At 37.7% G+C, this 144,179-nt stretch overlaps 1 protein-coding gene across 3 annotated transcripts; it reads left to right on the top strand.

Annotated features, from left to right (window-relative positions):
• Window positions 1-23,129: 23,129 nt before the first annotated feature.
• Window positions 23,130-142,419, top strand: pik3cd (phosphatidylinositol-4,5-bisphosphate 3-kinase, catalytic subunit delta). Of its 3 annotated transcripts, none has more exons than XM_039755507.1 (23): window positions 23,130-23,211; window positions 94,502-94,697; window positions 99,351-99,579; window positions 103,681-103,913; window positions 104,569-104,748; window positions 106,001-106,156; window positions 106,754-106,837; window positions 108,383-108,604; window positions 111,698-111,794; window positions 114,462-114,592; window positions 115,379-115,429; window positions 117,928-118,095; window positions 118,815-118,936; window positions 120,021-120,164; window positions 125,637-125,736; window positions 127,782-127,960; window positions 129,351-129,457; window positions 135,652-135,730; window positions 136,320-136,487; window positions 137,562-137,685; window positions 139,552-139,697; window positions 140,986-141,118; window positions 141,596-142,419. In XM_039755507.1, exons 2-23 carry the CDS (start codon window positions 94,557-94,559, stop codon window positions 141,728-141,730), a joined length of 3,129 nt encoding a protein of 1,042 aa, XP_039611441.1. In that variant the 5' UTR covers window positions 23,130-23,211; window positions 94,502-94,556; the 3' UTR covers window positions 141,731-142,419. The 3 variants fall into 3 exon arrangements, with proteins under 3 accessions (XP_039611441.1, XP_039611442.1, XP_039611440.1); XM_039755508.1 differs by lacking the exon at window positions 23,130-23,211 and adding an exon at window positions 29,919-29,983; XM_039755506.1 differs by lacking the exon at window positions 23,130-23,211 and adding an exon at window positions 71,109-71,340.
• Window positions 142,420-144,179: the final 1,760 nt, after the last annotated feature.

The raw sequence follows: 144,179 nt of genomic DNA, 5'->3' as shown, positions 1-144,179 counted from the left end.
TGATTATTTTCTTAAATTTAAACGAAATAAAATCAACCTCATCAGAAATCGTACAGGTTCCAGTCCAACAACATGGGCTCGAATGCCGGTCGGGCACGGTGTGTGTCCGTCGTTTTCAGACTCTCTCCGTGTTCCCTCGGTCTTCTCCGGATTTCTTCCACTTTAATGGGACATCCGTGTAACGTGAAACTGGCGCCCCGCTACGCTCGAGTGTTCTGTCAGATGGACGATCGTTCGGCCTTGTGTTGGGACTTCTCACGAGTCGTTGCTGGAAAAGCGGATAAAAAAAAAAAATTGACTTTGTAATGTCTTTGTAAATTTTTAATCTGCCGCTAACCATGCCAAGTAAGTGATATAGAGCGGACACCCGTGGAGCCCGGAAGTGTGGCGCCCCGCAGTGCCCATTCGATTAACGGCAGCGGTCCCATTTGATTGGCTATTCCGTGTCAACCTCAGCTGTTACAACGTACACATCATATAGCTTTATAAACCATTACAATTAATTATGTGGAATGACTAATTATAAATTCAACAAGTACTTAATTTATTTACAAAACAAATGTATATATTCAAATTTATCTAACATGTATTATGTATTCTCTCAAGTGTTGCATTAAAATCTGGTTTCCACGTAACCGTTTGTGATGATGTGTTTTATATTTACGCTCTTAGTAATTGTAATTTAAAGAATCGTTACCCGTGCATTCCGAAGTGAACATTACAATCCCTCCATCTGCGGCTCCCGCGCACCCCTCTTCAAAATTGCGCTGACTCGGAACACACCCCGTTAGTTTTGCACCTAATGACCCAATCCGGGCAGGGTGCCATCCTCTCGCTCTTTGTACGATCTACACGTTTTGACTTGCGGGAAGATAAACGCAACAGCTGAGAAAAACAGCGCGGCAAGCGGAAATAAGGAGAGGACACGACACGGACAGCGAGCGGTAACAATCTCGCCGCCGTGCTAAATGTTTGGTATTTTTAACCTTTGTTTGAGTGAAACCTCGTCTGGAACGTGTGATTAATATTATTATCCGTTTTGCGTTGATCACAGATCACAGATTACTGTTTTTCAGTTATTTCATTCTCGTTCATTCCATCAGACGAGTCGATGCGGGGTGCGGGCTGACGTGCCAGTCGTATTTCTTCGGGGGCTGATTTTCTTGCTTTTATTCATTTCATTTAAGTTATTTGTCATTTCGCCTGTTTCCACTCATTGTATCATTTAAATCTACATGGCGAGAATTGTCTTAGTAGGAATGTGATACATAGGGCTCTACCCAGCAATCAAACTGATATTGGGCCAGTGTAGGCTAGTTTGGGCAAGCATATTGGCACTCTGTGGGCAACCAACAGGGCAACGTTGGCCCAGTGTGTGCAAACAGACAGGCCCCTAGATTTGGTGATGAACCTGAAAGACGTTCTTACCTTACTTGTCCATCCATTCGTTTTCTATACCCACTTATCCAAGGAGGGGGTAACAAGACAGTTGGAAATTACGCCAGCAAGCAACAGGTGCAGGCAGGAACAATCAACCACTGGATGGGGTGCCAGGCCACAGCAGGTTGAACACACACACACACACACACAGGCTAATTTAGTTCACCTAACCTGTATGTCATTGGACTGTGGGAGGAAACCAGTGCATCAGGTGGAAACGCACACAGACACAGAAAGAACATGCAAACTGCACCTACAGATAGGACCCAGGACTGGAACTCTGTCCCCCTTGTGGAGAGGTACTACCATCTCACTACTGTGCTGCTCCACTTACTTTCCTTGAAACTTTTTCTGGTGTTTAATTGCTGTTATTCTTCATTTATATATATATATATATATATATATATATATATATATATATATATATATATATACATACTGTAAATATATATATATATAAATTTTGGGTCAAGATATGATCATCTCAGGGAGACACTTTGAAGTCCCGCGAGACTACTTGCACGTCACACCCTACTTACAAACAATTACAATAAAAAATTACAAACAATAAAAAGATACTGTAACGTCCCAGAAGACAAGGAAGTGAGACAAAAGGACAGCTGTTGTAAAGAGTTTTAAATGATCACCTCACAGTGCAACATGAAGAACACGCAGCTCAGTAGCAGCAACTGCAAGCCAGCAGCTGATTCGTCCTTAATGTGCATTCAGCCCCCTCCTTCACAACGCGAGCAACAGAGACACGAGTGGCGAGTGTGAAGCATGCCCCCAGAGAGAGGGGTTAGGGGGTGGGCCAGCAAAGTGAGTAGGGGGCTATGCCCCCTTGTATATATATATATATATATATATATATTGTGATAGACTACATGGGACCTTGCTCCAAAGGGACGCCTGGAGAAAGGAAGGACCGGGAGAGGGGCAGTATCTTCCCTGGGACGCAAGAGGGCAGCCCCCCTGGATTACATGAGGGCCATGGAGTTTGAAAGCTCAACCTTATGGGGGGGGGGCACAGCCTCCACCAGGGGGCTCCTGAATGGTACCGGAGCCATGGACTGTAGCATTTCTGCCACACCAGGGAGTGCTGCAGGAAGGTCATCAAGGAGCACCTGGTGCATTAAAAAATGGCCGCCTCACTCCATTCGGGGAGCCGGAGTCGGGAGGCAGAGGACACAGCTTGGGAGAGAGGAGTGGAGGTGGCAATAATAAAGGAGAAGAAGAAAAGGACTGTGAGCACTGTGGGGGTTTGTGCATTTTTGTTGTGCTGTGGACTGGAAGGCAAAATAAATGTGTGTGTTTTTGGGACTTCTGAGTCAGTGTCTGTGTTAACGGGCATTCTTCACAATATATATATATATATACAGTATATAATATATACAGTATATATGGAAGTGAAGGTCTGTGATGCAGTTTCCATATTTGTAGCTAGAAATCCACAAAGGGAGAAAATGAGTCACATACTAGTTTGTAATTCCTAAACTTTCAACAACCTGCCAAGTGTCATCATCACAGGAAAATGATTAGGCATACAGGAATCAAAGGCAATGTATAGCTGGTGAAGGGGGCTTCAGAAGCTGCTTGCCATCAAGTCTTTTTATTATTTAGATTTTCTTCTTTTAAATCCTGCATATGCTGGGTTCAAGTCCAAGTGCCTGTTAATGGCATTTTCATTTGAGAGTCACAATTCACCCAGCTCTTAGCATTGTCCCTGAATTTTACTTTCACAGTGTCCCAGTTAAACGTGTGTGTCCTGTGGAACCTGTATGTGTGTAAATCAGAGACCGTGGGTCTTCCACCAGATGAACCCCCATCCCCCTACAACCCCCTCACCAACTATACATTGCCTTTGATTCCTGTATGCCTAATCATTTTCCTGTGATGATGACACCAGGCGGGTTGTTGAAAGTTTAGAAATAAAAAACTATTATGTGACTCATTTTCTCCCTCTGCGGATCTCTAGCTACAAATATATATATGTGTGTATATATATATATATATATATATATATATATATATATATATATACACATATATATATATATATATATATATGGTGGTGTGCAGTGGTAGTGCTCACAGTAAGGAGACCTGGGTTCACTTCCTGGGTCCTCCCTGCGTGGAGTTTGTATGTTCTCCCAGTGTCTGCGTGGGTTTCCTCCCACAGTCCAAAGACAGGCAGGTTAGGTGCATTGGCGATCCTAAATTGTCCCTAGTGCGTGCTTGGTGTGTGTGTGTGTGTGTGTCCTGTGGTGGGCTGGCGCCCTGCCCGGGGTTTGTTTCCTGCCTAGCGCCCTGTATTGGCTGGGATTGGCTCCAACAGACCCCCGTGACCCTGTAGTTAGGATATATATGTATATATGTTTATATATATATACTGTATATATGTATGTATGTATATATATGTATATGTATATATGTACAGTATGTATATATATATATGTGGCATTTGTAGTCTGAATCATAATCTGATTGTATGGGTGGTTACCTACCAGGTAATGCTTAGATTGTGATTCAGACTACGACTGCCATGAATGTAATTACCCCGATCTACAGACTGTCAAATAAACGAACCACACGCCGTGGCGCAACATAAGAGGCTTCGCCGCTGACGTCCGAGGTTCGATTCCCGAGAGGGGCTGCAGTGAGTGTGTATGCCTGATGAGCCCAGAATTAGGGCAAAACACGTGTCACATACTCTTTGTATTATTTAACAGTAAACTATTTCAACCATATATATATGTATATACTGTATATATGTGTATATCTATATATATGTATGTATACACACAATGTGCTAAGGGCTGTCTGTCTGTCCTACAAAAACTTACAAACCCTTGGCCCTTGAGGCTTGATTTTGATCTCAATCGACAGCTTATGCTATGATATGTGCAAGTAGACGCGCAGTCCATGATGACCCCAAAATTGGGCTTCTTCACACAGCATGCTGCAGCATGGCCTCATGCCAAGCTGTGACACAGGCACATGTAGCTGACAGGATTGGCACAGCGCACACTGACTGTGAGGCACATTGCACAGGCCAACTGAAAGTTTCACTCTGAGCACAACTTAAAAGGTCCAGTGAGCATGCTGCATGTCTGTCTACACTTCATTTCCAGTTGAAGCTCAATTCCAGGGCTGCCATAGACCGCACATCCAATTCACGGGTTGTGTTGTGCATATCATGGCATAAGCTCTTGACTGAGACCAAGATTAAGCCTCAAGCGCCAGGGGTTGGCAAGTTTTTTTTTTGTGACGGACAGACGATCCTTAGCATTTTACTACGAGGCTAAATCAAAAAGTAAAGGCAATTTGAAAATTTTCTGGTAACCACAACGGATAGAAGCTGACCCAATACAACACGTTTGCAATGGCTTATGGGTAGTTTGAACACAAACAGTGCAGCGCTGTGTCTGCCGTTAGTCCAATTGAAGCAAAGGTCAAATGAACATAATGAACATGAATGCTCTGCCATGGGATTGCACCATTGTTGAACAGTGCGCCGTCGTGAGATTTCTTTGGGCAGAATCCACTAACATTCACCCCGTGGTAAAGGGTTTACATGACCAAATAACTAATAGAAATCTCTATGCTTTAACAACAATGTCCAGGCTAAATTGCCCACCAGGGCCTAGTCATTCTGGCCCCCTCTCTCTAACTGACTCTCTCACCTCTTCACCACCTAACAGATAATGTGTGGTGAGTGTACTGGCGCAAAAATGGTTGCTATCGTATCATCCAGGTAGATGCCACACATTAGTGGTGGTTGAAATGGCACCCACTAACTGAATCGCTCTGAGTAGCGAGAAAAGCACTATGTAAATGTAAAGAATTATTATTATTATTATTATTATTATTATTATTATTATTATTATGCATCTCAGAGATCAATATCCCAGTTTTCCTAACTAGAATAAGTGTTTGCATGGTATTTTAGAAACCAGGTTTCTGTGAATAGCCACATTACTAAAGTGCACATGAACAGACGGTCTGGAAGAATATGAGCTACAACAGCAGAAGACCAAGTCAGGTCCTAGTCCTGCTATTTCAAAACAAGAATATGAGACCACTGTGGACTTGCATGTGATTACTAAAACTGGACAACTGAAGATTGGAAAAATGTCATCTGCAATGACCTGACTGACAGATGGTATGGTAAGAATTTGGTATAAACAGCAAGTACCCGTATACCCGTAATGCTGCTATACCCGTAATGCTACATCAATACAGGTGGTGGTGGGGCTGTAGTGCTGTGGGAGGTTGTTTTTCCAGCAGAAGTAGATTTCTTCATATACGGAACACATCACAAAACACATGCCACCTTTGGTTGGTTCCACAAATGTGACAGCGATTTGAATTAATTAACTACTCACAATCCCAGATCTCAGTTGAATAGAGCACCTTTGCGATGAGGTAGACCGTCATTAATGTGCGCCACACAGCATGAACCAAAACTCCTAAGGAATTTTAAGGAAAACTTTTAAGGAATTTTTAGAGTACCCAGTTGAACCCAGTCCCCTGTTCTGGTGATAAAAGGGAATCCTACCTGGTACTAGATTGGCATAACTATAACAAAGTGGCCACTTTGGTAGTAAGGCACCGTGTGTACGAGTGTCCCTCTATTAGAAGGTGTCTCACTTCTGCAAAATTCTGGGTTCAAATCACAGTCTGAGTGTGAGGTCTGCACGGTTTCTGTCTCCGTGGGTTTTCCCAGGGTTGTCCACAATCCAAAAATGTGCATGTTCATTGAGGCCCGATGCTGCTAGAATACACCCCGCTCTCCACAGCCCGGAATTTGAATAGGCGAGTTCAAACAAAAATTAATTAACTGATCTTAAAAATATTACGCTCATGCACCTTAATAAAAGGAAAGTGTCTGTCTGTGTGTTTGTCTGATTGCTATGTCTCTGTCGTTCCAACAGATGGTGCATCACAAGCATTCATAGTAATAAAATGCATTACATTTATCATTCCAACAGATGGTACATCATAAACATTAACACTGCTATTATGAATCCTATACCAAATGGCATAAAACAGAGACATATGCATTGGTTATTCCAACTGATGGCGTTTCACAAACATTTGCAATACATTTTATCCCATCCATCCATTTCCTAACCCGCTGAAACCGAACACAGGGTCACGGGGGTCTGTTGGAGCCAATCCCAGCCAACACAGGGCACAAGGCAGGAACCAATCCTGGGCAGGGTGCCAACCCACCGCAGGACACACACAAACACACACCAAGGCCAATTTAGAATCGCCAATCCACCTAACCTGCATGTCTTTGGATTGTAGGAGGAAACCGGAGCGCCCGGAGGAAACCCACGCAGACACGGGGAGAACATGCAAACTCCACGCAGGGAGAACCCGGGAAGCGAACCCGGGTCCCCTAACTCCGAGGCAGCAGCGCTACCACTGCGCCACTGTGCCGCCCTAATATATTTTATTGCTACAAATATTCAACAGAGTGTAATTGCAAGCCCAATCCCCTCTCCCCCCACCTATGAGGTCAGTCACATAACTCCGTCTACATCACATAACATCTACAGTATTACTCACGAAATGCCCATTGAATGCCTGGTTAAACTATGGTTAAGATTAGGGTTGTGAGGGGCTTGTCTGAGTCAGAGGGCATTTCATGACTGACTTTGTAGGCATTCCGTGATGTTGTGGGAGTTTCATGACCTACATCAGCGTTTCTCAACCTTTAAGTATTTGCGACCCGAGTTTTCATAGCAGTTTTAATTGTGCGCCCCCTAACATTTTTTTGAAATGTAGATGCATATTTCATTATATCTACTTAACTTTTATCGACATTTATCTAAACTCTACTGTATATTCATTGTTCTAGTATGAGAATGTAGTTTAAGTTAATTTGTTTTGGAATAAAAAATGCAATGCATTTTATTACTACATGCATTACAAAATACATTCCAAAAGATGGTGCACTGCAAATGCTAATGCTGAGGTCTACATTGATTACTGTATTTAGATTTCAACCAGAAGATAGGTAGCACAGCTAGTACTGTATAAATGATTAGAGGAACTCATATCTGGTTTGCTAAATATATTAAAATTGGGATACAGTGGCGGAGTAAATCTGGAGTGTATTTGTGCCCATTTTTTGGGACATTCTAATACAGTGGTGTGAAAAACTATTTGCCCCCTTCCTGATTTCTTATTCTTTTGCATGTTTGTCACACAAAATGTTTCTGATCATCAAATACATTTAACCATTAGTCAAATATAACACAAGTAAACACAAAATGCAGTTTTTAAATGATGGTTTTATTATTTAGGGAGAAAAAATCCAAACCTACTTGGCCCTGTGTGAAAAAGTAATTGCCCCCTTGTTAAAAAATAACCTAACTGTGGTGTATCACACCTGAGTTCAATTTCCGTAGCCACCCCCAGGCCTGATTACTGCCACACCTGTTTCAATCAAGAAATCACTTCAATAGGAGCTGCCTGACACAGAGAAGTAGACCAAAAGCACCTCAAAAGCTAGACATCATGCCAAGATCCAAAGAAATTCAGGAACAAATGAGAACAGAAGTAATTGAGATCTATCAGTCTGGTAAAGGTTATAAAGCCATTTCTAAAGCTTTGGGACTCCAGCGAACCACAGTGAGAGCCATTATCCACAAATGGCAAAAACATGGAACAGTGGTGAACCTTCCCAGGAGTGGCCGGCCGACCAAAATTACCCAGAGAGCGCAGAGACAACTCATCCGAGAGGTCACAAAAGACCCCAGGACAACGTCTAAAGAACTGCAGGCCTCACTTGCCTCAATTAAGGTCAGTGTTCACGACTCCACCATAAGAGAGAGACTGGGCAAAAACAGCCTGCATGGCAGATTTCAAGATGCAAACCACTGTTAAGCAAAAAGAACATTAGGGCTCGTCTCAATTTTGCTAAGAAACATCTCAATGATTGCCAAGACTTTTGGGAAAATACCTTGTGGACTGATGAGACAAAAGTTGAACTTTTTGGAAGGCAAATGTCCCGTTACATCTGGCGTAAAAGGAACACAGCATTTCAGAAAAAGAACATCATACCAACAGTAAAATATGGTGGTGGTAGTGTGATGGTCTGGGGTTGTTTTGCTGCTTCAGGACCTGGAAGGCTTGCTGTGATAGATGGAACCATGAATTCTACTGTCTACCAAAAATCCTGAAGGAGAATGTCCGCCATCTGTTTGTCAACTCAAGCTGAAGCGATCTTGGGTGCTGCAACAGGACAATGACCCAAAACACACCAGCAAATCCACCTCTGAATGGCTGAAGAAAAACAAAATGAAGACTTTGGAGTGGCCTAGTCAAAGTCCTGACCTGAATCCAATTGAGATGCTATGGCATGACCTTAAAAAGGCGGTTCATGCTAGAAAACCCTCAAATAAAGCTGAATTACAACAATTCTGAAAAGATGAGTGGCCCAAAATTCCTCCAGAGCGCTGTAAAAGACTCATTGCAAGTTATCGTAAACGCTTGATTGCAGTTATTGCTGCTAAGGGTGGCCCAACCAGTTATTAGGTTCAGGGGGCAATTACTTTTTCACACAGGGCCATGTAGGTTTGGATTTTTTCTCCCTAAATAATAAAAACCATCATTTAAAAACTGCATTTTGTGTTTACTTGTGTTATATTTGACTAATGGTTAAATGTGTTTGATGATCAGAAACATTTTGTGTGACAAACATGCAAAAGAAGAAGAAATCAGGAAGGGGGCAAAAAGTTTTTCACACCACTGTATATCCTGGGACCTTCAGAAGTTGGTTTCTTAAACTGGTCATTCATGGCTGTGGCGCCCTGAGTCGAACTATTGTCAGAAAATGGAGCAGAATTCAAAGGAAACACACTTTGTGCTATTTGATGGCATTTGGATGTATTAAATACAGTACGTCTTTCAAATCAGTAAATCAAATTGACCATAATGTGATTCGTATAATTACGGCTGACCGAATACCGCTAGTGCAATGAGGCTGAAGATGGTTGCTTATTCTCTGCTCCATATTTACTTCCAGACAGCTAATTCCGACACTGTGCAAACATTGTCAAGCTGGAGTTAAGCTTTTCCTGCCCCAGCGTGGGTACCTGGGCCAAAAGGACTGGTAAGGCAGGCACACATCTTCTAATGAATGGGATTTACTGTGATCTTCAGCCTTATGCTGGTGTGACTGCCCATCCGCTTTCCCATTTACATCCAGCAGCTCTATGCAGTCTATAAGCCGTTGGTGGCTGGCGCGTGTTGGGTTCAAATCACCTCACATCCCGTGTGGAGTTTCCACTTGCCTACGTGGGTGTCGTCCTGGGGCTTCGCTTTTTCTCATGAAGGACACACTTGTTAATTTATTTTGACCCGTAAGAGTGAATGTTGCGTGTGCTTGAGCGAGTCCCTCCGGTTCCGATTCCTGCTCTGGGCCGATTGCTGATAAATTCCTGTAAACACGATCCTAGCCTGGATTAAGAGTATCCTGTAAAGGACTGAGAATGGAGGACGCGTGTGCGCTTCAATGTCTCCTGCGATGGGCAGGCGAACTCTCCTGGATACACGCAACCGTTATTGAACCCGAGTATCCCAGCACCGCCCAGTTACCGGGGGTCGTACTCTGTATCCCGGTTGGGTTTACAAGCCTACAGGTCAGATCCAAGAGAGAACTTTAGTGTAAGTTGGACATGAACGGTAATTCTAACACCTGGGTATTCAGGGGGCAGATTCACAGAGGGATGTTCTTCTGGAAACCCACTTGACAGTGGCTGTGATGCTCACTCGTCCTTCATTTAAGTTTAGAAAAGTACAATTGCGCATAGTCTTCACTAGAGGGCGCCGCAGTAACGCCTAAACTCTCTCTTAGTATTTTAAATTGACGGAAACAACTTTTTGTAAATCAGAACCGACGTCGTAAGCGGAAATCGCGAGCTATTTAGCTACTTCAATTTTTCAATTTAGAAAAAAAAAAGAAACTTCCTTTATTGGTATTGTAAATTGCATTACATTGAATGAGTTCAAACAAAACATTCAGGCACACAATATGTGGATTGCACAATCCAATCACAAATGTAATCAATATAGCATTACCAAATTAAAGGCACTGAGTCATAATGAACACTTAAAACTGAACCCCTACCCAATTCAGAGAACTATGAACAAAGGGCCTGTCATAAAATAGTTCCTCATATATGTAAATTAAAACATCCATCCATCCATCCATCCCGCTGAATCTGAATACAGGGGCACGGGAGCCAAACCCAGGGTACAAGGCAGGAACCAATCCTGGGCAGGGTGCCAACCCACCGCAGGACACACACAAACACCAAGCACACACTAGGGCCAATTCAGAATCACCAATCCACCTAACCTGCATGTCTTTGGATTGTGGGAGGAAACCGGAGCTTTCGGAGGAAACCCACACAGACACGGGGAGAACATGCAAACTCCACGCAGGGAGGACCCAGGAAGTGAACCTGGGTCTCCTAACTGCGAGGCAGCAGCGCTACCACTGCGCCACCGTGCCGCCCTAAATTAAAACACCAGAAGTAAAATGATACAGAAGAAGAGGCCCAGCAAAATTATTTTAGGATAACATTGATCAGTTCTTACCAAATTATGCATGGTTACCAACAAATACAATTACAATGTATTTTACATACAGTAGCAAGGAAAATCACGTGAACCCCTTGGAATGACCCAGTCTTCTGCATTAAATGGTCATAAAATGTTGTGTGATCTTCATCAAGTACAGACTAACAGCATAGGCTTACGCTAACAGCACACAGAGAACTATAATCTGTCATGTCTTGTTTGAATAGACCCATCAAACGTTCACAGGGTGCTGTGGAGAAAGGAAGTGAACCCTTGGATTTAATGACTGCTTGAACCTTCTTCATTACAGAGGTGCTTCAGCTCTGTCATAGTATTAGGATGTCTGGTGTGAAAGACTCTCTGGAGGTCATTGGGGAGCATCTCCATGTGATTAAGGTCTGGGCTGTGATTGGGCCACTCCAAAAGATGGATTTTCTGTTTTTGAAGCCATTGTGTAATAGATTTACTTTGATGTTCAGGGTCATTGTCCTGCTGTATCACCCACCCTCTACTGAGCTCCAGATGGTGGATATTATCCTGTAGGATACTTTAATAAACATTTGCCTTTTAATGTCTGCAAGCTGCCCAGAACCCAGTTCCACAATGCTGTCCCAAATCATGATGATCCCGCTATCGTACTTCACAGTTTAGATGTTGTTTTCATGTTGGTATATGGTGTCCTTTTTATGTCATATGTACTGCTGCATTTTCTTCTTGATCATTTCAATCTTAGTTTCATCAATTAACAGAAATAATAATAATAATAATAATATATATATAGTATATATAATAATATGAATAGGACTGTGGAGTGTCAAGGTGGTCCTTGGCAAACCTCAGGCGTGCAGAGATGTTTCTTTGGAGAGCCACAACTTCCTCCTTGTTCTGTTCAATATTTTGCATAGAGTAGACTCATGAACAGATGTGTTAACCTGTTTCTGTGATTCCTTCAAGCCTTTAGTTGTTACTCTTTTTACCTCTCTGACGATTCTGTGGTGTGCCTTTGGAGTCATTTGGGCTGAGCACCCACTTTTAGGGAGAGCAATCACCATACTCGGTCATCTCAATTTATACATAGTTTGTCTAATTCTGGACTGATGAACATCTAAACTGTTTGAAATGACTTTGTAACCTTCTCCAGCCTAATGCAAATAAACAAATCTTGATCATAGATTTTTTTTTGTTTCAGCAGATGCTCCTTATGAGCGGCAAACTCTAAATGTCTGAGTCTTTTTTAATTGATCCAAGTAGCTTTAAACCACACCTCCAATCTCATTTCATTGGTTGGATTCCAAGTTCCTGACTCCAGTTAGCTTTTGTAGTAGTCATTGGCCTAGGGGTTCATAGACGTTTTTTCGAACCTACACAATTAATGTTTAAATGATGTATCTGTATTCAATATGGACAAGAACAATGCAATAATTTGTATGTTAATAATAATTTCTAAATTATTGTAACTTAGATAAAGATCAAACCACATTTTAAGACAAAATTTATATAAATATTTGTTATTAATTTACACCACTTTGCAGAGATCTGTTTTCACTTTGACATTAGATTGTATTTTTCTTTGAATCACTGTCAAAAAAGGCAAATTAAATCCCTTGTGATTCAATGTTGTATAACAAGAAAATGTGAAAACCTTCTAGACTTTTTATAGATGTGGTACGTCTGCAGAGGAGGCTGTGAATTTACTGCTCAGTCCACATCTCCGTCTTCACTTCTGGTCACAAACTCTGTGAGTACCAATTGAAAAAAATGAGGTTAGGAGTACTACTGGCTGAACTGTTTCTATCTATCTATCTATCTATCTATCTATCTATCTATCTATCTATCTATCTATCTATCTATCTATCTATCTATCTATCTATCTATCTATCTATCATATAGTGCCTTTCATATCTATCTATCTATCTATCTATCTATCTATCTATCTATCTATCTATCTATCTATCATATAGTGCCTTTCATATCTATCTATCTATCTATCTATCTATCTATCTATCTATCTATCTATCTATCATATAGTGCCTTTCATATCTATCTATCTATCTATCTATCTATCTATCTATCTATCTATCTATCTATCTATCTTCTATATATAGTGCCTTTCTATCTATCTATCTATCTATCTATCTATCTATCTATCTATCTATCTATCTATCTATCTATCTATTATATAGTGCCTTTTATCTATCTATCTATCTATCTATCTATCTATCTATCTATTATATAGTTCCTTTTATCTATCTATCTATCTATCTATCTATCTATCTATCTATCTATCTATCTATCTATCTATCTATCTATCTATTATATAGTGCCTTTCATATCTGTACGTCTATCACATGCACACAAGGATACACAATTTCAAAACTGTAACAGTCCTTCCCAAGAGATGACCTTTCCCTTTTGGATTTTTCCACCTGCACACCCCTGTCTGTGCTCCCTTCAGGATTTCCTCTTAACTGTGAATCATTTTACAACTAAACATGCTTCATTTTACATAATGCCTTCCGTCTTGAGTCCTCTACAAAACACACAAGAGGACAAGACGGTGACTTACAGCACAATTTCCATAATGTTCGTGCCAGAAGATTCTCCCCAAACATGCAAAGCATTCATTTTTGAACTTTTACAGCAGGATTGCTCCTGGCTATGTGATCAGTTTAGGCCTTCCCTTGGTTAGCTCTAAAGGATATCTCAATGGATGCAGTGTTACACTAGATGATGGCAGTTATTTTGTGTACTTTTTTGGGAGTTATTTTACAAAGGCCGCACCTTATGATTTTAGGTGGTATGGGTGGCATCACAACTGGAAACTGAGGTTTGTAAAGACAGTAGGGGTGCTTAGAGCATCTTAACAAGAAAACATTCAGATGAAGTGTTAGTGTGAGCCCCTCCCCCACCCATTGGGATCTCGATGTAAAGTATAATCAGTTCAGGTAACTATTATTCGGCAGACAGGTAAGTGTAAACCAGCAATTTGGAGAAGCGGGACAACAGACTTAATATAAACAAGCTGTAAAAGTATATGAAGGTTGGCTTGAATTTGCTCCTCCACAGAAGCCTTGATCTCGCAAAGAGCCAACTTGAAAGAAAAAGAAAAACACAGGTGTTGGCCGCTAACGCTCCCTAATTTTCTGATTATAGTTCTCGTTGAGATGATATTCTGTGTGACCGAGAAGGGATACAAGCAGTAATGACACTAGCTACAGTCGTTTGTGTCTGCCCTCATGCAGGCTGTTCATCCTGCCAGTGCAGAAGGTTTAAGCTTGAACTTCCACTTTAATAGGTTACAAGATGAAAAAGTCTGAATTAGACTAAGATGCCGTAATTTGGTGTGTTCATATGAAATGTAATGATTTAAATTGTAAGGTAGAAGTACATAATAAACAAGAATAGTTGTGTCAGATATTTGAAATATTAAAATGTGTGTTTCAGTTTAAGTCTAAATATTTTTGATTGTAACAGAACATTGTCATTTTTCACTATCGTGATTGAGGTCCACATCCTTAGTGAAGGATCAGGTTCTGCTGGAGACAATCCCAGCCAACACAGGGTGCAAGGCAGGAAACAAATCCCGGGCAGGGCACCAGCCCACCGCAGGGCACACACTATTTAGAATCGTCAATGCAATGCACCTAACCTGCATGTCTTTGGACTGTGGGAGGAAACCGGAGCACCCGGAGGAAACCCACCCAGACACGGGGAGAACATGCAAACTCCACACAGGAGGCAGCAGTGAGCCAGCAGCGCTACCCACTGCGCCACCATGCCGCCTATGCATGATCAGTAACAATGAAATAGTCTAAAATGCTTATGTTTGAAATATGTCATTTTTAACCTTCTAGGAGTGACTCTTAGAGGGGTAGGGCCACTAATAAAAAAAAAATGTATTTCAAAAATGTTATCATATTTGTGATCTGCAAACTCAAAATTGCATAAAATGGTACCTCACGTGCCTGTATTACCAATCCCCATTTTCTCAAAGCTTTATGATTGGTAGATGTGGCCTGACCAACTTTACGTCCTTCTGATCATTTTTGCTGAAGGCATCTATTGGCTTGTAATTTCCTGCACAAAATATGGTCCAAAATGTTTTAGTGGTTTAGGGGTGTTTGGGTCTAGAGGGCTTTTATTAAGAGTTTATTTATTATTAGGGGTTTACTTATTTATTTTTGGGGACATATTGTAAATCATTTATAATAATGTATTTATTTATTAGGGGTTTATTTATTATTTTATTGGGGTTTTTGGGTCCAGAGGGCCAAAAATAGAGGGAATCCCAAAAAGCCTTATGTTTTACATAACTAAACATTACGATGAGTCAAGCAGGACATCATATGTGGGGGTTTTCTTGCACCGGTGAGTTACATGGTGCCAGAAAAAAACTATTTGTTTTAAAAAATGAAGCGATTTCAAAGCATTCAGGAAGACTTCTTATGAGCATCAAAATAACAAAAGGCTGCATTCAAAGCAATTATTTCTCCTTTTAATTTCTTTCAGATATAGGACATGCATTTAAACAGAAGCACAGCTGAATATTACATAATGTTATGTTTTTCAGTTGTTTTTTAATTTCATTTACTTACAATATTTCATTCGTGTAAATGCTGGGTGTAGAAAATGGACAAATGTGTATCTCATTTGGAGTTATGGTGGTTCTGTATTCTCAAAGCACTACGCACAGGACTAAACTTCATTCCAGCCATGATGGCAGACAACATCTACAAGGTCAGGTCATATCTTATGGAGTATGGAGCACAACTCCTGGTCCAACATTTAGTCTTGTCATGTCTGGACACTGCAAATCTGTACTAGAAGGAGTACCAACATTTGAAACCAAGCCACTGCAAATGAATCAAAATTTAGCAGCACATCTGATGTTCAAGCAGCCATTTCACTCTTCTTTTCAGATCACTACATTGGCTCTCGGGTAGGGTCAAGTATTAGGTTCAGATCCTTGATGCCTGCCTATAGAGTAGTTAACAGGCCAGCACCCATATATATATATGGAGATACTTGTGAAGTCCTGTGTTCCTTCTTACCCACTCAGGTCTGGTGATGCCACCTCTGCATGGCATCACATCTCAATCCAGACTCTTTTTTTATGTATGGCTCCTAGATAGTGAAGATGATGGAGTGAGCCGCCCACCTTCATTTGAAATTCTGACTCCCTCAGTGTGCTTAAAAAGCAACTGAAGACTCGCTTGCTCTGTGAATTTCCATCGAGTCGATATTAACTGCTAGGTTTTCTAACCAAGGCAACGTAAACTATCTTGTATTTTGTTCTGAGTACTTCACTTGCGATGAGCAGTGTTGTAAGATTGTCCAGTACACTTGTTCCCAAGCAGTCCACAAACTGATGTTTATTTGATTATTTTGGTGTCTTTTGTAAGTTGCTTCGGCTAAAGGCATCTGCTAAGCAAATAAATGTTAATACCAGGACAGCCATCACTAGACATGTAGACAGACAATGATACAGCTACTTGTTCTAAGAGCAACTGGTGGCCGTTGAAGTTGGCTGGATGAAGGCCAAGCAAATGCAAGAAGAAACAGGTTATAAGCCAACATTAATTTTTTTAATAGTGTGTTCCTATACTGAACAAAATTCAATGGTATAAATATTTTTGCAACTGGTGTGCTGGAAGATTTACTCTCCTTAACGACAGGACCACACTTCGACAGAGGACCGTGACTTTATCAATTCCTAGTATTTCACAAGCCCCACTTCCTTACCATTTTGGTCTGGAGCCGGGTCTGCATTAACACTGTACACGAGACACTAAGGAAGTACCGCTAGATAAGGTAATTCAGTTACCTCACACAGCTGCTTCACAGTGTTGGAGGCATTAAGAGGGGTGAATACTTCAACTTCATATGGCATCCATTACCTATGTGACCCTGGTCAAAACTCTTGAAGGAATTTGTGATCAAAGGTGGAGAGAGTTGGTTTATAGAGTCATGTAGTTCACATTACAGTGACCTCTAGTGGAGAAAAATGACAACTTCATAGGGCCTTCTTGAGAACTTGACCGCAAGAGGCAGTTTGGAATCTAAAAGGTGACAAATACACTCAATGCAACAATATTTGGTGTCTCCAAATTTAGGATATTTTTTTCCCATTTTTAAAAAACATGTGTATAGGCAATTTATTAACTAGTTTCTGCATTTTTTTTATCTCACCACATTTATTTACGCCAAGGTGAGAATGGAGGCAGCCTTGTGTATCCAGAGTTTTGGGAGCAGATCTCACATCTGATCTTTGTCGATCTCACGCCTGAGAAGCTTGCATGCGTTCCCATGCCATTCCAAATCGTCCCTGGGATGGACTGGTGCCCCGTCTAGGGGTTTTTTTCCTGCCCTGGAAAAAATGTTGCTACAATAGACTTCAGCTAAACACCAACCGCACAACCCTGAAATTGTTTTAGTGGGTTTAAAGATGTTATTTTTTTCCTCTCAAAGTGATTAAACCATTGTACTATTAGCAAAGTTTCAAGTCTAGTACTCTAATGCAAGGGTGTTAAAGTCAGAGGCTGCCACTTTCTCCATTAGGAATCTGATTGTTATTAATGCTAATGGAGCATACTGTGTTACCTTGATTTTAATTGACTCAACTCAACAACTCAGCTGTATTATTCCATATAGGTTCATTCATTTGGTTTGTGCAGCAACAAAAAACTTGAATAGACATGAGTTTTAAATACAAGGAGATTCGGCTGCTCCTCCGAAAACCCCCTCTTAAACAGTGATACAATATTTTTACCTCCTCTTTGCTCGATCAGCTGCTGGATTTCTGCTACTGCCGTGCCGCGTGATCTGCATTTCGTGTGGCGCTTCAAACGTTTAAAAGCCTGTACAGCAGCTGTCCTTTTGTCTCACTGCCTTGTCTTTCTTCTCCCCCAGACATCCTCAAACACTATTCTTTACTCTTTTCGAGTAATATTTTCTGTTGGTTTGCACTAATGCGATCTTTACTGTCATTTGTTTGAGAATTTCGAATTTTCCTACTTCCCTTATCTCTAATCTGCTCTGCATGTGTATAACGGGACTTGCTTCCAAAGGTTGTAAGTATAACGTGAGTTAACCGTCTCGCGAGACGTGAAAGTGTCTCTCTATCTCTATTCAAAAGATCACATCTCATCGCAGGAAAAAAGTGTTGTGTCGTCCCAAGATTTATTTTTATAATAGAGAGATGTATGTATGTATGTAGCAGGACACTTAACAGGTTAAGAAAACCTGAACTTGACCTCGGTTATTGGAAATATGCAGCAAGAGTCCTTTTAAAATCAGGACCATTGGAATTTCACATATCTGTTGCCATCTATTAATATTTATTTATGGAGCCTGTTACAGAATTAAGTAAATAAAGGTTCTTCCTGGAAATTTTCATGTGGAAAATGGTCTCCCTATGGCATCGCTCTGAAGAATCATTCTGGCACCTTTATTTTTAAGAGTGTACAAACAATCTTTTATATCTGGAAATTATTATTCTGCAATGTTTGTCTTTTTAATGCAACTAAGCTACATTTTGATTTACAATATAGTGGGTGGGTGTGTGGGATTATTGAGGATTTAGTGGAGCTTTTTAAGATCCAGCTCCTCAAATAGCTGGTACCCTGATTTTTGATCCACCCCAGTGACCTGACTTGCTGCTTTAATCAAGTGCTGGAGTTTGACTTTGTCTTGGACAAGCATGTTGCGAAAGACACTGATAAAGCCAACAGAAAGAATGCTCTGAATAACAGATACTGTAGTAAAGTAAGTAAAACATCTGGAGATTTCACACTAAAGTTGCTCAGTTTACACAAGGATAACAGCCTTTTATAACATTTTAGCAGCAATCAAAGTACTTTGATTGGATCATAATTGGTAATCAATCTCCACCCTAAAATATTTGTAGGATGGATCTCATTCTACTAGTTTGTCATTTAGATAGCTAGATAGATACAAAGACTCTATATGATAGATAGACAGATAGATATGAAAGGCACTATATAATAGATAGATAGATAGATGTGAAAGGCACTATATGATAGATAGATAGATAGATAGATAGATGTGAAAGGCACTATATAATAGATAGATAGATAGATGTGAAAGGCACTATATAATAGGTAGATAGACAGATGTGAAAGGCACTATATGATAGATAGATAGATAGATAGATGTGAAAGGCACTATATAATAGATAGATAGTACTTTGATTGGATCATAATTGGTAATCAATCTCCACCCTAAAATATTTGTAGGATGGATCTCATTCTACTAGTTTGTCATTTAGATAGCTAGATAGATACAAAGACTCTTAATGATAGATAGACAGATAGATAGGTGCAAAGGCACTATATAATAGATAGATAGATAGATAGATATGAAAGGCACTATATAATAGATAGATAGATAGATAGATATGAAAGGCACTATATAATAGATAGATAGATAGATAGATATGAAAGGCATTATATAATAGAGAGATAGTACTTTGATTGGATCATAATTGGTAATCAATCTCCACCCTAAAATATTTGTAGGATGGATCTCATTCTACTAGTTTGTCATTTAGATAGCTAGATAGATACAAAGACTCTATATGATAGATAGACAGATAGATAGGTGCGAAGGCTTTATATAATAGATAGATAGATAGATAGATAGATAGATTGGACAGGTTTTAAAAAATGTTTTCTAGCAAAGTCTCATCTGTCCTTCCTATGCTTGAGGTTTACCAGTGGTTTGCACCTTGTGGTAAACCTTCTGCCTTTGGCAATGACAAGTCTACCTCACAGAGAGTGTGAGCCTGGTTTGGCTAAATGTCATGAATTGGTATTTCTTCACCAAGGACAGAATTCTGCAATCATCCAGCACATTTGTCATCCATGGTTGTCCAGATGTTCTGGTGTTGCTGAGCTCACCAGCGTGTTCCACCTTTTTAAGAACGTTCCAGATAGTTGATTTGGCTACTCCTTGTGATTTTGCTATCTCTCTGATGGGTTTGTTTTGTTTTCTCAGTCTAATGATGGCCTGTTTTTACCTGCATGGACAGCTTTTTGGACCTTATATTAAGAGCTCATAGTGATAACTTCCAAATGCAAATCCCACACTTGGAATCAATTATAGACATTTTACATGCCTAATAGTTAATAAAATAATGAGGACGATTCTCTCTCCTGGCTATGGAACAGCGTGTTAGTCAAATGTCCAAACACTTTTGAGCATTTGGCAATGTGGTCGGGGTATGTAGAAAAATGGCTGTCATTCCTAAACAGCTTATACAATATTTTTGGTTAGTCCCTTGAACTAAAGCTGAAATTAGTGTAAGATGCACCCACACTACAGTCTATACACACACCAGAATGAAATGGTGGTTTGTCAAGCAATGCTTCTTTGAGAAACCCCACAAACCAGTAAAGAAACATAAAATGCTATTAAATAACCAGTAGTTTTGAGATTGGAGGAAGATGGCTATTAAACCTTTTGTGCAAACAAGAATCTTGTGCATAGCCTGTATGGTGGATAATTTGCAATTGGGTGGTTTGATATCTAGGATTCTAATATAGCACTGGGATGCATTTGTAATGTGTCTTTATTGTTATGAGGATCATTCCACCATATATTTGTATTGTAATTGATTGGTGATTGGATTAAAAAAGCAAGAGTAAATGCAAGAGACAGGAATAAGCATGACAGTAATAAGAAAGAGACAGGAACTGAATTCATATTTTCAATTCAGTTCTTTCTTATCAAGTGCACTTTTTCTTAAAACCCCAATGTACAATAAGCTAACGACAAACTCTGTACATTCATAAAACAATGCAAAATGACATGAAAATAAAATATAAAAATGTGCAGACATCAGTTGGCTCCTATTACAATTCCTTAAAACTTTTACAAATAAATTCCTATATTACATAAGCAGAGTGGTGAAAGAGACTGACTCGGCTTCAGCTGCCACTCCCAGTCACTTCAATTCATAACAAAGTGTCGCTTGTATTATAATGCACACCTAATGTGCTGTGAAATGGTGGAGGGTGCTATATACAGAATTTGCTTTTCTTGCATGTCTAAATGAAGCTCATCTGCTTTCTTCTTATGGTTTCCTCATATCATAAAAACATCTGACAAATGAGTGGAGGCCAATCCATCAGGCTTGCTTATTTAGCTAAGTGCTCAGCTGTCCCAATATCCTGCTGATCTTGTAAGCATAAAAAAGGAAGTATTAGTTTACCTAAAAAAACAAAAGTTCACTTATTTTGTGATTAAATGTTAAAGTAAAAAACAAAATTAGATGTATTATAATTTAGTCCCTAAAAATGTGCTCCATACAGTTAAAAATACTTTGGTTTTATTTTTCAGAATGACTGACCGCAGGCTGTTTTGCATGCTGTTCCCTTTTTGCAATTTACTGGCACAAAGTTTTTTTTTAATAAAATGAGATTAGCTTTTTTCCTGAATTGAACAACTGGTTAGTTCCTGCTTTGTAGCCACAACTCTGACGAATGACTGGCTGGCAGAAAAACTGTATGTGGCACAGCGGATAGTCTTGTCGCCTCTTAACACCTGCTGGCTGATTGTGTTCCGCGATTTCCGATTGCTGAGCTCTCTGCTTGTAGCTAAAATGCAGATGACTGGAAATACTGAAATAGCACGGTGTGTATGTATGTATTATCTATATCTATCTATCTATCTATCTATCTATCTATCTATCTATCTATCTATCTATATATATATATTTGTGTGTGTATATATATATATATATATATATATATATATATATATATATATATATATATATATATATATATTTGAAAGATTGGCAAATGTATTAAAAGTCAAAAAATTAAACCTCCTTAATTCAGTGATTACCAGCAATTCCAGCTTTGAGTCTTCTTGGGTAAATCTCCATAAATTTTGCAAACCTGAATTTGGGCAGGTTATCCCATTCTTCCTGGCAGATCCTTTCATGTTCTATTAGATTGGATAGAAACAATCTGTAAGCTGCCATCTTCAAGTCTTTCCACAGATGTATGTGTTGTTTAAGTGCAGGCTTTGCCTGGACCATTCAAGGACCATTATAGACTTGTACCAAATCTGCTCTGGTGTTGTCTCGGACTTGGGTCATTGTCATGATGAAAGGTGAATTGTTGCCCCAGTTTTAGGTCTTATGCACTCTGGAGCAGGATTCCTTCAAGGACCTCTCTATGTTTGGCTATGTCCTTCATCCTTCCCTTTATTCTGACCAGTTTCCCTGTCAGTACTGTTGAGGAGCAAACCCATAGCATGATGCTGCAATCATCATGATTCAAAGAAGGAATAGTATTAAACAGGTGATGAGCAATGCCTGATTTTTGCTTGACACTGCATCATGGAGGTCTACAAAGAGTTCATTGATTTTCATGGCTTGGTTTTTGTCCTGACATGCAGTATGAACTATGGTACCTTCTGTCCAAAGGTGTGTGCCTTCCTGTCTAGACTATATCCAATCAATTAAATTTGCCACAGGTAGACTCCAAGCAAGTTGTGGACACATCTCAAGGAGGATTAAAAAAAAAACCAAAACAAAACAATGCGCCTGACCACAATGTGAAGTGGCACTTCAAAGGTTCCCAATACTTGAAGGAATGAGAAAATTCATCTTTTTATTTTTAATAAATTTGAAAACCTTTATGAAAACATGTTTTCACTTTGTCATTATGGGTTGCTGAGTGGTTGAGGGGGAAAAATGGCAAAGTTACAACACAGTTAAGTGTGCAGGAAGAGAAGGGGTGAATCCCCTTGTAATAGGAGAACTAACCTAATTATACTTTTATGCAGACTCTTAATGTAAACAAACCGTTATTGTTTAATAAATCTGTTAAATACAATATTCATTTATCAAACCATGATTTACAATATGTCTTTTATCTTTAATTAAATTATATCTGTTGTTCGAAGCGCATTATGAAGTGAGAAGCTCACCCTCGTCATCATCAGAAAGGTACTGTAATATAAGACGGGTGTGTTTAAGACACGCCCTCAAATAGTTGTTCTCGCGGTAGGTGTAGGCAGGGGGCGGGGTGGTGTAGTTATTGTGAGTGGCGGGAGATGCAAGCGATAGGACGGCGGGGCGTGAAAGTTTGTTTTGTCCGTCACTGGAGGCGGAGGATGCTCGGTGCTGCTATGTTTCAGGTTAGGTGTAATATATTTTTACGTTGTGCGCGGTTGTATAGTTTTAACTCTCTGTGTAAGCTGTTCAGGTAAAGCCCAATGACAACAGTATTTACACTCTTGCTTCGTCTGGTACCTAAATGGTGTCAAGCCTTACACTCGATATCGTGCTGGGCAATTCGTTTCACTTTACTGCCTACGCCGTTTAATTAAATCGTATTATTTGATTAATTCGATAGGCTAGGGGCTGGTGGCCGTAACAAACTTTATTTCAATTTGATTGATTCTTAAGTATATTATAATTAATATTATAAATTATGTAATAACTAGAATAAAATGGGTTTGGAATGTGGATGGATGGTACACTGATGATTTATTTTAAATCATGTAACGTTGTCCTGCTTGAAACCACGGAGCCTAACAACATAGTGAAAATGCATAATTAAAATGAAAGTTCGAGAATCCTACAGGTGAACAAGAATCGTGCGACTCGTTATAATGATTCAGTTCGAACATAAACGTCTGCCTGAGACACGAAAGACGCTGACGACATGATTGCCTGCGCTGCAGCACTCCCGTTGAGCTCCGCTGAATCGATCACTCGGTTCTTATAAGTCTGTTAAAAAGAGTCGCTCAAAAAGAATCGTTCGCGAATCCCTCATCACTATTTGCGTCTTTGAAAGCAGAAAGGGCATATTTTATACGATATAAATTGAGCTCTTAAATGAATAAACTTCTTGATGTTTGAACACTATGTACTTAAGAAGAGTATTATCCAAATGACTTGTAGCCTCTAGAAAATGAGTGATTCTCTATCCTTTATTTGTTTCTAGTTCATTTCTTCTCAAATATTTCTATCAACATGGGTATATTCCATGATGAACACAGGTAAAATTGATTAACGCAAGGGGTAAGCTGCTGGCTCCTTTATCATTAGTGTCTCATTGTGAACTTAAAGTTGTTTAAGAAAATAATAAGCAAATAAAAGAGTGCATGCAGCTGTTTAAGACTAAAAGATGCAATTAAGCACAAAATTATTTGGTGAACTAGCAGCAGTTGGGTTTTAATTAAGTTCAACCATTGGTCCAACTTAAAATACAGGCTATATAACATTTTAAAAATTTAATATGTGGGGAAAAACAAAAAACTGCACAATTTTCCAAAATTATACAGTTGCTTTTAATAAAATGTTACATGTACAATGAATTCTAACCAACTTAAAATTTAGGCTATATGGTATTTCAGAAATTTCATCAAGAAAGGTGGTTGTAAGGTAGTGGGAAAAATGCGTCACTCCAAATCGACTAAGTCAAAGAAAATTACATTTTACATGCATATTATTTTTCCAAAAGTTACGCCGAGAAATGGGTTGTAAAGGAGGGGCAGGGGTGGCAAGATCCATCCATCCATCCTCTTCTGCTTATCCGAGATCGGGTCGCAGGGGCAGCAGCTTGAGCAGAGATACTCGGACTTCCCTCTCCCTGGCCACTTCTTCTAGGTCTTCCGGGGGAATCCTGAGGCGTTCCCAGGCCAGCCGGGAGACATAGTCCCTCCAGCATGTCCTGGGTCTTCCCCGGGGCCTCCTCCCTGTTAGACGTGCCCGGAACACCTCACCAGGAAGGCGTCCAGGAGGCATCCTGATCAGATGCCCGAGCCACCTCATCTGACTCCTCTCGATGCGGAGGAGCAGCGGCTCTACTCTGAGCTCCTCCTGGATGACTGAGCTTCTCACCCTATCTTTAAGTGAAAGCCCAGACACCCTGCAGGGGAAACTCATTTCAGCCACATTTACTCGCGATCTCGTTCTTTCGGTCACTACCCATAGCTCATGACCATAGGTGAGGGTAGGAACGTAGATCGACTGGTAAACTGAGAGCTTTGCCTTACGGCTCAGCTCCTTTTTCACCACGACAGACCGATGCAGAGCCCGCATCACTGCAGACGCCACACTGATCCGCCTGTTGATGTCACGCTCCATTCTTCCCTCACTCGTGAACAAGACCCCGAGATACTTGAACTCCTCCACTTGGGACAGGATCTCGCTTCCAACCCTGAGAGAGCACTCTACCCTATTCCAGCTGAGGACCCTGGTCTCAGATTTGGAGGTGCTGATTCCTATCCCAGCCGCTTCACACTCCGCTGCGAACCAATCCAGAGAGAGCTGAAGATCACGGCCTGATGAAGCAAACAGGACAACATCATCTGCAAAAAGCAGTGACCCAATCCTGAGTCCACCAAACCAGACCCCTTCAACGCCCTGGCTGTGCCTATAAATTCTGCCCATAAAAGTTAGGAACAGAATTGGTGACAAAGGGCAGCCCTGGTGGAGTCCAACTCTCACTGGAAACGGGTTTGACTTACTGCCGGCAATGCGGACCAAGCGCTGACACCGGTTGTACAGGGACAGAACAGCTCTTATCAGGGGGTCCGGTACCCGATACTCCCGGAAGCACCCCCCACAGGATTCCCAGAGGGGACACGGTCGAACGCTGATCCTCTGCTACAGAAGCTGGCGGCAAGTTGCAAAACCAAAAGTTAATTACTCCAAAATGGTTAAGCCAATGGTAATGAACTTGACATATTGCTTAGATTACAGTGATGGCTACATACCACATCACTGATTCAATGAAAATGACGGTGTTTGTTGTGCAGCATGCTGCTGTTTAAGACTAAAAGATACAATTAGGCAAAACATGTTTCCTATGTAATATTTTCTTTAGCAGTAATACTTAAGCTCTAATTAAGTTTAGCCCTTCAGGAAAGCTCAGTGAGTGAGGGGTTAGATAAGTGGTCCTTAAGTTCAATACTTGGGGGTTAAAGTTGTCATTCCAATCAAATCCTTATATTAATCGAACCCCTGTCTTATTTAAACATGCAGATATTTGCCAGTGTACTCAATTTTATCAAAAATTTCAATTGGATTTGTTCACTCTTTATGAATATTTAATGTTTACATTTACATTTATTTGCTTTTACCCAAGCGACCTACAAAAGAGGTCACTATAATCAAGTAAATCAGTCTGGGGAAGCAATATTAGTAACAAGTGTTACAGGACAAAGGTACAAAATTGATAATCTTAAGTGACAAGCTCAAAACAAAATATAAGCTAGTTACAATTCCCAGATTTAAAAAAACCTATCAAATATTCACCAAGCAACGTTCTTCTTAAACTCATTGAGGGAGTCAGAGTTTTGAATGGAGGTTGGCAGGCACGTTTCACCAGCTAGGAGCTGCACATGGAAAGAGCCTAGTCTGAGTTTTGATACCATGCAGAGGTGGCATCACCAGACACCATTCAGCTGCAGACCTGAGTGGTGGAGAAAGCGCAAATTACCTCGCGAGTGTCTACATAGGAATAGGTGCACCCCCGCTCACTACTCTGTAGACACGCATCAAGTATTTGAACTTAATAGGTGTAGTAGCTGGAGGCCACTGTAGTAATCTGAAAGGAGGAGTGACATGTCCCCATCTCAGATGGTTGAACACCAGACGTGCTGCTGCATTTTGAATCCTTTGCAGCGGCTTGGTGACAGATGCCTGTATACCTCCCAGCAGAGAGTTGCGCTAGTCCAGTCATCACACGACCAGAGCCTGGGCCATCAGTGTTCAGCTGTGTGTTTTCTAGACACTTTTCATGGTGTATGTTAAGGCTTTGTTTAACATTTCAACTGCCTGCTAATAAGCACAGTGTCAGAAAATGTACAAAATTAATCCGTATACTGTACTTCAGTACTCACAGTTGCGTTTTTTTTTCTCCAGCTGTCTGGAGTTTTTTTTTTTTTTAGTTTTTCGGTCCACCCTGGCCATCGGACCTTACTCCTTTTCTATGTTAACTAATGTTGTCTTATTTTAATTTCTTATTTTGTCTTGTCTTTTTTTTTTTTTTCTTCAGTATGTAAAGCACTTTGAGCTACTTTTTGGATGAAAATGTGCTATATAAATAAATGTTGTTGTTGTTTGCATCTTTGTCTGCTTTTTATCATTAAGAAAGCAAACTATAGAAAATGGGAAATTAAAATGATTTCAGTATATTTCAGACTCCATAATGAGAATAGAAGAGGTTAGCTAATTACAAGCACTAATGTGTTGATGTCTTTAAAATTAGTTGGAATGAAAATCCACAGGGACATGAGTCTCCCTGAAGAGTGTTTGTTTGGCATATAGTGGTGTCAGTCTTTTGGCTTAATTGAGGATTTGCTTGAAATAAATATGCAGTAGAAAAGTGCACATTTAAAAAAAAAAATGAATACAGTGATTACTTGTTTTATATTTATAGTACTTTTCTCGGGAAACACACTGAAACAACAGTGAAAACATTGTCATATTAATAAAAGTTACATTATTACAATAACAATGTTACCACAACAAACACCTACTTATCCATTTATTTTCTGACAGTACTTTTTCTCTAACATAGGTATGTTATTATGCAGCTCATTGGGGTTAAGGCAAGAATTAAGAGTAATGAAAATAAGTATGACGCTAAGTCAATAATTATCTGCATTTGTGTGATAATTTTGTTTGGGCTCGTATTCTCACACACTTGGAAACATGATGTGTCCGTGGTCAAAGTGGTAAAGTTTTGACCATGATCTGTCAGTTTATTTTGTTGTTTTATAGGAGTAAACATGATAGTTATTCTCTTTGTGCAAAAAAAAAAAAAAAGCAGCAAGCAGTAATCTGTGTTTTATGAGCTGATGGTGCACTAAGGTCCAAAATCCTTGTTGGTTTGTCAGAATCATAATCCGGACTTGCTCAGTGTTGTTATTGATAGTGGACGTGGTTGGGTGTCCCACTCCTAGTTTGTGTTTAACAGTTGTTTGATCATTTTTAAACTTCTCAGTCCATTTGTAAACATTCCGCTGTGGTAAAACACTGTCTTCATATTGTGCAGGTAGCCTTTTATGGATTTCGTCACCTTGAGCACGTGAAAAGCATATCGCATCTTGGTGCTCTTGTTTGGTGCCAATGGAGGGTGGAGTTAACACGTTATCATAAGTAAATGCATGCCTGAGTAGGTGTGGTTTTTCTAAGAGTACTTCAGGTTTTTTACTCCTGCTAAAGATATGCCATTTATGGTGAATTGGTAATTCAGAATTGGCCTTACATGAGTGAGTGTGGATATGTTCAAGAGTGTGTCCTTTAGCATAGTGATTCGCAACCAAGGGTGCCACAACCTACTAGGTTAAGCTCAGTAAACTTACAGTGGGGCCATGAGGTGACTGAAAATAATGACAAAAGATCAACAAAACACTTAATTCACAAAAAAATCAAGCTACGTTAGCAGTGTCAAATCCACATGTTTCAAGTGGACCACTTAATCAATATCCAGGTACTGTATTGACTCAACTATACTATTGCATTGAAGAGAAGTGAGCTTTGAAGTGGAAAGGGAAAGTTTGGAGAATTTGAGAAGAAGTTGTTCTGTAACGGCCAGTTCCATAATTAGCAGAGCAGGAACTAAGATTATAATAGTGTCAGTATTACGTAATTTCACAGAAGGCAGTTTATTATTATCAGTAATGGGATACACTAGAAAATATGCTAAATATTGTACTAGTTTTTAGAAAGCCTTGAATTACTAAAATTCAATTAATAGGGCATTCTTGGAAAAGCAGGTCATTTTTGAGAATGAGTGATTTGTTTGGATTAAGAACACAATTAAAAGTTAATTAATAGGTATGTTAGGAAGGAAGAATATTTGGGCCACAAGGAATAAAAACTTCTATAGGAAGAAAATTCAAAAGATGAAGTTATGTTGATATCATTCTGTTTCAACATTCAGGATCTTATAATTTAGCCACAGTCTGATATGGTCTAGAATTACCTGGCTGAATGGGGGGTCTTAGAGAGCTGGAAGTACCCTATATGGGTCATCGGTGCTACATGAGAAATGAACCTATATATTACTATTCTTACTTTGTAAGATTTGATGTGGAAATTAAAATGGAACCCCTGTTCCACCAATCCCTTACTCATTCTGAAATGGTCTTTGACATGCAGATGGATCTCTACAAAGCACTGTCAGATTTAAGGTTATAGGCAATGATCTTAAAATATAAAAAAGAGTTCAGGAAAAAACAATTCAATGTATTTGTAGCAATGTCAGTAGTATTTCAAAAAACAAGAAAAAAGATAAAAATTATAAAACATGAATTGTATTTTACCACTCCCAGTTGACTTCTTAAATGAGGAAGAGCCATGTTCAAAATTATGCTGTATACTACAACTACTAATGTGTAAGTGACGAGGGCAAAAAAAGAAAAGGGCAAGGGGCTCTTGATAGTATAATTTAAAGGTGTACATGTAAAGCTCACATGGTATAACTTCTATTACTGTGGCCTTTTAAACATCACGAAAAGGTTAAAATGATAATGTAGATTGTAAAATTGATAATAACCATGATGATTATTTTGATATGAAAAAGTGGATAAGCAAATAAGATACAATTACAAGTAATTTAATACTGAACCGACTAAGGTTCAGCACATAGAAACTGTGACTGCATTAAATCATTGTGTTATGGGTCAGATTCAGTTGCTCATTACTCTGCATTTGAGTTGAAAATCACAGATAAGAGGATTATTTATTTGCCTCTGCAGAGCAACAGACAGTATGAATGCAAACACAGGAAGCCACGTCTTTCTTGGTTTAATACAAAAAAGCAGATTGCTTAAGTTATAAACAAACCGTAGTAAACCACATTTACTGTTTAAGACTGCACCTCTGAAACCTCTGGCAGATTGAATCTTCTGATAATGTTGATCTTTGGAGTGTAAGGAGTTAAATTTGGTAAGTACATGTAACTTGTTTGTCTTTATCTTGCAGTGTTCTAAATTGTAGCAACATTTAGGTTTTCCTACTCATAAGTTGTTCTAAATTCTAAAGATATAAATAAGCAAACATTTATCATAACCTTTATTTTGAAATTTGTTATTGCAGTTATTTCTTTATTTTGATCTAAGTTGTTAATAACCTTTTTATTTATGTTTGTAAAACTTTTTAAATTATTTGTATATTTAAGCATATTATTTTTGCTTAATGGCTGATTTGTCTCAGTAGTTTATTGCTTATGAGCTTTTCTCAGATTCAAAACGTTTCTAACACATTTCTTTCAAATTTCCAAAGTTTATTAGGTACACAAATACAAAAGAAGCACATGCAGAATTTCATCCATCAGGGTAATGTTAGTATATCTTTCTTAGCTACTCTAAATGACTTTAACTCACTAATGTAATTTAAAAATTTGCTAACACATTCCTTGTACAGCTATATTCTATTTAAGTGTATAGAATACATCTGCCAGGCTTGATGGGTTGAACTAGAAAGTGGTAGTGTAAAAATATCCCTCTTCTGGATCACTGAGTATATTTTTGAGGAAGGTATTACAACATCAAGGCGTGAGAGCCTTTAGCAGTGCTTACTACAGAACTTGAAACTGAGTCCTCATTATTTATTTACTATATGTAGTCAAATAATATGTACTGTAGCTGACATGTTGAATTTCTATTACTAGGAAAAGTAATGAAGTAGTGCTTATTGAAAGGGAAACCTGAAGTGTCATGTTATCTATGCATTGTGGGCACTCTAGCAAACATATCTTTTCCTATGGTATTTTTATTTTCATTGCAGCAAAATATTAACGAAGTGCAATGTACACACACTTAATCACTGCTGTTTGCAGTAGGAATCAATACAGTAGTTGGTGGCCTACAATGCTGTAAAGCTTGGACACTCAGGCCTTATCATCACTATTGGCCAGGAGAGTCTTAAAATGCAGCATCAGCTGTAAGCACATTTTACTTTTTTAAGATTGATTATTTAAAGGCTTGTGTAATTTTTTATGTTTGTAATTTTGTTTAGATTACACTGCTTTTGCTATAGTGAATTTAATGCTGTGATTATAAGTGGTAGTGCACTTTATAAAAATAACTTTAATAGAATGTATTTGAATTTACAGTAAGTATAAAAGTGCTTCAACTATGGTATATTTAGTGGCTGCCTTGGACAAACTGTGACTTCAAGTCTTGTAATGACCTTTGTGTTTGATTAAGGTCAAGCCTGACATTCCAAACCGCAAAGTTTCTTCCTCTTCATCCTACTTTGGCAGCTTTTCCTGGGAATGTTTTAGGAGTATCAATTTTTAAATGAGCTTCAAATCGTGACATTTTCCACTGAGTTGTGGTTTGAATCTGATTTCTTACTTTGCCCTTAGAGAGGAAACTGTCTTGGTCTATGGACAGAAGAACATGCACTTATCATGATACTCCAGTCACCATTCTTGATATTAGTGGGGCGATTGTTTTATCATTTGTTTGTTCTACAGTAGAATGATTAATTTCAAAACATTTTAGTATGCTATATGGCTTGTATATGTTAATATAAAATATTATTTTATGTATTATATATTCATATATTGCACATTTTATATTGTATTCTGGTCTGATGAACATTTACACCAATTGCTGAACATTACTGAGGTGTCCTTAAAATGTAGCCTGGTTTATTGCACAATCCCAGATTAACCAGGATTCTTACCTGTATGCTCTAGATGCCCTCACAGGATTTGTCCTGGTGAATGAATCTTTAATTTATTAACTTAGTGCCCATTTATTATGTCACCTTGTTATCCTTAATGTCATGGACTAAACTAGTGACCCATGTAGTTTACTTGTGCACAAGTGAATTATTTCTTAACAAATTCTTTTTTTATTTTATGTACAAATTTAATGCTAAACAATAACATTGTGGTTGTAAAGTTAATTTCTGTTAGACCAATAAGGACTAATTTTAAACAAAGATCTCACAATAAAAAATGAAGTATAATACAGTGGTGCATATGAGGTTGTTAATTCCTTGAATTTAAGAATGATACAGGGTTCTTTGAGATTTTATTCCATCATGCTGTACTTCCAGACAGTTTATTATTTTTGAAAGTTGTCCTAGGTTATTGGACACCAAATTGTTTTTCAAAGTTTGTCCTTATTGGCACTTTAGGTGTAGATGTTACTTACTACAGCGAGAAAGAGTACAGGATACTACCACATTGCAAACTTGAATTGAATAAAAGCATTCAGAGATGGAGTAAAGGATAGTTGGTAGAAGTTAACAATCACAACTTTGTAAATATAATGGGCTTTCCACCATTCCCTGTTCAAAGGGTTTTCAGTATAAGTTTTTGAAATAAATATTTTTTGTGACTCATTGAGGGGGTTTTGTTTGTTTATCCTGAAATAAGTCCTAAGCTCAGACAGAACTTTTCATTTTGATGTGGAAAATTTCCATTTTATACTTAAAAACTACTTAATATCATGTACAGTACATCATTGCTGTTGAGAAATGAGTGTGCCACTTCCTCCTTTGCCTGTTTTAATAGGGCCATTTATTTGTAAATTATGTTTTTTTTAATGCTAATCTACTTTCATTGTGCCTTTTTCCAAATCTTCAATTTTCTGATACACGTGTCTCCTTCATCCTTCTCATTTACTTTTTTTTCTGTAGGGATAACTTGTGTTATATGCATTTAAACTTTTTATCTCTGTACAGTTGGTGTCTTCAATTTAAAATTTGTCTGTATGGCAGAATGGAATGGTATTGTATACTTTATAATCTTTTCCATCTTGGCCTTAGATAGATAGAACTTTATTTGTCCCTGGGGGATATTTGGCTTTTTAGAGAAGCTCATTAAATAAATAAATGCATACACACACTATGGTCTGAACACACACCAAAATGACTAAAAAGAATGTTTCTTGACACACTTCTGCTGAATATTTAATTAGCTGAAAGTTCTCAGTTTTAATGTGTCACAGAGAAGATGTGCAGAATCTATACTAATAAAAGGCAAAGCCCTCACTCACTGACTCACTCACTCACTCACTCACTCACCACTAATTCTCCAACTTCCCGTGTGGGTGGAAGGCTGAAATTTGGCAGGTTGATTCCTTACAGCTTCCTTACAAAAGTTGGACAGGTTTTATATCGAAATTCTACGCGTAATGGTCATAACTGGAAGCAGTTTTTCTCCATTTACTGTAATGGAGATGAGCTTCAACGCCGTGGGGGCGGAGTTTCGTGTGAAATCATCATGCCTCCCACGTAATCACGCAGTACATAGAAAACCAGGAAGACCTCAAAAAAGCGCTCAAGAAAACATGCATTATATAATTGAGAAGGCAGCGAAACAATAAGAAGCGAGTTCTGCTACTTCGGAAACAAAGCACGATGTAAACCTACACTTTAAATTAAGTTCATAGACAGGCTGCCGCTGGCGTTTGTAATTTAGTGCCTGCCCATATAAGGCCATCCGTCAGCGGCAATCCAATAGCAAACTGCCACGGGTAAATATTCACGGGTGAAGGACTGTGCTTCTGGAGAGGAAGATGAGATGGTCAGGGTGGTGTTTGACACAAACTCAGCGAAACTGCCAGAGAAAGTTTTAAGTGCCAGGACTAAGGTAACATTAAATAAAGCTATGGACATAGCATGAGATGGCACCAGCACAGCTGGGAACCTTCGATGTAAGTACACAGAGTGGTTCACGTGAACTGACGCAGTGCACAGATAAAAAGCAACAGTTCCAAAGAGCTGAACAAAACCGAATTACACAATTGAAAAGGCAGCAAAAAATATGAAGCGTCTGATAAGCATATTCATAAATGCAAAGGAAGACAGCGTAAAAAAAAACCCGTGCATGCAGTTTGTCACATCACAGATAAAAAGGAAGACGAGCTGTTTATTGATGCAGTAAGGAACTAATCGATGAATGAAACCTCTTATCTTTACAACGATTGACAAACACGGAATGTAACTTGAACACATCGTACAAATACGAGCCTGATTGAAAGAAATAATGATAATCAAATCCTTGATGACAGCAACATTCAATAACACTCACAAAACAATTACTGTATATTGACAGTCATGTTACGTTATTTTTAAAATGTTCCCTTTTCTTTTTCATAACTTCTACTTCTCCACTACGATACACGGGTATATATATATAAATGTATATATATACCCAGATCTACAATACATACTTTAGCTTAGACAAGTGGTGGCGCAATTGTAGAGTCTTCGCCTCTAACGCCGACATTCGAGGTTCGATTCCCGAGAGGGGATGTACGTACTATGTACGCCCGCTACCCGATTCATTTTACCTTCCCATCTCCTTGGTTTGGGACGTATGAAAAAATATTAGGTTAACGCAGAATCATGTTACGTTATTTTTAAAATTTTCCCTTTCTTAGCACAAGCACAGTTGAGAAGTTTCGATGCATGTACTCCATAACGCGTTAAAAAATAACGCATTTAATCACACTTTCAATTCCAAGCAAACGGGAACTTTTGTCAATGCATGATTTCCTGGTACATCCATTACACTGATGCACACATCACAGCTGCAAAAATGTTAGTCGGAATAAAGCGCGTTCCTACGACTGATCATTTCGACTACCCGAGCGAAGCCTTGATAAAAGCATGGTTTTGTGCACACTGAAAAGCAAGCAAAATTAGATGCTTAACAGAAAGCGGACTTTGTGGCTCTTACTGGGGATCATTGGACTTCCATGACCGTTAGTAATTCTAAATACATCTAATTACAAAATGTTCAATGATCACACTGTTTTAAGCCTAATGTACAAAATAATTTTGGCTAATGTTACTCAGAGTTTAAAGAGTAAGCTGGTCAAATTACCTTTTATGTTTCTGACTTATTTTTTTAAGAAGAAAAACTGCACTTTATGGTGAAATTTTGGTTATTATTATTTAAAGACAATACTATTCTGAAAATGTACTTAAAGTACTTAAACTACCACTTTATTTTTAAGTCTGCCCAATTTTAACCAGGGATGATATTTTTGTTTCTGTTTTGAATTCAAATGCAGTTTAAAAACTTTTTTTTTCAGAAATTAAAACAGCTTCAGTTTACAATATTCATGTCCATGTCTATTATTTGATTCTGTCGCCCACTAAAACCGTTTTAAATAAAAAAAAAAAACATTTGCGATTTGGGGCAAATTTACGTGTGCGATTACATACGATTAATCAAGATTAATTCTTACACAGCCTTTAATTAATTAGATTAATTTTTTTAATCGAGTCCCACCCCTAATATATATATGTAGATATATATATGTAGATTTGTATATATATATGTGTATATACAGTATATATGTAGATATGTATATGTTGTATATACAGTATGTATATATATGTGTATAGATGTGTATATATATATATATATGCCAGCAACACTCATGACAATTACAAAACAATTACATTGTCAATCATGTTACGTTATTATTAAAATGTTTCCTTTTCTTTTTACTTCTCCGCTGCCAATCGCAGCTATTTTATATTTTATATATATATATATATATATATATATATATATATATATATATATATATATATATATATATATAAATAGATAGATATGACAACAACACTAATATCAATGACAAAACAATTACATTAACAATCATCTTACGTTATTTTTAAAATGTTTGCTTTTCTTTTTCATAACTTCTTTAACACACTACTTCTCCGCTGCGAAGCGCGGGTATTCTGCTAGTTCTTTATAATGGCACTCAGTTTTGCTTTCATTCTCTCCTCCTGTAGTACCGCCACAGGGTCCAGACTGCTTCACACAACCAAGCCTGCCTTTTTAATCAGCTTGCTGGTTCGGTTGGCTTCTCTTAAAGTGATGTTACCAACCTCGCACAGCACAGCATAGAAAATCACACTGGCTTTCACAGAGTTGTAGAATTTGTCACTATCCACATTAAAGGAACACAGATTCCTATGAAAAAAGGTTTTGTTTCATATATAAATATCATATGTTGTTGGTTTAATGTTTTCAATAGACCTTCTAGATTGTACACAGTGTAAAGTGGATTGGAGAAAATAATGGAATGTGTGTAAATACTGTATTGAGATGTCATTATAAATAAAGTTCTGTTTTTTAAAATTTGGTTTGTGAGTTATAATTACCATCTGATGTAGTACTGTATGTCTACATATGATGAAAATTAACATTCAAAAGAAAGATATTGGTATTTTAAAGCATACTAAGGAGCTTTACTGCCTCCTCGCTTCGCTCATCAACGGGCTGGTGCTACACATTAGCCACTTTGCGGTTCAGTCGCTCGCTTGTGGGGATGCGGATGAACAATTTAAACAGATTGTTATTTTCATGGGAATTGTTACATATGCATAATAGAACTATTTTACATTACAGTGAGTAATTAACCATATTAAAAATAGTAAAACGTAATAATTTGAAAGTAAATTATGTTTCATATTGCGTTAGAGTTATTTGTTGTGTTATACAATTTCGTTCTGTTTGGATTTGAAATTAACAAGCAAATACTTTGTCCGTCCATCCATCCATCCATCCTCTTCCACTTATCCGGGGTCGGGTTGCGTTATGGAGAGATATGTTTTAAAGCTAATCCATGTTTTCAGTCATTAAAGATATTTTGTAGATAATATTTAGTTGTTCTATGTAAAGAAAGTTTCTGAGTAACTGACTCAGATTCGCTCAAATCATAAATCCAGTAAAAGGCCACTCCTTGTAAGCCCTAGTGCCACTACACATGCATTTACAGTCCTAAACTGAAACTGAGGTCTGAAGCCAGGCACAAATAAGGAAATGACAGGGCAAAATAGAGTCAGAAGCAGAAATATTGCCAGATAGGTGATTTTTAACACAGATCTGGAGTTTTTGTGTTAGCCTTTTCTGTATGATAAAACTGTTTTTGAATATCTTGGCCAATTTTTCAAGGTGAAAAGTACATTCATCTGTTGCATTGTGAATGATTTATTTTTAAAAGCTTAATTTCTTTGAAAATACCTGACATGTATCATTTTCTTAAAGAATACTCACTCGTGAAATCACAGCCAACTAAATTTCTCTTGTACTTATTTTCACATTTGCAGCCCAATACAGGATACCCACTATGATCATAGTGATGGGTTCAAACTGGACTTTTGATGGATAAGGTGCTAATACCTTATTTACTTGTCAGTTTACCTGGCAATAATTCCTCCCCTGTAAAACTGCAGAGTTTGTTCAGGTCTGTCTTCTCCCAAGTATGTGTTTATCTCTTGTATGCATTACCACTCAACAAAGCAAATAACTGAATATCATAAAGTAAGATCCATACTTCTTTTCACTTCTATTTTCCAAATCTGAGAATGACATCTTTTAAGTAGGCATCCGTTTTAAACAGTGGTGGAATCATGACTGTTTGATAAGATGGCTGGGTTGATAAATTAAAGACAAGAACAACATCAATCTGTAGTGGTCTTGAAATGGACTGGCAGGTCACCTATTACATAGCTTATAATGTGCTGCTAAATTGCTTACACATTGTCTTATCTTCTTAAGTTAAAAAAAAATCCAAAACAACCCACCACCACACAGTATCAAAAGGATTTCCTATTTGATTTTTTTCTAATGATAAATACAATTTACCATTTGAGGAACTGCTTCTTTAGATTTTCACAAGAATCTATTAACATTTTCCTTAATTAAGCTTTAGCATTTTTATTTCACCATTACAAGTAAACTCAAGTTAGATTTTTTTTAATAATTACATGCTGATATTTGCTGTTCTTTTATGAAGTGACATTTTTAAACAAACTCTGTGATAGTGTAAGAGCAGAGACAATTGTATGCCTATCAAACAAAAACTATGACCTTGTGCAATTCTTAAAAGATACAGATTGGAACATCAAGTTATGTTACCCTGCAGACATGCTTCAGTTTTTGAAAAAGTTTAACCGCTCACTTCAGGAAACACAAATAATATTTGACAGATATAATAGAACAGAAGACCCAAAGAAGAAAATTTTAAATTTGGATACAAAGGATTGAAATGCAAACTTAACTGTTAATCTTAATGAACAAGTAAAGAATGATCTATGAAGGTCGTTCAAAAAGTTTCCACACTTTTTTTATTTAAAATCAGTTTATTAAGATTTTCAAAAACAAATTGCATCACTTTTCTATATAGTCACCTTTGTTTGCGATGCAATTTTCCTAGCGTTGTACCAACTTTTTAATGCCCAATTACTACTCCTCCCGCCTTCACCGTTTCCAACGAAAATATAAAAGTGCGGCAACTTTTTGAACATCCCTCACATCTGCAAATGAAGAAAATATGTTGACTGATCTTTTCTCATATGTTATATAAAAAAATTTGAAGACTAGTCTACTTGTTAATAAATTGTAGGTAAAAAATCAACGTGAATAAGCATTTTGTTTTCTACTCCGGTTTGCTTTTTACATGCTTATGTGAAAATGCATTTTCGACTGACGCTGCAATGAAACCAAATTACTAAAATAGGCTAATTTGACACCTACCATACTTTAAAGCTGCCTTTAACAAACCTTACACCAAATATTGATTGTGTCTTGTAATGGCAGAACAAACATGAAACTATTTCTGTTAAATCTTTTTGCAAGAGTGTGTGTATGTATGTATATTATTATTATTATTTAAAATATTTTTCATTAACTGAATTTTTTAAAATCTTTGTCATTTTCATAGGGGTGCCAAATATCAATTATTTTGTATAGGGCTTAGTGATTGGTTAGGGATGATGTTGAAACTGAATTTGACTGGTGTGAAATTTTGAATTACTTAATTGTATGCCGAGTTGTTTTGTACCATACTTAGTATTCTTATAAAACAAATTAAAGGGGTGGAAAAGGTAGTTTCTTTTGTGATGCAGCATTCTCCAGGACATTAAATACTTTTGCCCTTTCTATTTGCAGCGAACAATGACCAGTTACTTGCTTTCTAAATTAAGTAGAAATGTTTCTATATCATTTAATGCCTGAGAATATCTTCTCTTTGTGGAGAAAGCACAGGGGGCACTACATTGGTTTTAGCTAACACTCTCTTCTGGTTGCCTAGCTGGATCAGGATCTCATTTACATTTTCCACTGGTTGATTGATCATGTCCTGTACCTGTGATGGCTCTTTTGGATTTCACATGATCCTACAGATTCTGGTGGTGTTTGTATGTGTAATTGGGCCCTGCAACATCATGGTGTCACTTCAAGGGTTGGTTCCTACATTTAAAGCTAATGCTGCTAAGGCAGGCGGTGTAATTCATAACTCTCAATTGGAACGCTAGCATATGAAGATGTTACATCAGGTTCACAGCACAGAGTTAACAACATTACATAAAAAATAAGGCCTATAAGAAGACAGTGTTGGGATATTTATTATTTGCACATGCATACACAAACAAGGTCCATGCATGCTTTTGGGTGAAGCAGTTGGAGTGGGTGGTTTTACTGTAGTGGTGTTAGATTCAGGAGGAGGTCTTGTCAAGAGGTTGACCTGCCTGTGTCAAACACAATTTATTTGTATTTTTTTTAGTTAAAAAAATCTAATGGCAAGAATGAAGCACATCATTGACAGTACATGTTATTGTGAGACTCTGCTCTATGAACTTTTAAAATATCTACAGTGGTGTGAAAAACTATTTGCCCCCTTCCTGATTTCTTATTCTTTTGCATGTTTGTCACACAAAATGCTTCTGATCATCAAACACATTTAACCATTAGTCAAATATAACACAAGTAAACACAAAATGCAGTTTTTAAATGATAGTTTTTATTATTTAGGGAGAAAAAAATCCAAACCTACATGGCCCTGTGTGAAAAAGTAATTACCCCCTTGTTAAAAAATAACCTAACTGTGGTGTATCACACCCGAGTTCAATTTCCGTAGCCACCCCCAGGCCTGATTACTGCCACACCTGTTTCAATCAAGAAATCACTTAAATAGGAGCTGCCTGACACAGAGAAGTAGACCAAAAGCACCTCAAAAGCTAGACATCATGCCAAGATCCAAAGAAATTCAGGAACAAATGAGAACAGAAGTAATTGAGATCTATCAGTCTGGTAAAGGTTATAAAGCCATTTCTAAAGCTTTGGGACTCCAGCGAACCACAGTGAGAGCCATTATCCACAAATGGCAAAAACATTAAAAAGTGGTGAACCTTACCAGGAGTGGCCGGTCGACCAAAATTACCCCAAGAGCGCAGAGACGACTCATCCGAGAGTTCACAAAAGACCCCAGGACAACGTCTAAAGAACTGAAAAGTTGAACTTTTTGGAAGGCAAATGTCCTGTTGCATCTGGCGTAAAAGGAACACAGCATTTCAGAAAAAGAACATCATACCAACAGTAAAATATGGTGGTGGCAGTGTGATGGTCTTGGGTTGTTTTGCTGCTTCAGGGCCTGGAAGGATTGCTGTGATAGATGGAACCATGAATTCTAATGTCTACCAAAAAATCCTGAAGGAGAATGTCCGGCCATCTGTTCGTCAACTCAAGCTGAAGTGATCTTGGGTGCTGCAACAGGACAATGACCCAAAACACACCAGCAAATCCACCTCTGAATGGCTGAAGAAAACCAAAATGAAGACTTTGGAGTGGCCTAGTCAAAGTCCTGACCTGAATCCAATTGAGATGCTATGGCATGACCTTAAAAAGGCGGTTCATGCTGACAACCCTCAAATAAAGCTGAATTACAACAATTCTGCAAAGTTGAGTGGGCCAAAATTCCTCCAGAGCGCTGTAAAAGACTCATTGCAAGTTATCGCAAACGCTTGATTGCAGTTATTGCTGCTAAGGGTGGCCCAACCAGTTATTAGGTTCGGGGGCAATTACTTTTTCACACAGGGCCATGTAAGTTTGGATTTTTTTTTCTCCCTAAATAATAAAAACAATCATTTAAAAACTGCATTTTGTATTTACTTGTGTTATATTTGACTAATGGTTAAATGTGTTTGATGATCAGAAACATTTTGTGTGACAAACATGCAAAAGAATAAGAAATCAGGAAGGGGGCAAATAGTTTTTCACACCACTGTATTTTAATCTTTTAAAATATTTGTCTGAAAACTTACGGGCAGTCCAATTCTGAGGCTTTTTTCTCCTATGTCTTGTTCCTCTTTAACAAATATCATCTAGTTCCTCCACTGTCAGCATTCTTTAATGAGTTCTTCAACAACTTCTTCTAGCCAGTCTTCAATGCCCCCCTTATAGTTTAAATACAGTGAACTTCATCCTCAGTGGCTGGCATGGTAACCTTATAATAATCCTATTCTTTCTAAAGGGCTTTCACATTACATGAAAACATCTGAAATACTGAATGACATTACATAACATTGAGGAGTATATCATCTTGTAATGAATGATAAATGGAGCTAAATGTAAGCCAGAAGTGCAGTATGCAGCTTTGGAGCAGCAAATCACACCTTCATTAAATGGATAAAGGAGAAATGTTTGGTTGAGAAGCAAAAACAGAAAGTGGACAGCAATGTGAGGAAATAAGAGCTTCTGGATGCAGAGGAGTACTGTAGTATCTAAAAGTAAATCACTTTATTTTCAGAGAGATATTTCTTCACCCCAGCTATAAAAAAGTTATGGATCCACACCATTATACCATCTAATTGTACAAAACAGAGGATGAGGGGGGGAAAAAGTGCTTGTTCTTAGTTATAAATTTATTTTTAATTTCTTGTGTAAGGTTTACTGTTAACATTTAGCTTTATTGGCATTTTCTTCCCATATATAGTTTTCATTCAAGTACAAGATTTTCAAAAATGTCAGTTTTAAAATCTGGTATTTAAAGTTAGTAAAATTATTTTGCACCATTTTCACCATTAGTATTATTATTATTATTTTTTTTTTAAGTAGTATGTTTTGTGAATCCCGTTGGTAATGCGTGCTCCTGTTTGTCAGTGCCATGGCCTCATAAGTTGAGGCATCTGATTTTATTGATGCCAAGGGTTACAATCGACATTTGCCCATACAAAATTGCAGATGTGATCCGCTTTTGCTATTGAAATTCTTGTTAAAAGTCTTTGTTTAGCTCTAGAAACTTGAACCATGATTCTTGCTTCACGTTCCTTCTAAAATTGCTAGTAATTCATCTGTAGCATAGCATTGTTGCCTTTAAGTGCACATAGGTCCAAGGAGTTATCAATAAGATAGTTGTAGGCACAGGAGCACATGCACACAGTTAGGTGGTCTTTTGATGTCTCTGCCCTTGTACCTGTCTTTTCTTGTTTGAAATGTTCGTGTAGCTTGGTATCTCCTTACAAATCTCTCAAAACAAATGATAAACATGAATGATATACTGTGTTTTTTTTTTTTTCTTCTCCAAAAGTTGTATAAGTTTTTTCCTGGTAACAAACCTCCTGCTACCTTGTCTGATGATGTAAATTTACACTGAAGCATCATTTGAAGCTTTTAAGTCTGCCTTGTGTAGATTTGTAGCCCTTCTTGTTGGGATCAGTGGCTTCTGCCTTACAAAGTAAAATAACAGCAAAAGAACAGTGCTTTTTGTTTAAATAATTTGCCATTTATCGCTATACATTTTTGATTCTGGCTTTCTAACCAGGTGTTCGGGCCACTTCAATCGTCCCAAACATAGTGGAAATTACTTGAATTCAGGTTTTACAAGATCACTTACCTTACATTTATAATCCTTTATCCTCCAAATGCTGCTTCCTTTGCTTGCACACTTACACTTCAACCAACATGCAGTTTCTCAAGTTCTCCAAAATCTTCACCCAACAACTTAATGTGGAAACAGATTGTTGCAGTTTTTATTTCAGTGTCGGGAGCACTTAAGGCTGGATGTTTATGGACACTTTGAAGTAAAACTCTTAGCTTTTACAGAGAAAGCAAACGATTACACTATGTTAAGTATCACTGTTAATCAATGAGAGTAGTGTAGGCTGTCAATTTATGTGCAGAAGTTATTTTTATGCTTATTTCTTCTCACTATATTTTTCTGGGGGTTGGTAGACATAAATGAAAGATGACTGTTGGTGTTATGAAGGCTATTTTTAAATGTTTCTTATAAATAAGCTTGCATTGTGTAACATAAGACAAGACACGTTGTAAGTTTTGGGGTCTTCCGCCCCGTATACTGAAACAGAAAAAACCAGCAGTCAATCGCTTTTACAAACATCGAAAGCAAAAAGACAAAAAGGGGAGAAATGGACGGACTTTTTATGAGGGCGGACCGGAGATTGATGTGCAGGTGCTGGGTACTGGTGATGGATACTGGGACTGATGTCATCAAGGGTCATCAGAAGGATTAATTAGACCCGGAAGCGCGTGCTTCGTATAGCCGTCATGGCATTTGCTTATGTCTCTGAGACCTCGGGCTTTCTGAAGAAGGAAAGAAAGAGAGGTTAGTACTCGGTCGTAGACCCCTCGTGGCACGTTTCCCGTAACAACCCGGGTCAATCCGCTGTTCCCCAAGCACTCGTGCGTGACAGGACCCCCCCGTTAGCCCAGGCCCATCGGGGCGGGCTACCCGAACCGCGAGGTCGTGCACGCGAGAGAGAGCATCAGCGTTGGCCTGCAGGGTGCCCCGGCGATAAACGACGGTGAACTTAAAGGGCTGCAGATCCAAGAACCACCTGGTGACCCGGGGATTCGAATCCCGGTGAAGAGCCATCCACTGGAGGGCGGCATGGTCCGTCACGAGAGTGAATTCCCGACCCAGCAGGTAGTACCGCAGGTGCGTCACCGCCCATTTAATGGCCAGGGCCTCCCGCTCCACCGCCGCATACCTTGTCTCCCGGTCCAACAGTTTCCGGCTCAGGTAAATCACAGGGTGTTCGACACCATTGACGCTTTGGCTCAGCACGGCACCGAGGCCTGTGTCCGAAGCATCGGTCTGGAGAATAAAAGGAAGCGAGAAATTAGGCGTCCTTAATATAGGTGCCGAAGTAAGGGCCCGTTTCAAGTCACCGAATGCCCGCTCCGTATCCTTGGTCCACACCACATGTAAAGGGGCCCCCTTCTTTGTTAAGTTTGTCAAGGGTGCTGCTCTCTCGGAGAAGCGAGGTACAAACCGGCGGTAGTATCCCGCTAGCCCCAGGAAGGCCTGCACCTGTTTCTTGACCATCGGTCGGGGCCATTCTAAGATGTGTTTTATTTTGGTACACTGTGGTCTCACCAGCCCTCCACCCACCAGGTAGCCTAAATAACGGGCTTCGCTCATCCCAAAGTAGCATTTGTGCGGGTTGATGCGAAGCCCAGCTCTCGCTAGCGTCAGGAGTACTGTATAGACCTGCACAACATGTTCCTCCCACGTGCTGGAATAGATAACAACGTCATCCAGGTATGCAGCACAGTAGGACTGGTGGGGCCGCAGCACTTTATCCACCAGACGTTGAAAGGTCGCCGGGCCCGTGCAGCCCAAATGGGAGTACCTTGTAGTGCCAGTGACCGCTAGGGGTGCTAAAAGCAGTTTTTTCTCTGGCGGATGCCGTTAAGGGAATTTGCCAATACCCCTTCGTCATATCAAGAGTGGTCAGATAGCGGGCCGTCCCCAGCTTCTCTAAGAGTTCATCCACCCGGGGCATGGGGTACGCATCAAACTTCGAGACCTGATTGAGACGTCTGAAGTCGTTGCAGAACCGCCACAACCCGTCCGGTTTGGATACGAGGACGATAGGACTTGACCATGGGCTATGGCTTTCCTCAATGATGTCTAACTTGAGCATCTTTTGGACCTCTAGCTCCACCTCAGCGCGTTTGCCTCTGGGAGACGGTAGGGTCGCTCCCGGACAACCACCCCCGGGTCTGTGACAATGTCGTGCTCAATCAACGGGGTCCGGCCTGGTGTCTCGCTGACCACCTCCGGGACAGACAGGATGGCTCTCTCGAGCTCCTGCCGTTGGGAAGGGGACAGATTAGAACCGAAGTGCAGTGGTGTCTTTTCTGAGTAAAGGGAGAGAGCGGGCCGGGAGACGGAGCATCCTCCCTGTCTCGCCACGGCTTCAGAAGGTTGATATGATACACTCTCTCACTCGGTCGACGATTTGGCTGGCTTACCAAATAGTCCACGAGTCCTCTTCTCTCTTTCACTTCGTATGGCCCCAGCCAATGAGCCAAAAGTTTCGAGTGGGAGGTGGGCACGAGCACCATCACGCGGTCTCCAGGCTGAAACTCGCGTAAAGAGGTGTTTCGGTTGTAGTTCCGGACCTGCGCTGCTTGAGCTCTAGACATGTGATCTTTAAGCAGGGGCCGGATTTTAGTCAATCTATTGCGTAACTGCGCGATATATTCCAGGAGGTTATAGGAGGGAAGCGCCTCTCCTTCCCAACCTTCTTTAAGTACGTCCAATAGACCCCGGGGCTGTCGCCCATATAACAACTCAAGGGGGAAAACCCTGTGGAGGCTTGTGGAACCTCCCTATAGGCAAACAGCACGAGGGGTAAAAGTTGGTCCCAGTTCCTACCGTCCGCGCTGACCACCTTGCGGAGCATCTGCTTCAGTGTTTGATTGAAGCGCTCAACTAGTCCATCCATCTGGGGATGATAGACGGATGTCTTGAGATGCTTAATCTGGAGTAGTTTGGCTACCTCCCTGAACGTATCCGATGTGAAAGGCGTACCCTGGTCTGTGAGGACTTCTTTGGGTATGCCCACGCGGGAAAACAGGGCTACTAATTCCCGAGCGATGTTTTTAGTATTAGCAGAGCGCAGGGGAACTGCTTCGGGATATCGGGTTGCGTAGTCAACCATTACCAAAATATACTTGTGACCACGTACGGAAGGCACCAAGGGGCCAACTAGATCGATGCCGATCCGCTCAAAAGGGATATCTATCAGGGGGATCGGGATCAGCGGAGCACGGTCCCTGCGGGGAATCTGGCGTAACTGACAGACCGGGCAAGATTGACATAAACGGCGGACCTCCTCATTGATCCCGGGCCAATAAAACCGGAGCTTTATTCTTTCCAGCGTTTTTTCGGTTCCCAGGTGGGCACCTAGGAGATGGGCGTGAGCTAGCTCACAAACCTCCCGCCGGTAGGTTCGTGGCACTAGCAACAACTTCCGCACCTCGCCTTCGTGTTCGGCAACCCGATAAAGCAGATTATTTTCGAGTACAAAGTAGGGCCCATGTGGTGTGGATGCCATGGACGATATGTCGTCACCGGAGACGATAGCATTCCTGGCAAACCTCAAGGAATCATCATTCCATTGTTCACGTTTAAAGGAAGCTGGCGTGGACCGGTATTGGGTGTCCAAGCCGGCGAGTATGTCTGTAACTGGGGCCGCAGGAGCGTTTGCCGGCTCCGGAGCGGCTCATGGGACGCCTTCCGGTCGAGGTCCTCCCCGACCCATTTACGCCATCAATAGTTGCCAAGTGCACGGCGTGGGAACAGCAGGGAGGGGCCCCTGACCCTCCATGAGCAGACCTAGTCTCGGTGGAGGAGTGGTGACGGTCCTACCGCTTTTAATATTCGACCAGTCGCGCCCCAAGATGACCGGAAAGGGGGTTCCGCATTACAGCACCACCAGCTGTTTCAGAGCCCCTTCCCAAGTTATGAAGCATCTTGCAGACCGATAAGTTCTGGTCTTCCCATGCACACATTTTACTCCCATACGGTGCGGAGCCACTGTCGCGTAGGACATAGCGGCGAGCAACAATGGTTATGTTACTCCCGGTATCGAACATTGCCACCACCAAGTGCCCGCTTAACAACACCACTCCCGTATATGTGACCGCAAGGGGTTAGACAGTGCACAGTACCTCTTCCTTCGCCCAGCTGCAGTCCATCGGCTCCTGGTTGAGCGGGCAGGCCGGCAGCAGATGTCCCGCTCACCGCACTTGAAACAGCGCGGCAGCGCGAGCCTTCGTTCCTTCAGCTTGACCAGAGCCTCTGGGGGGCGGCGAGTGGGCTCGGGGACGCTGGCCCGTCCCTGCCGCGGCCACCGCGCTGGACTCTCAGATCTCCTGAGTTGGGACACCGCCAGCTGTCTCTCGAGAACCTCCAGAAGGCCGTTCATATCAGCGAACGGGTGCCTCCGGACCTGTTGGGCGAGATAATCCGGCATCGCGTAAATCAGACCCTCGCACGCTACTTGCTCCACTACCTGGCGAGCTTGATTTTCATTTGGCCGTAGCCACCGTCCGAGCTTCCCCCAGTACTCGAAGGCCTGGGCTCGAGCCGGTAGTGCGGGTCGGCGCCAGTGACGCCAAGCGCGTGCCTGTTGGCCAGAGGTTACCCCGTACCGCTGATAGATTTCAGCCCTCAGGAGTTCATGTTGGGCGGCTTCCTCCTCAGGGAGATCATGATATGCCCGCTGCGCAGGCCCCTTTAGGTACGGGGCCAGAATGGACGCCCACTCCGCCCGCGGCCACCGCTGTCGGGACGCCGCCCTCGAATATGGAGAGGTACGACTCTATGTCGTCCTCCCTGGAAAGAGGCTGTAAGGGAGGATGTGCCGGCCGGGGAGGCTCCGGTCTTACCGCTTCCGCAGCCGCCAGCCGCCTCTTCGTTTCCGCGAGCTCCGCCTGGGTTGCAGCCTGGTCCACCTTAACGGCCTGGAGCTCCGTGACCAAAGTGTTGAGAACCGCGTTCAGATCCTGTCCTTCTGCCATAGTTCGGACCCTCGTCATCCTGCCGACTACGCCACTGTAACATAAGACAAGACACGTTGTAAGTTTTGGGGTCTTCCGCCCCGTATACTGAAACAGAAAAAACCAGCAGTCAATCGCTTTTACAAACATCGAAAGCAAAAAGACAAAAAGGGGAGAAATGGACGGGCTTTTTATGAGGGCGGACCGGAGATTGATGTGCAGGTGCTGGGTACTGGTGATGGATACTGGGACTGATGTCATCAAGGGTCATCAGAGGGATTAATTAGACCCGGAAGCGCGTGCTTCGTATAGCCGTCATGGCATTTGCTTATGTCTCTGAGACCTCGGGCTTTCTGAAGAAGGAAAGAAAGAGAGGTTAGTACTCCGTCGAGACCCTCTGCACGCTTCCGTAACAACCCGGGTCAATCCGCTGTTCCCCAAGCACTCGTGCGTGACAATTGATTTTTTTAATAGTTTCACTGTTTTATTAATACTAGGCTAACAAGGCTAAAATTGAAGTTTTCTTTTAAATATGGCAATCAACTTTTACGCTTATGATCTGGTTGTGCTTTTACTCATTTTGCTATTCAGTGCTATATCTTCTGGCTCATCTTGTATATCATTAAACACTCTGTGTCCAATTCTCAAATTTACAATCAGAAGTAAATATTTGTCTGCAGTTTTATTTTAAGTTAACAAATCTTAAGATGCGTGAGCTTGTTGCAGACTTCCTCTGGACTTTTTTTTCAAATTTTAAAGCTGTGCTTCTTTTTTGAATTCAAACTGGGAAGTTGTCTGTTTTGTGGTTCGTATTTCAGTTCATTTTTTCTTACGAGAAAGTGTAGTTTGCTGTGTTTGGGTTTTTTGGAAAGTAAAATTTTATAATGAATGTGTGAAAAAAAGGTTATTGTCCAACAGAACTGTGCTCTAGGTTCAGTGCCTGTAAAAAGTATTCACCACTAAGGCTTTTTCATATTTACTCATTTTCTAGACTATTAATGTACAACGGGGTAAATAAGTATTGAACATGTCAATGGTTTTCGTAGTAAATATATTTCTAATCGGGCTATTGATATGAAATTTACACCAGATGTTGTTAACAACCCAAGTAATCCACACATACAAAGAAATCAAAACAAATACAGTAGTCCATAATTTAAGTTATGCGTAATAAAGTGGAATGACACAGGGAAAAATTATTGAACACATGAAAAAAGGAGGTGCAAAAAGACATGGAAAGCGAAGAAACCAGCTGAAATCTGACAGTATAACGCAATCCTGCCCCCTATCAGTGCAAATTAGTATCAGATGGTTTAGTCCTAATTGATGGTCTATAAAAAGGTTTCTCATTACCAAGGTGTCACTCAAGAAGCATCTCATGATTGAGTAAAAGCAAAGCGCTCTCTCAAGACTTTCACAACCTTATTATTGCAAAACATACTGATGGCATTGGTAACAGACGTATTTCTAAACTTTTGAATGTTCCAGTGAGCACCGTTGGGGCCATAATCCGGAAGTGGAAAGAACATCATTTCACCATAAACCGGCCACGACCAGGTGCTCCTTGCAAGATTTCTGACAGAGAAGTCAAAAGAATAATCAAGAGCCAAAGACCACCTGCCGAGAGCTTCAGAAAGACCTGCAATTAATTGTTTCAAAGAAAACAGTAAGTAATGCACTCAACCGTCATGAGCTCTATGCACGCTCACCATGCAAGACTCCACTGCTGAAGAAAAAGCATGTTGAAGCTCCATTAAAGTTTGCTGCACAGCATTTGTCAATTAAATACTTGGAGAATATAGACTGGTCAGATGAGACCAGAATTCAACTCTTTGGATGCCATTGCACATACCATGTTTGGAGGAGAAAAGGTACTGCACATCACCCCAGAAACACCATACCAACAGTGAAGTTTGGAGGTGGGAACATCATGGTGTTGGGCTGTTTTTCAGGATATGGTACTGGCTGACTTCATATAATTAAAGGAAGGATGAACGGAGATTCTTTGATAAGAATCTGTTACCATCTACCAGGTTGCTGAAGATGAAACAAGGGTGTACGTTTCAGCAAGACTGATCTCAAACGTACAGCCAAGGAAACTCTCAATTGGTTTCAGAGAAAGAAAATTAAAGCTGCTAGAATGGCCCAGTCAATCACCTGACTGGAATCCAATTGAAAGTCTATTGATAGAACTGAAGATCAGAGTTCATAGAAGAGGCCCCCGAAACCTTCAAGATTTGAAAATAGTGAAAGAATGGGCCAAAATCACACCTGAGCAATGTATGTGACTAGTTTCTCCATACAGGAGGCTTCTTGAAGCTGTTGTGTTCAATACTTTTCCCTGTGTCATTCCTCTTTATTACACATAATTTATGGACTTATACAAAGAAATCGATGCAAATATGTGGATTTCTTGAGTTGTTACTGACATCTGGTGTAAATTTCATGTCAATAACCCCTTTAGAAATATATTTACTGAGAAAAATGTTGACGTGTTCAATACTTATTTTCCACCCTGTATTTAATTTGGACTTTGTTTCTTTTACAATTGGAAAAACCATGAAAAACTGTCTGAATTATGCATGTTTCAAAAATTTCATTGCTTTTGTTTTACATTTCCTGTTAAGGATAACAATAATTCCTTATTCTCAGTAACTTCCTCTAGACTACCTTGGGGAATTCCCACATACTTCCTGGACAATTGAGAATCAATCTCTCCAGTGTGTTCTGAGGTATTCTGTTAAGGTGGAATGACTTGTACTCTCCTGAAGGAGGCGTTTATGGGACATCCTATGTATATGTTTAAACCTCCATGATTGGCTCTTCTCAATTTAGAGAAGTAAAAATTACACTTGAGTTATTTCCTTATTGCCGAACTCCTCACCTAGTCACTATGAGTGCATTCAGCAACCCTGCACAGGAACCAAAGTTTGACCAGTTCTGCTTGCTACTTCATTCTTGTAGATGCTACTTCTAGAGTTCATGACTATAGATGAGAATGGGGGGGTATAGACTGACAGTTTCTTTTGTAGACATAGCTCTCATTTCACCACCATTTTCTAGTATTTGTTAACTGCTGCTGTTGAACTGATCTCTTGGTCGATCTCACGATTATCTCTAACATCAAATGTGAATAAGACTTTGCAGTTGAATTTTTCCACTTGATGTAGCTGTTTTGTTGAAGAGGAACATAAACTTAGATTTGGAGGTAGTCATTTTTATTCTCATGCCTCACACTCAAATCATTCCAGTGCACCCCAGAGGTCATAATATGATTAGGCAAAGAGAAGAACATTTGCAAATATCAGAGATGTAACCCTTGCATTCCAATCTACATACCTTCTAAACCTTGTTTGTGCTTTAATATCCTGTCCATGAGAATACTGAACAGGAGAGGAGTCTTGACTTAATACTGAGGGTGCCAAAACAACTTTCTCCACAAATACAGGTCTCAAATAGTATGCAGCAATGGCTCCAGAACACCATACTTGTATCATGTGTTCCACACAATACTGTGGGGTAAATAGTCATTATAAGAGTTTTCCTAAATCCACAAAGTTCTCGTATTGCTATTTCCACCTCCTAATAATAACCCCAGTTTTAGTCAAAATATTCTTGTTCAATCCAGTAGTTTGCAAGAATTTCTTTAATGCCATCAGATGTTCATTCTGTATAGTTTCACCACACTCCACTCACACCTTAAGAATTTGATTAGGCCACTGCAAAACCTGCAGTCTTTTTAGTGTGCCCGAACCTCTCAGTGAATTCTTAAGATTTGAACAGATTATAAATAAAACAGAAAATAGTAATGTTGTTAGTATTCATTTATCTTGTGGTGTTTCAACTTGATTCCTCTCATATTCATTGATATATTCCTTTCACATTCTCTAAACTTGTTTCATTCTTTCTTCTTGCATGTCTGTGTCAAAACTATATTACGGTGTTTACCACAATACTGTGTTTAATGATCTTTTTCTTATATTGATTGGTTTAAATCATTGCTTTTCAACCTTTGTTAATTTTGGGCTTAATTTTGTTGAAACAAATTCCATTAGTAATAAATCTACAAACTGATTTGCTTGCACTGCCTGTAGCAGTTCTTTAAGTCATAATTTTTGTCTGCAGCACCTTGATTTGTAGTTAAGCAAAATTTATATTTTAGGTGCTCCTCATGTACACTGATGTCTTCGTCAACATCATTAGTTACTGCAGTCATAATTATTTTGATGTATATTAAAATTACTGATGGTAAAAAAGCAACTAGTCTTGCCTAACATCACATTTGATTTTCACTAGGTCCATTATTTTTATTTCTGTCCATCTCTCTAGGGCATCTTATTTAATCAGTTTTTTTTTTTGTTTTGTTTTTTTTGCAATTAACTGTATTTCAGTTGAAGAATCCAATAAGATAAGCTAAGTCAAATGAATGTTAAATAATTTTCATAACCTACTACTTCAAATAAAAGCTTTATGGTAATGTGATTTTGTTTAAAGCCTTTTTCTGTTCTGTTAAATTGGTACTGTCTTAAACAAAGTTTATGGCACATAGATGCATTTTTGTATTGGGAGATTTTTTAGTGCGTTTCCCTTTAACTCCTTTTGTCTGAACTAAAGTCTTGTGAGTATAGAAGTTTCTTTTTGAATTGTAAAATATAACCAAATGGTTTCCTTACTCCTTATGTTTACTTTGTCTACATATGCTGCTAATACCTGTAATATAGGGAATAGTAGTAGTAGTTCTGACAGATTCAGAATTGTAAGATTCAGAATTGTAACTTTCTACTGTTTTAAATGTTTGAGTCATCCATTAACATAATTCTACTACTTTCAAAGTGAAGTGTGAGTGTGTGACACACGCTGGTTTAGAAACTCTAATACCTTGTGTAAAGGAGCCTTACAACTAAATTAACATAAAGCTTAGAAGAGCAGGATCTGAAAATACCAGTTTTTGTGATCGCCTTTTTTACTGATCACCAATTGATTTTTTTTTTTTTTGTGTGTGTGTGTGAAAATCGGCCAATTTTGACCGGTGGCCCATTGATCGAATCATCCCTTATCTGTCTGTCTGTCTATCAATAATTTGACCTGGTTATTACATAGCCTGCTAAATAGATACTAGCATTGGTAAAATGCTAGAATTCTATTGATTTTGACCAAAATACACTATAGTGAAACAGAGAAATACAGATACTGTATAGTGATCTTGTTTCTTTTATTCACTTTTGTACTCTGAATGCAACACAGTTGGGGTAGGGGCACCAGCCTTTTTTCAACCATAATATGCAGAAAGAAATGGAAGATTCATATCAAGATATTTGGCCATAATGTTTACTGCCAAAATCACAGCTTTATGTAGGGAAAGCCACATCCTGGACACATGAGGTTTTTAGTAAGTTTTCTTCTTCCCCCATGAGTGGTTACTGCACAGTTTATGTTCAATTCAAGACAAGCAGTATAGTCTTACAACTTTTTGATTTTAAATGTTTTGTATAGTCATTCATCTATTTTTAAAGAACTTGTAAAAGTTGTAATATTCAGTAAGATGGTAGAAAACACTACGTAGAGAATGTTACAAATCCATCCATCCATCCATCCATTTTTTAACCCGCTGAATCCGAACACAGGGTCACGGGGGTCTGCTGGAGCCAATCCCAGCCAACACAGGGCACAAGGCAGGAACCAATCCTGGGCAGGGTGCCAACCCACCGCAGGACACACACAAACACACCCAGCACACACTAGGGCCAATTTAGAATCGCCAATCCACCCAACCTGCATGTCTTTGGATTGTGGGAGGAAACCGGAGCGCCCGGAGGAAACCCACGCAGACACGGGGAGAACATGCAAACTCCACACAGGGAGGACCCGGGAAGCGAACCTGGGTCTCCTAACTGCGAGGCAATGTTACAAATCTTGAGAGAATATCAGGTTCCAAATTATTTTATGAACTGTAATGATAATTTCAGTTAATGATGCATTTGATGGTATATTAGTCTGGGGCGCTGAAGATTAATGATAAGAAGTGCATGTACAGTAAGGCACATAAAAACTCTTGCATGTATATGAGTGTGAACTTTTCATCCTTCCAATCATCCATCCATCAATTTTCTAAACTCACTTATTTGAAGCAGTAAGCTGGAGCCTATCCCTGCAAGCAGTGGGCGCAAGGCAGGAACAATCCCTGGACAGGGCACCATCCCATCACAGAGTGAACACACACACACATATTAGGGACGATTTAGCATCACCAATCCACCTAACATTTCTTTGGACTGTAAGAGGTAACCCAAACAAACACAGAGAGAACATGCAGACTCCACACAGAGAACTTCCAAAACTTGAAGCCCACTTTCCTTACTGGGAGACACCAGTGCTACTACTGTGTGGCTCAAAACTTGATCCATTAATGTTTTATAGCCTAGTTGGTTATTTAATGGTAAACTATATATCTGCTCCCACATACAGCATTGTTTTTATTCTGCATTCTTGGATTGTATACCTCTTTTTTTCATGCAAGGTTCATTGTGTCATTCTTGTCACATGTATATATTTAATCAGTCCTGAATGTTCTGCTTGCTGCTTTTATCATGTATTGTTATGTCACTTCATCGGGAGAGTGCACCACTTACAAAACACCAATCACAGTAAATTACATGCACTCTGGAACAGAAAATTTAATATAGAAACTTGCAAATTGCAGTACTCAAAACTGAAAGACATTTGTTTATGCAACAAAAAAAAATTGTTTGTTGAAATTTCTTAATTTATTGTCTTAACCTTCGAAAATCTCAGTTAATCATTAACCTGGATTTCCTAATACCTGTAAGATTTGCTACACATACATCGAGTGACACTGTTATTCTTTTCATTATGAAGATTATGAATATTACATTTGTTTTCTATATATTTACCTTCAGAAAACTAACTGCACTATTTAGTGAAAATTTGTGCTTTATTCCTCTAAAGGTTTAGATTTTAATAAATCTACAAATTTAGAATGATTTAACATTTGCTTGTATATGTATCCTAGCAATACTGAGTATGCTTTGAGTTATGAGAATGGTACAGAAAGGTTTGCTGTTTTCTTGTAAATATCATGCGTAGTCGTTTAATCCAATTGCATATAAATTGACCTTAATTGAAGTGTTTATCCATTTATTTTGTTGCATAAAATATAAATAATGTATAGGACATGACCAAGTAAGTGGGATATTTTAAATGAAGAGATACAGAGGGAAAGGAAGTAATGAAAACAGTGAAGTAAAAGTGGTTGAAGGAGGTCATGAACATCTAATTTATATAAAAATGCTAGTAGGAATCTGTTAATTATTGCTAACAAACTATTTATGTTCAGCAGGATTTTCCTTTTTTGAGCTCAGAAATTGAGTTGGCAGAGGTTGAGGCATATTAGGAGAGGCTATGTTTTCTAAAAAGGATTAAAAATAAGGGTATAATTCTCTAGATTTTTTTTACCAAGGCCAAGACGTAGGTTTATGATATTAATCCCCCTAAAGGCAAAAATGTGGCTTTTTTAATAATAAAAAAGTTTAATGTTGAACATTTAATTTATTTTCAAAAATATTTAGAACAGTAATTGTACAACAATTGACATTTCATATTTTTCTCTAAAAATTGGAATTGAAAAACCTATACCACAGTAGATAACATCCGCTATTTTAAATATTTTTTAAACGTCACTTATTTTAATTAGCATAATATTCCCAAATCCATTTAATCAATTTCAGAGTTGTAATGAGCCTAGACCTATCCGGACAGTATTGGGCACAAGTCTAGAAACAACTCTGGGCACAAAAACAACCTTTTGCAGAGCCTTCTTCACACACACACACACACACACACACACACACTTACAAAGATGTTTTTTTAAATTGCACTGGGTGATGTGAGACTAAAGCCAAAATACTCAATCAAAAACCTGTTTAGACATGGGGAGGGCATGCAGACTACAAACAGATAATTTACTGGTTGTCTGATTTAAACCCAGAATTCTGGATCTGAAACAAAACAGCGTTAACTAAGCATTACTGTGTCTTCTCAGCTGATTTTAAATTAAAGCAACAAATCTGAAGAGGCTGCTGAGGCAAAGTATTAATCTGAAGTATTGAATGAATAATGTACAGTATATATTATGCAAAGAAAGTCACAATACTTAATTGGATAAAGCATGTTTGATAATGTTATATTCTTTAAATTAGTACTCGATTAAAAATGGTAGAGTATTAACAAAACATTCATTTTTGATAAGCAAGAGTGTTTCAGTTTCATGATCTCTAAGTTTCCTGCATTTCTTGCAGAAAGCTGTAAAACTTGCAGGATTTGCAAATTTACAGGAAGCTTTTTGATTGGTATTTGATGTCCATACAGCAGATCAGTAGAGTTTCCCACACACTGTTGAATGGATCTGCACTATTACTGCTTGCATGGCTGTTTTAAGTGATTTTTTTTTCCCAACCTCATGTGAGAGTACAATAATGAGATTTAGCAGTGATGTTTTGGTCTGTTAGAGCCAAAGCATTTTGTAAAATGCCAGTGACTTTACACAATTATACCTTGCTTTTTTCATAGGGATTAATGCATAAGCATTGTTTCATAGATTTAAACCCTAACTGACAGTTTACAGCAGCAGACATCTGTTTTAACAGCAAATTAAGTTTACCTTTATATCATTTGAATTTTGTTAGTAAACATTCATGCACATGGAAAAGTGAAAGCACACAGTTACAGAAGTGGAGTGTTATAATTTTAGTAGCTGTTTTTAATGGGTACATCTTTTATTAAGTCACACGTATTACTTTAAAAGGTGCACACACTTCCATTTTTGGTGTCAGTTTAAAACACTGTATGCCTAAGCTCTTACCATACTGACATCTTAACCATAATTGTTCAACACGTTAGCCATAGGGTTTTAAGTAAGCTCAGCCCGAGTCTGCTTGCACATTTTATAGCTGTTATGGGCTTAATTCCAATGAATAACACTGACACATTGTGCACCCTTAGTTTAGCCAACTTCCTGGGTGAGCTAATTAACACCTAAGGTCTCTGCTCAGAAAAAAAAGTTATCTTTAGGTCTGCTTGGCCTGTCCCTTCAGATATATATTGTGTACATCTGACATTTTCAAACAATATAAAAACTTAAATGTTGACATTTTAAGAGGGATGGGAATATTTCTTGTGGGTTTTGTACTTAAGTGTGTAGATAGTTTGACTAAATGTTAGATGGTATTGATTACAATTACTTTCTTTTGAATGGTTATTTGCATTGATTTTACTATTTTTTAATATATATATTCTTTGTACAAAAAATGACTTTGAAATAAATATATGTATAATATCTATTCTATTCCTTGGAAGTTTTCACATTTTATTAAATTGAATTGAATTGAAAAATGTGGATTTAATTTGGCTTTTTTGACATTTCTCATCATAATTAGATTTAATGCTGAAGTGTAGATCTCTGCAAGGTGATCTCAATTAAAAACAAATATAAAACACTAAATAATTGATTGCATAAGTATTCACCCTGATCAAGTCATTATTTAATAGATGCAACTTTGGCAGCCATGCCAACCTTGAGTCTTGGTGCACAGGTCTTTTTCCTCTCTATTAGCTTTGCACATCTTCTTTGCAAAACTGCTCAAGTTCTATCAGGTTGCATGGGGTTTATGACTGAACAGCCCTTGTCAAGTTCAGTCACAAATTTAATTGTGGCTCGGCCACGCTATGTTATGATATTTGACAGTTCTCAAACACAAACTCCCAAAAAACTCCAAAAATACCCACTAAAGGGGGATGTTGCTGTCAAACTTCAGCTGTACATAAGGGCAAACACAGGAGATTTATAAAATAAAAAGATTTATTCATAATAGAAAATGCTCTATAATAACATGAAGCTCCACGGAGCACATAAAGGCAAAAAGGAGTCGCCAGCAAAGGCAATCTAAGAAAAAGTTACAATATAGTAAGCCAATGGTGAAGTCAAAAAACGGAGCAAAAAAGGTAAAAATTCCAGAAATCACAAAAAACACAGAAATAATCTCAATGAAATGCCAACTCCCAAGTTCATTTAATAAGCCACAAGGAACTCTGGGTTACTCTTGCCTTTCTAGGACTCGGGGCAGTCCTTTATGGTGATGGGCAGGTGGACATGCCCAAACTGTAGCCAAGATGTTAGTTTTAAACAGTGGTTTGCTCTTTCCCACTCTCTGAATAAGCTGTGTCTGGTAAAACGCATAGGGAACAGTTGTTGTCTGCACAATCTCTCCAATCTTAGCCTCTGTAGCAAGTAACTTGTTCAGGGTTACCACAGATCTCTTGGTGGATTCCCTCACTATTCTTTTTGCACAATCACTAAACTATCAACATTTTTGCTATAGCGTGTTGTCATACCCAACATGTAACTCAAAATGCTTTAGAAGATGTTATAGAAACAAATTGTAAGTAAAAGGAAAAGTAATAAATTAGAATTGAGTGTATAAATGAATAAATACAAGAAATACCAAAAATAATAAATAATGATAATCCATCCATTATCCAACCTGCTATATCCTAACTACAGGGTCACAGGGGGGGTCTGCTGGAGCCAATGCCAGCCGACACAGGGCGCAAGGCAGGAAACAAACCCCGGGCAGGGCGCCAGCCCACCGCAGGGCACACACACACACCAAGCACACAACTAGGGACAATTTAGAATCGCCAGTACACCTAACCTGCATGTCTTTGGACTGTGGGAGGAAACCCACGCAGACACGGGGAGAACATGCAAACTCCACGGAAGAGAACCCGGGTCTCCTTACTGCGAGGCAGCAGCGCTGCCCACTGTGCCACCATGTCACCCGAAGAATAATAAATAAGAGTAAATTAATATGCACTTAACAGATAAAGTGGATTCCTTTAATTATGGATTAAATTACTTTATTCTTTTTATACTATCTATCTTTATTTGTTCGAGATAACTAATTTAAAAATTTCAAACAATTAATTGACATTCAAACATAAGTTTAAGCAAAACAAAATTACAAGATTTAAAGTTTGTTCAGAACAATCAGAACTACGAATGGTCCCATCTATCACTGAATCAATTAAAATGTCAAATCATAAAACACCCTTAAACCCTTGTCTCTACCCAGAACATAGAGCAAATTAGTCATAAAATGAAAAAAAAAATAAAGGAAGGCACACTGTATTATACAGCAGCTTATTAATTAAACCAATGTGCATTTAACAGAGACACAAGCAGGAGCTTAGCAAAAGTTATTTAAAAAAACATGAATACAATCTTGCCTAATTCTACACAGTTGCATGTTAAGGAACTTTACATTTTTTTCTGGTTTTAGATAATCTAAAATATTAGAGGGTGCCTTAAATTCTTCCAGTTGTGGAGAATTAGTCAATGCATTAACAATGTAGTGTAGGAAATAATGGTCTGTTTGTCACCAGGTAGTCCAAGGCTGTCTGAAACATCTCCAAAATTGATGTAACCCTACACTATCTGACCGAGTCCCCAGTGATTATAATTAAGTCTGATGCTATGGTCAGATGGCCAGGAAGGACAGAATAATGAAAACTCCGGCTAGTGAGGAGCTAGAGAAAATAAACCTGCGGGGGTTCACGATTAAAAGACTGTCCAGTCCCTGCTGTGCATCATACCAAACATAAATATGCTCAAGTTATTTCTTATTGTTTTTATGCTTTGTCCTAGAAGACTTGATGCAGTGAGTGTCATAAACAGCTAGGGTGGCCATATTCCTTTCAACATTACAGGTGGCTGCATAGTACTTTGAACAAATGGAAGGGGTGCAAACTTTCAAACAATACAACAAAAGAGAATAGTAAAGGTTAATAATGATTGAAAATGTATGAAGTATATGATATTTCAATATATGTGGTCTATAATCTATTAGAAGGGACACAAAAAGTCAGGTGTGAAAAAGCTACACTGAAAAAGTGGGTGCTAGGGGTGTTTTTAAATGTTCCACAGTATTGAATATCTGTGTTCATCGTGTGCATTATTAAAGCTTTATGTATAGTGTACATAGACCAGAGGGAAACACTTAAGTTAAAATATCTTTTAAATACACATTTAAAAATGTACATTTTAAATATTAAGTTGAAAAATGGAAACAAAAAATGACAGTATATTTGCATGTATTCTTTTCATTTTAATGTTTTTTCAAACATGCTATTTATTCATACTTTTTCATAGGGGCAAGGCCCCCAGTCAAACTTGTTACCAACTTTCTAGGTACTTTTTTTTTTCCAAGTTCATTATAGATAGCTGTAAAGAAAAGCAACAACTTTTCAATGTTTTGCTTAATGGGTAAGCAAATGTTAGCTGTCAAAAGTTTCCCAGAAGGGCCCCCAGCTTGCCTTATCTTTTTAAGCATTTTTTTTCTTCACACACCATGGGTTGTCAGTAGGCAGGTCTGTCCCCAGTCAGAGATGATCTGTGGGCTTCAGTGGTGCGTGGTAGTGGTGGTGTTGGTGGGGAGGGGGCTGTTGCCTTATTTGACTTTGCTTCTGCAAACTGACTTCCTGTTTTTCTTTTCTTAAATACTTTTGCACTGTTACTCATTTAGAGCATTAAAGCTACTGAGTCACTTGACCACAGTTTAAAAAAAAAAAAAAAGTTCAGTGTTGTTTTTGTTTGGAAGAACATGCATGATCCTCCATCTCTTTGTATTTAAGCACATCACCTATCTTGCTGTGTTTGTTTCTGCCTTTGTTTATTGATCTCTTATTTTAGGTTTGTCATTATGAACATGAACAATTTGAATCATTTTGAAATTATTACTAAACTAAAGACTGCAGACTACATAATTTTTAGAATTAATTTTACTTGAATATTTCTTGGCTTCATGTTTCGTTTCAATCAAGTAACAGATCAGTGAAAATTTGATTCCCACTAAAAGGTGTGAAGAAAGATAAGAACATGATACAATATATTTATTTTTCCACCATTTTGTGCTTTCTTTTTATAATTTTGTGAAGCATAATAACTAACTATTGCCATTTAAATCAGAATAACCAACATAAATTGAAAGCGCTGACATTTATGGTGTTTTCATTTGTGGGAAAGACATTTCAGCTAACTGAACTAGCTGTTTTTAAGTGTGTATTACTGGTTTCTATTAAATCTTTTCAGTGGAGGAAGAAAACATTTTTGAAGTATAATATTTATTCTTGAGTTCCCACTGTTCAGTGAGTGGGCTTGGAATAATGTTAAGACCATTCGTTCAACTTTGATTTGTAAGTAAAAGTGGAAGAAACACTGATTTGTACAGACACTGTACAAAACCTAGTTTTAAAAACACCATATACTATACAGTTCCGTTTTTTTAAGTTTTCACATTACTCTGATCTGTTGAGCAGTTCCACTTTACGGCCTTATATTTCATGTTTACTTTATATTAATATTATTTTGTGGGTTTCTAGATGTGACATTTGTGACACCTACACTGTGAAGCTGATTAAAGTACATGAGATAATCCCTAGCTGTTAGGAAATCCCAAGTGACCATGCAGCTATTTTAATTTCAATCCAAAATACCAAGATAAAACACAAGTTTACATAAACACTTAATTCACTTCAATTTGGTGCTCTTCATAACTTAGCACTGTCTACATTTTTTTTTGATAAGCTGTAATATATATTTTAGATTAATTTTGTTGTAGTTATCATTTGGTGATATCACAATAACACAAAAAAATCAAAGTCTTGCAAGTAAAAAACCTATTTTAATGTTTCTCCAGACCTGCTTGCTTGTTGGCTTCACCCTCCAGACCATGTATTTCAAAGAATAAAACAGCTTATTGCTGATCCCACAAATTATATTTGAGTAATGTAGGATCATTTTTATAAAATTTTAACATTGCAAATAATTTAAATGGTGTTAGGAGGGTGAGGCATTTTGTCGCATTATGATTTTACGCTCAGTATTTATGGTATTTTAAAGTACAATGCATAACAGCTTGTTAAGAGAGGAGGTGATTGTGGAAGACAAAATGTTTAGAAATTATATTAGACTATTACTGTGATTATAAGCAAACCATGCAATATTAGTAACTTGAAGCTATGTGAACCCCTTAAAATGTGATTCAGATACAGTGCATATATTTGTTTAAATAGTTGAAGCCAGCAATTCCAATTTGAAAACCATTGGATTTTGGAGTTGAACAGATGAATTTTGTTACCCCAATACTTTTCTGTATAGTTTTCATAAGCAGTAAAATGTGTAACATCATCACAGTACATTATTTATAATATTAATAGACTGTAGTATCCTATGGTTGGACTTTGTAAGGTGCAAAAGTTTTTCATAGGTAGTGAAATTTTCCATGTGGTTTTAAAATTCGATTTTTTGGAAAACCGTGAACATTCATCATACACTAAAGCACATCATGTTATACTGAACATTTTACCATGATATACCATAGAACATTTAGTAAACAATGATTTGGTACCATGAAGTGATTTATAACAGCAATATCTTTCAACTAAATTTAAAGTGAAATGAAACATGCCATAAGGGGAATGCAATATATATTGTTTTCTAGCTTGTTTTAAATCAACGGCTAATGTCGCTTGTTTATTTCTATAAGGAACATAGAGCTAAAAAAAACTTAACAGGTGCAGGCTTTGATTCTACCAAAGGAAATGTCTTTATTGAAATGTACCACCTGTTGGTAGGGACTTTTATCAGTAAGCAGGGGAGTTTGTTGACAGGGTTTTGAAGAGGATTTTTTTTTTCTTTTTGTTCTTCCTGAGTTTGTCCTTTTTGGTTTGTTCTTTTAGGACATTATATGTTTTGGTTGTAAAAAAAAACTTTCTTTAAATTGTTTATTTGGTTCCTGTCTATAGAGTGCTTTCTTTTTAAAAAAAATTTGAATACAATTAACAAAGTGTTACTGGTACTTGCATATATAGCCAATCAAGCACTGGTTATCATAGCAGTTAATGTTGGTATTTCCAGGTCCATTTCTTGGAGGATATTAAATGATCTTATTTTATTCAACATAAATTAATTTTTGCATTTACTGTATGTATATTAAAAAATGCCTTTTTAAAACTTTTTTTAGCCCTTTCTACTAATTATCTCATTATTGTTTTCATGCACTGCAATACATCCAGCAATATCCAGTGTCTTTCTTTTGTTTATTTGGATTCTACTGCATTATTTAAAGACAGTCCATATACAGTATGTTTGATAGACTTAAGCACACATAACAATGTATCCTAGTTAATTCCAAGACCCCCCTGATTCTGTGGTTTCCCTTATAAATTATCTGTCATCCAGTTAAATAAATATTGAAAATATGAGTTAATAATAATAATAATAATTCATTACATTTATATAGCGCTTTTCTCAGTACTCGATGCGTTATCCACACAGGGAGGAACCGGGAAGTGAACCGACAGTCTTCCACAGTCTCCTTACAGCACTACCACTGTGCCACCTGTGAAGAACTGTGAGTTAAGAATGCGAAAAGACCTTTTTACTTTAAGTTTCATGTTTAATCTGTTTATATTGGTGAGGGTTGCAATAGCCACATATCTAAATGGATAGACTAGGTCACTTTATCATCAGTAACTGTTTTCAACTCCTCAGGAGAACTCACAAATGCTCCCACACCAGCTGGGACATATGATATCTCTAGTGCCTCCTGGGTCTTCTCCCAGTATACTTACTTCGAGAGAAGCAGTGGTTGTAAAACATAATTTGAGGTCCTTGCATTGAGTTGAGCTCCTAAGCTTATCCTTGAGAGTGAAGCCCAGCAGTGCTACACAGGAATCTAATCTCTGCCACTTATATTATAATCTCATTTATTTAGTGGCTGTAGGCGTATATGTTAACATATTGGTAAAAGGAAAGCTTCATCATAGGATACAGCTTGACATAATTCACCACCACTCTTTTTTACAATCATTTGTTTGAAGTCAGCCAGTAATCACTAGTATGCAGTACCTGCACATCTACTTCATAGTATTTTGGGGTATGCAGCAACTATCTTCTGTGAATTGTAGTGAGGGTAATCTTCACCGCCATCCAGTCCCACACCTAAAATCTCTCTGTTTTTTATATACATTATGCGCAAGGGGTACCCCCCACAGGCTAAAGATGCCAAACACCTGGAGTACTGCCTCTTCTTTTTCTCCATTCCAAACAATATTAGCAAAACTGCCATCCTGTGTTGATTTAATAATCTAATGATCACCTCACCTGCCATTTATGAACATATCCCAAGGTACATAAACTTCTCCACTATCTGCTCACTCCTAACCTGCAGGAAACAAGACATCCTCTTCGGATCAGGATCATGACTTCAGATTTGGAGCAGTTAATCATGATCCCAGTCACATCATACTCTGTCATGAACCAGTCCTAAAGGAAAAAACCAACAAGAGAATCTATTAATTTCTACATTTCTTGCTGGATCTTGTCCATCCTGATGGCTCCTTTTAATCAACAGAGTGGCTTAAGAAAAAAACAAACCCAGCCTCAATTTTGCAAATTCCTGAATGTGCTTCTTTCACCTTGCAACAATATCCATTGTATTCATCCTTCCTGAGTTGTTGAATTGTGTGCTACAAGCCCTTCTCAATTTAAAATGTTGTTCTTTAGAAGTGTGTGTTGTCATTTTTCAGTCCACACATTATAGAAATAATAAACAGTCTGATTAAAATATAATTTCCACCAAAACCTATATACAACTATTTATAAAAAATACTGTAATGGATTTACAGTGTTATGTTCCGAGTCCAGTGAAATTCTTTCTTGCATGTGCTAATCGGCATGCAGCACGTCACCGTTCTCCAGTGCCATGGTTGGTTTAGAGCATAGACTGGTAGGTTAGTTTATTGCCTAAGGAGATAGAGTGAAGAACACAAGGTCCAAGGTTGAGTACCCACTTCTCACTTACTCTATACAGTAACACTAAGAAAATTAGTTAACTTGCTTTTAGTGCTGTTCAGTTAACTGACATAATTTTAGATGCACAATACAGGGTGGACTATTCCAAAGTAGTTCACATCTATAGATTGTGTTAATGAATGGCATTGTTTTCGCAATAAGTGTACAGCCAGAAGAAGAGAAGAGAAAAGGAAAAAGGCAATAAAAGGTGAACAAGCTGACCCAGTGATGGAATGTTGCCTAATTTCGGCCTACCTAGTAATAGAGTTTTTGCTTCCGAAGAGCTAAATTCCTTCTTTCATAAACTCACTAAGAAACTGAGCGCAAATCAGGGGAATTTATTAAGCCAAGCAATATTTTCCCAGTCTTTCATTGTCTAACATTTGGCATAGTGTAACTTTACAATTTTGTTTTTCTCTGACAGGGATAGAGCATGCTTGGATTATCATGTACCATAGCTCATCTACGACAATTTGACTATTTGTTCATTCTGATATACTTAATTCGAGTTTACATTCATTTCTCTTTTTCATCAATTGTCTGTTTCGATACTTTGAACTGCTAGTGACTGAATAATGTTTGGCTGGAGAACCATTCTTAAAATGTAGGAAGACCGCAGTTAAGACTACTGCTGCTGATATTCTCATGTTGCATTGAAAGCCATTCTGCACCTGCACTAAACACACTCGCACACACAGTATAGTACATTGGCAATAGCCAATATCTTTGTGTAGATAATTCAGTTCCTGTTTGAGCAGTTATGTGGTAATGAAAGATTTGCCAAACTATTTGGCCATGAGATTTCTAGTCCTCTGTAAGTTTGTCTATAGTTGTTCTAATTGCATTTGACTACATTAAATTTTTTCATCAATCTTCACTTGTAACATTTTGATGAGCATACCTCCCCCTTTATATATAGTCTTCTCACATTTTGCTATGTGTAAGGGATTACATGGCTGCTTAGGACAACACTAACATAGGGAATTTACTATATGTCATGGTAAACATCAAGCTCTGTATTAGTACAGTGCTTTCAAGAAAGTAAGTTGTTGGTGATACTCGTATCAAGATTAATTAGTTAGATATCTCAAGGCATTAGTTAAACAATTAATGATATATAGGCGCAGTGCCTGGAGTTTTCTGGCCATTTGTTACTGTAGAAGTATTTCCATAGATGGCCAGTGGTTACCCCAATTTGGGACACTTCTTTACCCATGCCAAATACAATCAGGAAAACTGTTGAAAACATACCTCTAAATCAGTTAAGCACGGAAGTTAGTATATCTGGTTCTAGGGATGCACATAAGTTTTAATTTGCTGATTACAATATTTTCCCTTTGGTTTTCTATACCGTTCCACAAAATATTTCACCTTAATTTGCTCACTTTGAAATTTGCTTAGTATTTTTATTTTAAGGTTGAGCAATCCTTAATAATACTGGACAGTAATGCGCCCTAAATTAGGTCTTAATGAACTTGATATAATGTTTGTTGTTTCTCCTACTTTTTTTTTTTTCTTTTTTACTGTAGGCAGCATTTCAAAGAAGAATGAGTCAACTCATAAGTGGCCACACATACGCTTTACTGTGAAAGAAATGACAACATTTCTTCTAACATGGTTTCACACGAGAAAAGTAAAAAAATGTGTAAAATAAAATTTGTAAACAGAGAAATGTTGTTGAATAGTTGCCTGAGCAGTACTTTTTTTGGTGTGGTGAGAAAGCTATTTGTATTCAAATTCATATAACCAATAATATTCACAGAGGATTTTTTGTACCTGTAAAAAACTGTTTAAAATATCAGTAACACAAAAATTTAATTACTCAGATTAAATACAGGGCATCTGAGGAACTCGGCAAAATCTACTAAAAATACAGGTGCAAAAGCAGCCTTGGTTACCTTACAAAAATAAACGTTTAGGAAAGCAACAGTGCATATAATAAAAAATGAAGTGTCGCATAACATTTAATATTGTAATAGTATGAAGACCAAGAAGAAACGGTGTGTCTCTGTATGCTGTGCCCTTTTTATTTATTACTCAAATGTAGTTTTCAGTGAGAGTTAGTAGTATGTCAATTTACAAGTGAAACAGTATAGAGATTTTGCTTTCACCTCTTGAGATGGAATTTAACTTTACCTCTGTAGGGCATAATTTTCTTACCGCTTGATAAACAGGTGTTTGTTTGTTTACATATAGCTTTCTTTTATTCTACTACTATTCATAATATTAGACTTCTACAACCTTCTTACATTTCACGTGTTGAGTTTTATGTAATTTAAATAACTTTCCTCCTCTCAAAAAAAATGTTAAAGGTGCTGTTTTTCTCTAAAATAATGAAATTGTCCAATTTAATAATGAATCCTAGTTAAAATTGTCAGTCGGTATTCTATACATTTTTCTGTTCCTATATGTACTATCATAATAATTGTTACCATGTATAAATAAATAATGTCACTGATCTGGGTAGACAAGCAAGTACTTCATTGTAATTTGACAATGCATTTTAAACCTGGCATGTATAATATGAAAAAATTATGGATATGAAATTCAGTCACAAAAAAATATGTGTATCAGGAAGCTGCACTCTGGTATGTAATCTGGACCATTGTTTTGCCTTGTTAAAATTGGAGCTGGAAGTGACTTGCAGTAAACCCACTCATAACAAAGTATCTTTAGATACTGGAGGAAGGTTTTCATAAGAACTTCTAAACAGTACTTACACACAACTAAAGCAAGTACTGTTTATATTTTATTCTGTTTCTTTGCATTAAATATTACATCATCCCATTCACATGATGCTGGGCAATGTTTAAGAGTTAATTACTAAACTCACTATGACACACAGAAAAGGAAATGTCAAATTAAGACTCTTTTTTCCAAAAGAAGATTATTATCTTTATCTCTAAATCAGCACATCAAAGTTATATATACAAAATGTCAGGCATAGTTATCGGTGAAAACAGAAAAGTGGGATAAGGAGCAAGAAAAATAAAGACCTTGAGTGGATTTCATAAAGAGTACAGTGAAAGCAGCATCAGTTAATATACAGACACCATTATCAAGAGCTTGTTAAATGTGTACAGAATGATTTGAACTAAAGTATGAGTAGGCTCAAAATGTAAATAAGCTAAGCAGATTAGAAAATACATTTTAGATAGAAAATTTTATTTCTGTGTTTATATTCAGCAGCTGTACATTATACACCTCCTTTTGAAATTCCTGGAGCAATGAAAACACAATTCACATAGGTGACCGGTCACTAAGAGGAGTATTTCTGCTCATGTGAGAATACAACATAGTTTTGACAAATTGGACAAAAAGGAAGCATAAGCTGCAAAAGGTAGTGGCTGTTTATCTCTCTCTCTCTCTCTCTCTCTCCATCCATCCATCCATCCATCCAACCAATTTCTTTACATAACATAACCATAAGTGTTTGGCAAAAAAAGTCCTCCTTATATTTAGATATAATTTGAAGGCATGTGACGTCTTTTAGTTTAAAATGTCAGGAAACATCATTAAAAATGTCAAAAATGAATAAAAACAGTACCCAGCTAATATCTCAAAAATTGTAGTTTGGTTATAGTTTAATTTGAAAGAATACACATGTGCCATTTAATACCATTTTAGACCATGAAGAAAATCTTCTAGAAACTTCATATGAACAAAAGCTTTATTTACCCACTCCTTAATCCACTTTCATGAAAGATGGTATTATGGTAGTCAGTTATTTTTTATAAGTTGAGCTTGACAAGAATTACAATTCTAGCTTGTGCTCCAAAGTCATAGCTTATGCTTTAAAAGTGTATAGCCTTGCTTGTGTTTCTGAAAAGAATATAAAAAAAAAATGTAATTTCTCATTTTATGTGGATGTTTATACATTAGGTAGCAGTATCCGAAAGATTATGGTGATCAGTATCACAGTTCAAAAAGGATTCCCCCAACTTCATTGCTGAGTTAAGAGGGAAGCCAGTTTGTGCTTCCTGAATACCTGTCTGTTCTCATGTGTATACCAAACATCTGTAGCAGCATTTACTACTTTAATAAATGTCTCTCCCTTTTCAGTGGTGTCTGTACCTTGATGTTAAATGTCTTAGGCTACTGGGTAACTTGTTCCCTTTGTATGTTATTTATTTATGAATTTTAATTGTTTTAACTTTTATGAGCTTTACTAAAATTGTTAGTTACTTCTCATTGTATCCTGTCCTGTCATTTTGTATATTTTTACATATGTATTCTAACTTAGCATAGCTTTTTAAGTTTTAGTATTTCTACACTTCTTTTAATTTTCTATTACTGTGTCCTAATTTGGTTTTCTGTCTAAAAATGCAATGAAAAGTTGTTATATAATTTATTTGATTTATACCTTATGTTATTTGAAGGGAACTTTTTCCTTATTCTGTTTATATAAGTACCTCTGTATACAAGTGTTTGAATAATATTTTCAGTCAAGGATCTACCAATCTTTAAATTTACTTTTTCCAAATGTTACTTTCCCAGGTTAGAGTCAGTCAGTTGTCATTTACCCTGTGTAGTAGCTTTCAGATTGTCCATTTTTTTATATCCGATTTTGTCGAGCCTTTTAGTGTGAACTCACTCTGAAAGTGCTTTGTAGTATAATGTTTTCAGTAGAGGGGATTGAACCAGAAACCTTTGGATGCCTATACGATTAATAATCGTAATATACTGAATCATGAAATTCTGGGCATCATTACCATACTGCATCAGCAATCATTATTTGACATTTAAAACATGGCATTAAAACATTAAGCACATGATAGGTGATGTGACTTTTTTAGAGTAATGCAGACATTTCAAATTCTGATCTTGATATTTGAATTGGGAGGTAAATTTAATTTCTCCATACAACACATATCACTAAGAAATGAGAGATGTCCTGTTTTTACACATGTATTGGAATGCTATGTTATAAATTCATATGGAAAATTCACAGTACATTTTATAATGTAGGTAACATAGTCCTCTTTAATGTAGTCTGAAGTGCTGCGCATCAGTCAAAACGTACAGCATCTATGTGATCATTTAATTATAAAATATTCCTCACTTTTTCTAGCTATTTACAGTGTCATAAATAATAAATATTTATATATCTTGACCTGCTATGGTTTTTCTTCCAGTCAGATCTAAAACTTACAAGGTGTTTTTAGAACAGACTGTTGGTGGTTTTGTGTGGTGATGGGCTTCTGTAAGATGTGACAGGAGAGGGAGGAAGTAGGAAAATATGATCCCTCCTCTCATCTTCTGAGACTGCAGCTATAGCTCTGACGTTCACCTTTTGTTTTAACTAGTCTCTGTCAGGGATCCTGTCACAGTTACAGAATCCTTGTTCAAGTTAGATGCTTCTTGCTTTCTTGAAATTCATAGAATACCTTGTTAGTATCCTTTTTTAATTTGTGTGGCTATAAACAGTTAAGTTGGGATGCTTTCTTTTAAGCAAATAGTTTCTTTTCAAGATCTAGTGTTTCACAGAATCATCTGATTGCTTTTTAATGCACACATCTGTAATTATAGGTTGCACAAGGTCATATAAGACTGCAAATACATAGTTTTTGTGTGGTCCAATGCAAATTATCAACTGAATTTTAGTGTCTTGTTTTCTGTTTGGCCAAAATAAAATTATAATACAAAGGATATTTTGATTGTGGTTTGTTGGCACAATAACTGAGAATAAAGCTGTTGGTTCTTTTCCTCTTTCCAGCCTTTTTTAAAGAAGTTACGTGGTTAAAATGTAATTTCATCCCCTTTTTATTTTGTTTGTATTCTCCAAATATTTTTGATTCTTTTAAGGCCTTGAGGCTGTTTGTATTTATTTAGCTTGTTTATAACATTCAGATATATGAACCACAACATATGACAGTAAAGCCCAATTGACGTGACTTGGAAGTGGGCCCTTTAGAAAATGCCATCTGAATGGATATATCCTTTAGATAGGTTGACGGGATTTGAAGTAGTGTTTTTTGCTATTACTTAAGTAAAAGGTTATTAGACTAAAAGTACATGACCTAGGAGTATAAAAGCTAATATAATAGTATGCCTAGTATCTGTTAGTGATCTGTGATTAATGACAGGCCAAATGCAGAGGTATTAAATATTTTTTGTGATGAAGTTATTCTTACTCTGTGCCCTCTGACAAGGTAGGGGGCATATTTAGTTTCTAAAATTCCATTAAATTTGCACTTTTAATCAATTTATTTGCTCTTTGCCTCAAGCCAAGTTTAGATATTTAGCAAAAAGTATGCTTACATTAAGGTATAAAAGGATTTGGTTACATTTATTCATCAGTGAATGTCATTCAGTAATTATTGTCTTAGGAACATAGACGAAAAGTGATTTGCTGTAAGTAAGCAGTTTTCAAACACAATATGTTATACAGATAGTAAACAATTTTTGAGAATAATGTCGGTGCTTATTGTGATTAGTGTGCATAACACTTACAAGGATGTTTTACTGAAATGTTTGCAGTATATGTACAGGGAAGTAGATGTTGCAGAGTTTAGAGACAGCCCCTAGAGTGATGAGCCTGTCATCTCTTGCTCTCTCTCTCCGTTGCTATTTCCTTCTGTGACAAGCAGATGCATTTTACCACAGTTGTTAAGCCCTGCTCTGTCTGTAGCTGTTGGACTAAAGTTTGTATTGGGCTTCATCTGCTATCAAGTTGAGAAGATTTATGTCCCAGTTAGTGAATAAAATAAAAAGGAATATCATCTATGAAGATGCTGACACATTCACAACAATGAGTTCATGGGTCCAGATATAAACACGACACCTCTGAAGCAGCTGGTGAGTCTCCGTTTCAAAAAAGGAGAGAAATATAGCCATCAGCGAAATGGATAGTTATTCAATTTGACACATGTGTAATGCTGTAGTAAACCAACACTAAAAGTGCCAAGAGTAAAAAAAACAACTTTGTATTGCATAAGAATTTGTAAGGGTGTAAAATTAATCATGCTGCTTTGAATCATTACTTTTTCGTTAATTATATAAGCTGCCTTTAAATGTAAAGTTACCATCTGTCCTGACTCAGTTAAGAAAAAAAAACTTTTTCGTCATTAATGATTAAAACAGCTATCTTTTCTTTACTGACAAATGTTAGTTTATATTTTTTAAGAAACATGCTGTGCACTATAATGTGGCTAAAATAAAAAAAAACATGCATTTCATTTAAGTGGATCAAATGTTGCATGATTAATTTGATTTAATTGTTTAATAAAGAAACAGGATGCCATTTTTATTTTAAAATGTAAAACGTATTCAACAGTACTGCAGAAAATCTTTGCCAGAAAGTAAAAACGCCTACATTAAATTTTATACATTTCTAATTGTTATAATGCAGTATTTTCTGTATTTGTTACTGCATTTTATCAATGATTTATCTAGACCTTCTGTGCTAAATCCTTCCAGTTGGGAACTTCAGAAATACTGTGTGATTTACATTGTTCCTAAATCTAGGAAAATATTTTTCTTAGTTAAAGTAATACTTTTGTAAATACTCATATACACTAGCTATTTATCAGAGACAGGACTGATTTTTTTTTTTATATATATTTAATTTTACATTTTGAGGAATATATTATGTATAATAAAATTTTACCATTAAAGAAGTTTAGATGCTATTTCATTTATATCTGAGAATATATTGGGATTTTTTCTTCTGCCTAGTGGTGTTAAATGGGTTAGTATATGTGCTTGTTATATGGGCAAGCACACCTTTAGTTGCAGATATTTGGAAGAATTTTAGAAATGTTTTGCCTGCATTAATAGATTTGTTGATCTGAATTAATCTAGTTATAGTCATTAAGGGCACCAAGCTGTATTATTGTACACTAATGCAATTAATAACTGCTGAGGATACTACAGTGAATTTGTAGTTGACAGCCATAGTAAAATATGATTCACATGCTTTCTGCAAATCTGATATTAGAGGGAATGTAATAATTTGTAGAATATAAGTGTATATTCAAATTAGAGTGCTGAAACGACCCCCGTAATAAGAGGGTGTAAAATACTAGTGTAGGCTTTATTTTACCAGTATAGTTTAAAAGACTGAACACCTCTGTGTATTCATTAATTGTGAATGTTGTTTTATGCTTCAGTAATACAATTCTGCAAAATGAGTACTGTGTGTATGTAAAATATTGTGCATATTCTGAAAATATCTTATCATTCAACCTATAATTTACTATTCTTTTTGTGGGTAATTTTACTTCTGATTATTTTTGGAAATGCTATATCTTAAACATGGCTAATCAGTCACAAATATTTATTGGCTGAGAGAACTTAATGGTATTAAGAAAAAAATATTTTAACTATAAATGTTTTCTAGATTGTTTATGCCATAGAAATATCCACAGTAGTTATGAAAATTTATGAATAACACTGCCAATAATTCTCAATATTATGATTGTATTTGTCACTCATTGGGTTTATATTCTAATAATGTATTTTAAAGATGGGATATTAAATAATTAGTTATTTGCAGAAACAAAATACAGGCCACTGTTATGTTTTGAACACTTAAAGTTTATTAGTGCACACAGCCAGGTTTTATTTGTTCAGTTCCAAAACATATTACATGATATTACAAACATTTAGTGTTGTTATCAAACACATGTTTGCGTTATGTTGATTGCTTAGTCCATGTTTCTTTTGTGCATCAATGGCTAAGGCCTTTTTAAGCGTTGCTGTATACAAGCATATATTTGAATGCTCTAACAAAACTGTTTTAGTTGGTTTTAGAAGTAAATCTATTTTGATGAATTTAGTGAGATTGCTTTCTTATTGTTTTTCTTTTAAACTGATTTCTTTGAAGTTATATAAAAGTACTTAATTTGTACTTTATGATTATAAATCTTATCTGCTGCTGTTATCCATAAATAAAAAAATACAATTTGATACATGCATTTGAAACGTATATCTAAACATCAAGAAGGCCCAGTCTTACAACATGCACATTCAGTTTCAGGATTATGAGGCAGGAATCTGTCTCATTAGCATTGGGCACAAAACATGAACCAAGTTTGAATGGGACAGCAGTCCATCATAACGCATCGTCACTCTCACTCTCACGCTCAGCAGACCGGTTTAGGGGGACTGTTCAACCCCTTGAAATGCTGTCAGAAAGCTATGCGAACTCCACAGAGACTGTTTTTTGGTCTAAGACTCAAATCCAGTAATGCAGGAGTGCTAATACTGGTGCCATACCAGTCTTAGCATTTGTTTTGGAATGCACATTCAAATGATGCCTTTGACACACTGTGTTACCCTCTCAAACTATGCCAATGCTGTACTAGTGTAAATGTGTTGCAAACTCTAGTTAGCGCTGATAAAATGCCTAATATTTTTAGACTTTTAAAGTGATGTGTACAGGACGACTTCCTTTACAAAATGTTCTGAATGTTCTTTACTACTATCTGGGTAGCTGCATTACTGTTTTGGATTTCATATTCAAAGAGATCTAGACAGTTTTAGTTGCATCAATAGACAGAATATTAACTCTTGAAGGGTATGGATGGTGTTGATACTTGATTTCTGACAACCATAACTCAAGCGTGAATTTTTTTTATTTTTTATTTGAAATGCACCTTATCTCTAGCAATGTTACATTTTACTTATGATTAAGAATCTAATGTAATGTCAAGGTCATTCATTTACCTGTTTTTAATGTCTTGCTGTCATTGCAGAATTTATTATGTACTGTGTTTATTTTTCAACCATTGTGCATACCATAATAGCATGTGTATGGCAATAGGGCATCATTGTGGGGAAGTTATAAGTGCTGCTGTCTTACAGATCCAGGAGAATGTGTTTAAAGAATGTGTTCCAGGCCTGGCCATTATCTTTGGATTTTGGAAATTTTTTGTGTGGTCCTCAGTTTTTTGTCACACATCTAAAAGAAGTGCAAGTCACGTTAATTGGCAACTTAACTGTCCAGGTGATAGGTGATAATGTATCAGTACAGGTTAGATTCTCAACTTATCGTATTCCGGTATTTTTACGTATATGGCTCTGTGTTGTCCTAATAATGGATAACTTGAGTTCACAAAATGAATGAATAACAGCACAAGATTTTTTTTATGTATATATAATTTTTGAAGGTTTTTATTGTGAAAGGTAAAAAGGTAAATTAGTGTTAACATAAAACTATAATTAAGTAATCAAAAATAATTCTAACATTGTGGTAACTTGCATAAAGATGTAGTTCTGTGTGAGAAACACTACTATAATTAATATGACACTGCTTCAAATTTGATTTAATCTGATTCATAAAAAATGTTTTTTTCTGCCTTGTTTTTCCCACATCATACAACTGTGTCCCTATTGAAATTTTGTAATCCTCTTCATTTTATTATTCTCATTTTTGTTCTGTTTCTTTCATTTAGCGATAGTTTATCATGTCAGTGCTCGTATTTTGCTTGTTTTTTTACATCCTTCCTGTCTTTATTTCAGTTTATTATATATTTTGGAGTATTGACCAATTATGCATTAAATTTTATTATTGCATCTTTGTGAATTTCTCTGTGCTGATGTTCTCAGTTAAAAGTGATATGAAAAAGATTTGATTATACTGCATCCTGCATAAACTTTGTTTATCTTACTCTTTTTTTTTTTCTTTCTTCTCAGCCAGTCAGTTGGATTTTCCCTATCTTACTTTCTTATTGCTCTGACTGTAACACGGTACAACACCCTAGTACTTCTGACTGTATTGTAATTATCAAGACTTTTGACTGATGACCTTTTTTCTACTAATTTTTCTGTCATGTTCACTACAATAACTCATTCATTCTATTATCTCTCTTAATGAGAGCTAGTTAGTAAATTGTTTCAATACCTGATCCAGCTGTGTTTTTAAAATGATAGAGTATATACTTAAACAATGCTACTTTGTAGTTTGTTCCAGATTCCTATGTCCCTTTGAGTAAAGAGGTGGTTCTATCTTGAACACACTTCCTCCTAATAACGTTTAGTATCTTTATAAGCATGGTGAATAAATTTTATTGAGCCAACCTTCCATTTATTTTCTCCCCTGGTTAACCAGTTCTGAGAAATGATTTATCTGTGCTCATCCCCGCAGCACTGGGCACAAGACACATGCACACACACACACCCTCACTCACTCTTACTGGGCTAAGACAGAGTTGCTAATGAAACTATTGTCTTTCGGTATTTTAAAGATCTAACATTAGATATCCATGTAGTGTCCTACAGTTCACAATTACTGAAGTGCATTTCCATTAGGATATCGGAGTACATCATGATCCTTAGTACTGGAGTGCACTTTTCATGCCCTTATCTGCAGAACATCTAACTCGGTTTGCGTCAGGCTAAATGTGTACAGGTCTCCAAATGGACACACCAAGGAGTTTGAGCATAATGTCTTACGATCTATATGCACTAATTTTTACAATATTATCTACAGTTTGCACTTTTATTACTGCTGCACATCTTTTGACTATTGTATTATACTTAATACTAATTTTAGCTATATTTTAACACCTACCAACAGTTAACTGTGTTTTCCAGTTCAACTTTAGTGCCATTCCATACCCATCTGTCTTTTTAAATTAGTACAGTCATGTACAATTCTATCCACGTTTAATTCTTATATTCCGGCTATTGGTAGGGTCTTCCTGCAAATGTGCTGTGTCTAAGGATCATTTGTTGATTTTTCTCTTTAGTTTACATTATTTTAAACATGTCTTGCTTTATTTTAGTTTATTAGTAGTTTTGTAAATTACTGTGTCGTGGCCTTTACTTGAAATAAAAGATTTTGTGTGATTCAGGCTATTTTTTGTGTAACTCTAAATTTAAAATATTATACAGAAATGAATAAATAATAATCCTCATAGGCATCACTGGTCAGCTTTCACAGTGATTATTCTTATTGTCAGTTTGACACAGTACAAGACTGTGGAATTAATGAAAAGAGACCAACAATCGCAGATAACCATTGACTTGAAAGGAGGATTCATATTTGCAAGACATGTTGCTGAAGAGAAAGGAAGCACATTTGAACAAAGCAAGGTTGGTGTATAACTTAGTGTACAGCAGGGATGCAGGTTTTTGTTCCAACACAGTTTTTTACTGAGAAATCAATTATTTCTAATGAATTAAATGGCTGCATTCAGTCTTTTTAATGGCTCCTTATTAGCAATAAGATGCAAATGTCAAGCAGGTTTCCATTTAACTTTTCCCATTTACACCTGTGTGGATTCATCATGCACTGAAAATGATCAGTTTTAGGCTTCAAATCATTTGGATGATTGCATTGGAAAGGAAACAAATCTACAATATAAGAACATTACATTGCAGGCTAACATGCCATAAAATTAAATAAGATCTGTTATTGGCCATCATTGGTTTCTAATTAAGCAATTGGGTTGGAACGAAAACCTGTAGCCACTGCAGTCCCCCAAGACTGTTGCCTACCTCTGGTCTACAGCAACATAAGAAAAAGTCAAAATTATAGTCAAATATGTTCAGTAAAATGCAACACATAGCACAAGACCCCCTGGAGACTAGAGAATCACAGGACACAAGGGAATATTTTTACATGAATGAGTAGTGAACTTTTGAGAAAAGCCAGCCTAAGATATAAGGCTGGATAAAAGTGAATTCAGGTGATTGCTGCTCCCTAATAACAATAAATATCTGACATAAAATGTGTGCACGTGGAAGACATCATGGTACTCCGTCATCATAACTTCAGTGGGATGCTGTAAAGCAGTAGTGTATTAAAGTCTTTATCAAAAATGTCAAATTTGCTTTGGCTACATACTGAAAATTCAAATAGTTCCTAACACATTCCATCAACCAAACTGTATTTCATTTGAAGCATAAATTTATTTACAAATTGAGGCACATAGAACTTTCTGACCAGAAGTAAACTAGGTGTATTGTCAAATTTGTTCTGCACAGGGAAATACTTTAAGTGTAAATAGTGGTGCCTAATATTTAACAATCACCAGTAAAAGATATCTTGCTGATTTAAGAACTGGCTTCCAAATGTCACAGGCAATGCCATTGAAATATGCATTTCAGTGGCATTGTGTCAAAAGTAGAACTGGAGCACTTCAGGAAAATTATGAATACATTTGAAGGTAAATTTAAGATTTAAGAAAGTGCCACAAAATGTGGTGATCTAAATGAACTCAAAGATGCACACTGTTAAACTTGTATTAATAACAAGACGGATTACTACAAAATAATATAAACATAAAATACAGTCTCTGTTCAAAGTATGTCACTACCTACTGTTTGTGATGGCATACTCTGGCTACCTTCTCTCGAATCATCTGGCTTCCTTACCTGAAAAATCTCAGAATACAGTTTACAATACGATCTAATTCCAGGTTAGTGGTGTTTGCATGTCATAATCTGGCTCATGTGGGTTTTCTTTTTTCTACAATGCACACCTGTGCTTTTTGTTTGTGATGTGGTAATTTGTCATGATGTGTTTCAGTGGTGCAGTGTCTGAATGTGCCCTGCAATTGATAGGCACACCACTACTGGAGATGGGTTGTTTGCTTTATTCTCTTTGCTGCCTGATTAAAATTTGCCTCTCAGTGACCTTAAAAATGGATGGATTGAAGATTGCAAAATGGTTACCACTGTAAATTACATAATGAAAAGTCTGGTTGTTTTCTAATATGCATTGCAGAACTTTTATTATTTTGTATTTATCTAATGCCGTTTCTTATTTGACTTATAGTAACCTTGTTTTCCTATGTTTGTTTGTGGATTTGTACTTTTTTCCTAGCCTTTTAATTTCTATGTTATTCAGTTTAATAAGTTACCACTACTTTTAACACCTTCTGGCTTCAGGTTGAATTTTCATGAAGTCCAAGGTTGATCTTTTCTGTATGCTATGCTGTTGTCTTCTCCAGTTGTCTGTTAAATACTGTAATACGTTTTTGTTTGACAGGATCTTTCCCTTATTGGAACATTTTGGCTCTAATTTTGAATATTTTTTTATACATTTTCAAATAAGGTCTTAATTTCACAAGCATCAGACAGCACTAAAGCTCACTGCTCTATAAATTCCTAGGATTTATTTTGACATCATTCTTGTGAAACATAGTCAGATTTGTTGTTCTTATAATGTTTTTTTTTTTTTTTTTTTTAATTCATTGCATTTTTGTGTTTTTGTGGTGTTTACGTAAATTGGAACAAAATAACTAATAGTGCATTGTAGAGGTTCTTAAATTGTGGTCTCCACTGTGGCTCAAGTATTTTATTGCAACTAATTTCTGATTTTAGCTAGACTTGTAAACATGTTATTACATTCCAGTTTCAGGATTTATTTTTTAAGTAATAAATTCCTAATGTGATTTGTTCACTTCATAAGGGAACTTTACAAGTGTGTTTGCATTTTGTACCCCTAGATAAATAGGAATTTTTCTTAAGATGTACTTTTCTTTGAAATATTTTGGTTATTTAAGCTGCCCGGTAGGTAATAAGAACAAATGTTAGAATACATTTTAAAATAGCTTTTTCCTTTAATAGTTATTATTTCCACTTCTCAGCTGTAATAAATTTCAATATTTTTTGTATGATTTTAATTAAAAAAGCGTATCTTATACTGAAAAAAGTACATGAAAACTGAAATGAAAATGAAATTCTTTTATATAACGTGCTAATTTTTTCCCATTCTACTTTTTATAGTTGCTTCTGGAGTAAGAATATGTATCTTCCCTTTGGTGTATCTTTTTTTGCTTGTTAGTTGGCATTTGCTTTTTTTTTGTTCTTAGCTATCTTCTGAATCATTACTTTTTTCCTTTTTGGCTGATTTGATGTTCAAATTTGATAGTGGTCTACAACTGGAAAAACAGGCATCCATATGTCTTCCTAAAATTTGTAAATCTGTATTTACAAATGATATAGGATGACAATAAAATAGGAGGAACAGTAATCATCTGTATTTTTGTAGCTGTACACTATATACATGACAATAATAAAACATTTCATGATGTTCTCAAAATATATTCTCTTCTTTATTGCTGTGCCAACTTTGTGTTTCTTATTATTACACATTTGACTGTCTCGTGAGCACTCAACTGCAATGCACAGTTTGAGGCCAACATTTTTTTTTATTTTTATTTTTATTGAGTTTACTAGCAAAATCCCTGCGCTTCGTAGCGGTGAAGTACTGCCTTAAAATTTATATAAAGAAGAAAAGTAAACCTTTTTAAACTGAGGGAAAATATACCAATAATTATTTGTTAAGGATCTCTTTGTATGCCATGTTGTCAGTTCGGCCCTCCAGTTGTAATATGACCAAGCTGTGTGCTGAGCTTACTCTTGAGCATGCAACGTACAGATGGCCATGTGAAAAGCAATCTAGCCTCAAATCTCACAGCTTGGATTGCTGCTGTCATAATCGGTTTGAGTTTCATGGTTTGTTTCAATTACGACAGTATTTGCAGGACTTGTGTTGAAGTGACATTCGGCATCTGTCAAGTAAGCATACAGCCGGTTTCATCGATAACTTCACATCCAGCTTTTGAGAGTTTAAGCATTCATAAACATCAAAGTGTCCACTACTGAAATCGTCATCTGTGAATCTAAGATGTTTAAGGGGCACTGGCGGTTGTCCATAGGTGTAAAATATTTGGCCATTTCGGTACACTTGAAAGCGACATCCGAACAATTCAGCTGCAGCCATCAACATTACATGCAGAACCATAGGTGAAGGGCTTAAGCATTTCACTCTTATAGTGCTCCTGTGTAGTACAATTATCTCCTGTACTATCATCAGTCCACGCCTTGAACCTGTCCCAGTCATTCGATACATAAGACAGAATGTTCCTCCAGATATCAAGAGTGAGCCTGATATGGCCGTGCAATATGTAACACAGAGAATGAAAAAGGCAGGTTCCATCTCCGGGCATGGAAACCACTCCGTAAGTGACAGTTCTTTGATCGATAGTGATCACCTCGATAGACATGTTAATGGAGGTACGGTTGGAATGATAAAGGAAATGGGTGCCTGAACAATGTAAAGTAAGTCTAAAATACCTATATAATAACTATAATCGCAATAAATGAACAATAAAACAGCGGTGAAGCCGTGGATTAAAATAAAAGGCTGCAGTTATCAGCAGTGAGACATGAATACCGTGGCAAAGCAAGGAAGGGAATGTAGAGACTGGAGCGACGGACGGCCTTATATAGGCAGGCAGCCAACAATGTGGGAGGCGTGGGGATGGGGGACCCAACGCCGCCTCACACGGTGACCGAGTTGCAGGCTGTGGACGTATATATGTACGTAAGTAGGATTCAGTTAGCGCTGAGAACCCGCTGCACCTAATTTCTTGAAGATGGGCCCATAGGTAACAAAGGCCGTTGGAAAGTTCAATATGGTGTCCAACAGTGGCATCATACCACCGAAATAAGTATGTACATCGGTTTTGGTTAGTGCAGGGAAGCCGCCTACCAAATTTTGTGAAGATGTGGCCATAAATAAGAAAGTTTAACATGGCCGACGTTGTCAACCGTTATGACCCTTACGCGTAGAATTTCGAAATGAAACCTGCTTAACTTTTGTAAGTAAGCTGTAAGGAATGAGCCTGCCAAATTTCAGCCTTCTACCTACACAGGAAGTTGGAAAATTAGTGATCAGTGAGTCAGTGAGAGCAACAAAGACCGTTGTAAAGTTCAATATGGCGGCCGACGGTGGCGTCATACTACCGAAATAAGTATGTACATCGGTTTCGGTTAGCGCAGGGAAGCCGCCTACCAAATTTCGTGAAGATGGGGTCATAAATAAGAAAGTTTAACATGGCAGACGTTGTTGACTGTTATGGCCGTTATGCGTAGAATTTCAAAGTGAAACCTGCTTAACTTTGTAAGTGACCTGTAAAGAATGAGCCTGCCAAATTTCAGCCTTCTACCTACACGGGAAGTTGGAGAATTAGTGATGAGTAACATTCCATACCAAACAGTCAAACTTAACAAAACTAAATTCAATTCAACTTTGACCCAAAAGAAAGAGGAACGTCAACAGCCAGAGTAAAATTTTAAGAGTAAAAAAGAGGGAAGAGAATCATTTTTCTCAATATAAAAGCCTATTCTAAAATGTTATAGATTACATCCTGCCAGGTCTTAAAAAAGTTTTGAACAGATCCTCTTAGTGAGATTTACAGTGGTGTGAAAAACTATTTGCCCCCTTCCTGATTTCTTATTCTTTTGCATGTTTGTCACACAAAATGTTTCTGATCATCAAACACATTTAACCATTAGTCAAATATAACACAAGTAAACACAAAATGCAGTTTTTAAATGATGGTTTTTATTATTTATGGAGAAAAAAAAATCCAAACGTACATGGCCCTGTGTGAAAAAGTAATTGCCCCCTTGTTAAAAAATAACCTAACTGTGGTGTATCACACCTGAGTTCAATTTCCGTAGCCACCCCCAGGCCTGATTACTGCCACACCTGTTTCAATCAAGAAATCACTTAAATAGGAGCTGCCTGACACAGAGAAGTAGACCAAAAGCACCTCAAAAGCTAGACATCATGCCAAGATCCAAAGAAATTCAGGAACAAATGAGAACAGAAGTAATTGAGATCTATCAGTCTGGTAAAGGTTATAAAGCCATTTCTAAAGCTTTGGGACTCCAGCGAACCACAGTGAGAGCCATTATCCACAAATGGCAAAAACATGGAACAGTGGTGAACCTTCCCAGGAGTGGCCGCCGACCAAAATTACCCCAAGAGCGCAGAGACGACTCATCCGAGAGGTCACAAAAGACCCCAGGACAACGTCTAAAGAACTGCAGGCCTCACTTGCCTCAATTAAGGTCAGTGTTCACGACTCTACCATAAGAAAGAGACTGGGCAAAAACGGCCTGCATGGCAGATTTCCAAGACGCAAACCACTGTTAAGCAAAAAGAACATTAGGGCTCGTCTCAATTTTGCTAAGAAACATCTCAATGATTGCCAAGACTTTTGGGAAAATACCTTGTGGACTGATGAGACAAAAGTTGAACTTTTTGGAAGGCAAATGTCCCGTTACATCTGGCGTAAAAGGAACACAGCATTTCAGAAAAAGAACAGTAAAATATGGTGGTGGTAGTGTAATGGTCTGGGGTTGTTTTGCTGCTTCAGGACCTGGAAGGCTTGCTGTGATAGATGGAACCATGAATTCTACTGTCTACCAAAAAAATCCTGAAGAAGAATGTCCGACCATCTGTTCGTCAACTCAAGCTGAAGCGATCTTGGGTGCTGCAACAGGACAATGACCCAAAACACACCAGCAAATCCACCTCTGAATGGCTGAAGAAAAACTAAATGAAGACTTTGGAGTGGCTTAGTCAAAGTCCTGACCTGAATCCAATTGAGATGCTATGGCATGACCTTAAAAAGGCGGTCCATGCTAGAAAACCCTCAAATAAAGCTGAATTACAACAATTCTGCAAAGATGAGTGGGCCAAAATTCCTCCAGAGCGCTGTAAAAGACTCATCGCAAGTTATCGCAAACGCTTGATTGCAGTTATTGCTGCTAAGGGTGGCCCAACCAGTTATTAGGTTCAGGGGGCAATTACTTTTTCACACAGGGCCATGTAGGTTTGGATTTTTTCTCCCTAAATAATAAAACCATCATTTAAAAACTGCATTTTGTGTTTACTTGTGTTATATTTGACTAATGGTTAAATGTGTTTGATGATCAGAAACATTTTGTGTGCCAAACATGCAAAAGAATAAGAAATCAGGAAGGGGGCAAATAGTTTTTCACACCACTGTAGATTTTTTTCCAATTTCAAATAGTACATAACATCAGTTACCCACTGACTTAAAAGGAGTGTGCTAGGATTCTTCCAGTTGAGCAAGATACAGTAAGTCTACGTGCTAAAAGTGAAGCAAAGGCAATTACAGTTTTTGTCCCTTTCCACTTTAAGCCCATCTTGGAGCCCACCAAACACAGCGGTTAGTGGATTAGGAATGATTATGACACCAAGGCTGTCTGATAGGCATTTAAAGGTTTTATGCCAAAATTATGTTAATTTGGTGCACGTTTAAAAGCATATGGCCCAATGAGGCTGGAGCTTGATTGCAACCTTTGTAGGTTGGATCTTCCGCTGGAAACATTTTGGATAATTCTAAACGAGATAGATGTGCTCGATAAAATATTTTAAGTTGAATAATTGTATGCTTTGCACATATGGAGCTAGAGTGAATTCTGTACATGGCTGTCTTCCACTCCTTTTCCGAAATATTAAGTAAGAGATCATTTTCCGACTGTACTCTGTTATCTTTGAAAGGAAGAGACTTTAAAATGTTTTTATATATTATAGAAATGGTGTCTGTGTCCTCAAGACTGATCAATATTTCTTTCAGAATAGTAGGTGGGAGGTGAGGAAAATTGGGCAGATTTTGTTTAGCAGTTTCTAATTTGGAAATAGTGGAAAAATTGTGTTTGTGGGGACTTAAATTTGGAGTGTAATTGTTGGTAGGATGCAAAGACATTATCTATGTACAGATCTTAAGTGATTTAATCCTGTATGATTTTTCAAAGAGCCCAAACCTTTTCAATAAGGTTTCAATGTGCAGATTTCAGATGGCCTTGTGGTCTACTGCAAGATCCCTTCTAATACTGTCTTTGAAATGCATTGTTTGCTCACCCAAAATTTGTGTCCAAGCCATCTCTTTTGTGTATGGCATTTATTAATGTTCTCGGGTGCTTTCATATCTCTTCATTGTGCACTTTGTCTATACAGTAGATTGTACCTCTTGAATCTTTCTGAGTGGGACCATTTTGAACACAAGTAGTCCACCCATTGCTTGTATAGCTGCAGCAGTTCTAATTCTGATGTATGATTCATTTCTGCCATCATTCATTTGTGTGCACCCAGGTACTTAAACCGGTCCATTTGTCTCAGTAGCTTACCTCTGAGCAGAAGTTGTTGATTGCTTGCATTTATGTTGCTGCTCTTGTGTGCTATTAACCATTCTCCAGCAGACCCCTGTGACCCTGTAGTTAGATATAGCAGGTTGGATAATGGATGGATGGTTGTCTAAGAATCGTTTATCTCAAGACCATATATAGTGTGCTTATTGTATGTGCTTGGCCAAAAGACCTATGTCATCTGTAAATTGTTGGTTTTTGATTTTTCAGTTGGCTTCGTTTATACCAGTACTGTATTGCACATCATGATTTGTTCAAGATAAATGTTGTATTAGTCTGGCAACACTATCAAAAAACGTTTTTCAAAGTTCCTTTTATTTTTTCTGTCTGGTGTTGTCATTACATATGTTTTTTTTTTTTCTTATATGCATCTGCATTTTTGACAATGTTTGCTTACAGATTCATAGAATAGTGATTCTTGTCCTCTAGCTCCATGTCATAATGAGTAAAAATCAGCAGGCCATTCTTTAGCTGAAAAGATATCTGTCTTTATTCTAATTTTTGTAATTTTACATATATGTTAGTGCGTATTTGCTCAGATCTTTAAGTGGAATCTTTTCAGGTGGAATACTAATTTCAAAGCATAGTATATAGAGAAAAATCTGAATAATAGTAATAATGATAAATGTTTTATTTATATAACACTTTCCCATTTTCAAGTCAGAAAAAAAGCACAAAGCTTAGTCCTCCTTTGATTTGTTTGATATGTGAGGCAATCAAACATGCAAACTTTAGGTGTGCAAAGGGCTTTGTGCCCTTAGTGAGCACAACACAGTTAAATGAATATTTACCATTAGTTGTTTTACTTCCTTGATAGTCGGGGTGATTTGTGTAGCCCTGACAAATATAAATCTGATAAATTTGGCCCATATAATATGTTTGAAGTTGTTAAGAGACAAGTCATAAAAAAGATAATGCCACAATCAAAAGAAAATTCTGAAAGACACCAGAAAAAAAATATTGATATCTTTCTGGCTGAGAAAAAGGACACATTTTTCATGAACTTTACAAATATCCCAACAGCGAGTTTTATGATCTGAAGGTATCTGTCATCTCTGTTATCATCAGTGTTCAGGTTTATAGCATCAGAAAACCCTGTGGACAAAAATGATATGTATGGCAGAGCCTGTGTGTGGAAACATGGCCTGTTAATAAGGTGGTCTTTCAATTTCTTCCTGGATGATACTGTAAAATTTTGTAACAATGTTTTATGAACAAATGAGACAAAACTTTTGACAAACTTGGTCCTTACTCTGTCTAGAGTACATAAGAACCTGATATCCTGGCATCATTCAATCAAATACAAATGCTGTTGTGTATTGGGTTATTCTTTAGGAGGTTGTAAGGCCATCCTAACTCTTACAAATTAAGAGTTTCAAAATACTCTCACAGTAAAAACATAGACCATAAACACATTGTTGTTGCATCAGAACCTGCCCCAAGCAGTTCATGCTGTCATATCCATAAATCCCCCACAAACCCGTGAGAGACTTGTCATTAATTACAGCAAGTGTCTTTCTGCAGTTATTGATGCTAACTAAAGGAGGCACACATGATTTTCAGTCTGTGGGTGCCATTTTCACACAGGGGTTTTGGGTATTGCTAAATTTTCCTTGTGTCATTGGTTTGACTGCAATCATTTTTAGCTAATATTACATTATTTTATGTTAATTTTATTGATTTTATTATTTATAAACTCATGGTTTACCAAAAAAAAAGGTTCTAAACAAATCAACCCCCACCCCTGAGAAAGAGAGCTAGCACAGCAGTATAAAACTTTATGCTAGAAAAGTTAAGTGAATAGGTAAATTAATAAATGAGTAAAGATAAACTGAGTAAAATAGGGGAGAGAACCTGCTTCCTTAATTTAAATGAATATTCTAAAATGTTATTGATTAGATCCTGCCAGGTTTTGAAAACATTTTGTACAGATCCTCGAAGTGCAAATTTGATTTTTTTCCAGTTTCAAATCGTATATAACATCAGTTACCCACTGACTTGGAATGGGTGAGTTAGGATTCTTCCAATTGAGCAAGGTAAATCTACATGCCAATAGTGTAGTAAAGGCCATTACAGTCTGTTTGTCCTTCTCCACTTTAAACATTTCTGGAAGTACCCCAAACACAGCTGGTAGTGGATTAGGAGAGATTGTGACGCCAAGGCTGTCTGAAAGGCAACTAAAGATTTTGGTCTAAAATGATGTTAATTTGGTACAGGCCCAAAACATGTGGCCTAGTGAGTCTGGAACTTGATTGCAGCGGTCACAGGTTGGATCTTGCCCTGGTAACATTTTGGACAATTGTAAACGAGAGAGATGTGCTCGATTATGTAATTTTAAGTTGAATAATTCTATGCTTTGCGCATATGGAGCTCGAGTGAATTCTATGCATTGCTCTTCTGAAATATTGAGTAAGAGATTTTTTTCCAACTGTTCTCTTGGATCTTTGAAAGGAAGTAACTATAAAATAGTTTTATATATTACGGAAATACTATCTGAGTCCTTGAGACTGAGCAAGATTTTTTCTGGCAAAGAGGTAGGTGGGAGGTGAGGAAAATTGGGCAGACTCTGTTTAACAAAGTTTCACATTTGAAGGTAGTGACAGAAATGTGCTGCTGGAAAGTTAAATTTGGAGTGTAATTGTTCGTAGGATGCAAAGACGTTGTCTGTGTACAGATCTCTAAGTGATTTAATCCCAAATGTTTTCCAGGCATTAAAAACTGCATATGTTTGAGAGGGTAGAAAAAAGGTAGTTTTCGTGCAGTGGTACCACATATAAAAACTTCTCTATATTAAAATTTTTCCTACATTGGTTCCATATTCTGAGTGAGTGAAGCACAATTGGGTTGCTGTATATTGGCGATAACTTGTATTTATTGGGATGCATAGCAAGGAATATAAAGAAGCACTGCAGGATTTTATTTCCATTGCGGACCAAGCCTGTGTATGTTCATCTATTTGTGTCCATGTTCATGTTTTTGTAGTTTGTATGTTTGCTGCCCAGTAATAAAATTGAAAGTTAGGTAGAGTCGTAATACCTTCCAACTTAGGTCTTTGTAGGGTTTCCCTTTGGATATGTGAATGTTTTGAATTCCTAAAAAAATGAGGTTATGGTTGAATATAATTTAAAAAAAAAGATAATATCTATTGATGTATATTGGAATGTTTTGAAATAAAACATGAACATATGTTAATTCTTTCAGCTAAAGTGAGATGAAAGGTTGAACATCTATGCAAGTCTTGCTTAATTTTTTCCATACAGACAGCAAAATTTTGTTGATAAAGAGCTTTATATTTACTTGTGATGTTTACTCCTAATTATTTAAACTGATCTGCGATGATAAAAGGGAAGGTGTCCAATCTAATATTGTATGCTTGAGAATTCACTGGGAAGAGCACAATTTTATTCAAATTGATACTGAGACCAGAAATCTTTTGAAATTCTGTTAGTGCTGTTAGGACTGCAGGCCCATTATTTTGTGGATCTGATATATACAGTACCATATCATCAGCATATATAGAAACCTTCTGTTCCAGTCCTTCTGTGATAATCCCCTTTATCTCCATAGCATTTCGACAATGAATTGCCAGTGGCTCAATGGCGATTGCAAAAAACAGTGGTGACAAGGGGCATCCTTGTCTGTTACCTCGCTCTAGTTTAAAGTAGTCTGAATTAATGTTAATGCAAACTAAAGATTCTGGATTGGTATACAGTAGTTTGATCCATGCACAAATGTTCGGGACAAACCCAAATCTCTCCAATGTAGTGAAAAAGTAGTTCCATTCAACCATGTCAAATGCTTTTTCTGCATCCAACGATAATATCTCTAGGGTGTTTGACTTTGTTGGTGAATATATTACATTAAACAGGTGTCGAACATTGGAAGCCAAGTGTCTGCCTTTAATAAATCCAGTTTGGTCTTGTGATTTTACCAAAGACAGCATTTGCACCATCCTTCTAGCTAGGAATTTGGAGGGTATCTTAACATCGTTATTCAGAAGTGAGATTGGTCTGTACGATGAACATTTTAATAAGTCCTTATTTTGTTTTGGAAAGACAGTAATTAATGCTTGGCGAAACGTTTGAGGTAGATTTTTATTTTCTCTAGCTTCTGTAAATATTGCTAATAGAAGGGGAGCTAGCTGAGTTGAGAATTTCTTAAGAAGGGTAGCCATCAGGGCATGCAGCCTTCCCACTCTGAGTTTATAGCATCTAGTAATTTTGATAGTGCCAGAGGTTTATCCATATGCTCTGCACTAAGAGTATCTATTTGTAGTATCTGTAAAGCGTCCAGAAATGTATTACATTGTGTCTTGTCGTCTTTAAACTTAGTAGAATATAAGGATTTATAATATTCTCTAAATGTGTGCATTTTATTTTTGTGGTCAATGATTCTGTCTCTGTTTGTGTTGGTGATTGCTGGGATTCCATTGTGAACTTCTTCCTTGTGGATTTGTTGAGCTAAGATCTTATTAGCTCTCCATTTTCATAATAGTGATGTTTTGATTTAAGTATAAGTTGTTCAGTTTCTTTAATTGTTAAGAGTTTGAGCTCTGAATGCAGAACCTGCCTTTTCCAATGAAGCGCCTCACTTGGACACTTGGCATGCTCTTGATCTATTCTAGCAATTTCATTGATTAGCTCTAATTCCTTCTTGGTTTCCAATTGATTTCTGTGGGAAAGATATGAGATAATCTGTCCTCTTAAGAAGGCCTTCAGGGTTTCCTAGAGCGTTCCTTCAGAAACCTCTGAGGATGTATTTGTTTCTAAAAAAAAATTGATTTGTTTGGAATATAATACTACATTTTAATTGTAGATTTGATAAAAGTATGAAAATAAGTTGTAATGCAGAAAATTAGAAAGCAGGCAAATAGATATTTATAGTAATCTTTAACAAGTCACAGCAATTAATTGAAGTACTTTGACATAAAAACAAACAATTCAGAAAACACATTTCAAAGAATAAAGCTATGAAATATTTGTTGATGTTTCTTCCCAGACCCAAAAAGCTAAATTGCACACTCCTAAATCAATGTAAATGAAATTGTAATGTGTTTGTTTGCCAATCACACAAAAAAGACAATTTTGCATATAGGTTGATATCTTAATGAAATTTTAAATCGGTTTAAAATAGAGGCTCCAAGGAGTTTTCAATATTTCATTGGGAAGAGTGGTTGTAATAGGGGGGTTGCAGAAAATGCATCACTCCAAAACAGCAGTGTCGAAGCTCATGAAATTCTGCATGCATATTACTGCTGATACAACTCAAAACTCCAACTTTAAGGCCTTTAAAAAGTTCCACTGAGAAATGCGGTTGTAATTAGGGGTGCAAAACAAAAACCATGTTATCATGCCAAAACGGTTTAGTGAATAGTAATGAATTGGGCATATTGTTTAGTTTTAGCCCTACTTACAACTATAGTAAGATGATATTCCACATCAGTGATTCAATGGAAACTATGGTGGGGGCATGTATGTAATGTAATGCAGAACCAACACAAAAATGTCTACTTTCACGAAATTCTATATTTACATTATTTTTCATGCAATTTAAAATATAGGCATCATGCAGTTTCAGGAATTTCATTGTAGAGTCAAACTGGGAAGGCCAACATGACAACAATGATGTTTTATTCCAAAATAGCTGAGTGGATGTTTGTGCAATCTTACAATCTATATTATAGTTAACCCAGCTTAAAATATAGAGTTTATGGAATTTTGCTTCATCATGATCACGTGTTCAATAGAGGAAACAAGAAAAAATGGCTGTTTTGCACAGCTTACCCAACACTTATACAACAATTTATTAATGTAAGTATCATGTAGGCATCATTCATTGTTGAATCCTCTAGCAAAGAGTTACTTCAGTTATGGAAACCAATCATATGCATAAAGAACAAATTCTCAATTAATGAGAGTAGAAAAATTGATAGAAAGATAGTGTAGATGACGGATGGGACACTTGCATTCCAGCCAGCATTGTCAAAAAGGTTAACATTTATAAAACATAAATATTTGCTGTCTTACTATAACTTATAAAAATTTACACTACCTTTCAAAAGTTTTAGAACACCTCAGTTTTTCTTCATATTTAATCAGTTGAAGTGCAATAAATGACCTGAAATGGTGAAAAGGTAAGCAGTAAACTGCCAAAGGTTTACATTTAAAGTTTAGGTTAGCAAAAACTGAAAAAAGCAAATTTCAGAATATTACAAATGGGATTTCTTCACAGCCTACAGGTGTTCTGCAGCAATTAAAGTAAATGAAGCCTTGAAAGTTTAAAACACACAATTTGCACAGGTGTCCTAACTTCAATTGATTACTTATAAACCCTTTGTCTGTCTTAAAGCAGAGTTGGAACAGACTGTGTTACTACACCCTCTTAGATACTACTTGGACAATAATTGCAAGAAAATGGCAATTAACAAATGAAATGAGACAGACCATTATTACCCTTAGAAGTGTAGGCCTTTCGTTTAGAGAAATTACAAAACAAATCAGTGTTGGTGAGTCCAGTGGTGTCCTACACAAGCCAAAGGCAACTTGAAACTGGAAGAAACTCTGATAAGAAGAGATCTGGCCGACCCAAAGTCACAAGCCAATCAGAGGATAGGTTTCTGAGGTTCACCAGCATGCACGATCACAGGCAACTCATATCACAACAGCTTCAAGCACAGCTTAACTGTGAAGAGGAGACTTTGTGCTGAAGGTTTCACAGGGTGAGTGGCAGTAAGAAACCCATTTCTTAAAGGACAAAATAGGGACTTGAAATAAATGCTGGCTGTGGACTACTACAGACTAGACAAAGTCTCCTCTTCACAGTAGAAACAGACTTGCATTTTTCACAAGAATAATTTTCCTGTGTGAAAAAGGAGGCAATTTTGTCAGTCTGTCAATACTTTCTTGTGTTTGTTAGTACTAGGGTGTTGTACCGTGTTAGCCATTATGAATGTAGTGAGAAGTCAAGCAAAATGACACCTTTTATTGGCTAATTAAAAAAGATGACAATATGCAAGCTTTCAAGACAATTCAGATCTTGCCTGAAGAAGGGGCCTGAGTTGCCTGGAAAGCTTGCATACTGTAATCTTTTGTGTTAGTTAAACATGCATTTTCACATTGAGAGTTCCCCTTTGGAAAATTTCGTATACTGTGTGATTTTAAGTCCAGATATTCAGTTAGTGTGTTAAAGGTTACACAGTTATTTTGGATATCAGTCCTGACCTTAGGGTAAAACCTTCTACAGGTCATCTAATTATTTTAAGAAAGAGCACTCTTTGTGCTTGTTTCCTGCAATCATGCGTTATGTCTATTTAATTTTGTAATATTTTGTTATTTGAGGGGATTCTAAGAAAGGAATTTGCATTTTCTAGATCTTACCTTTTCTTCCAGCTTGAACATATTACATTACACATATTACATTTGAATAGGGTGCATATGTAAAGCAATGTTTTGATGAAACAGCAAATTCATCTTTAGACACAACTGCATTCTGTCAATAAGGGAAGGCATTTTAGCAGAAGTTCAACAAACCCTGAGGGTACAGCTTTTATAAATTTCTTTATAGTAGCTAGACAACTTGTAAGCTAATGCTTTCCTTAAATGCGACCTCAATTTATGGTAGAAGGACAGAATATTAGGGATAAGAGGGTGTATATTAATGTGTGGAAACGTTGTACTTTAAAAGCTATGAGCACTTTATGTAGTTGGGTGCTAGGAATATGAAAATGATTACCCTTAGTAATATCTCCATATCCTAAATTCTGCAGGTTATTTTTGATCTTGCTATTTATTTCCTTTAAGTCTGTCATTTTAAGATAGCAACTTAATATCCCAACTGTATAGCTGCAATTCAGTAATTGTTACTGCACTCCATTCATAGTAATAAGTTGTCCTATCCCCCAAATGCAGCTTCATTTATTTATTTATTTATTATTTTTTTTAAAGCTCTTAAATGTAAATAAGTACACACTAATGTTTTTTGGGTGGTTTTAAAATTGAGAGCAAGAACAGCTGCAATCATTGCTGGACGTTCAGAACAAGGAAGCTTGCAACTGCCTTGTCACCCTGGAAGCAAACTTTTTTAATTGGGTAGAACAGGGGTTTGCAAAGTCAGTTTTGAAGGGCCGCAATGCCTGTAGAATTATGTTTCATACAGCTTGAGCAGAGAGGCCCAGACTTCCCTCTCGCCGGCCACTTCTTCTAGCTCTTCTGGGAGAATCCCAAGGCGTTCCCAGGCTAGCCAGGAGACATAATCCCTCCAGCATGTACTGGGTCTTCCCCGGGGCCTCTTGGTTGGACGTGCCTGGAACACCTCACCAGGAAGGCGTCCAGGAGGCATCCTGATCAGATGCCCGAGCCACCTCATCTGACTCCTCTCGATGTGGAGGAGCAGCGACTCTACTCTGAGCCCCTTCTGGATGACTGAGCTTCTCACCCTATCTTTAAGGGAAAGCCCTGACACCCTGCAGAGGAAACTCATTTCAGCCGCTTGTATTCGCGATCTCGTTCTTTCGGTCACTACCCACAGCTCATGACCATAGGTGAGGGTAGGAACGTAGATCGACTGGTAAATTGAGAGCTTTGCCTTACGGCTCAGCTCCTTTTTCATCAGGACAAACCGATGCAGAACCTGCATCACTGCAGATGCCGGACTGATCCGCCTGTTGATCTCATGCTCCATTCTTCCCTCGCTCGTGAACAAGACCCCGAGATACTTAAACTACTCCACTTGGTGCAGGATCTCGCTCCCAACCCTGAGAGGGCACTCCATCCTTTTCTGGCTGAGGACCATGGTCTCAGATTTGGAAGTGCTGATTCCCATCCCAGCCGCTTCACACTCAGCTGCGAACCGATTCAGAGGCAGCTGGAGATCACGGCCTGATGAAGCAAACGGGACAACATCATTTGCAAAAAGCAGTGACCCAATCCTGAGTCCACCAAACCGGACCCCATCAACCCCCTGGCTGATAATTGACACAACAGCAATAATTGACTTTTTATTAAGAATTTGGACTGGAACATAAATGTAATGCCCCAACGGCACTCTAGCATTGACTTTGCAGACCCCTTGGCTGGAAAAAAAAGATATCCAAAGGAAATAATCTTGCATGTAGCAATATAGCTCAGCTGTTATCCATGTGACCTTCAGGGTTACATGGAATGACTAGACTCCGCTTCCAACCAGGGACTAGGATTCAAGTGCTAAGAAGTTGTAGTGTCAAACAAACAAACAACCTTTATTTTTATCAGTGATTTTTTTATATTGAAACACCATCTCAAGATGTAAAGAAATTTGTGTAATTGTATATATTTTATTGTATTTTATACATTTGTTGCTTGGGCAGGTTAAGTGATTCTGTGTTCGTTTCACCAGAAAATGGAGGTGAAGAGTAAGCCATCAGCATTGGAGTTTGAAGTTCAGTCCTTTATATTGCACAACTACTTTATGCCACCCATAATAATTTTATTATGGCTACAGCCTGTATTTTGTATCTCCAAGTATATTTGATTGTAAAAGTACCTGAACATTTTTTTAAATTCCCAGTTAAAACCTCTGAGTGTTTTTTTTTTAATTTGTACTGCAGCAATTGAGCCCCTGATAGATTCCAGACAGAAGCTTACATGGTGATAAGTCAAGCTGATGCACACTATAACAAAGCAGCTTTACTGTACATCAGTTTCTTTTGAAAGGTGACACTGTGTTTAAATTTGTATTTGCTGTTAAAAAGGGTATAAATAGACATTAAATAGCATCTGTCAGTGGTATTTTTTTTAATTATTCTGACACTACTCCTTTATCACTTTTATACCTTCTGTCTTCCAGTTTGTTTTCTTAATCAGACTGGGTTTTCAACCCATACTAATAGTTAAAAGAAAAAAAAAAGCGGCGATATGAAAATGTTTTCAGACTGTCAGGACCCCTTAAAAGATGTTAGGATGTACTGTATATGAAGCATTATGTTTACCACCTGGTAATATACTAGTCTGTTTTAATTTATTAGTACCCACATTTACTGTGAATTTTGTTCTCTCTTCAGTATCGATGCATGTCCACTTCAGTCCGGTAGTGGGCAGTGAGAAGTGGGGTCCAGGATGCCTCCAGGAATGTACTTTATCCTGGAGAACTGGGAAGAAGAGGCAAGCCAAGATGTCCAAATAGATTTTCTTCTACCAACAGGAATTTATTTGAATTTATCTGTATCACGCAACAGCACTATAGAGGCCATAAAAGAGGTATTTCGATTTTATAACTGAGATTGACCAACTATAAAAAAAATATATATATATATATATATATATATTTATTTTTAGTTGATATTTCCATGTTTATATACTTTGGTACATTATTATATAAATTGTATTAAACAAAAAGGGGATGTAGGATTGTGAAAACAGATATGGATGTGTAAAATCAATATACCACACATTTTTTCAAATTAAAAAAAAAAAATCCTGTCTGCTTAAAAGACAAAATCAGTTTTGAGTTTCAGTGACTTGATGTTCCAATTTCTCTCATTTGTTGGGATGACCTATTGTATGAAGTTTTGTTAAAAAAACAAAGCATTAAAATACTGCATATACACTTAAAAACATGATAGAAATACAATTTTTTAGTGATCATGATGCATTTTTAAGGGGAGCATCTTTTCCAAAGCACTGGGAATACACACACACATATATATATATATATATATTTAACTTTGTGTATTATTTTACTTTGTGAAATGTCTCCAGGAGAAGTGAGATAATAATATGCTCAGGATATATGTTAGTGCTTGTGACTGCTCACCCATTATGTAGTTTATAGTCCCACCTCTCTACCTATTGGAATATGCATGGCTGAATCAGATGTTTTTTATATTCTGTTTTTATTTTCATTAGTCACCAACTAATTACTGCTGCCTTTTTATTTGTGCTTTGTGGCAAGGAAATGGCTTGACATATTATACAGTGAATATAGGTGTGTATTTATGTATATAGCTCTGCCCCATGTGTGTGTATTTAGGCTAGGGTTGAGGATTAAATGTTCATGATTCAATTATGGTGATTATGTCACACTGTGGAGCAAAACAAGTATCTGTGTATACTGACAGGCCAATATACTTTCTGCTTCTGTTTAATTATCCATTCATCCTGTTACATAATAAAGTTGCTTATAATTGCCTCTTTGTACAATAGTATACTATACCTGTAAATGGAATTCTTATTAAACTGAATAATGCTGTGATGTGTAACACCATGATAGAAATAAATTGTTTAATTAGTCATGACAAATTTTAAGGGGAGCATCTTTTCCAAAGCACTGCCAGTGGTCAGTTAGTATTTTGACACTTCATATTTAATAATGGTAGTGTATCAGCATACAGTGTTTATTCCATTGCAGTGTAGGTTAGAAGACAAAATTCAAGTTTCTTTTAATTATAGAACCGTCTTGAGTTTGTGTGAGTTGTTAATGTGATTATTGTCATTTATAATTAATGACTATCCAAGTATATTGAAGTCATTTTTGTATACCATGGAGTACAGGCTTAGAATGCTGAATACAAAGCATTGATGCATTTTGTCCTTATGAAATTCACCTGAACCACAGCATTCATGTTAACATAATCTCACACCAGTTATGATCCACTGCTTTCTGTCTGCTTTACAATGTAAAAGATCCTCCAAATAAGTTCTTTTTGACCTTTGTCCTGTGGAAACACTTTAGCACTGGTGACTTTATTCCAGTTGTTATTTGTTTCATTAGAAACAAGTTCTTCCCAGTGTTATAATAACCTGGGGTATTGTGATCCGATTGTGTCTATTTTTTTTTTTTTAATTTGTAAATACAGAAATAAGTAACCAAATTTGTATAATTCCTCATAGAAAATTTGGCTAAAATATTTTCAATGTCAAACAAACACTTATAGACAGTATGGTGGCACAGTGGTTAGTGCTGCCAGGTCACAGATTCAGCATCCTGGTCCAAGTGGAGTTTTTACATTCTAGTGGGTTGTTTCCTCCCACATCCCAGATTTGTGTTTTTCTCCCAATGTGAATGGTGGGTGGGTGCGTGTATGAGTGAATCCTGTGATGGACTGGCACCCTGTCTAGGGCTGTTTCCTGTTTTGTGTCCAGTGGCTCCCCTTGCCACCCTAAACTGGACTAAGTGGATTTGAGAATTGTAGATTATGGTGTTGTCATGAATTAGTCCATTTTTAACTTTGTAAGTCTGTATAGTGTAGTATTATAGTCTGAAACAGAAACACAGGTTTGTTTTTTTAAGATGCTTTTCCACATCTTTGCCTTATCTGCTTTCAGTTTTTATTTTACAGTCGTTTCTATTGTTAGTAACTTCCTAAAAAATGAAACGTACTCATTTAGTGTTATATCAGGACAGCTAGTGCAAGACTTTTCTTAAAGCTATTTTTTTGAACTCAATTTTATGTCCTTGTCTTTCCTTTTAAGTAAGTACTGGTGAATCTCTGTGGAGGTATTTTCTTATACATTGGAAGACAAGATGCATCTTTCAGCTTTTGAAGTAATTTTCTGCTAATATATATTTTGTTTTATTGTTAATAAAGATGAGTGAGACAGTTTCGGAGACGTCCATGCATCTCCAAGTCATGATGCTACTACCTTCACTATGGTTCACAGGTGAATCAGTCTAGTTAAGGTTGTAGTAAATATTTGCGTACCCCACTCTTTCATAGCATCATCACTTTGATTAAGATACACCATGCGTTTTATTTATTTATAACATTTTTATAGAATTTTGCATACTCATTTTTGTAGTTTTTTTTTTTTTCTTTCAATTATTCTAATTCTGGTGTTTTTCTGGTGCTTGTGGTGTTGACTATCTGATATTTGTATTCCTAGGCAATGGAGGTTGTTGTTGCCGATGGTTTCATCTACAGTTGTTTTATTGTCTGTCTTTACAGCTTTGATAATTTTATTTTATCATAACTAATAGTTGTTCTCCTCAGCTCTCCAAATTGTTTGCTTTTCATTTGTGGACAGTTCTGTAATCTTTTCATTTAGACTTACCAACACCAATGGGTCTGAATCCAAACACTTCACATTCACAGCTTGTGAATGAGCATGTCACAGTTTAGAACTCTGAGCACACTAGGTGCTTTTTATTAGAGAAAACTGAAAGAGGCATTACAGCAAAACCTCCGCTTGGAACTGGCTGTGCACGGTCAGTTTCCAAGACAGTGGTGTGGCAGTCCTAACAAGATCCTGTTTCCCTGGGTTAGATCCTATCAAGGGAAAGCACAGAGGAGGTGCTTTGGGACATGCAGTATAGCCACCACGCAAGTTAAGCATGCGCAGGCTTCATCGGCTTACAGGCTGAAAAATGCATTGAACTGGAGGACATACAAGGCTTGAGGATTTTTTGTGTGTGTTCTTTTTGGCAAAGTCATTTGAGATACATACAAGGTTAGGAAAAGTCAAGAAGAACCACCAACCATGTTGTGCCCCTCTATATTCCTTTTGCTTAATTTTGAAGAGAAATTAGAATGAACGTGAATAAGAAGCTAAATGGCTGAGCCTGCCAAAACCCCTTGTATTGAATGATTTGTTCTGGTGTATTTTTGAAATGCTTTAATCCTGTATTTTAATTTTTTCGATTTTTGGTTTGGTATTATTATGGTGCTGGTTTTAACTTGAAACCTTTTAATTAGTGATTTTTATGTACACATTCATTGTTATTTACTTGTTACAAAGTGCACTTTGTTTTTATTATTTTATGAAGTGACTAATTATGTCACAGTTTTTTGCACAATAAATGCCTTATTTTTGTACCAGTTGCATCTCTATGCCCACCACTCTCAGGTCTCAACTGCCCCCTTGATTCCATTTACTATATGAACCTGGTGTTTTGTTAAAATCTTTTAAAGGTTGAGGACAACAGGGCATAGCAAGGCTGTTCAATTTGAGCACAGCCAATGCAAAAGGAAGCATCTAGTTGTGATGAAACACAAACAAAATGATACTTTAAACTGGTAAATCATTTATGTTCAGAAATTTCCATGAATAGAAGAGGAAATTCTGTAGTTTTGCCTAAATGTTTTTTCATGTTTTTCCTGTGTATACAGTAAAGCAAAATGAATAGTAACTCAGATGCTTAAATACAGAGAATGTTAGTAGTGTATTTATTCTGGCATGTAAATAAAATAAGTGATTAGTGAATCAAAGTGCAAATGACAATGAAATTACAGATTTCCTGCATGATACAGTATGTTGCCACTTGTATTTGTACCTTCTTATTGATAATGAGCAATGTATAAAAAATAAGAATTTGTCATTTGATTATGCAATTAAATAAATCATACAAAACAGTCAATTAGGAGAATAAGCACTAGTGTAATAAAGGCATTAAGAGCATAACATTTATTTCCATATGTTGTACTGCATAAAGCTCTTAAAGCAACTGCATTCATCTTGTCCAATGCAGGCTTAAAATCACAGAAGCATACATATTTTGAGAAAATTCGGTGCAAGGATGAAATCATTCTTGGACTTTAATTCATTCCATCATAGGTTGCACTCCCATACACCCACAATCACACCAGCCTAATTTAAAAAAGCTTGTACATGTCTTTAAAATTGCAGAGTTTGGACCAGAATACCTGGAAACACTTGGTCAACATAGGGAGAATGTGTAAACTCAACATAGGTAAATGGCCAGGGTTGGATTTGAACCAAGGCCACTCAAGCAGTGAAGCTATAATGATAACCACTGTATGCATATTTCACCATCCTTCTGAATATGGCAAACAAAATGCAGAAATAGAATAATCGGTTAATGTATTTTTATTTAAAGCATATGAATGTCTATGTACAGTAAACCTGTCCATCAGTTCATAAGATTGACACTTTTTGCTGTTGTTGCTGTTGCAGATCGTATGGAACAAGGCTAAGACAGAACCACTCTTCTGTGCCCTTAATGACCCAGATAACTATGTGTTCATGTGTATCAACCACACAGCTGAACGAGAGGAGATCGAGGATGAGCAGAGGCGTCTTTGTGATGTCCGTCCATTCTTTTGTGTTCTGCAGCTTGTTGGGCGGGAGGGAAACCGGATTGAGAAGCAAATCAATAGCCAAATCAGTCTGCTGATTGGAAAAGGTATGTGTCTCTTCAAAGAACAATAATACTTAATGCCTATTCAGTGTAGAAGTCTTTTTCTTCCATGCAAAGATGGTAATTTTTGGACACAAATCATTACTTTGCGAGCATCCTGTATGTACAGCCACTTGGGTGAGATTTACTAGTTTTATTCCAGGTTTATTCATTCTGTTCTCTTTGACTTGTGTTTTGTGGAATGATGGGAGAAGAGTTTGAGTTTAATTGAGTTTGAGCTGTTGGTTTGACAACATGTTAACCCCAAACAGATTGATACAGTTTAATGGACAACGCTGAATTTCTTTTAAAAATGTTAGTGGAATGTTAGACCATTATATGTGTTCTTGGGGTATAATGGATTTTTACTTAGCAACAACTAAGGGATTTAAGTATAAACACAGATAAAAGTACAGTATATGCAGTATATGAAGAAACCTGAGGATGCAAAAATTTTTAAAATTAAGATACAGCATTGAAAAATTAGTTAGTGAACTTTTAAGATTTGGTGAACTCAAGAATGGCTTATTTTAAGGAATTTCTTTATAGGCATATAATAATAATACATTTTATTTATATAGCACCTTCCCCATGCTCAAGGCACTTACAGAATATAAAAAAGAACGGCAGGGTATACAGTATATAGCATTGTACTAACCAAATAAATAAATAAATAATGAAGATTAAGACAGTAAATTCAGAGAAAGGCCTAGCAGACAACATAATGATGGTCTAGCACACACATACAGGTTACATGAGCATCTTGACAGAGAGGTAAACATTAGAGAAGGGTAATAAAGTCAAGTAGAGCTAAGAGCCTTCCTGAACAGATGAGTTTTGAGTTGTTTTTTTAAAAGAAGTCATGGAGTCAGCTGACCTGATTAATTTCGGTAGGTCATTCCAGAGTCTGGGTGCTATACAGCTGAATGCCCTGCTGTCACCCATGGAGTGTAGATTAGTGTGGGGCACAACAAGATTGCCAGAATCAGAGGACCTTAGTAGGCGGGCAGGCACATAGTGATGGAGAAGGTCACTGGTGTAGTTTGGTGCAAGGTTGTTTAAGGCTTTGTAGGTGGTTAGTAGGATTTTATATTTGATTCTGTAAGAGACAGAGAGCCAGTGAAGATGGAGCAGGGTGGGTGTGATGTGCTCGTTGCTGCTGGTTCGAGTAAAGACTCTTGCAGCTGAGTTTTGAATAAGCTGGAGCTGTGATATAAAATTAGAAGGGGCACCTGCCAGCAGTGAGTTACAATAATCGATGCGGGATGTGATAAAAGCATGGACAAGTTTCTCAGCATTAGAAAAGGAGAGGAAGGAGCGAACACTGGATATGTTATGGAGATGAAAGTAAGAAAATGAATAAATACGCATTTATTATTAAACAACGGGAGGTACGACATCTGTAGACAGGTGATTTATCAAATGAGTATCATCTAAAGATGATTTGAAACAAGTGGAAACTTGGGGTTGGTGTCTGACTCTTGAGTTGAGTTCAATAAAGTCATAATATCTGGAATTATGTAATGCATGCATTTTTGGAGTGGCCCCCCATAGAAGAAGCCCCCAGATAGGTTTGAACAGACGAGCAAGTCCTGGATGTGTACAGAATGACACTTATTTAACAATTATCGAGAATACTTTGAGAAAATTGACTTGGAGCTTGAAAGATTACTGCCTACTGACTTAGTAGCCTGACTGAGAACAGGAGGAATGACAGGGATACCTGGATGGGTTTGCTTGTGAAGTGCCCCCTTTTTGACTTGTAGGGAATTTTTATTGAATTTGAAGACATGATTGCTGTTAAGTGCGCCTTGTGCCAGAGTGCGCCGGGTTCAGAAAGTATTTTGGCGTCTTTGCTTTTTGCACATTTTATGGTGCTGTTGATCTAATTTTAAGTAGATAAAATTGTAAAGCTGAAATCTCTCATTCATATGGCTCATCTTGCCAGGTTATTCAGTTTTTCTAAACAGCCAGCTCTGACGTGAATTTTGTGGTTTCAACTTTTTTCATTTCACAATTAAGGCAACTGTGCTCCTGGGAACACTCAAAGCTTTATAAATGGTTTTATCCCCTTGCCGTGATTTGTGACACAACACAATTTATTAACGGATGTCTACAGAGAGTTCCTCTGACCTCAACGTGAATTGTGGAACCTTATGTATAATAGGAGTTTGACTTTCTAAACTATGTCCAGTCAATTCAGTTTTGGTTTCAAGGACGACTAAAGCACATAGGATGCTAATGACCCCAATTTGGTTTGCCATACCAAAGTGTCTAAATACTTATATAAATGTGGATTTCAGTTGTTAATTTTCAATACATTTTCAAGCCTTTCTGAAAACGCAGGGTGGGGGTTGCTGAAAAGACCTACTGACAGAAAGTAGTTGGAGCTTGTAATGGTTGCAACTCTAGGATCTCTTGCTGGACATCAGTGGCATGGAAATCTGTGATGTTGAACAAAGATACATGTCATGCAGTTTTAGACAGTAGGTCTCCAAATTTGATTAAAAGTTACTGGCAGGCCAAGAAGGCAGAAGCTGTCCAAAGTCAAGGCCCTTGAGTTAGGTAAGCTTGCTTAGGCAATTAAAAATGACACTTGGGCAGTTTGAAAGGAGCAGATTAAGAGAATGAAATAAACTCTTGCAAACCATTCTGTGGCTCAAAAAGGGTAAGTGGGACAGTGTCTAGGATGTTCTTGACATAGGCGCTGACGTTGGGTGGGCAGTTTCTTAAAGTGGTGGAAGAAAGTCCATGAAGAACTTGGAGGTCTAGTGTATACATCCTCTTAGGTGAAGGCAGTGACAAAAATTGTGCCCATTTCTGTGACTTTGATTTATAAGCTCCGTAGTGCTGCGGCAAACCTGACTAGAAGTGGATATTTTGAGGGTGACTTGATTGAAATGTGTGTCTGTTCAGAGTTGCATTAAAGATGATCCTTGAGACAGGTGGTGCTACTCATAAGGGATAACAGGATGCTACAAATAAGTTAGTGTCTGCCTCCATGTAAGTCAATGTTCAGCTACTAGAAAGGAGAGACATTGCATCAGTTAAAACTCAGAATCAGGAGGACCATTTTGAAATGTGTTTTGGTTGTAGATTAATGAACTAACTCATTTTCTTTTCACAAATTTTAGAGTGTTCATGGGAGTTTGCCTTTCCTGGTTTACATATGCATTGTGTACCTGGAAAAGACTCATGACACTGTTAAAGTATATAAGGTTTGGGGTCTTAATGACATGCCATTTGGTCTCCAGATTTGGGGAGTGAGCATTGTGTTGGCAAATCTGTTTATTTTAGGAGCAGATGTCTTGCCTTGCCTCCTCTCCTGTTTGCAGTTTTAGTTACTAGGATTTCCAGGGGTACCTGAGGTTTGGAGAGTGTCCAGTTTGGTAACTTAGCAAGAAAATCTGCTGTATTCACATGATGATGTCCTATTGGATTTAATCTTTGATATGCACAGGATTGCTTCGCAGTTGATGGTAATTTTGATCAGAATGAGCATTACCAAATCTAATAAAAGTAGTTCAGGTATCTCAAGATCTTGTTTACAGGAAAGATCAAGCAACAGCATTTTTGGAAGTGCTGTTCCAGAGTGTAGTGATGAAGTTAGACCTACAGTAAGTCCTTTGATTTAATGATTTCTGCAAATCACATTGCTCAGCTATGGCCATAAGCTCTGAGTAGTGACAGAAAATGTGAGACTGTGAGTGCAAACGGTCAGAATGAGACTTTTGCATAGGGTATATTGGGCTCACTTAACTGTTTGGACGAAGGAGTTTAGCTATACAGGAAAGCCTTGGACTAGAACTGCTTCTTCTCCATAGAAAGAGAAGCCAGCTGAGGTGATTTGAACATGATTTTGTGATGCCCTCTTTGTACCTTCTACCAGGCAACAGGTCCATAACTGTATGAAACATATCTTTCTCTAAACTATCTTTGCAGTACCATGGGAATTCTCCCTGGAAGAGGTGGAGAATATTGCTGATAATAGGGAGGACTGGTCTACTGCCACTCTGACTTTAATCAGAAATGCATACAAGTGAGAGTGTATGTGTGTTTGTACATGTCCATATGTTAATGTATGTATATATATTTTTTTATTCTTAGGTTTACATGAGTTTCATTCCTTGAAAAATTTGGAAGTGAATGACTTCCGTACCAAAATTCGACCTTTTTGTGAGGAGAAAGCAATGGACCGACAGCGACTTACATGGTATCCATGGATGATGTGTAATTATCCCTTTGAACTGGAGCCATACCCAAAGCTTCCAGAAACTGGTGTACTGAAGTCCCGCAGCAGCAAGAAATTCATGGTCAATGTTAAGTTTGAAAACAGTGATGTAAGCTATATTGCTGCTTTTAAAGTTGAATATCAGACTGAGCGTCACTTAGGTGATATAGTAGCCATCATCAAACCTCAGATGTCCTTATCAAACAGTACTACTTTTCAGATTTTTTAACTTCCATTGTTTGCTGGAATGTTATAACAGGATTATGATTTTGTTTAGCGTGGGTACCTTTACTATCATTACTGTCTTTTACTGTATGGTAAAAGGTAATTGGAAAGCAAACTGTTAAATGAAAAACAGTCATTATTTTGTATTATTGTCATTCATATCTTTGTGCATAAGTATAAAGAAAAATACACTGCAATTTGGGTGTACTTGAAAAGTTAAATTGGTACTATTTTTCTTTTTTGGCTGAGTAGCAGATAACTTTGCCAGATGAGGCATGACCTGCAGTATGTATATATAAGTCATGCGTTTAGTACATGGTGGTGAGAAAGACGAGTAACTGTTAAAGCTACTTCATGAACATTATAATCATGGTGGGAGGAAATTGTGTTTAAAAGTTAATGATTTTCTTTTTGATACTCTGTTTTATGGCATTTCTAGCCTAATTCAGTATTAAATGATGTATTCAAAAACAGAACAATACAAATAAGAGAGCTATTAATCTCACCTCAATATAGGTATTTTTTCTCTGTGATTTCAGGAAAGTTTTACACTTCAAATATCACCTCAGGATGTTCCATTAACTTTAATGCAGTCTGCTTTGAAAAAGCGAGCAATGGTCTTCAGAGAGCCAAAGCAAGATAAAGTAACTGATTACGTCTTGAAAGTGAATGGTAGATTGGAATTTATCTACGGGGACTATCCACTTTACCAGTTCAAAGTGAGTTACATTGTCTTTAAACTTTATTCATGCTATATTTTTCTTATTGGAATAGCAGAGCATAGGTGTCCTACACAAGCATAAAGTTCTTTTTTACTGGATGAACAAGGGTGTGTTTATCTTAGAATTAGTTTTTCTATTCGAATAAGAAGTACTGTATTAATTATAAAATATTGTTTATTTTTTCAGGATGGTTAGTAGTGTTCTCTCTACAAACTTTACCAATGTTTAAAAAAAAAAAAAAAAGCAGGTCACAGATGTAAAAAAAAATGTTAAAAATAAAGTTGTTTATGTTGTTTGGGTGTCCTAGCGTGAGATCCAATTTGTGTCTTATAAGCTGTTCTGGTAGGAGGACTGGCATGGATGTGTTATCAAAACTATTGATTAACATAAGCTGTATTACTGGTCTTGGAAAAGCAGAGCTGCATGACTAATACACCTGAAAACAACTTGATGCCATGTTTTAAAATTAAAATGTTGTTTCAGGCAGCAAATCAGAGTCCCCTTGATAGTATGTCATTTTTGATGATGGTGAACATTTTTCCATCATTTAGATGGAAGAAAAAATAAATTTCTGATACATTTTATCCTTGAACATCTGACCAAACAATTTTTTTAATTTTAATTTTTGTTCTATCAGCTTTCATTTCTTTCCTGTCAGCATAAAGAGGAAGCTAAATTGGAATCTAGCTTCTTCTTAATGTTTTAATTTATTATTTAGTGTAAAAGCAGTACATTTCACAATAAAGCATCACTTTAATCAGATTATATAATGTTACAATACTATACTGCAGGCCTCAAGAATTTTAACTTAAATTTATGTGAAGGCAGGTTTTATAAATGGATACTTTCTGTCAGTCTAAATTAAAATGACATTTAATAGATTATTACCACCTTTAATCACATTTTTGCAGTTGACAGAATGAGCAAAGTTTAGTTCTAAATATTTCAGTTCTGGAGTTACATCTGTATCATAGTTTTTAACGTATACATGTAGTGAAAAGTCAAGCAAAAGGACACCTTTTATTGGCTAACTAAAAAGATTACACTATGCAATCTTTTGAGGCAACTCAGGCATTAAAAATATTGATCTTTAATTTTATTGCTGGGCAATGTATTTGCGAGGAATGTTGGTTGTGTTACATCCGTACGCATAAACTAAATAAATATAATTAAAATCACAATATACAATGCGTGATTGTCTAACATCATACAATAAGACATACTGTTTTATATTTCTTGTTCTATATAGTTCATATGTTTCTGTCTACATGCATCTACAACCCCTCATTTAACCATGATACACTGTAGCACCATAAAGTCGATGCAAGAAGAGCAAGAAGGCTTCAGTGTCCAAGTTTCCAAGATTTGCTCAGGCCCTAAACGACCCCCTTTACCCCCCAAAAAGGTGAGATTTGTCTGATTATGCACCTCTTACTTACTGGTCAATCATAAAGAAGATTTTTTTCTGTTCTTACACAAGTGATTATTTGAAATGGATTAGTAATTTACCTTCATTCAAATTATTTTACTTGTTGCAGTCCTGTTTTAGGCTGAATGCAGTGATAAAATGTTTAGGCTTTGCATTATTGTTTATTTTCAAGGAAAAAGTTGCTAATTAAAACTAAAGAGCTAATTGAAACATTTAAAATCCACATTTAACATTCTTCTTTACCAGTATAAGTAATAATCTTATAGGAAGGTAACTTAGGAGAAATGCATAATGAAACCATATAATAGTAAATTACGTAGTTTTTAGTTATAACCTGTAATGCACAGATTTTAGCAATACTAAGCAAATTTCATTAGGTAAAATTTCCAGTTTAACATTAGATTATCTTGTGTTAAAAATGTATTTAAGTGTAATAATATTATTGTTACATGTTAAAAAGAAACACACTTGACTGAAACGATCATGATTTTTTTATTACTATATAACTATAACTTTATAAATGTATTTTTCTACGTGCACTAACATGTGATTTATTTTGTTGTGTGATCTTAGCAAGATATGTCTTTTACTATAGAAGAGCCATTTCAAATCCATTTGCTGCAAGCATCCAAAGTGAACGTTGATGATGGGATGACGGTAGGTGCAGTCTTGAATAAATGAGTGTTTTCAGGTTGTTTATTGATTAACAAAAAAGCCATTTGCAAATGATATGCCATTGACAATTTAAATTAAAACAGGAAGTAAGGACTTCATTTCTTAGAAAAAATGTTGCAACTTTTTCTGTTCTTAGTATTTATTTTTTTTAGTTGTGGTTAAAGGAGGAGAGAAGAGATAAATTTGAATTTCTGTGGCAGTAAGAAAAGTCCGTTAGTTTGTTGTTTTAAATGTATGTAATTGACCAAGCTTGCAACTCATATGTTAGTGATTTTGGATGAGGTGGTAAACTGTGTTTTAGAATATAAATTTCAACAAGTAAAGCGGATGGTGGAGTGAGGGCTTGGTTTCATTTGATAATGTAACCACAGATTAAACACAGCCCATCAGGCAGGAGTCTGTAACAATGATGAGGAGCAATATCATTTTTCCATCTGTTTTCTAAACCAGCATTATGATTATAGATCTGCAGCATTGGGCTTAACCTCACACATATGAGCCCACAATTAATTTTCCAGTTAATCTGATGTATGCATACTGGGGATGGAAGGTGACACCAGAATGCCTAGGGAAAACCACACAGATCTAGATTAAATAGAAATGTGCATGAAAACAGCGACTGGGTGGGGAATTGAACTTTGGTCTCTGCTTATTTAAGGTAGGGGTTCTAGCCATTGTTACACCATACCAGCCTGGTGTTCACCATAAGGTAAACAGAGTGAATTAAACTTTCAGGGTATAACTAAAATAATTAAAAAATGCATTCATCCAGATACACACTTTTTTGTCCAGCACTACTGATATGTATATGGTAGTATACTTTTGTCTTTTTTACATTGAAAAGTTGATTCATATATTAGTGATTATGGGTGAGGTTGTACACTCGGTGTAATATGAATATTTCAACAAGAAGAGCTGAAGTATATAGTGGAGTGGGTATTTGGTTTCATTTGATAATATAACCACTGATTAATCACAATACATCAGGCTGGGGCCTGTAATAATAAAGTGAATCAAGATACTGCAGTTTATATTAAGCAAACTGCTAGTGGGTCAGTATGAGGCCATTACAGTTGTATGACTGTGCTTGAGATATATTAAGCTAAATTCTTCTCTAAAAGCACTCCTCCAGTGTCATTATTGTTCTATTTGTGTGTTAAAATCTGCATGCATACAGTGCATCTACTGGGACATTCCATAAATATCTGAATTTTAGGTATATGACATTCAAACATGTAAAACACAAGCAAAGTTAAGTAACTCTGAGAACACCATGAGAATGGCACCTGTTTTTTTTTTTTATTTTCTTTTTCAGCTTGCTCATTTTGTTTATGATACATAAGACTAAAGCTGACTCAGACTGAAATTATCTAGCTTTGCTAGATCTGACTCACTGATGTGGACTGAAAAATAGCTTTTCAAATGTAATAAGTGAACAAAAATATCAGTAGTGTTGTGAAATTGAAAAAATAAGGATGTTACTTTATTACATTATGCATAATTTTTTTTATTTCTCTTGTTTTTAAGCTAATTGTTCAGGCTGGTCTTTTTCATGGCAGTGAAATGCTGTGCAAAACAGTCACCAGTAATGATGTCCAGTTCTCTTCTGAGCCGGCGTGGGATAACAAGCTTGTCTTTGACATAAACGTGTCTGATTTGCCTCGCATGACCAGATTGTGCTTTGCTCTGTTTGGAGCAGTAGAGCGAACCAAAAAGCCACGTTCTACCAAAAAAAAGCTGAAGAAAGCTGTAAGTCTCCAAAGTTTTTTTTCAGTTATTTTATAGAACAGTTACATTAAAGTAAACCTCATTCTGTTGACTCGAGGAAATGGAGGCAAGTGCCTCTCTATTAATCATGCTCCCCATGGCTAACAGTCTGCAAATTACACTGCCCATTTTTATGATTATTACACATCTCATCATCTTCCTTCAGTCTGATTGACTTGTCAAGATTTATAATTAACAGCTGGTTTAGTTTAAGTGCAATTTTTTTACCATTTAATTGAACCCAAAAGGGGCAAATATTTGACTTCAGGCAATCCTTCAAATGTGCAGGCTGAGAATGAGTGTTAAAGTGCATTTTAAATTTAAGCTTTGGCCAAATGCATCTAGGCTATTGTGTGTTCCACAGTAATTTACATAAATTCTGAGTAGGCCTCCAGCTTTTGGTTAAGATGATAACAAACTATAGTTAGTATACCTTCATCTGTGGTTAGGTTTGCATGCAAAGAGGAAAGAGCCTTGCAGAGGTTCAACTTGTGTTCAGGTGGTGAAAAGTCAAACCTTCAGACTGTCACTTGGAAGTCTGTGGTCTAAGTATGTCAAAGAATTCTGAAAACCAAGACAGTGTCTGTAATCTGATTTTAAAAAAACATCATTCATAGGTAACATCCTCTCTGTGAATAAATTAAAGTATGTTTTTATTTGTCAGTTTTGCATTATATTTTGAAGAACTGAAAAGAAAATTGCACAGATGTCACAGTGCTCTGTTTATAACTGCCATAACAAAGTTATTTAGCAGCAGAATTATTCTCCAATTACCCCTTTCAAAATCACATTTTGTATCCTCATCCGTTTATATACTCTGCAACATGTGCTCTTTTAAAATTGCAATCAAATTCAAATGTTAAATGATTTTCCCCCAGTTTCAGTGACGACAATGGAAACATGTCATACAATCACAGCAGGAAGGTGTATGTAATTCTCTTTTAATGTTTCCTTTTTCTTCCAAATTACAAGAAGTGAAGGAAGCTTTGTAGAATTATATAGTGTTTTAGTCCCAGCTTCATCTATATTTCATTTAACCGGGTGGCAAGAAGCTAATCTAAGTGTAGCATATTATATAATGGGGGGATCCTGCTACCCAAAGAAAAAGGACCATAAAAGCCAGGACCCACTATTGACATTGTAATGGTCCATTGATGACAACATCCCCATCGACCACAAAACCTATTAACTGATCCATAATATGACTCAGAAAGAGGAAGTTGCTTTACAGTGGCGATTTTGCTTCTCCAGATAATGCCATTATTTCTGACATTCAGTGAATGTTGATTTTGCATGCTTTTGAAATTATGCTTAACACTGAAAACCTTGTTTAAATTAACAGTTCATTAACATTAGAGAGTGTGGTACGCAGTGTGTTATTATTTATCAATCTGATGTTATCAGAAGATAATGCATTTGCTTCTACTCTAGTCCTAAATGGAAAAAAATATACGTATATAAATTATGTATGCAATAGCTTGAATAGACATTCCACATTTTCAAGAAGCATCTGTCATGCAGGCAGTATGGTGCCTGCCTCGCAGTAAGGATACCAGGGTTCATCTCCTCACTGTGTGAAGTTTGTATGTTATCTCTGTGTTTGTGTGGGTTTTTTCCAGGTGTTCTGGGTTTCCTCCCATAGTCCAAAAAACATGCAGGTTGCATGGATTGGCCCTAGTGTGTTGTTGGGATGTGTGTGTGTATGTATGTGTTTTCCCTGCGATGGACTGGCACCCTGTCCAGGGTTTGTTCCTACCTTGCACCCTGTGCTAGCTGGGATAGGCTCCAGAGCCCTTCATGACTCTGTTCAGGACTAAGTGGGTTAGAAAATGACTGATTGCCTGTCTATTATGCAAGTGTACCAGAATTAATTTTGCAAGGAAGTCACCTATTCCCTAAGTCACATCACATTTAGGGATGAATGTTCACATGAGAAAAGAAACAGACAAAAGTATTTTAAGAGCTGCCTGCAGAATTCAGATAAGCATTTAGTTATTCATTTATCACTTAACACTGCTGCTGGAGCATGCCCAACTCATGGGCTGTTTTGGTACATTTTGTTTACACTGAGGCATTACAGAAATACACAAATAGCGGTTTTCATTGCTTACGTGACACAGCGTTTCACTCTGGCACAAACAAAGCATGAGCTGACTGCATTTCCCCCCCAGTCAACATGCATCATGCTGCAGGATTTTTGCAAATGGCAAGTCATCATACACTCCTGCCCGATCAACTTTGAAATTCTGAGCTACCTGTGTCTGCGTGTGCAATTGTAAATTTCAAAACAGTGCTGATTCAGCTGCCCTATAAGTAATTCTCTATCGGTAAATGTATGCATTTTCATCACATTACATTTTATGTCCACCCACACCATGCCACTGCCCTGTGAACAGTTGCTACTATGTTGTTAAGAAAGGAACGAGAGCAGCTAGCACCACTCCAAGCCCTTTTTCTAGTGTCTATGTTAGCAATATAGTTAGGTACAACTTTGTTAGATAACGAAAACATGGCAAAAAAACAACAAACACTACATCAGTACTATCTCTAACCTCTATATGCAAGTACTGTAATAGATGTACTGTAAATTGATTTAGTAACAATGTTAATGTTGACAAGATTGCATAGTTAAATGAAAAGTGACACAATAAATTAGTAAATGCTGATTAAAATACTATGTAAAAGTACACATTTCTGAATTCCTTTAAAGCACAAAGTGCATTAATCTGATTAAGCAAGAGGCTTAACTGAAGATGAGAATTGTCCTCTGATTAAGAACTTTGATATAACAAATTAGCATAGTCCTCAACTCTAAAGATTGGGAACACCTTAGTTGCAGCATGAAATAAGTAGATAAAGAGATAATTTGGACATGATCTGTTCTGCTTTTAATGTCTGATAATTTTACAATCTTTCTTTTGCTAATATATATATGTGCCAAATAAATACAAAGAATAAGCATTCAGGCAACTGACCATGGTAGATATTAGAAACTAGCAAGGCAACTTGTGACTTGATTTTTATTTTTTTTTGGTCTATCCTTTTTCTTAAACCATTCTGCTTTTGTGTCATCAGGACTGCCCCCTTTCCTGGGTGAACACCATGGTTTTTGATTATGCAGATCGTCTCAAGACTGGAGAGCTCACCTTGTATGCGTGGCCATCAACTTTAGGTACAGAATTATTCCATAGGTTACTCCTTTTAATTTAATTTGAAAGTTTGGTAACTTATACTTCCTACAATTTATCTATTAGTCGCATACTGCTTTATTCATCTCTGTATATTGTAGAACTTTAAAAACAAATGATAGGCTGGTAAATTTGGGAACTTTGGTTTTATTAAACATTACATACTGAAGTATATGATATTGAAACACAAAGCTACAGGACGATTTGTCTGCAGCTGACAGTGCATCACTCAGGAGAGTCCTTAAACAGGTCACTAACTACAAGAAACAAACATCAAACAGTTCTGCTGATCCCAGTCTAGTTAATCAATTAAATCAGTTTTATGGTCGCTTTGAAAGACAATGGGACATAATCTACTTGATGGTCTCACTGATAATCCTCTTCTTCTCAGTTTGCCCCTCTGTCATCACAGCAAAAGACATCTACAGCTTATTCAAAAAGCAAAATATTAAAAAAGCTGCAGGCCCTGGACCTTGTTTCTCCTTCCACACTCTGGCACTGTGCAGACCAGTTGTCTACAATACTTGTAGACATTTTCAACCAGTTTCTGGATTTGTGAACTGTTCCTGCCTGCTTCAATTCCTCCAGCTTCAAAGATATCAAAGGTCACATGCCTAAGTGACTACAAACCAGTAGCTTTAACGTCTGTGGTAATGAAGACCTTTGAATGACTTTTCTGAATTACCTCAAGAATGCCACAAAAGATTTCCTGGACCCATTTCATTTTGCATACAGAGCCAACCAGTCTATGGATGTTGTAGTGAATGTAGGTCTGAGTAGTGAATTTAGGTCTGAGCTTTATTTACCAACAACTTCATAAGCCAGGCACACATGTAAGGATATTGTTTGTGTACTTCAGCTCTGCTATCAATATAATCATCCCAGAGCTCCCAGATAAGAAACTCACCCAGTTCAACCTGCCATTGATTCACTGACTTACTTACAGATAGGAAACGGTTTATGTGTGGTTGGGCACACACGTCTGACCCATTAACGCTTAGTACTGGTGCAGCGCAGGGATGTGTCCTTTCCCTACTACACTTCTCGCTTTATACAAATGACTGTACCTCTGGTGATTCCTCTGTTATAATTCTTAAATTTGCAGATGACATTTCACTAATAGGCCTCTTTTCAAACAATTGAGTCCATATACAGATAAGATGTAGAAAATCTGACGTTGTGTTGCAGCCATAATAACTTGGACGTTAACATTCAAAACAAATCCAGGAGATAATCACAGATTTCAGGAAAAGGTTAACTACTCACCTATCAAATGGCTCAACCATTGGGTTGACAGAATCGTTTAACTTTATGGGCCCTGTGCTGTCACAAAAATTTACTTGGGACAATAACATCACATGTATTATTAAGAAAGCCCATCAGTTGAGCCAATTCAATCTCCCTTAAGCAATACTGGTCCAAATCTACACAGCCGTCATTGAGTCCATTTCAACCTTATCTGTAACTTCTTGGTTTAGTGCTGCCTCTGTTCAGGCTAAGGCCAATCTGCAACACATCATCGGAGCCTGTGAAATGATCATAGGCTGTAACTTAATGCACATTGAAGTCTTGTATGAGTTCAGGGTAAGGAAGAGGGCCGCAAAGATCATCTGACTCATCCAGCACATGACCTGTTCCATAGACCTCCCTCTGACATACGTCTTTATGCAATGAAAGCTAATACAACCTGTCACCTAAACAATGTTTTTACATTCAGTTATTCTTACTAGTCAGGTCTGAGCTTCTACTCAGTACCTATGTATACCTGCACACTGGCGTGCCTGGACATTTTAATTGTACTGTCTCTTTATTTTTTATATTGCCCTTGTATGCTGCATCATATTTTATCATTTTATGTTTTATCTTATATTTATCTTTTGTATTCTGTGTTGTCCTTGTATGTTGCACCAATACTAAGAGGACAAATTCCCAGTACACATTGGTGTACCTGGCCAATTAAGTGAATTCTAATACTAACACCCAAATAAAGCACCAAATTGTTATTATTTTTTTATTTATTTTTATTTTTTATTAAGTCACATTGCACAGAGATAAATATCCACTTTACTGATGTTTTAAGTAGTATTAAGCCCAAAATAAATCTTGGTTTGATGGCTTGTTACACAAAAGTATGAGACTAATGTGGTGCATTATAGATAGTACTTGGCCTAAAGTGTTACCAAGAATTTCTAGGTATAAATCATAACTTTGAATATGTAAGTCATTTCTGACATGAATTAGTATAATAACCAGCTGTGAACAATATGGCTTATATTTTATAGTCATATTGAGTTCTTAATTGGTAATTTCAGTGACCTTTGGTTTATTTCTTGTTTAATTTTCAAACAACATTTTACAAAGCTTCACAAATACCTTGTTTGACAATTGGACCTTGTGCTTTTTTGATTACTGAATGCTATAAGTAAGAGCTTTTTCTGTCACTTCCATGAATGAATTAAAAATCATTGTTTAATTACATTATGTTTGTGTCTTTGCAGCTGCTCTAGGTAAATTCTCATTCATTATTCTGAGAACAGAGGCTGACATTTTAAAGTGCACTGCTGCATACACGACAGTGTTTAAGATAGTCAGACAGTAAAAAAGAAAAACTGTGGCTGTATTCTATCTTTTGACCTCTGTTTTCTCCACAGATGACAAAGTAGATCTTCTGAATCCCATGGGAACAGTAGATAGTAATCCCAATATAGAAAGCACAGTATCACTGACTATTTTCTTTCCCAACTTCAGAACACAGCCTATTTACTATCCACCTACTGAAAAGGTACTGCAAATAGATTTCTGATTTTGTTTATTCTATTAAGCATATTTTCATCTTAATTTCATATACAGTAATGTTCGTTTAGTCTTTTGTCTACTTTAAAATAGTAAACATAAAACCCAGAAAGAACCATAAATCATTGCAATTTAAAGAACTTCTTAAGTGTTAAAATGTACTCAAACCTAATTACTTTGACCTTTTCAAACCTGGCTAACACATGATTATTCCACATCCAAAATAACAAATTATTGTAAATATAAAAGATCATTCATAAAAAATATACTAAATACAAAACCTCTTTGGGAGGCATCTGACATATTTTGTCTACACAGTTGATTAACAATATTGTTGAAAAACAAAAATATAAAATTAAATGGTTCATGCTTGCAAATCTCTTTAAGCTGGCAATGTTCAAAGGATGGTTAATGTGTTTTTAAAAGTATAGTAAACAAATTGGTAATTATTTTTACACAATGCTGTATAATCATTTTCTGGTGTTGTAGGAGTAAAATATTGATACATTTCATGTGTTGTTACATGATACCAACAAAAATGAAGCAGTAAATTAGTGCGATTAACAAAATACTTGAATACAAAGTGACATTGACATATTCTGTGTTACTCACCTAGTACATCTACATTGATAATAAATGTAATTACAGTATTTAATTGAAATTCACACACTGATTATCTGAGTACATTATAATATGCACTGTAATGCATACTGTAGTCTTGTATCACTTGTCACTCTTTGTCATGCTTTTTTTTTTTTTGTGGTTGTCTTCTCAGATTATTCAAATGGGCATGAATGGGAAGGTCTCAAGAGCAAGTCCTGAAGAGGTCAGTTGCACATTCATAAGCAGGTTTTCTTCAGTACAACTGAATGTCATGCAATACTAGCGAGTCACAATTAGAAATATTGTCATTGTTGTGTGTGTGTGTATGTATGTATATGTACACACACACGAAAATGTAGAATTCTAAAAGAAAGGTTATGAAATCTTAAGAGCAAGATATAATTGTACAGAAGTCTTTAGTCACCATAAAATAAACACATTTAATTTTTATAGGCTTCTGAATTAGTAGTTTCTCATTGCAATATTCCACCCATCCATGTCCCAATCCAGCTTATCCAGAGCAGGGTTGTGGGGAATCAGGAACCTATCCCATCAAGCAATCGCCATAAGGCAGGAACCGAACCTGGCAGATTATTGCAGGGTTAATACACACAACACACATATACATGAGCCAATTTAACATTGCCATTCCACCTTAACCTATATGCATTTAGAATGTAGGGGGAAACCAGAGCAGCCAGAGGAAACCTACATGGACACAGGGAGAATATGCAAACTTCATGCAGGAAGCATCTGTGAAAGCCAGAACAATGGGGAATTTGGAAAAGAGAAATTGTTAAAGCAATCTGTGTAACAGAAAAAAACAACCCCAATCCTTCTTTTGTGGATTGATTTTTCCTTCATAATGCCTTGTCCACTACATATCTCAGTAGCTATTGTACATTGCAGATATTCATTACTGGGCCTGAAGCAATAGCAAAGTAATCGCAGGCATATTTTCAAAAGACTCAATTTACATCACTTTCAACAGTACAATGCGTTAATGTATAAGTGTGTGCGTATATCTAAATCTGTATACAGTATATGTACTGTGTGTGTGTGTGTGTATATATATATATATATATATATATATATATATATATATATATATATATATATATGGTTGAATAGTTTTACTGTCAAATAATGCAAAGAGTAAGCGACACGCGTTTCGCCCTAATTCTGGGCTTATCAGGCGTACACACTCACAGCACCCCCTCTTGGGGAATCGAACCTCGGACGTAAGTGTCAGAGGTGAAGCCCCTTTATGTTGCACCACGGCGTGTAGTTTGTTTATTTGACAGTATGTAGATCGGGGTAATTACATTCATGGCATTCGTAGTCTGAATCACAATCTGATTGTATGGGTGGTTTCTTACCAGGTAATGCTTATGGTTGGTCTGCAAGTCCGAAACGATGCCCTCTTTCAGTTGCGAGAAGCAGATCATAGAATAGTTGAATAGTTTTAATTAGGGCGAAACACGTGTAGCGTACTGTTTGCATTATTTGACAGTAAAACTATTCAACCATTCTATGATCTGCTTCTCGCAACTGAAAAAGGGCGCCGTGTCGGATGTTTGCCGACTTGCAGACCAACCATAAGCGTTACCTGTTAGGTAACCACCTATACAATCAGATTGTGATTCAGACTACGAATGCCATATATATATATATATATAATTAATCTGCATGTGCCCCCATGTCAATCTTAAATTTGTAATTTGATGTTTTGACTTTTTCTTTTTTTTATTTGTACTTCGTCACATTTTTAGGTTACAGAATATAAGATTGTTTAGAATAGGTTAATAATTGCCTACTTATTTGGTACTGTGTGAGTTGCATCAAAGCTGAGTAGAATCTAACTAGGTTTAGCTTACATTTACAATAAAACCTTTATATATATTTTTCCAGAGATTATGCTTAAGTGTACAGCAGAGGTGAAATGGCATTTCTGGTAATTAGGTAACTGGCCAAGTGCAGCAATCTGTTCCTGGGTGTTTCCACTTAACAGGCTGGATAGTTGTCACTGGTGTTCTACCGGTTCTTCTGGACCTTAAAGAGTAACATTGCCTTCACTCTCTTGACAACCTATAGGCACTGCCTCAGATTATTAATATCCTAAGACCTAATGACAAAAAGAAAGGCATTTATTAAATAAAAAAACAACATAGACAAGTTCACAATGGGGAAACAATGGTATCTGTGTGAATTAATAAACTGGGCAATCTACTCCAGCCATTACATATGGGTCTGCTTTCAGCTTGTCATCTCCTAATATAAAGTACATATTTCATATTTATACCCCTTTTGCAGGTCAGGCTACACTAGTCAGCAGGTAACACTTTCTACTAGTTACACCTGACTCCCTGGTGCCTTTAAAATGTCATGGCTCTTTTATATAACATGGTTCCACTTCAAGCCAAAAACTAAGGGACTATCTGTTTTTCTACCACAAGTCCTTACTTTTATTCCATGAACAGTCATGATTAGAAGTCCATTCTGTAGATTCTGAAATAAATGAGCAGACCTAAATATCTTATTACATTTTGCTCTACTGAAATGTTGAACCTTGACTACTTTAGAGTAAGTATGCAGGGGACCTCATGCTTCAGCACTTTCAGAGGTTTACATATCAAATTCATGCAAATTCAACTCTTCTTTTACTGGTTGAAATGAAATCCTCACTGTTTTGTTTAGTTATTTTTTATCTTATTTTAACAGTTGCAGAAATTAAAAGAGGTACTGGAGAACAAAAACTACACAGAGTTTTTTGAAGATGACAAAGAACTTTTGTGGAAACTGCGTTCTGAAATTCGAGAATTATACCCAGAGAATTTAGCCAAACTTTTGTCAATTACAAAGTGGAACAAGCAGGAAGATGTAGCCCAGGTGAGCATACAGTTCTGCTCATATTGCTCATACGCTCAACAGGACGCAAGATGACTCCAACGAAACCAAAATTTCTTATGTTTAAATATGTCTTATTATAATTTGGGGAGCAAAGCTGTAGGGTGATGGTAGGCAAAGCCATTCATCCATAATCGGGGTCTTGGAAATTACTTATCCTTTCCATATTTTTTTTGTGGGTGTGTCACTGGTATATTCAAAAGTCATTCAGCCTCAGTTTAATAACAACTTGTAGTGTGACTTTCATCTTTGTATACAGTAAGTAGAGTGATATTCTTTGTTGAATGTCACCCACAGGCTAGTTATAGTTAATATTTTTTCCAGTTCAAGCTGGTTTTATGTGTGTGCTTGATATCCTTCTAACCCTAGGGATGCCTGCATGGTCCTAAAGTGTACAAAACATGCTGAATTACTATAACTTCCTGATTCGTGTTTCAACTGAATGCTTTGTACTCGCTGAGAGAATACTGTCAAAATACGGAAGTGAAACTGGTCTGAGGGTTCAGCACAAGCTGATAATTTATTAGCTGTATATGGAATGCAAGCAGTTTTCAGAATGTCTAACTTGAAAAAAACATCTAACATGAAAATTTCAGAAACATTTCAAAAACAAGTTTTATTGAAGCCACCAACAATGTGCAATGATGTGCTCAGCAGAACATTTATAAAGTAAATAACAAGCTTCTTTTGTTTCTGATTAGATGATATATCTTTTGCAAAACTGGCCAGATTTGCCTCCGCTGCATGCCCTGGAACTTTTGGACTACACTTTTCCTGACCGAAGTGTTAGGGCTTTTACTATTCGCTGTTTAAGAAAGTTAAGGTAAAAGCATTCAGTTTATTTTCATTGTAATAATATGGTTATGATCATAAAAAGCTTGTAAACAACTTCCATGGTTACTTTTTTTTGTTTTTGAATTTGTTTGAATTATCTTAAAGGTTGTACTTGAATAATGTGATTTAGGATTTCTCATGAAGCCTGGTACAAAAACACTGAGAAATCTAGTTAATAAAAACAACAAACTTGACATCCATTCCCTTTTTCATGTAAGCAATGGTAAAGAGTGCACACTAAATGATAAAGAATACACCAATCAGCCATAACTTTTAAAAACACCTGCCTAATATTGTGTAGGTTTGTCTTGCCCCACCATAACACCTCTGGCCCATCGAGTCAGGGACTCTACAAGACTGCCAAAGGTGTTCTGTGGTATCTAACACCAAGACCTTAACAGATCCTTTAAGTCCTGTAAGTTGCAAGGTTGGACTTGTTATCTAAAACATTATCGAAATAAAAAACGGCACCATCGACATAATCTAAAAGGAAAGGTAATTCTTCAGAACAGGCTCCCTTCTGCCATTGCTCCATGGTCCAGTTCTGACAATCACCTGCCCATTGTGGGTGCTTTCAGCAGTGGACAAGCAGCCCCATATGCAACAAGCTGCAATGCACTATGTGTTCTGACACCCTCCTCTCATGGCTGGCGTTACGTTTTTCAGCAATTTGTGCTACACTAGCTGTTCTGTGGGATTGGATCAGACAGGCCAGCCTTTGCTTTGGGTTGCCCATGAACCTGTCACCAGTTCACCAGTTGCCCTTCCTTGTACCACTCGTGGTAGGTGCTAACAACTATACCCCACAAGCCCTGTCCTTTCGGAGATTTTCTGAAGCAGTCATCTGTTTGTCACTGTTTGACCCTTGTCCAAGTCACTCTGATCCTTATGCTTGCCTATTTTTCCTAATTCCAACACATCACCTTCAAGAGCTTACTGTTCACTTGCTACTACATTCACTTCACCTGCCAGTGGATTTAATGCTGTGGCTGATCTGTGTATATTTACCCATCACTTACATTTATAAGATATTTAGTTAAAACTAAACAAAACTCTCTCCCTCTCTCTGACAGTGATGATGAACTTTTCCAGTATTTGCTGCAGCTGGTACAGGTGCTGAAGTATGAATCCTACCTAGATGGTGATCTGACAAGGTTTCTGCTGGAGAGGGCTCTGGCCAATCGAAAAATTGGGCACTTTTTGTTTTGGCACCTCAGGTAAAGAAATGTCTGCAATAATATAATAATATGCGACTCTTCAATTCCACCTGGGGGAGTAAATGCGAACATTAATTTTATTTTAATTCTTTTCATTTTTATTACTATTTAATTTAATATTGTTTCTTTGTATCAGTATACTGCTGCTGGATTATGTGAATTTCCCCTTGGGATTAATAAAGTATCTATCTATCTATCTATCTATCTATCTATCTATCTATCTATCTATCTATCTATCTAATGAATATGGAGAATGCACATACAATTAGGTCCATAAATATTTGGACAGAGACAACTTTTTTCTAATTTTGGTTGTTCTGTATATTATCACAATGAATTTTAAATGAAACAACTCGGATGCAGTTGAAATGCAGACTTTCAGCTTTAATTCAGTGGGGTGAACAAAACGATTTTATAAAAATGTGAGGCAACTAAAGCATTTTTTTTAACACAATCCCTTCATTTCAGGGGCTCAAAAGTAATTGGACAATTGACTCAAAGGCTATTTCATGGGCAGGTGTGTTCAAGTCCGTCGTTATGTCTTATCAATTAAGCAGATAAAAGGCCTGGAGTTGATTTGAGGTGTGGTGCTCGCATGTGGAAGATTTTGCTGTGAACAGACAACATGCGGTCAAAAGAGCTCTCCATGCAGGTGAAAGAAGCCATCCTTAAGCTGCGAAAACAGAAAAAACCCATCCAAGAAATTGCTACAATATTATGAGTGGTAAAATCTACAGTTTGGTACATCCTGAGAAAGAAAGCAAGTACTGGTGAACTCGGCAACGCTAAAAGACCTGGACGTCCACGGAAGACAACAGTGGTGGATGATGGCAGAGAAACCCCTTCACAACAGCCAACCAAGTGAACAACACTCTCCAGGGGGTCGGCGTATCGATATCCAAGTCTACCATAAAGAGAAGAGTGCATGAAAGTAAATACAGAGGGCGCACTGCAAGGTGCAAGCCACTCATAAGCCTCAAGAATAGAAAGGCTAGACTGGACTTTGCTAAAGAACGTCTAAAAAAGCCAGCACAGTTCTGGAGAAACATTCTTTGGACAGATGAAACCAAGATCAACCTCCACCAGAATGATGGTAAGAAAAAAGTATGGAGAAGGCGTGGAACAGCTCATTATCCAAAGCATACCACATCATCTGTAAAACACGGTGGAGGCAGTGTGATGGCTGCCAGTGGCACTGGGACAGTCAAATTGATTGGGCGGCGTTTCATGATACAGATGGACAGTGACCCAAAACATACAGCCAAAGCAACCCAGGAGTTTATTAAAGCAAAGAAGTGGACAATTCTTGAATGGCCAAGTCAGTCACCTGATCTTAACCCAACTGAGCATGCATTGCACTTTTTGAAGACTAAACTTCGGACAGAAAGGCCCACCAACAAACAGAAATTTGTGGCGTGTGGCTGGGGGTGGAGCCTAGCCGGGACACCCAGGAGGACCAGAGGAGGGCTTGTGCCTCCTCCAGACCACGAGGGGGCGACCACCCTGGTTGTGTTGGGGGCCACGGGTAGAGGGCATGGAAGCCCAACCCTGTAGGGGCCCATGGCCACCGCCAGGCTGCGCCCCTGTGCCTGAAGAACCCTGGACCTCAGCACTTCCACCACACCAAGAAGTGCTGGGGGGGAAGAAGACTGGGGACACCCGGGGGGCTTCCGGGTGCACAGCCGGCACTTCCGCCACACAGGGGTGTGTCTGCGGGGATAAAAAGGGCTTGCATCCCTCCGTTCATTAGCAAGAGTCGGGTGGAAGAGGACGGAGCTCGAGAGAAGAGTGGAGGCGGCCAGAAGGAAAGGCATTTAGTGACTGTGAGGCCTGGACTTTGGGGGATTGGTGCTGGAGGCACTGGGTAGTGCACTGATTAACTTTGTAAACATTTTTTAAATAAACGTGTGTTGGGTGAAGAAACAATGTCCACCTGTCTGTGTCCGGGTCCAGTTCCACAAACTGAAAGCCGCTGCAGTAAAGGCCTGGCAGAGCATTAAAAAGGAGGAAACCCAGCATCTGGTGATGTCCAGGAGTTCAAGACTTCAGGCTGGCATTGCCAGCAAAGGGTTTTCAACCAAGTATTAGAAATGAACATTTTATTTCCATTTACTTAATTTGTCCAATTACTTTTGAGCCCCTGAAATGAAGGGATTGTGTTAAAAAAAATACTTTAGTTGCCTCACATTTTTATGCAATCTTTTTGTTCACCCCACTGAATTAAAACTGAAAGTCTGCACTTCAACTGCATCTGAGGTGTTTCATTTTAAATTCATTGTGGTGATGTACAGAACAACCAAAATTAGAAAAAAGTTGTCTCTGTCCAAATATTTATGGACCTAATTGTAATTGTTATTAAGGAACCTCTAAGCACTCCAAAAACATTTCTAAATCAAGATAAATTTCAAAAGTACACTTAAATTCAAAGTTAGCTACTAGCAGCACCCTTTTTCAGGCTCTGTGGATGTGTACAGCCTCTTTAATTGCAGAGCAACTAGGGTGCTACGCCTAGGACTAGGTATGGGCTGTTGATGTTTAGCTTGGCTACTACTTAGATTTATGTAAATTTGAATTACATGATCCATTATATGTACTTTTTCAAGTCGTTTGGATTAAAATGAAATGGGACCTTTAGACAACATGGATACAAAAGGCACTTTCTTTACGCTTTCTGAATTCACTTTGTTTTCCCATGACAGTGTTTTGTGGTGGTAGAGTCTTCCTGGAGAGCATCGTGTACAATTGAGAAAGCAGCTGTCATCCATTCTTTAGCATATTAATGCTCACATCTATACATGCACGTAAATGCGCAGATTAGAGATAACTTTTATTATAGTTAGACACTAATTTAACAAATTGCTTAGGTATATCGATTTTATATTTAATTATAAAGTATGGTATCTATACACCTATTTTTAGACCTGCTTAATTCAGTTCAGGATCACAGGAGCCATAGCTTATACTGCCACTCTCAGGCATAAGCCAGGAAACATCTCTAAACTTGACATTAGTCCACAAACATACCCGTATTTACACATACAGCACATTGGTCATGTTAGAGTTAGTCTTGTGGGCTGACTACATATCTGTGAAAATGTTTGTAGTGAAACATATAGCGGCAAAATCCACCCACAGGGTTTCTCCTAAAAACACCCCCAGTTTCCTCCAGTCTATGCACTTTATATGTTCAGGGTTGCAGTGTCCCATTTCTTCTAATGCATAAGACAGTTACATAAAGTAACAATGGAAAGAAGGAGAGAGAACCTTGTATGTCTTGCTATCATTTTGATAATTGTCAGCACTACACGGCATAACAGCACATACTGTTTAAAGAATATTGTGTGCTAGACATATACTGCGTCTTAAAATGCTGCAACTCTATTACAGATATGGCATGTTTGGTATTTTCATTTTGACAGTAATGTTAACTTACGTTTTTTAACAAATTATTTGTTTAGTTGTGTAATCAGAAGGTATTTTTTATTTTTTGTGTTTCAAACAGGTTTATCCGTTGTAACTTTAGGCATGTTGTCAGTCAGACAACATTAATAAGAACACTATTGCTTTTTGCTGTTTCAAATCAGTGTCCCTACTTCAACCTCAGCCTTCTTGAGATGTTACATTAGTTTAGAAATTTCTTTTTTTTTTTTTTTTTTTTTTTTTTGAGATCACACAAAATTCCATACAAATAGATCAATTTTTATAAAAATAGGATTGAAAACAAATCAATCCCCACCCCTGAGAAAGAGAGCATGGCCAGCAGAGTAAAACTTAAAGCTAGTAAAAATAAGTAGGTGAATTAATAAGTAAATATAGGTAAATGTAGAAGAAAAGGAAATGGGGAGAGAAGTTTGGTCAATCTCACGATCCTCAGTATTCTCACTGGTGAAAAAAAATATAATGATAACTTTTCCTTTAAGGGGCAGCAGACCATTCTTTTAGAGATGGCCATCAATTCAGATTTGGAAATGTTAATTCTCATCTCAAACATGTCACACTCAAGTGCAAGCATCAGAAAAAACAGTTACATAAGTCCAGAAGACACCATCCTCAGAAGCCCTGACACAGTGAGAATAGTACATTTTGCCCATTTATGTGCTAGAGGTTGACTGACCTCTAGCCAGACAGGCCTGTGTGGTCCCTTTCTCTCATTACAGGTCATACCTTAGTCTCTCTACCTGGAAGGAGACATGCACTGCTCCCACACACTATCCAGGAGGCTATCCATTTTCCTTCCACAGCACCCCTATATGATAGCACCCTGGAGTCTCTGACTTCCCACATGTGGTGTGTTTTTTGTTTTTGGATTTTTTTGTACAAGACTTACCCCTGCTGCATTCCACTTTAATAGCGTCCTGCTTGATACTACTTCACAAAAATATTTTCATTTTTTTTTTTTAAATAGAAGATTTAACAATCCGCAAGTACACATCTCTTGGGAATGGAGAAGCGTTGAATGCTGATTAGCACCTGCAGTTTCATTGTACTCATGTTGACCCCATAAACACAAATATCCACAACCAAGCCTTGGTGGGCCTTGTCGCTTGTTTTTTTTGAGTCAAGTCCTCAAAGTCATAGTGATCACAGTTCATGTAGAGATGGCTTGGTTTAAGACCAGAAGTTGTCATTTTTGAGGACAACTGGTACCTTTATTCTGAAAAATAATGATTGTTGTGCATTTGGAGAAATCTGACATTTTACAGATTTGTGGCAACTGCAGTCCATCTTAGCTCAAAGACACACATGTTCTTATATTATTTATATATTTGTTGTATCTATCTATCATATAGTACCTTTCACATCTATCTATCTATCTATCTATCTATCTATCTATCTATCTATCTATCTATCTATATAGTGCCCTTCATTTCTAGTTATCTAATCATATACTGTACTAAGTATATTTACAGTAGGGCACCATAAAAATATTTTGAAGCTGTTTGTCTAATCAGCAAGTTCTTCTTTGCTCATCAAAATCACTATGTAACATTTAGAATAAATACAAATAGACATTGTTACTGTAAAACATACCAAGACATTTGTTTTGTTTTTAAACAGTTCACTTGTGTATTGTGTTAAATCACCTCTTCAAGTAGTTCTGGTGCCTCTCTGTCTCCTGACTATTCATGCACAAGTTACAGAGACCTTTCTTTGACAGATCTTTAAAACGCTTCTTTCATTTTCAGTTAGTTGTCATTTTAACCAAACAATTAGTATTAAAAGTGCATAGACATTATACACATATAAAAACATCACAATAATAATAATTTTCCATCACATACATTATATGTAGCTTTATTCCACTTGTAGACTGACACCCATTTCTTGCATTGCTCTAATTTCCCCCTGCATGAACAATGAATGTGTTACAATCTACTTTTTTTTTTTTTTTTAACATGAAATTGTAAGGAATATCCAGCCAAATTCTGCAAAACCTTTTTATCTTTTGCTTTTTTCTTCACTCCATTCCAGGTCAGAAATGCACGTCCCCTCTGTTTCTTTCAGATTTGGACTTATTTTGGAAGCTTATTGCAGAGGCAGCACTCCTCATATGAAGATACTAGCAAAACAGGTATATAACTAACCATGTTTTCCTCTATCAATCATATAGTGCCTTTCACATTGATCTATCTTTTTTTTCTTCAAGTCTAATAATTTAAAGCTTGCAGACATCTGTTTGAAGCAATTTAACTTACAGTTAGCTACACTAGGATCACTGATGGAACAAGTCACTACTTAAGCTGAGGTTACTGAGTTGCTGATCTTATCTCTTGCTAGAAATCACTGAGGGTGTCAAATTATGCAACTTCATGATGACTTTGCAGCAAGTACCATGTTGTGTTTTACATGCCATAATAGAATGAAAAAAGGAAAAAAAAAAGGTCAGAGATTGTGGCTAAACATGCCATATCTGTCAAGCAGCACATAATTGGCTGTGAAAAAAGGGGCAACACTTTGGAAATGTGAAACTGTGCTGTCATTATGCAGTTGTCTAATTTAACATCTCCACTGATTTGTAGTTGTCTACCCTGACATCTTCTTCAGGTGAAGTCATCAAGTTTGACATCCCCTCTGTTTGAAAGTTGTGTTAGGTGCTTTACATAATTACAAGTTAATGCTGTGGACTGTTTTAACAATTTCTTTATGGGATGTCAATTTTGGAAAGAATAATTAAATGGTACAGTAATCCCTCCTCGATCGTGGATGAAAATCCACGAAGTAGAAGCCATATGTTTGTATGGTTATTTTTATATATTTTAAGCCCTTAGAAACTCTCCCACACTGTTTATAAATACTCCCTGCAGAGTTATACAGCATAATTCCTTTGTATTCTCTTAGATATTAGGTAAGATTCATTGAAATTATGTATGTTTATATACAGTAAAACCTAAATATTATTTTAAAGATATCGAGTGTCTCCGATATCACATATGTTACAGCCATTACGATAGACAGGCCACCAGCAATAAATACGTACAATGCAAGAAAAATAATATACAGTAAATGTGTGTGTACAGTGACACTAAACGTACGTACATGTACTAAGTACTGTAAGTAGAAAATTAATTATGGTTACTCACCAACAATGACACGATGAGTTTAATTTTACTGCACAACAAAGGAGAGCGTTACAGCTCTTCTAAAGGAGCCTCTTCAGGCGATTGTGTAGCACCTCCGTTGTTCTTCTTCCGGCAGTCTTCAATCCAAATCCCTAAAGCAGATTCCATCCAGACTACTGCCTTATTACATCCACTTACAACTCATTTTGCACCCTGGTTAAAAGGACACTGCGGCCGTAGATCTTATATTCCTTTCCTACTTTTTAAATAAAAAGAATTGTAGCCTCATTGATGCTGTAATGGCGTCCTACAGCGGTGTAGCTTTTCCCTTCTTTCAACAAATCCAAAACGTTTACCTTTTCGGCAATCGTTAACATCTTCCGTTGGCGCTTGGGCACGGCCCCTAAAGCAGTAGCAGATCGTTTTGGAGCCATAATGAAGGGCTTGAATATGCACAAAGATAAACACAAAAGCGCACAAAAGTTAACTCTTTACACAGCGAAACACGTTGATGCTGAATGAGCGAGACAAGACTTCCTGGTTAACACTGCATTCAGCACACAGGAACTTAACTGCGTGCTCTGATTGGTTAGCTTCTCAGTCATCCGCCAATAGCGTCCCTTGTATGAAATCAACTGGGCAAACCAACTGAGGAAGCATGTACAGGAAGTAAAAAGACACATTGTCTGCAGAACCCGCGAAGCAGTGAAAAATTTGCGTTATATATTTAGTTATGCTTACATATAAAATCCGTGATAGAGTGAAGCCGCGAAAGTCGAAGCGTGATATAGCGAGGGATTACTGTATTCCAAAAAATTATCATTGGCAAATCAGATTAGATACTGTTTAAAAATTATTTAATAAGAATTAGTTTCAGTTAATTACAAAGACTGGCAGAGCACACTGATTTGTGTCAGTCAAATAATCCAAATGTTGCACTTTAATTTTTCAAATATTTCGCTTCTGCCGATAAAACTGATTGATACTTTTGTTTATAATTTGGGGGGATGCTTCTGTCATCTAAAAATAATTGAATTGTACTTTATTTTAATCTTAGAATGAAGCACTAAACAAAATGAAATCTCTGACTGACTTTGTGAAATCCAGCTCCCAAAAAACCACAAAGAATATTACCAAAGAGGTAATGCAGTTCTACATGAAACAAGACGCCTACTTGGAGGCTCTGAAGGACCTGGTTAACCCACTTAACCCTAACCTTATTCTTTCAGATCTAAGGTGTGTACCCTACATTAATTTATTTTAAATTACTTCATTTTATGCAGGCAATGGCTGTTGCTGTGGTGTTGAAATATTTTAACCCTTTCATTTTAAGCAAATGGATATTAAGAGGTGATATGAAGTGTTTAAAGTTATAGAGGTAATTACTAGAGAGGATCCAGGCTGCTACTTTAAAATGAGTTTATCAAGAACATGGGGACATAGTTGGAAGTGAGTCAAGCGTAAACTTCATACAAACATTAGAACGTCTGTCTGTAATAAATGACCACATAGTGCGGTAGAGAGCAGGACTTTAGGGACCTGTTGTTATTCTGGAGAGGTTAGCAAAAACGGATCAGGGAGCCTTGTTGGGTTGAATGACCTGCTCTTGTCAAAATTTTTCAACAATGCAGAAGGGCATGCAGCAGAACACAGTGCATCTCTGGCAGTTCAAACACAGACCCTTTATCTGACTAAATAGGACAAATGTGTTGATAGAAGCACATAAGACATTCCAACCAAGAAGCTTGTTCTCCATTACTCTGACAGTAAACACAGAGCACCTAACTTTACGTGAAAGGAGCCCTTTGCGTGTGGGTGTGTTTTTATGTGCATGATTTATAGGTTGACCAGGAAACAATGAACTTTATTGTCGAAGTAAGAGTTACAGTAACTTGATGGTTTGGCCTTTAGCGTGCTGAACCTAAGATGTTTTCTCGTTTGCACAGCAAAATCTGGAGAAGCCACTGCTTCAGTGTCCAGTGCCACTTATTTCAGATAGCCACTGATAGCCATAAATCAGATGACACAAATAAACTTTTCAAAAAGTAAAACAAACTTTACAACTAATTGTAAAGTTTATTTTTACATTGATCTTTGCGTCCAGACCATGTACATGCTGCACTTCCTGTTTCATAGCAACTTCTTCAGATCTTTCAAAATGAGAGCAGTGGCGGTAACCCCAGTGACCACAATAACTTTTACCGATATATGACTCTGTACATTGCACTTGCTTGCAGGGGATGACCATGTTTTAGTTTATTGCTTAATCTAATGACACAGTGGGAAGGTGCTCACCTCTGTTAGCTCTGCAGACATTTAAACAGGGCTTGATATATGGCACATTGCCACCTTTACAGTAGCCTGCAGTGTGCAGTTTTCAAAAGGTGATCATTTTATCTTAATCACATCAAAACGGGGCTTTACAACATTTTCAGTATGACAGCAAACCTGTGTCGGTCAATGCACTTACAGCTAATTGAACTGCATCTAGCACAGTCGCACTGCGCACGAGATTCAGAGATTAAGGCAGCCTGTGACTGGGGGTGTTTTTGTTAGACACGTTCAAACTTCCTATATGCAGTTTAGTTTGACAGCACTTGATTTTGTTTTTCTCTTGCATGTACAGTGTGGAAAAATGCAAATTCATGGACTCCAAGATGAAGCCTTTGTGGCTTGTTTACAGTGACAGCTTTCAGAGTGGCTCCATTGGGATCATTTTTAAGAATGGTGATGGTAAGTGTTCTGTAGCTCATCATGGAAAAAAGGGGGACATGGCTGCATACTTGGATTACGAATGGGCAAGGATCTTAATCCAAAATGAATATGTAAAGTTGGAAGCTTACCCTGACTTGAGTAAAATAAGGTGCTGACAGATGGAGGAGCTTTAGGTGCTTAATTCAGATGCACTTCCTGCAATATATATATTTTTTTAAAGCTAACATCACATGGCTGTTTAGAAAGCACAAAAAAGACAATAGAAAGCAACCATTTTAACGTAAGCAAATCTTTTGGATCCTACTTTTTAGTCGCTAATCACAAGTTTTAAGACTAGAAGAACAACAGCAGCATCAGAAAAGGTTCTGAAATGGATGCAGTGTTAGGATCTTTTCTGTACATTTAACATTTACTACCACATAATATATTTATTTGTTCAGATCATTGTCTAGTGCACATGCTTGCCAATCTTCTGAACCTGTCATTTTCTCAGTACCAAAACCTGTTTCTAGGCTGTATTTGAAGGTGACAACACTGATAGTATATACTGTACACCTCTTCTGTACTGTTATATATAAAGAGTTATAATGTCACGACACCGAACCAACTCTGCTTTCTCCAACAACAAGCTGGAGATGGCAAAAGATTTATGACTCTTGCTAAAGGTCTGCAATAAGACTTTCCATTCTGGTGATAAAGAGCAGCCAAGTTGAAGGTGAAGAGGGGCCAAGAGATGCCAAAGCAGCCTACAAGAAGAAAATGAAGTATTATTTTTGACAACTCAAACCCCTGCCATGCATGGCAAGGTATACGTCACATGACTAAAGAAAGCAATAATACCAGTCCAGCTACCAGTAGCAGCAGTTCCTCATTGGCAGAACAGCTTAGTTGCTTCTTCGGATGCCATAGGGAGAAGAGACGAGAAACGGTCACAACTAACATTCCAGCTCCATATACTGTACCAACAGCCAGGTACTCCTGTTACAGTCCGCTGATGTTATATGCACTTATGGAAAAGCCCAGATGCCATCCCAAGAACGGTTCTCGGAGACTGTGCTGCGATGATATTTACAAATATCTTCGATCAATCTCTGATAAAAGTGCACTATCCCTACCTGCCTGACCACATCTACCATAGTACAAGTCCCAAAGCAGACTGCAGTAACATTAACACCAATAATTCATGAAGTGTCTGGAAAGACTGGTTCTTAAGTACAAACCGGATTCCAAAAAAGTTGGCACACTAAACAAATTGTGAATAAAAACTGAATGCAATGATGTGGAGATGGCAAATGTCAATATTTTATTTGTAATAGAACGTAGATGACAGATCAAACGTTTAATCCGAGTAAATGTATCATTTTAAAGGAAAAATATGTTGATTCAAAATTTCACGGTGTCAACAAATCCCAAAAAAGTTGGGACAAGTAGCAATAAGAGGCTGGAAAAAGTAAATTTGAGCATAACGAAGAGCTGGAAGACCAATAAACACTAATTAGGTCAATTGGCAACATGATTGGGTATAAAAAGAGCTTCTCAGAGTGGCAGTGTCTCTCAGAAGCCAAGATGGGTAGAGGATCACCAATTCCCACAATGTTGCACAGAAAGATAGTGGAGCAATATCAGAAAGGTGTTACCCAGCGAAAAATTGCAAAGACTTTGCATCTATCATCATCAACTGTGCATAACATCATCCGAAGATTCAGAGAATCTGGAACAATCTCTGTGTGTAAGGGTCAAGGCCGTAAAACCATACTGGATGCCCGTGATCTCCGGGCCCTTAAACGACACTGCACCACAAACAGGAATGCTACTGTAAAGGAAATCACAGAATGGGCTCAGGAATACTTCCAGAAACCATTGTCAGTGAACACAATCCACCGTGCCATCGCCGTTGCCAGCTGAAACTCTACAGTGCAAAGAAGAAGCCATTTCTAAGCAAGATCCACAAGCTCAGGCGTTGTCACTGGGCCAGGGATCATTTAAAATGGAGTGTGGCAAAATGGAAGACTGTTCTGTGGTCAGACGAGTCACGATTCAAGTTCTTTTGGAAATCTGGGACGCCATGTCATCCGGACCAAAGAGGACAAGGACAACCCAAGTTGTTATCAACGCTCAGTTCAGAAGCCTGCATCTCTGATGGTATGGGGTTGCATGAGTGCGTGTGGCATGGGCAGCTTGCATGTCTGGAAAGGCACCATCAATGCAGAAAAATATATTCAGGTTCTAGAACAACATATGCTCCCATCCAGACGTCATCTCTTTCAGGGAAGACCCTGCATTTTTCAACAAGATAATGCCAGACCACATTCTGCATCAATCACAACATCATGGCTGCGTAGGAGAAGGATCCGGTACTGAAATGGCCAGTCTGCAGTCCAGATCTTTCACCTATAGAGAACATTTGGCGCATCATAAAGAGGAAGGTGCGACAAAGAAGGCCCAAGACGATTGAACAGTTAGAGGCCTGTATTAGACAAGAATGGGAGAGCATTCCTATTTCTAAACTTGAGAAACTGGTCTCCTCGGTCCCCAGACGTCTGTTGAGTGTTGTAAGAAGAAGGGGAGATGCCACACAGTGCTGAAAATGGCCTTGTCCCAACTTTTTTGGGATTTGTTGACACCATGAAATTCTGAATCAACATATTTTTCCCTTAAAATGATACATTTTCTCAGTTTAAACTTTTGTTCCGTGATTTATGTTCTATTCTGAATAAAATATTAGAAGTTGGCACCTCCACATCATTGCATTCAGTTTTTATTCACGATTTGTATAGTGTCCCAACTTTTTTGGATTCCGGTTTGTACATCAAGGCTGCTCTCCCATCCACTACAGGCTCTCACCAATATGCACATAGATCCAATCGGTCAATAGACGGGGCAATTTCCTCAGTCCTCCACATTGTACTGCTCTACCTGGAACAGTGAGGAACATATGCATGGCTACTGTTTGTGGATTACAATTATGGTTTTAATCCATCATACCCAGCAGACTGTTTTCCAAGATATCTGACCTAGGCATCCAGCATAACAGCTGCCTATAGATATGGGACTTTAACAAACTGGCCACAGCCAGTCAGGATGGGCCCCCACCACTCCCCACACTTTGTGCATTGAGCCCATTCTTAGTATACTCTTGGTATACAACATACATATGACTGCAAACCAGCCCACGACACCAATGCCATTGTTACATTTGCAGACAATACAACAATAATGGCTGATCACTGATGGAGATGAGTCTGCCTACAGTGAGGAGGTATGAAGACTGACAGAGTGGTGCACAGAGAGTGACTTGATACCAAAAAAACTAAAGAACTGATGATTGATTTCAGGAGGACGCAGGATGACCATCGGCCACTGTATATAAACAGTGACAGAGTCGCAAGAGTCTCTAGTTTTAAGTTCTTGGGTACCTACAACTCAGAAGATACCACGTGGACAATAAACAAAAACTCACGGGTTAAAAAAGCACAACAATGACTTTACTTCCCAGGCTGTCACGAAAGCTTCAGGTGTCTTTCTGTCCTGACTCATGGGATACTCGTGTAGTTTGACAACAGCTTAGCAGCTGACAAAAAAGGCTTGGCAAAGAATTACAAAAACAGCAGAGAAAATTACCAACACACCTTCACCTACCATGGAAGACATCCAGCGTCATAAAAGACGTGTATCACCCAGCACACAGTGTCTGAACTCTCAGGGAAGAGATATGAGGTCCAATTAGAGTGCGGACCACAAGACTGATGAACAGCTTCTACCCAAAAGTGATTACTACGCTAAATTCTACACTGAAATCACACACCTTATAGACATAACTGTGAAATATCAGATTTATCATCATTTTCTTAAAACTTGTGCAGTATTTTTAAAAAAGCTTTTTTTTTTTTCCATTGCATATACTGACAATGGTGTAATTGGTGAACTGTATATGTGAGAATATTAGATGTATCTCACTGAATGCGTTATGAAATGACAATAAAGCAATCTCGTCTTATTAGGTCTGGCTCTTACTATTCAGATGTTTGTACCAGTGTGTCTTACAAACGACAGTGATTTCTGATTCAGCCCAGAGAGCTCACTTGACGCTGTTGAACTGTTGATGATAGGACAGCTATACTTCTAGTGAAGTCACTTCTTTCATCAGTTTACCTGCTTACACTGTGCCCTTTCATCTGATACTGTCATGCACGTCATCTTAAATTGTGCTTTGTCATTTAACTGAATATGGAAATATAATACAAAATAAAGGCTGAGCAGTAATATTAGTTTGTAGTGATGGTTGAGAAAAAAAAAATCAATCTCCTGTTTTCATGCAGAATGGAGGTAAAATTTGTGATAGAATGGGTGCCCAACACTGGACAACATCAAATGGTATCAAAATGTCTATGGAAAAAATGTCATATTATTCATAAGGACATAATCCACTTTTCAGGTAATCCAATCGTATGCTCATAATATCCCAAACACATTTATAATTACTAAAACTAGGGGGCTTTGCTCACCCATAAACCCCCACCCACCCGGGCACGCTACGCTCCAGCCACTTGGCATCTCTTGCTGCTTGGTTGGGGGGGTGTGTGGGGCTGAACGCACACGGGGGAGATGCGGTCTGATCAGCTGCTGTCTTTCTGCCGCCGAGCTGCGTGTTCTGCTTGTCGCTCTGAGCATTGATCATTTAAAAGCCTGTACAGCAGCTGTCCTTTTATCTCACTGCCTTGTCTCACGTCACGTTAAAGTGTCTCTTGTGGGACATCAAATTGTCTTCCGAGAAGGTCACGTATCGCCTCCTTCCAAGATTTTTCTTATAATAGAGAGATTTTGTTAAACCAATTCCAGAAAAAGGCTTGTGAACGAAAACTGAATGTGCTTAAAAGTGAATGAGCATTTGAATTGTGGATGTGCCTCCCGTTGTTACATTTCTATGCATATCCACAACTGAAGTAACTCGAGATTATTTAGATAGAAACTTTATTAATCTCAAGGGGAAATTCACCTACTCCAGCAGCAGCATACTGATAAAAACAATATTAAATTAAAGAGTAGTGATAATGCAGGTATAACAGACAGACAGTAATTGTGTATAATATTAATGTTTGGAACTGAAGAGTCGCATAGTGTGGGGTCTCCTCAGTCTGTCGCTGAAGCTGCTCCTCTGCCTGGAGATGATCCTGTTCAGTGGATTCTCCATGATTGACAGGAGTCTGCTCAGCGCCCATCGCTCTGCCACGGATGTCAAACTGTCCAGCTTCATTCATACAGTTGAGCCTGCCTTCCTCACCAGTTTGTCCAGGCGTGAGGCGTCCCTCTTCTTTTTGCTGCCTGTCCAGCACACCACTGCGTAGAAGAGGGCGCTCGCCATAACCGTCTGATAGAACATCTGTAGCATCTTATTGCAGATGTTGAAAGACGCCAGTCTTCTAAGGAAGTATAGTCGGCTCTGTCCTTTCTTACACAGAGCATCAGTATTGGCAGTCCAGTCCAATTTGTCACCCGTCTGCACTCTCTTTAGCAGTGGTCTGTGAAGTGGCACAGGTGACCAGACCTGCAGCTTGTTGGATCATCTCTGATATGCACAAGATGGCTGCATATTCTTTTTCTGATCATTTTTCAGTTGCTTTTCTTGGCTTTTAACTTTTCACTTTTACATGTATCTTAGTGCGTGTTTTTTGTTGTTATCACGTGAAACACAATGTTAGCCAATGTTGAAGCTGATACTGGGCTGGACTTGTGTTTGATTAAAGTATTGGGGGTTAAGGGGGCTACAATGCATTCTCCAGTGTTTTCTGGAAGAGATGTATTGATCAATATTCTAGTAAAAACACACGTTTGTGATATTCTGAGTGTGCAATTGGCCTGTGGGTTATCCAATACGAGTCACGCAAGATTTTATTTGCTGATGTTTTTATATTGTTTGCTGTTGTCATAGCTCCTTACTATATCAGAAACATTATTTCCATTTTCCATGAAAACACCATGGACAAAACAAAACAATTTTTGGGTGAAGCCTTCCTTTAACAAGCTTGTTGTAATACTTGATCCTAACGACCAAATAGTACTAATGTGACTGATGCAACCCAAAAAAAACACAAAAACCCCAATAGTCTCGTTAACCAGAGTGAGAAAGTCAGTGGCTGGCGTGTGCAGTGCAGATTTCCATATACTGGTACACGTAGATCTTACTCTTCCCACTTTGCTCTTTTCTCCTTTAGATCTCCGCCAGGATATGTTAACCTTACAGATGATCAAATTGATGGATGTCTTGTGGAAGCAGGAAGGTCTGGATTTAAGGTTGGTTTGTGCTTTTTAACTTTAAATGTGCTGAGGTGGTGAAGTTTTGGACTTAGAAATGGTAGCCAGACAGAGTACTTTGAACCAAGAGATGAGTGGATCAGAAAACAAAGTAAAAATAAATACAAGTTATTTATCGGAGAAAACTTACCACCATGCTGAATGTCATTCTTGTAACAGTTAAAACCCGTCTGACATTACTGGTAGAACAAATCTTAATGAAGCCTTTAGGGGGGGGAAATGATTGTAATGAGCGATACTGCTAGAAAACAAAGACAGAATCACAATATCACAGTAGCCACTTAGGATGTTTCAAATTCTTTCATGCTGTTCTGCGATGCTGCAGCTGCACTCCTAATAGAGACCTGAGGCAGACATGGACATGGAAAGTCCGCAGCACTGTGTAGTGTTTTATAGCATTTGAATCCTTCACTGTGACTGAACCACAATTCTAAATGTCCATCAATTCAATTCTGTGGACGTGAAGTTTTTTCCCGTGTACACATCTCCCACTCCTCCTGTCGGGACAGAATTCACTAAGGTCTATTAATTGGGGGCTCAGGTTTGGTTTGTCTCTTTTTTTTTTTAGAATGATTCCCTATGGCTGCCTGTCAACTGGATACAAGACGGGTCTGATTGAGGTGGTCAGTGATTCAGATACAATTGCAAACATCCAGTTGAATAAAAGTAACATGGCTGCCACTGCTGCATTCAACAAGGACGCACTTCTCAATTGGCTGAAATCCAAGAATCCCGGGTAAGACAACTTAGAGCAGGGGTGTCGAACTCCAGGCCTGGTGGGCCGCAGGGGCTGCAGGTTTTCATTCTAACCCTTTTCCTAATCAGTGACCAGTTTTCATTGCTTTTCCCTTCATTTTAATAGCCTTGTTTTTAAGCAGTCAGTCCTCTGTCTTTATTCCTCTCTTCATTAAATGGTAGCCAAACAGAAATAAGATGTGAAACAAGCCAACAGATGACCAGCTAAATTAGGATTTCATACTCCAACCAATCTCTTAATGAGAAGCCAATTCTTGCTGTTAATTAAACTCGTTATTTAATCCCACAGCTTGTTGCTGCTCTCATTCTGCTACAGCAGACATTTCTAAAACTGTTGATTTTTCTGTTTTTTCTAAGAACGTCGTCAAAACGTTTTGATGAGCCGAGAGATCAGACCATCACGTTTCTTTATTTTCAGATATTCTGTGATCAACAAAGATGAGCTGGTCACGTGGCAGCTTGTTTCGTGTCTCATTATTGTTTGGCTTCTGATTAAGGAAAAAAAAAAAAAAACAACTAAGGGGCTGAGTCAAATTAATTAAAATTAAAGTAAAACTAGTTAATTTGCAGCAAAAACTGGTCACTAATGAAGAAGGTGGTTAGAATGAAAACCTGTAGCTGCTGCGGCCCTCCAGGCCCGGAGTTCGACACCCGTAACTTTGATGATTTCTGACAATTTGTATACCACTGGAGGGGAAAAAAATGTCCACTGACAGCAGGATACGCTCAGCTAAGCTGCCCAGTACCTCATAAACTGCAGGTAATACCTGTGAAGTGTTTCGTTTCTCTTACTAGTCTGACACTTGACTGTACAATAAGATCTGGTTCCTAATACATTAGTCTTTGAGAAATGAATTAATTAGCCTTCTCTTTCGGTAGGACTTTAGGTATTGGGTTTTAGACAAGCCAGGCACGTGTGTTTCCAGGTGAATGTAAAAGCTTTTAAAAGTCCCATTCTTTGTTTATGGCTAGAGTGTTATTTATTTATTAAATTTTTTTTAAATGAATGTGAGACAGACTTTCTAATGCATGTCGTGTCCCTTTCCCACTGCAGTGATGCTCTGGAACAAGCAATAGAGGAGTTTACACTCTCATGTGCCGGCTACTGTGTAGCTACGTACGTCCTGGGAATTGGTGACCGCCACAGTGACAACATCATGATCCGACAAAATGGACAGGTGACAACAATGGCTCAGTTTATTGTGCCTTCCAGAAGCGGGCCGTGTACAGTGCCTTTTGTTTATTATCATAGCCTGAAAACAACAGTACCGATTCTCCTTTTTCATGCATGTTTTTAAACTTGGAATTTAAAATGTACGACTTTCTTAATACAAGAACTCCTTTAAAACAAAGATCAGCAAGGCTAGAAAAACAAAAAAATTAAATTTAACTGACCTCAGGCTCACAGTGGACGTCAGGTTTCATACGCTTTTTTGAGGTAAAGGAATTCCAATACTTCATCCTTCACAGCTCCTACATTAAGTGCAGAGTAACACTTTTGCCTCAAGAGGGCACTGCAGTTCCATTTGTACAACAGCATAGTAATGTCGAGAGTACAGTACAGTACAGTACAGTACGCTGTTTGTCTGGCGACTACTAGAAGTGTTAAAGCAACTGCTAACACTAGCCAGTGTCCCAAGGTGAAGACACCTGAATCTTAAGAGTATTTTGTGTTTTTACAATTCCTCTATCAGGAAAGGTCTGTGAGTGAAGTACAACTTAAATTTGAAAATATTGTATACGTGCTTATTAAAATGACAAATGTATAATCTAACACTTCACCATCTGTGATTTTCTGCAGTACATAGGGATGTCTCTCTTAAAGGTCAGCCAGCAGACTGAGACTCCCTTGCCCGGGTGATGCATTTCCATGTTGGAAACGTCCAGATACGTTTTTAATCGGACTCGGACCTTAATGAAGCCAGCTGCTAGCTCTCAGTTTGGTATTGATCCAAAAATGATCAGCTGGATATGCTAAATACTTAAGAGTATCGATGATAGATTGCAAGAATTCATTTTGTTTTAATGGTTTGGTTATTTTAAGCTGTTTGCTAATAAGCACACACATACTGACGCACTGTAGTCGGCTTTTAGCAGCACGGTCACTTGCACAGGTGTCTGCTGAGCTCATCTTTAAATTGTTAGTAATCAAACACAATTAACGGAACAAACTCCAAACAAAAATAAAAAGACAGACCAAAGTCGAGCATTAGATTTAGCAAATTATTACTTGTGGATGTAAATGTCACACAACAAATAAGAATTAAAAAGGTTAGCTAGTGAGGTCCATTCCAGGTAAAACGACTCACCGATTTTGAAACTGGTTGGGGCAAAAACCGGCAACCAGAGGGGGTCCCAGGACTGAGTTTGAGGACTACTGCTGCTTTATCAAAGTGCCGAGGTGGAGTCCAGTGCAGCATCCCCATTCGTTAACTTGTTTGGTTTAATTCCCTTTATGTTGTGGGAGCTCCTGAGGGGCGCCATCCTTCAAAGTAATGGTTGTCAGTACGACGGTTCCATCGAAATTCACAGAATTGTGACCTCTAAGTTCATTTTAGCACTCAAAATGCCAGAGATGACATTCAGCAAGCATCCATACTGTACTTTGGTTTGTTTATACCTGTTGGATGGATTCCCTTTACTTTTCAGTTACATTTGGTTTGGAGCAACCAAGCATTTCCTCCCAAAACCTGAACTTGAAATGTGTGAATAGAGTGAAGTGGGGCCGTGTGATGTCACAAATAATTCCAAAAATATTCAAAGCATGTGACTGCCCCATTAGCCTATCAGAGGGGAGCAGGCCCTTCAGCATGATGTACCCGGCTGCTTTGTCTTTTTGTAGTGCAGTGACCAGAACTGCACACCACATTCATTCCACATGTGGCCTGACAAAGGCGCTGCTATACAGTCCTGAGTATGATGTCTCTTGATTTATATTCACCAGCTTACAGCAACAGTTGAATATTTTGTTTTCCTTTTCAGTATCTTCAGAAGGCAAATCACCCCAGCCATAGCCTTAACCAAATTGTTTTTGTGTATTTCAGTTATTCCATATTGATTTTGGACACTTTCTTGGGAACTTTAAGAGCAAATTTGGCATCAACAGAGAGCGTGTGCCTTTCATTTTGACGTACGACTTTGTGCATGTCATTCAACAGGGACGAACAAATGACAGTGAGAAATTTGAAAGGTAAATAAAAAAAATCTGTACAGTGTAACATATAGCTAACCTAACTAGAAACAGGGCAAGCGCAGAGCTAATGGCTTTAGGCCCTACAACATTTGTGTAATCACTTCTAACAATTTTAACGTGTAATACTTACATTTTTTACATGGACTTTCATCTGCCCAAACCAGTGTGCTGTCCGTGTCCCCTTCTAATAACTCTACTGATATCTCCCGTCCCACCCAGACTGGTATCATTTGCAGACTTAAGCAGTTTGTTGTTTATCTTCTTATCCACATCGTTCATGTACCTTACATGTCAGAAGTAAAAATGCTTGGTTTGAATACACAATGGGAGGCCTGAAAATCAAAAATCCACCTTACGAGAAGGACTTAGGAGTCGTAGAGGACTCAACACTATCAGCTGCCAGTCAGTGTTCAGAAGCCATGAAGAAGGCTAACAGAATGTCAGGTTATATAGCGCCTTGATGTGTGCAGTACAAGTCACAGGAGGGTCTGCTAAGGCTTTATAACACACAGCAGCACTAGAAAAACACCAGAGAAGAGTGACGAGGCTGATTCAGGGCTACAGGAGATGAGTTACGAGGAAAAGATTAAACGAGCTGAGCCTTTACAGTTTAAACAAAAGAAGATTAAGAGGAGACCTGAGTGAAGTGTTTAAAATTATAAAGTGATTTAGTGCAGTGGATCGAGACTTTCAAATGAGTTCATCAAGAACACGGGGACACAGTTGGAAACTTGTGAAGGGTAAATTTCACACAAACATTAGGAAGTTTTTCTTTACACAGAGAGCCACAGACAAGTAATATGGTAGACAGGAGGACTTTAGGGACCTTCAAAACTCAACTTCATGTTATTTTAGAAGAATTAATTGGATAGGACTGGTGAGCTTTGTTGGGCTGAATGGCCAGTTCTCGCCTGGATTGTTCTAATATTCTAATTTAAAACAGCAGCTGCTCCAGCACTGACCCCTGGTAGATGACGCATTCTGATTTAAGGTCCCCTGCACCATAAATTGAATAAAGGAAAGCATAACAGAAAATACCGACACGGTGGTTTTCATTTTCATATTAAATTAATTTGTAAAATGCACACATTAGCCTAAAATGGTTAAACTTGTGCAACCCTGATCGGCGCTTTGGCTTTGTTTTAAATTGGGACATATTTTGGGTGGGTGTGTCTCACTACTCCATGGAGACAACATGATTTGTTTGCTTTCTTGTCAAGGGAAAAGTACAGGAAGGAAGGCATGTTTTTAAAATTTTAATAGCCTTTTGCTTTTTCATGTGTAGGTTCCGGAATTACTGTGAAACTGCCTACAAAATCCTGTGCCGGAATGGTGTCTTATTTGTGAATCTATTTAAAATTATGCAAGCATCGGGTTTGCCAGAACTGAGCAGCTCCAAAGACATCCAGTACCTGAAGGTGAGAAGTTCTCTAAACACATCGCAGTACTCTCTGCTCCATACCCAAGTAGTATGCATGCACAGTATGTGGGTATTTATGAGTGAGGTGGCACAGTGCTGGGGGGGCTGCCTTACGACAAAGAGACTCGAGTTCAAGTGTCGCTGTGGGTTTCCTCCTATGGAGACCCCTGATGTGTGAGTTTGTGTTGGAGTTCATCCTGCACTCTGCCCAGGGATTGTCCCAGCTCTAGATAAGCAGATTTGGAAAATGAATGGATGGATGAAAAAAATAAGGATAAAGCACCATGAAATAACGCTAAAGACTGCAAGCTCAGAATGGGTGCCACACTTAACTTGTACCTTTAAGCTACTGATGAAGCAGCAGGGTTTCATCTTGTAGCCATCAGGGATTCTCCTTTGAATATCGGTGCTGCTGCAGTCATTATGGACGAGGTTCGTCTCCTTCCTCTGATCTCTTTTAATTTTTGCTCTGCAGGATTCTTTAGCTTTGGGAAAACCAGAAGAGGAGGCTCTGAAAAACTTCAAAGTCAAATTTAATGAAGCACTCCGGGAAAGCTGGAAAACCAAAGTCAACTGGATGGCTCATAATGTAGCCAAAGATAACAGATGAGGAAGCAGTAGCCCAAAACACTGTTATGGATTGAGAGGGGTCTTTTTTTTTTTTGGCTGAATGTTTACACTTTTCTAGTAACTGCGGCAGCTCAGGGCTGCAAAAGAAGAAATCCTTTGTTGGGGGGTAAAAATGTAGTGCATGACATGGCACCGCATCCTGATGAAATTCAAACGCACTGCTTGACTGGCCTGTGCCATCACCATCACTGAGGCCAACACTTGAACGCGGGGTGCACAGCAGTATGTCATGTGACTGTGATAGCACTGTGGTAGATGTTCAAATTTACATTAACAGTCCCAAAATATTAAAATAATAAAAAAAAAAAAAAAAATCACTGAGTGGTGGGGGAGAGAAAAAAAAAAACTGAAGAAATGAATTGCTTTATGAGGCACTAGTGCACTGTGTGGATACGGACAGCAACAGCAGCTTTCCTGTGTTTTTAATAATAAAATAAATAAATAAATAAATAAAATCACTTAGTGATGCTTTACTTTTACAAGACTCTGCTACAGGCAGACGTTTCTCAGGTACGGCCCATGTGGCACACGTTTAGACCACTCTAAGAGATTTGTAAAATAGCATATATAGAAAAAGAGCGCTTGTATATTCCAGTAAACCTTTGTATTGTAAATGTCCACCTGTACAGTAAATGTTTGTAATATTTTAAATAAATTCACTTAATTTTATCATTCAGGCTTAAGTCCAATGAAGGCCAAAGCAGCTATGTGTCAACCACTTAGACTTCATGGGTGCACCATACCAGTGAAACCAGTGTAATGCCAGGTTTGGTCAAGTGCACTGGATTCTCCTAAAATACGGATCATCATTCTGGATGTGCAGGCACTTTTACTTTCTGGACGTCCGCTGCAATCTACAGTAGTTTGTTTGGTGAGGTTACAAGTCTCTTGGATCAGATGGACTGTGCTGACCTGTACTTGCACACAGCTGCCATTATACTGTAGCTTATCCACATCTCTCTCTGTGCATTTTCCTTCATTTTTATCTAAGTGTATAATCTTAGGCTACAGCTACATTACATTTTTATTTAAACACACAGACATTAGGCTCCATTTGTGCATTTCAACCACACTTCCTTGTTTTTAACCCCACAAAAAAGGAGACGCTCTCCACAGCTGTACTATGAAAACTGTGCCAAGTGGAAGGGTGAACATGAAGCACTTTGAGAAAGCCGATTGGATTGCGCTCTTTGTAACATCTCATTTCCTGATTGGCCAACCTTAATGGAAGAAAACAACATTTGGACATGGAGGAGCTGCTCACCATGATGTTTGCATCTAAAGTATGTTTTGTACAGTTTGAATGCTGCACACTTGAGCAAAAGGCCAATCATTTACTGGTCACTACAGTTCTGTGAGAAGTCCATTGCCCAGCAGCGTTTAGAGAGGACATTTCTTCTTCCCATTTCTGTTGCTGCAAGCAGCCACACTGTATGTATTTTTTGGTCATTTTAGTGTGGGTGGAGGGATCTGATAAACAACACGAAAACACAAGTGTGGATGGAGATCAGTTTTAAATTGGGGCACAGCCTTCGGGAACTGCACAAGTTAAACACCCAGGATCACATCATCATCATCATCATCACCAGCTAATCTGTGTGTAGCTGCACAAAGTCTGGACCTCCATGTGGCCTTTTAACATAAAGAACACCCCCATCAGACAGACAGACAGAGAGAACGAGAGACCCTCATTCCATCAGACACTCCATGTTGTGCTCCTTTTAGATCAAATCGTAACGTCTACAAGTTACCCAAATTGTCACAGTCCTGAATTTGAGAAGGAAACAGGCAAAGATCGACAAGATTTAGAACTGGAAATTTATTGGAGCTTAAGAGACTGTCCCACCTGACCTATCACCTTATACAGATTTGTAAGTTTATACTCACATTGGTTACACACAGTAAAGTTAAATTCTTTCGGCATCGTCGTTTCAGTCATGATCTCTGTAAACTAAATATACAAGATGTCATTACTGTATATGGAGACTTTATTTGTATTCACAACAAGAACACAACACAACTATGTCTGACAAAAAATCACTTTTGATAAAACTAGCAATTTATTACAACCAAAAAAAAAAAAGTAGTAATTAAAACAATTTCCCAGTATGCTGAGAAACCGTCCAATTTAAAAGTTATAAAATAATAAATCACTACTAAAAACGGCGCTGGATGCATTTTGTTACAATTCAGTTAACCAGTCATGAAAGGCACTCCCACAAAGCAACCGAAGACCCTCACAACCGTCTCTCCCCATATCTACATAAGAGAAAGTCTTCAAAAACAGGAGACGAGATTTCTGAAGACAGGAGCGGCTACCATTAAGTGAATCCCCCCTGAAAACTCTCACCAAACGCCCAACCATATGTACGTTTTTCTTTAACCTCATAACCAACAAGAACCGCACCAAAAGACAAACACACGACTCC

Source organism: Polypterus senegalus, chromosome 6 (genome assembly GCF_016835505.1).
Source record: "Polypterus senegalus isolate Bchr_013 chromosome 6, ASM1683550v1, whole genome shotgun sequence".
In the NCBI taxonomy this organism is placed as follows: Eukaryota; Metazoa; Chordata; class Cladistia; order Polypteriformes; family Polypteridae; genus Polypterus; species Polypterus senegalus.
This window is presented reverse-complemented; position numbering and strand designations above follow the sequence as displayed.

Bases quoted from the DNA above. Each gene is read 5' to 3' on its own strand.
- pik3cd (XM_039755507.1), top strand. From the start codon at position 94,557: ATGCCTCCAGGAATGTACTTTATCCTGGAGAACTGGGAAGAAGAGGCA. The intron at 114,593-115,378 runs GTACTGCAAATA...TTGTCTTCTCAG, and splicing joins ACTATCCACCTACTGAAAAG to ATTATTCAAATGGGCATGAA. The intron at 137,686-139,551 runs GTGACAACAATG...TGTGTATTTCAG, and splicing joins TGATCCGACAAAATGGACAG to TTATTCCATATTGATTTTGG.